Source organism: Diplotaxodon limnothrissa, linkage group LG16, assembly GCF_057381915.1.
Source record: "Diplotaxodon limnothrissa isolate DT_005_m linkage group LG16, D_limnothrissa_male_GT1.1, whole genome shotgun sequence".
Taxonomy (NCBI): domain Eukaryota; kingdom Metazoa; phylum Chordata; class Actinopteri; order Cichliformes; family Cichlidae; genus Diplotaxodon; species Diplotaxodon limnothrissa.
The window spans coordinates 36,159,859-36,304,037 of NC_140611.1; the positions used below are offsets into that span (position 1 = coordinate 36,159,859).

At 39.7% G+C, this 144,179-nt stretch overlaps 1 protein-coding gene and 1 long non-coding RNA gene across 2 annotated transcripts; both read right to left on the reverse strand.

Annotated features, from left to right (window-relative positions):
• Positions 1-21,948: 21,948 nt before the first annotated feature.
• Positions 21,949-24,664, reverse strand: LOC146616600 (uncharacterized). Its single transcript, XR_014906947.1, has 3 exons — positions 24,577-24,664; positions 23,319-23,454; positions 21,949-22,034 (listed from the first exon to the last, which is right to left on the reverse strand). It is a non-coding gene; the product is annotated as an uncharacterized LOC146616600 (long non-coding RNA).
• A 19,366-nt stretch (positions 24,665-44,030) lies between these two features.
• LOC146616601 (E3 SUMO-protein ligase ZBED1-like) lies at positions 44,031-84,587 on the reverse strand. Its single transcript, XM_085374319.1, has 2 exons — positions 83,729-84,587; positions 44,031-44,179 (listed from the first exon to the last, which is right to left on the reverse strand). Exons 1-2 carry the CDS (start codon positions 84,585-84,587, stop codon positions 44,031-44,033), a joined length of 1,008 nt encoding a protein of 335 aa, XP_085230445.1.
• Positions 84,588-144,179: the final 59,592 nt, after the last annotated feature.

Sequence of the window (144,179 nt, forward strand, 5' to 3'; positions counted from 1 at the left end):
AACACACACTGTTAAATAGTGCCAGGGGAATTGCAGAAGCGACAACTGTAGTTCACCCCCATTCAAAGAAAGGTTGAGCACTCACAATATACTGCCACTGATACTTTTAATTGATTAGGAAGACTTTAATAGTTGTTTATAATGGAATGGTGAAGAAGAGAAATTAGCTTTTTGTAATGAAGACCTCTAGTTGTTTGTTAAAGTTTAATCGTTAAGTGCGCTAATTAAAAGAACTAATACCCTGATGCAGTGCAGTGCTATTAGTCCTTGTCTTTCTTTACATTATAAAATAGCATACTTTAACTGATTATGCGATTTGGTATTTGACACATTTGTTTTTATCACATGGCACTTTACCATATGATTAACTACAGTGGATTCATTGTTTTCTGTTTCTGTTTTTGCCTTTAATTAGTCTGTGCGCTCATGCTCTGCATTTAAAAAAAATGTCTTGATATATTTGAGTTTTATCAGGCAGATGACTGATATGATGGAGAAGATGGAGGTATCAGAGCGCTCTGTATTCTTTCCCAGCCAAGAAGTAGTCAATTGTTTTCAGAGATCAATGAAATTCAACAGATGCCTGATTAGTTTGCCAACAAGGTGCTATTAAGTTTGCGAGACAAAATAAGATTAGTTTCCCTGTGTCTCTAACACTTGGCAGCCTTAATCACAGTGATGAATTCAAGAAAGTTGCAGCCACAGGCGGTCCTTGAAACACTTCACTTGTTAGTAGCTGTTAAGGGCTTTGGTTCAGATCCAAAACACGTCCAAAAGAGTCACTGCAGTTTGACAGTAAAGGATTTGTTCCCGTTGTGTCATACCTGTCATACCTGTGTGATCAATCAGTTTGGAAGACTGTCTCTGAATTTCTATCACATGATTGACATTTCAATTTTGGAGAAAACGTACACACTCTTTAGGATAAGATATAGTGAGTAACACTTTATGTCTGTCAGCTTCTCATTTATCCCTGATGTTCCAAGCTGTCCTGCTATTGTTGAGTGGCTTTGCAAGATTGATGCATCCTTCTGATGAAGAGTTCTTTACAACTTTTAAGTGACATCAAACATTTTACTACTTTCTGAAACCAACAGGAGGCATTTGGACACTTGCCGGAACATTTTTAAGTGAAAATAACAACTGTCGAAAAGCACTGGCAGTTTTCAAAGTTTTCCTTCATTTCCCAACGTAAGTGTTAGAATTTCAAAGAGAAAGGCTTTTTTAGCAAAGCATGTATGGCTTGATTTGACTTGACTTCTGCATGCTGCTGTTCTAAACGCAGCAGCATGCAGAAGAAAATGCCATGAGCCATAATTATAATTTGAATGTATTTAAATGTAATTTAGTGTCATTATTAGCTTCATCTTGAAGTTTTCTGATCCTTTGTGTTCATTTCTCTTTATTAAGGCGTAAGCCTGGAGTGCCTAAAGTGTTCCTACATACAATCAGCACTAGTTCACCACTTTTCCTTTAATCTAGACATCAGTTTCTGCTTAATGGCCGGAGTCCACTTTCACTAAGTCCCCCCCGTTAAATAACAAATCAGATTCCGCTAAGCAGACAGTATGGCTTATAATTTCAGTGTTATGTGTGGCATATGCTGGCTGAACTCCGTAAATGAGCGTCACTTTCACCATCAAAGCCCCCACACTACATCGCACCTCTTCTCTGTGCTTCATGGTGGGAACCAACCACACATGTAGGTTTGACCAGTTTAGCTTACCTGCATCTCAGAAAAACACACCATTTGGAACCAAAATTGGACTCATCAGACCAAAGTGTGTGGTTTCATTGCTCCTTGGCCAAAGCTTGTGGCACTGGTGATGTCTTTCTGATTCATGCACTTTTCTTCCAAAACACTACAACAATGCCTTAGTTCAATAAGGAATGATCAATTCAAATGTATTATTAGTTTATGTACTGAGCTTGTGGTGACTGGGCTACATTGAAACATCATAAAGTGGTTTCTGAAACACTGGTTGGAAGTACGTAAGATCCATGGACTTGATGATGGAGGCTAAAGTTCTCTGAATAACGAGGATAGGGTAGAGATTGTGAAGAGGTGGGTGGTGTAAGTCATAATCACAGAATAATGCTGGAACAAACTGATGAAGACAGAATTGACTTTGACAGTGTGAAGACGACACAAATAAAAGGAACAGCAAGAATAGCTGAAATGCCAAGGGACCCAGACATGACAGCGGAGAGCTTAGCAATAGATCTTAACTTTACACAAGACTCAGATGTTCACTGAAAAGTATCCTGAGTGACAACTTCCTGAAGCTAAGATAATACAAACAGTGTGCAAATCTGTCATCAAGTTCAAACAGGGCTACTTTGAGAAATTTAAAGCTCATCCATGCATTCTCTTTAGTTTATTCAGTTCAGGGTCGTAGGGGGCCTGGAGCCTATCGCAGCTACCATAGGGCGAGAGGCAGAGTACACCTGGTCGCCAGTTTATCACAGAGCTAACACATAAAACAGACAACCATCCATACCTATATAACTTATGGTATAAACTTCAGCAAATAAAGTTGTGCTCAAAAAAAATAATGTAAAAACAGAAGACCTTCAAAATAAAAGCTAATTCGTCCATTTCCTATTTACAACTATGAGTAAATCCCTGTAATATGTGACTTTTCAGTGGCCTTCATAAAATTCCTCAGAGGACTGAATGTCAAAGCTGTGTCACTGGCTTCAACATATTCATTTGCATTCTTGGGTCATGGCTTCTGCATCGCTGATTGGAAAGGACCAAAATCCCTCCTTAAATGTCAACATCTGATGACTTGGCTCCCTCATTTCTGAGCCGCTATCACAGCTCTGAAAAAAAACTGTCAAAATGATTCATGGGCTGTTAAACTCACATGAAGATGCTGTGATCAAACTAAATATTCAGCACGCTGGTGCAGAGCAGCTAATTTTTCATTTTATTTAGCAATTCTAAACGGTAATTTAGAGGGTTTAGCAAAAAAGAGACAGGTAACACGAGCTAATCCGCTCATCAGCTGTCACAAAAAGCCTGACAGGTAATGTGCTGTTTTTATTTATGTACTGTATAGGCTTCTTTACACTGTCCTCTTGCACTGACAAAGAGAAAACAGTTTCAGGGTCGCAAAACAGGTCCCTGATGTCTTTATCTTAACACTAATTCACTGTGCCCTTCACATTCTACATCTTTTCTCCCTGCAGGCTGTTTGTTATTCTACTCATGTAAGTCTCTCCTCATCTGTTTCAGTCTCTCTTCTCCGGAAGCATGCTTCGACCCCCCTCCACCTATCCCTACCGCAATCTGTCCTCTTTTCTCTGCCATTGTTGGTCCAAGGTCTCATTTTTATTTCAAGGTGGATGTCCTAATAAAGCCATCACCATTCAGAATAAATTAATTTTTTTTTATTCATAATTTGAAATTTGGTGGGGGGGGGGGGTATTTCCGGGTTATTCTGGTAAAATGTTCTTCTAGTTCAACTGTACTTTATATTTAACACTTGTGATTTTAAACAATTGGTAGTATAGAAACAAATCCAGGCAAAGAAAAGTAATTTCACTTATAAAATAAACCAAATAATGCTCAAGTCACACTACATGTAGGGAAAATATCAAACAAAATCTTGCCACTGTAATGAAGTTGTCATCGTATTGCCTTTAAACGGGTTTCTTCAAAGACAGACACAATGTCTGTGACCGCTTGTGGTCGTTTGGCATCTACAAAACTAAAATTGAGCCAGACTGAAGTTTGTAATTGAATGGTGACAAGCTGGTAGTTCAAAGAAAAATATTTGTACTTTTCTTGATTTTTTTAGTTTGTTTGAGTATTTGTCACACATCAAACAGTTTTAAATAAAGGATATATTACGTAAATAAAAATAAATACAAAATGCTTCTCATTTTATTTCTGGATTTAGTTTTGGATCATAGTCCTGCTGCATAACCTAAGTACACTTGAGCTTCAGGATACAACTTGATGGTTGGATATTCCCTTTTGGGATTTTCTGGTGGAGAGTGGAATTCATGGCTTCATCATTGACAGTAAGTCGTCCATGAAGCATCATAGCAATGCTGTGTTATCTTTATGTCAGATGTAACAGACAACTTTTGTCTCATCAGTCCACAGAATATTTTCCCAAAAGTCTTGGGGATAATCGAATTGTTTTTTGGCAAATGTGATCTTTTTGGAATTCTCCCAGAAATGACATTTTTTCCCAGTGTCTTTCTTATTGTTCAATCATAACCTAAAAAAACGACCAACCTTAGATAAGAACAGGCGTGTTTCTATAGCTTTTTACCTTTAAATTAAATGAAATAATCATTTAAGATCTGTATTCTGGATTTACTTGGGTTATGTTTATCTAATAATAAAATATAAGTGTAGCAAGTCTACATCAGGAAAGGGCAAATCATTTTTCACATCACTGTGCATGCAATCTTTATTTGATAATAATGTTAAATTTGCAAATCAGAGAAAACTACAAATCTACTACTGCCATCTTCACAGAAGTTCACATTAACAACACAAACTAGGAATACAGCCAGGACTTTAAGTGGAAACAGAAATTCCTTAAAAAATAGTGATGTACAATACATTTTCAAAATTTGGTTAAAAAAAAAAAAGAAGAAAAAAAGAAGCAAATAAAGTTTTTTACATTATTTTATTAGAATTACAGAAATTTAAGAGAATTTGACGTTAATTAATTACATTCAGAATCCATTCAAAAATTACCTAAATTACTTCCAACTGATTACCAAATGCAAAAAGAAATCATTACAATCACCAGTTTTCTCCAGTAGCAAAGCAGCCACTCTATTTTTAATCCACACTGACTGAGCTGTAAATCGCTCAAATTCAAATTCAAATTCAAATTTTATTTGTCACGTACACAGTCATACACAGTACGATATGTAGTGAAATGCTTGGACAACTACTCGTGACCTAAAGAAAACAAAAAAAGGAAAAGGCTATGAATAAGATAGGAAATAAATATGAAAAATTAAAAAGGGTAAATTTAACTAGGAAGGAATAAAATATAAATTAAGGTTAAAAATGAAATAACTGTACAACACAAATTAGAATGAAGGGTAAATTTAACTGGGAAGAATAAGATAAAATATATAAATTAAAGTTGAAAATAAAATAACTGTACAACAAAATACACAATACACAATATAGAACTATATAAGAATGTATGAAGAAATCTAAATATAAATAAATATATACACAATAACAGCAGCTGTACAAGTATAAACTGGAAATGAAGAATATAGTGACCAGTGTTGTGCAAAAACAATGTCCAGAAAGTCCAGTGTGTGTGTAAGAACCATATGTGTGGGTCAGTACTGTGTGGTGGTGTGACTGAGAGACCGTATCGCCTGCGGGAAGAAGCTCCTCCTCAGTCTCTCTGTGTTGGTCTTCAGGGAGCGGAATCGCTTTCCTGACCTCAACAGAGAGAACAGTCTGTTGTTGGGATGGCTGAGGTCCTTCACGATCTTCCTGGCCTTGGTCCAGCACCGCCTGCTGTAGATTGAGTGCAGGTCAGGGAGCTCGGAGCGGATGGTGCGCTCAGCTGACCGCACATCCCTCTGTAGAGCTCGTCTGTCCTGCATGGTGCTGTTCCCGAACCAGGTTAAGATGTTTCCCGCCAGGATGCTCTCTATGGTGCACGAGTAAAAGTTCCTGAGCACCTTGGAGGGCAGTTGGAAGTCTCTCAAGCGTCTGAGGTGGTAGAGACGCTGTCGGGCCTTTTTCACCACGGTGTTGATGTGACAGGACCATGACAGGTTCTGCGTGATGTGGTCCTGTCGCTCAGATGATTTAGATTATGTTGTGACCAACAAAACATAATCTGAAAAGAAGAACTCCATAAAATTATTGGTATCCATGTAATTAACAATCACTATGAGATTTTGTAACTGGGCATCAATATTGTCTCATTATTGTACAAATGCCAATGTCATGTAATTTTTCTTGTTGCAGTCACAGTTACAGGCCTTCTTGCCACCTCTACATAATTTTATCTTGAGTAAATAATGTAGAATTCAACTTCAAATAGAAATAGGTGGGTTCAAATTGCGCAGATCCACAACTATAGCAGTAATTTTACTGATACTTTATGACATTCTGCGGTATTTAATTCAGAATGGTTTCATTTTTAAAATGATGTATTGTTTTAAAATATCTTTTTTAACCTTGCTGATTTTTTTTCTTCCTCTGAGGCAGAATGGGAATGCAAATGGCTTGTCATGATTATTCTACAATGATCACTTCACTTACTCCATGCATGTGAGGCATTAGTAAAAAGGTTTTGTGCTAACTCCACATACGCATCAGTGCATCCCCGATTGCACTGCCATTCTTGGTCATTGTAAGTTCATCTCATTACGCTTGTCTTTGGTGCTGTCAGGCAATTGGAATTTAAGATGCGGAGTGAAATTCACTGTACTGTATAATGATATCTAATCAGACCTACTGTTAACATTTATCTTTTTAAAATTCATTTAAACTGAAAGAGAAAATGTATATATAATGACTGCTAATATTACACCGACTTAAAGAGCACAGCAAATATGTTCAGATGGAACACTGTAGTTGAACTGGATTTAAAATAAAACACCCTGGTCATATCATGGTTTCAAAAAAATGGTATTTTCTGTGGTATCATATTTGCCTACCTGAAGTGCAAATGCTCATTTACAGGCATACACAGCTTCACAGTCTGACACACATTAAGAGCTGCCCTGTATAAACTGCAGTCTGATGTGTTGGCAAGTGAGCAACAGCACCGGAGCAGTCGTGGCTTTAATGCCAAGCCTAAGGAGACCACAGCAGTTGTCAATAAGTGATTAAGTAATTTTATTTAACACATAAACATCTGAACTTTCCAAACACACCAGAGGATGAGTGTGTCCAACTTTTTACAGGTCTTATTTAGGTTGTGCTCAGATATCCACCCCAGCTGCAACTGCTGTATCGTGTGTGGTTTAGTTCCAGGCGGCACTGAGTCCAGCTTTGATAAGCAAATAAGCTAAAATTCCACTGACCTACTTGATCTGCATAAACCGCAGATGTAGCAGTACGCCCACTTTAAAACTAACAGGTCTGTTCGGAATTTACCAACTGAATTAAGAAGGGGGGAGGAAAGAACTTCAACTTGTGATACCTCTGATTGTGTTGGCATGCAGATAACAAAAAGTTCTTGTGAATCTGTTGCTTTCATATTGTGTTCTGTATTTTCAGATTAATAGAGGCTAAATAAAAACGTGCTTCTTTCATAAGTGAAAATAACTCCATGCCTCATGATTATAGTAATAAAACCATGAATCCTGTTGATCGTGGTAATGTGTTTCTCTGTAACACCACTCTCAGGTTATATTTCTCAACATTTATTGAACTTTGGTTCAGACATAACACACATTTTCATCCCAGTGACAAGCATGTCCATCTTGTCAGACTTTACTGATAAATATTTTGATGGGAGAATAATTGATAGATTAATGTTGCAAATGGGAATATTTAAGCCTAAAGCATGTTATTGTTTATTTAATTTGTGTTTGGTTTATCAAAACCTAACTGAGTCTGGTGCCAGTGAATAATAAAACAAATTAAAAAACAGAAGGAAAACAAAGCAGAACAAACTATAAAACACAAAGCTCCCAAACGAGTCAAAAATCCTGCAAGTTAAAAAATGACTCTCTATAGGAGAAAGAAATGACAAGTTCAGAGACAAAGAACACCTTGTGTGTGTTTCTCTGTGACGACAACAGCTTCTGACAAAGCTGAAATATTCTGTGCACTGCAGTGAGAAAGGGCTGCAACAAAACTAGTGTTTCTGGAATGATTCCATTGACCATTTTTACTTTCAGTTTAGAATTTGAGAATTGTGCAGTATTCCTGTTATTGACCAAATGCTGTCAGTAGAAACAGCACTTTTACTTGGCTGTGTATGGGTTAAAATGCAGATTAAAAAAGTTGTAATAATATAATATTCAAATAAACTAATAAAGTGAAGCTTGCAGCCATTAAATGGTACATTAAAACCCATGTTGGGTTTTAGCTCAAAGCACGGTACCCAAGCAGAGCTTCTAGCACATTTTCTATTTATAGAGTGATTCAGATCATCTGCAAAATTAACATGTGGCATTGAACATGAGCTAAATAATTCCATTTGTATTCTTCTTCTACTTCAGTTCGGAGTTTCAAGAGCTCAGCTGTCATGTAAAGAGGCAGGGTACACCCTGTACAGGTTTCCACTGTGTCACAGGACCAACACATAGACAACCATTCACACTCATACTGGCCCAGTTAGACTCACCAGTTTACCTTTATACTGAGGGAGAAAGCCAGAGGGAACCCATGAAGGCAAAAGTCCACATAGAAAGGTCATATATTCTCGCTGTGAGCTGACAGTGCTAACCACTGCACCACTGTTCCTCCTACAAACAGTACTGCAAAAGTGAGCATATTGAATATTTTTAGTCAAGAGTATCAGGTGCTAACTGTAAAAGTACAAAAAAGTAGATGCATAAAATGTTTATTCACCATTGTATCTGCAAACAGTGCACATCCTAAACAATGCTAAACATCTTCTGAATGTCTAACCACGTTTATAATAATAATAATAATAATGGATTGGATTTATATAGCGCTATTCAAGGCACCCAAAGCGCTTTACAATGCCACTATTCATTCACTCTCACATTCACACACTGGTGGAGGCAGCTACAGTTGTAGCCACAGCTGCCCTGGGGCAGACTGACAGAAGCGAGGCTGCCATATCGCGCCATCTGCCCCTCTGGCCAACACCAGTAGGCGGTAGGGTAAAGTGTCTTGCCAAGGACACAACAACCAGGAGCACGTAACGTTACGTGATCGAACCGGCAACCTTCTGGTTATAGATGCGCTTCCCAATCTCCTGAGCCACGGTCACCCTATTAAGAGTTTCCAATTATGATGGTTTAAAACAGTCATATCCTGAGAATTCTCACAGGATAAGCGGTGAGTGTGCTGTGAAGTGATGAGTAGATATCAGAAGTAATTATGCTCCTGAGAAAACAGTCTGGCAAAAAGACTCAGTCATGAATCCATCCAAAATGACCTTGTAGCCTTCCGCCAGGAACTGATGTTTTAAACATCTAGATCCTAACTGACATCACCCTGGTTTGTTTGAACTTCTCTCACCTGCTGTTACAACAACCATCTGTGCTGCTCATCGCTGTAGGAAAAGCTGTTAGCTGGCTGACAAAATGGATGCAGTAATTCAAACAAAAAAGTAGAAACTTCTGCACATTTACTTGGATGATTTCAGGTCCACAAAAGTACATTTCTATAAAGCTAGCTCAAATCTGAGTAGTCTAGAGCAACTGATTAATACTATTTTATATTTAATGAAATTGCACGCATTTAGGCTCATCTGCGTTATATCGATGAAATCAGAGTGAGAATGTGATTAGGAGCACATGCACCAGTTTAAATTATGTGTGAGTACTATTCACGCACTGGTGCTATTTGGAGAAAGAGACGAGCAGAAGTGCCCAACTTTTGCAGATAGATGGGGTAAATTTCTGTCATAGTCAGCAACGCTGTTATTTTTGGCATCTTAGAATCAAAGCTATTTAACAAGTCAACAATTTCGTCTTTTTCTTCATGAGAAAATAACATTTGTGTGGAAAACAATCCCCTGCAGAGCAGCACCCTGGGAAACCATACAACTAAACCAGTATGAACATTTCCACAGGCCTGGAGGTGAAATGAGCTCTTATGCAGCAATTACCAGAATTATAGCTATATCAGTGGACTACCAATGCACCGATGTTATACCAGTGGTATAACATGTCATAGTACCTGAACAGAATAGCTGCTTCATAGTAGTATGAACAGTTCAATATATTTTCTATTAATTTAGTGGCTCATAGTAACCAGGAATATTTTCTATATACTGATATTTAAGGAAAAATAAGATGATTCCTCTACCAGCATACACATTCAGACACAAGTGTTGATTAGAAGAGAATAACATTTATTATCTGTTCTTTCACTGAATAACAATTCAATAAGCAGTGGAAGTATCGGTACAGACTGAAAAAACTCAGCAATGCTGAAAAAAGATTTCAGTTTGTAATTTTAAAAAAGGCATGAAATATAGTGACAATAATGGACAATGGAAAACGAGAAGCTAAATTTCCTCAAGACCCGTCTAAGTTTCTGCTCTCAATAAGTGTATTTATGGCTTTCAAAAAATCTGCAAATGTGCCCCCACACTTCTAAGAATTTTCGACAATGTCCAGTAACAACAGAGGTGTTTTGACAGCTTGTCAAATTTCTCCCAGTGGGAATATCTATTAAAAGTCTGCGGTGTGGAATTTTTCTCATGTTTAAAACAAGCAACACTGTTGAAGCTCAGCATTACCTTTACTTCACAGGATGCCTTGAATTGCTCTCCGCATGAATATAAATGTAGAATATGGTGACACATATATTAACCTGTCGAGGTTCTTCCACTTAGGTGTGATGTTGGCATCATAACTTTCTTTTTGTATAGGTACAGTTTTTTTCGCGCATACTTTTGTTTATTTTATTTGTACTTTTTTCTAACTTTATTTAGCTGGATTCAAAATTGTCCTTGTTAAACTAGTGCTGCTCATATTAGCAGGTGTGTTACCTGGACCTTTTTTCTGTTCTTTCTTATTTCTTTCCTCTCATGTATTTCACGCCTGTCACACTCCCTGATGCTTGAATGACATTACTTTAAGTTCACACCAGGTGACTCTGAATTGAATAATCTTTGTGTGCAGTCAAAGTGACATAAAATCAGGTTCTCCATAGTCTCAGTGGTTACTATAGTCAAGTGTAACCACTGATTGCCCCAAGAGGCCATCCTGCTCTATCCACTGCTAACAAAACATGCCTGGAAATAATTTTCAGTGTAATGGAAAATGTGGAACAGAGTGTTTGGACAGAGTTTTGAATGAAAGTTCACAGAACAGGAGTGCTTCATCATGCTAGCATTTGTTAAGCAGCTACATTTTCCCCCACAGCCCATATGAACATGGACAGCTCCTGGTGAGAGAAAAATAACATGCAAACCACACACGGTTAGTGACTGAATAGACTGAATAGTCTTCAGTATCATGACATGAAATACACTAAGTGTCCCACAACACACAGTTGCTATTGTAGCACTTACGTGGAGTTACATAAAGTACCGATGGATAATTACCAAAGTAATAAGCAATTTGGGCTAGTGTCAGAAGACTGAGAACGACTCTTAGAGCTCTGGTACACGAATGGCAGAGAAACCAGACAAACACAGTTATGTGGCTTTAAAAGTACTTTAGTGATGTTAAGCCTTGTAAAAGAAATTTGTAAACAACACAGTATTACAACAGGTTTTAACAGAATGTCAAGTATAAAAATTTCCCCCAAAGTAGCAAAAAAAAATAGAATTAAATAAAATTGTGCACAAGTAAAAGAATTTGTCTTTTTTAAGTCCAAATGGTACCGGTGGGGCCCATAGAATTCATCTGACAAGGAGTGTGTGTGTGATTGTCTGTCCTACCGTACTACTTGTACAGTAGAGGACTGTAGTCCATCAATGTGCAAATGAGTGTGCGTGTATATGTATATCGCCTCCTAGGATCTTGGGTTGGCTCGCCATCCAGTGAACACTGGAACACTCTGGGTTCTGGAATCGCTGACCTGGTCTTTGGATTCGTCCCATATAAAAACCTGACCTATAAACAATGGCCAAATATATGTCACGTGCCCTTTAAGGATAACTCTCACAAATTAAACTAAAGTAGTGTCACAGTGCAGTAACTACTATTCAGATCAGCTATCATCAATTCAATCATCATCAGTTCAGTCATGTTGTACAACATTAAAATATCAAGTTTCAAAGGTCAAAGTATCAATATCCAAAATTTCACAGTATCAAGGTTCAATTATTTGTAACCTGCAGTAACATTAAAGATTATCTACAAGGTTTTAAACATTCAGGAATTATAGTCACCATATAATTCACTTTCATTGTAAACATTAATTACATCGATCAAAATAAACTCACTGTACATATATATCTAATCACAAATAAATAAGTATATTACCCCTTTTAAGAAATGGAATAATATGCAAATGCTTATCAGAAATTGAACAAAGTGCAAATAATCAATTTCAATAACACGTAAACACAAGGACTCAGTCCACAAATAGGAGTATTAAAATAGACGTGCTTAATCCCGCTTGTACCATAGGCCTATCAGTACAAGTGGAAATACACTAAAAATTACCTCCAAGTGTTCAATACTGAGTATTGTAAAACAACTGATTGACATCAAAATTTAAACAGGAAGCAGGATAAAGTCTGATTACAATTATCTCTCATAAAGTTATTTTTAGCTGCTTTAACCATTTACAGCTTTTCACATGTTAATGACTTAGTTAACGATCTAACTAGCATAACAACAGCGTTTCAGAGACATCGAACAACTGTACCCACACTCCGCACATCACGTGTCTGATTAGCCACATTTAGCTTACCGCCGTCGAGTGGATGCTCAGCATTTACATGGAGCCACAGCTCAGTAAACCCTCCGGTTTCGCTCTGCCCTTGACAACAACAAGTGCAAATACATAATTTGTGAAAAATATCAGTTTAGATGGTATTTCTTTTAACTCGTTAGAGGTTAATTTCTCCAGCTTACCGATAACAAAAGTTTTAGTCCGTCTGCTCTGTTCGGCTGTAGAAGCAAGAGACTGAAAACTTGGGAGCTGGTACTAAGGAGGGACAAGAGCTGCCTAGAGCTTCACCGATTGGCTGACATGTGAGGAGTGGAGTAAAACAATAGGCTCTCATCAGAGCTCATCAACCCTCTGAGAAACTTAACCCTTGTTTGACCAGAGCATATCATATATAATCTGCATCCCTTCTATGTTTAAATAATTATTTTGATCTCATTTCACTTTCATTAACCGGGACAGTAAGAACAGAACAATGAACATTAAATGTTTTAATTTTTCTTCTCTTTCTGTTTGAGATGATTTTAGGAACTGGGTTACACCCTCCCCTCTTGAATTCATGCAAGTCCCTTTGCATGTCTACTGTGAACTGCATCATCTAAGAACAATAATTCAGCTTTAGAATTTAAAGAGTCAATGAAAGCTGTGGTTAAACCCTGAAATAATGATTTGACCACAGTGACAAGGGGATTTCCCAATTCAGCATAGTCTAGCCTTTTTGGTGGCTGGCGACTTCTTTCTGATCTTCGAACAGGAATTTCTTTGCTTGTTTGTTCATCTCTCTCTTTGTTTACTGTTTCCCTGTCAAATATCAAGTCCTCTCCTTCCTCATCACTCCCTAACATGTCCGAAAGAAGTAGGATTTGTTCATCCCTCATGTCAGGGCGATCCGTAGAAGGTAAGTCTCTTTCCTTTTCAGGTTCGTCATTTCCGGGTAAGTCTCTTTCCTTTTCAGGTTCGTCATTTCCGGGTAAGTCTCTTTCCTTTTCAGGTTCGTCATTTCCGGCTAAGTCTTCCCCATACAAGGCTTCTCCATAACTCGCAATCTGATTGTCATAAGGTTGGTTATGGTCAGCATGACTGGCTGGAACAACATCGGAGATGGTGTCTGCACAAGCTGGAGCATTACCAGCCAACTTGTCTTGATCTGCAGTCACATCATCTTGACCAAGACTTGATTTATGGGTCAGCAGAAGATCTCGCTTGACAATGTACGCCGAGTCATTTGGCACTGATCTATCTGCAAACCAGTGGACTGAAACAATATCATCCTCGTCCGAGGGGTGATCTGCTCTTTCATTGTCTTTCTGAGTGGTCCGTCGCGTTCTGGGCCTTTTCTTGGGTTCTGGTTGTTCAGGTTTCACTTCCTTGGCTGCAGAGAGGAACCCACAAGGGAGTAAGAGGTCTCTGTGTAGGGTGCGTATGGGGCCATCCCCGCCCTCTGGTTTAACGGTGTAGACAGGGAGGTCTCCAGCTCGTTTCACCACCACATAGACGGTCTGCTCCCATTTATCGGCGAGTTTGTGTTTTCCTCGAATGCGTATGTTCCTGACCAGCACTCGGTCCCCGATTTCCAAGGTAGATGTGGTCACATGTTTGTCAAATCTGGTTTTGTTCCTTTCGGCTACCTTTGCAGCACTCCGTGTAGCTATTCTATAGCTCTCCTCAAGATGGGATTTGAGGTCCTTAACATATTGGGAGTGTGACTTGTTTTGTTGTTCTCTCACAGGTAAACCGAAAGCCAAATCGACAGGCAACCGTGGCTGACGCCCAAACATCAGCTCATACGGTGTGAATCCAGTTACCTCGTTCTTGGTACAGTTGTACGCATGAACTAAAGGCTTTACAAAATCCTTCCAATGTGACTTGTCTTTGTTCTCCAGAGTTCCAAGCATACTTAAGTGTTCGGTTAAAACGCTCCACCGGGTTGCCCCTGGGGTGGTACGGCGTAGTCCGAATCTTCTGTATGCCTGCTACTTCACACAGCCCCTTGATCAACTGAGACTCAAAATCAGGCCCTTGATCGCTGTGTAATTTTTCAGGAATGCCATAGTGTACTATGAAATGGTCCCACAGACACTTTGCGACAGTCCGAGCTTTTTGGTTCGATGTTGGGATAGCAACTGCATATTTAGTAAAATGATCTGTGATGACAAGAACATCTTTCACATTACTGCTGTCTGGTTCAATGGATAGGAAATCCATGCAGACTAGCTCGAGGGGTCTTGTCGTCATGATATTCACCAAAGGTGCAGCCTTCTCAGGTAACGTTTTCCTGCGCACACACCTGTGGCAGGTCTTTATCTTTTTCTCCACATCTGAGGACATTCTTGGCCAATAGAACCTGGCTCTGACCAGATCGAGTGTGCGCTCTATTCCCATATGACCCATATTGTCATGTAGGCTTGTCAACACAGACTCTCGCAGGTCTTCAGGTAAGACCAACTGGTAATGTTTATTACCGCCTTCTCTTCGTGTTCTGTAGAGAATGTCATTGCACAGCTCAAACCTGTTCAACTCTCTCAGCAACAGGACTACGTCTGGAAGTTCTTTCCTCAATGTGGGAGGGGGTTTCTCCCCACTCTCCATCTGGGTAATAACATGTCTGATGCACCGATCAGATCTCTGGCTGTCTCTGAGATCTGCCGGTGACAGGTGGGGAATGATGTGTAAGCCTCCCAATGTTTCTTCCTGCTCAAAGCTGTCAGGTATAGCATCTCCAGAAATGGCAAGACTTTCGACAAGGGTTATACCTGCATCATCACCCAAAGCTTCAGAGGTGGTTGAATGATAAACAAACTGTCTCTCACAGATAGCATGAACAACGTCCTGATCGACTGAGTCAATATTGTCTGGATCTGACAGATGTTGTTTTGCGAACTGGCATATCCGGTCTCTCTCTTTTTGAGATGTAAGGTCATCAGGTAGCCTGCCATGAGGACGACGCGAGAGTCCATCGGCATCTCCATTTTGTTTTCCAGAACGATACTGGAGTCTGAAATTGAAGGTAGAGAGGTAGCCTGCCATGAGGACGACGCGAGAGTCCATCGGCATCTCCATTTTGTTTTCCAGAACGATACTGGAGTCTGAAATTGAAGGTAGAGAGGGACGCCAACCACCTGTAACTGGTTGCATCGAGTTTTGCTGAGGTGAGGATGTAGGTCAGAGGGTTTGAGTCTGTGACAACGGTGAACTGATTGCCATAGAGGTAGTCACTCAGCTTCTCTGTTACAGCCCACTTTAAAGCCAAAAACTCGAGCTTATGTGCTGGATAGCGGGACTCACTACTTGACAAACCTCTACTCGCATAGGCGATAACCCGCAGCTGTCCCTCCTGCTCCTGGTATAAGGCTGCTCCAAGGCCCGTAGTGCTCGCATCCGTATGAAGGATGTAAGGCAGCTTTGGGTCAGCAAAGGCCAGGACTGGAGGCGACGTTAGCTTGTCAATGATAGTCTCAAATGCTTTCTGGCATGCAGGGGTCCACCGTCCATAAAACGGCTCCTTTGGATCATGATACTGATTACTCCTCCCTTTTGATTTGCAATGCTTCCTCAGTGGTGGATAACCGGACGTTAGATCGTTCAGCGGTTTCACAATACTTGAGTAGCCTTTAACAAACCGTCTGTAATATCCACAGAACCCAAGGAAGGATCTCAGCTCCTTAAGGTTCTGAGGGACTGGCCAAGTTTTAAGTGTGGCTGTCTTTTCTGGGTCAGTTTCTACTCCGTGTTGAGAAACAACATGCCCCAAGTACCGAACTGAGGACTGGAAGAACTTGCACTTCTCGGGGGACAGCTTTAAGCCATACTCCTTTAAGCGTTCCAGGACTTTCATGAGTCTGGCTTCATGCTCCTCAAGGGTTTTCGAGAAAACTATGAGATCATCCAGGAAAACAACAACTTCCTTCAGATTTATGTCTCCCATGCATCTCTCCATAAGCCTCTGAAAAGTACTTGGCGCGTTTGTCACTCCCTGTGGCATACGGTTGAACTCCCAGAAACCTAGTGGACAGACAAAGGCAGTCTTGGGCTTGTCACTCTCTGCAACTTCGATCTGATAATAGCCGGATTTAAGATCGAGTGTACTGAACCACTTGGAACCTGAGAGTGCGGTGAAGGTGTCATCCAGTCTTGGGAGGGCGTATGCATCTTTCACTGTTTGTAAGTTTAACTTACGGTAGTCAACACACAGACGTACCTGACCGTTCTTCTTCCTGACCACAACAATTGGCGAAGAGAATGGGGACTCGCTCTCGCGGATTACTCCAGTTGCGAGAAGCTCTTGCAAATGCTTTCGAACAGCCTCTATGTCGTGCGGGTGAATCGGTCGGGCTCTGTGTTTGAATGGTGTCTCATCTGATAGCTTAATGTGGTGTTTGACCTTGTCCGTCCTTCCAAAATCCAGATCAGTCTGGGCGAAGACCTCTGGCATACTGCTCAGCTTTTGAGTAATGCGGTCTTTCCAGTCAGAAGGGATGGGAGAGTCGGCAAAGTCAAATGTCACACTAGAGGTCCTGGATGGTTCACACTCTGATGGCTCACTCACAATTTGTTTGTGAGATAGGACAGTCTGTATTGCACTGAGTTCTGCAATCACACTCTTTGCTGGGATGGTAATGTCATGCTCTGACTCATTGGAAACTACTACAGGTAGCTTGCACAACTGGTTATTTGGCAAGTCAAGGAGACAGGTTTGCACCAAAAGCCCCCCAGGCAGGGAAGATACTGAAGGATATTCCAACAGGGCAGATCTCTCAGTGTAAAATTCCTTGATTGATACTGTCCCCTCAAGAACGACTGTTTTCCCAGCTGGGACGTTCACTTCATCCTTGCCACGCATCCTCACTAATCCAACGTTTTCATCTGAACCTTGCTTTTGCCGCAACTCCAGTACTTTGAGTACGGTTCTGTACCCATGAGGAATGGGATGGTAGCCCTCTGGGTTTGCCTCTCTGTACATTTCATACACTACATCAAGAGTGTTTGTTCCTATCAATACACAAGACTTCGTTAATGTCCCGGTGTCTGGGACTACTAGAGCTAGCGTTTTGACTTCTAGTTCAGCACCAAGAAAGTCTTTAGGAAAGGTGATTCCAATCTCAACATAACCCAGGTAAGGTACAAGCTGCCCATTGGCCCCTTCAACCTCCAGAAGGTCATGTAGTGGCTCTATCTGTTGCTCAGACAAATACTGGTCATAGTAGGACTTGGTGACAGTGGTCACTTGAGAACCTGTGTCAAGGAGACAACTGCACACCTTACCTTTGATCGTGACTTGACCTGTACTCTTTGTGCCTATGAGCCTCTTAGGTAGTCTGAAAGGTTGTTCTCCAACATGGGATTGCCTCAAAGTGGCCTGTGCTCTTGGTTTAGCTTGACTTCCAGATTTAGCGGGACGATGTTGACCTGCTTCAGTCCCAGTTTGCCCCACAACTGAGACTGCGTCTAAAAATCCTGGTCAGCAGATGGAGTGTTTTGCATCTCCCAAATGCGACGCTTCTCTCTCAATTGCTTCCTCTTATCAGCGACAAGAGTGGGGTCTGGGTCATTACTGCAACTTGCTGAGATGTGGCCATCCTGACCACACTTGAAGCAGTACCATGGTTTTGGCTGGGTGCTCTGCCGCAAGTTGGCAGGCTTCGCACTTGTGACCTTGATGCTAGGTGTTGCCATAGCCATCTCACGTAAATCACACTCGGCCTTGTCCTTAGGCTTCGAGCTTTTCTTCTGTTTCTTTGCCATCAAATTAGTAAGCTGACTCTGTAGGGATGCAACTTGCTTCCTCAGATCTGTCAACGGGTCAGAATCAGATTGAGTCACTGCCTGTAGCTCACTACAGGTGCAAGTCTTTTGACAGTGCGCCACAACCCGCTGCCGGGTTGAGCCAAGGTGTTTCTTCATCCGTGTAGCTTTAGCTGCCAGTCTATCTTCTTCTGTCCGGAGCATTAATAGAAGTTCTGAGAATGTTGGGGGTTGGCTTTTCTTGTTTTCAAGATTAAGATCTGAGAGCAAGGTGTGGTCCCAACATCCACGACAAAACTGCTTGAGAATGTGTTTATCGGCATCCCCAGCAGAGACTCCTCCCCTCTTCAGAGTAAGGTTCAATGCGCCCTGAAGACGGCAGAGGTACGCAGAGGCCTTTTCACCAGGATCCTGAAGAGTGTTCATGAATTGGGCGAAAAGCTCCTCTCCATCTTCCACTGTTCCAAAAGCTGCATCCAACAACTGAAGGTAAGTCTCAGGTGTAGCTTCTGGGCTCAGTCTGTTGACAATGTCAGCTGCAGGAGACAACAAGCTCTCAAAGATCTTTCTAGATTTTTGAAGTTCAGACATGGCAGGGTCTTTCCTGAGAAGTTCGACATGTGAACGCCATGTGTCATAATCTGTCTCACCGCTGGGTCTGGGGATCCTGCCAGAGAATGACCGGAGTCTCATTGGAGAATATGAATGTGCAATCAAGTCATCTTTCTTCACGATGTGTTCCACAATGACTTTCTGAATTTCAGGTGGGTTGAAACTGTTTGCCGCACTAAATGGGCTCTTTTTGAAATCAACAGGTAGGTGTGGCTCTGCACCACCTTGAATCAATCCTACCTGGGGTGGATCTTCAGAAAACTGCTGGCGTGCAATCTCAGAAGTTTCAAGAGAGGGGCGAAGCTGGTTCTCCCTGTCTGGATCATCAACTTGCATGGAGGAGAGCATACATTCATCATCGGTCTCTGAACTCCCAATGATTTCACTGATCTCTGTCATCATCGACTTCAGTACCTCTTCAAAACTTTTGCCACTCAGTTTTGCCACCTGCTTTATTTCATCTAAGTAGGACTTAGTAGCACTGCCACCCACCTTGGCAGTGTAAACGCTGGAGAGAGCTCTTACATGGTATTTTACACCGGGCTTCCCTTCAACTTCATATGTGTATGGCAAAAGATCAGTTAAGGCATCAATGGCGTTACCACTTCGGTACTCGACGATCAGGTTTTTGAAAAATTCTGAGTTTGGATCTACAACTGGGACGGCTCTAAAGGTACCATACTGCTTCAAAAAGTCAAGAACCCCTTCATCATCCAATGAATTGAGTGTACCACTAACAATTACTGCATTGGGGACTTTGATACCTGAGCTCAATACAAAATCCATCTTGTGGCAATAGCAAAAGATGTTTCAATGACAATACACACTTTAAGGAGGTTTCACTGCTGATATTCATGCACCAAAGAGCTCCTGGCTGGCTCGCCACTTTTGTAGCACTTACGTGGAGTTACATAAAGTACCGATGGATAATTACCAAAGTAATAAGCAATTTGGGCTAGTGTCAGAAGACTGAGAACGACTCTTAGAGCTCTGGTACACGAATGGCAGAGAAACCAGACAAACACAGTTATGTGGCTTTAAAAGTACTTTAGTGATGTTAAGCCTTGTAAAAGAAATTTGTAAACAACACAGTATTACAACAGGTTTTAACAGAATGTCAAGTATAAAAATTTCCCCCAAAGTAGCAAAAAAAAATAGAATTAAATAAAATTGTGCACAAGTAAAAGAATTTGTCTTTTTTAAGTCCAAATAGTACCGGTGGGGCCCATAGAATTCATCTGACAAGGAGTGTGTGTGTGATTGTCTGTCCTACCGTACTACTTGTACAGTAGAGGACTGTAGTCCATCAATGTGCAAATGAGTGTGCGTGTATATGTATATCGCCTCCTAGGATCTTGGGTTGGCTCGCCATCCAGTGAACACTGGAACACTCTGGGTTCTGGAATCGCTGACCTGGTCTTTGGATTCGTCCCATATAAAAACCTGACCTACACTGTAAAAAAATATTCCGTAGAAAAACAGAAAATGTCCTGGTAATTTTCTGCAAGTACATTTTCTGTTTTTTTACGGAGGTTTGACGGACCTTTCTGTAAATGATAAAACGGAAAATTCTGTAGATTTACAGTATACTCTCTGTACTATTTACGGACATTTTCTTCAGCTATAAAACAGAAAATTCCGTTTATTCACAGTATATTTTCTGTATCATTAACTGATATTTTCCGTTAATAGAAAAATTGAAATTTCTGTTTATATTACTATTTCCAAGCACTTCTTTTCACTGTAACTCATTAAATATAGTTCTTTATATCCTTAAACGTACATTTCTATGCAATTACAACCTAGTACACCATGTACTCAAAAATTCATAAATTAAAACTTAAATTAATTTGTGCTTCGTACACAACAACATTGGTACAATTAATGTTAAATATTCTTTTATTCTCCTTAACTCAAACACTATACTAAAATATAATGACAGCATCCATCTTGTCATAAAACTACTAAACAGCTGATACATGAACAAAATAACTCACAAGCTTTCAAATTTGAGCATTTTTATTACCTTGAAATCAGGTTGCCCTCATGTAAATGTGTTTATTTACATTCATTCAAGTGGCTACCAAGTGTTTTCTTCAAACAGGACACCTGACAAACAAAAAATGTCATATTTAACGACATGTTCACATTTAATAATATCCAGAGTACCTTTGAGTTAGAATCACTGCCTTGTGGTAGTTTTGCCTCAGCCAAATGGTTAAGGTGTGGTTTACATCCATCTCTGTCCACTTATGATACAGTATACACATGTAGTCAGTTATAGCCAAACACCTTTGATTACTGAATTGCATTCACTTCATTAATGAAGTGAATGTAATTCACATTTGTGTGAACATTTGTCTGAGATTAACTCTTTGGGCTCTTTACCTTACAATATAACATACTTGAGTCAAAATTTGTTGACTGTTTAAGTGGTGCCACATGAATACAACTGAACAGATCTAAAGAAGATGTTCCTGAACTTTGGGTTTATTCGAACAGGACTGATGGATAACCACAGGACTTTTCCCCATATGATAACTACAACACATAATAAATTAAGACAGATTACTGTCCCAAACTTAAAGATAAAAGTGTATTTACGGGACTTGTTTTGTCAGTGAGGAGCAAAGTATAATTAGAAGTGCTTGTTCTGATGAAAAGTTAAACTGTAAACAGCAGCATAGTGAATAAGGATCTGTGTCCACGAATCCTCAGCAGTGACAACACTTAAACATCATAGTTCAAAATCCTTAATGCACACCTTTTTCTCCACGGTGTTCAAATTCTCTAAGCTGGTTAAGTAGAGGAAAAAGTCTGACATATTTCATGACCATTAAATGTTAGACAAGGCTCTGAAAACGAGGTTACAGTTACAAACAAAAACCTCTGCTTGTGCGCACAGACCCTAAATCACAACAAATAAGACAATAGTAAGACAAATTACTACAAAGTCTTGTTACCGCTCTTCATATAACAGTGTGACAAAGTCCTGAATGCAGCCTACATGTTAGTACATCAAGGTCCATCTGAGCTTTAAGTAAAATACACACAGCTTTCCCTTGGATTTTAAGAGTTGCTCAGTTCATACAGGAACTGCAGCAGTCGGAGTTAACGTGTCGCTGTGTTGCTCCTCCGTGTCAGCCATTGAGACTAGTCGCAATTTATTCTGAGGAATAAAAGAGAAACAACAAGACATTTTTAAAAAGTTTGTATTTTTATAATTTTTTTTTACCTAGAGCATAAACAACATAAACAAAAAAAGGATTAGGGCTGTGCGATATGACGATATATATCAGATTACGATATAAAAATGTCTATCGTTTCATATTATACACTATTCTTTGTTTTGTGGTGTTGCAAAATAAACTGTTTACGGCAATATTTTTTTCATGGTTTTGATGGTCACTGTAGTTGCTATATTATTTCTTAAAGTTCTCTCCTTCTCTTATACTTAAAATAACCACACTATGGACGGACAAGTGACTGTTTTTACGCGTACTTTCGTTACCAACAATGAGGATAAAACCATCGTGTGGCTCCGCCGTCCGCTTGTTTATTTTCCACGTAAACCTTTCACAATAAAGCTTAAGTTTCTGTTGAGACTTTTCAAACTAAACTGAAATGATATACATTATTCTCAAACATAAAATTTCAGAATATGCATCAAACAAATGACCTCAAATAAAAACATCAAGTAACTATAAATGGCGCTTACAGTCACCACGCAGATGAAGGCACAGAGAATACCAGCATGGCCAGCAAGGATGAGGCAGAACCAGAAGGACCAGTCAAAAGAAATCGAGGACCTTATTGTTAAATGAGGGGCTACCTCTGTAGCATGGACATGGTTTGGTTATGAAAAGTCTGACACGCCCCAGAAAACTGTACTATGCAAATTATGCCACAAACTGGTCCCCACCACCACTCGAACACGACAAACCTCTTTAACCACCTACACAAGAATCACATGAAAGAGTTTCGAGAGAGTTTACGAATGAAAAGCAAAAAAGAGTCGTCAGGTGCTCAAAATAATCCTTAGACTCAAACGTTAGAACAGGCTTTTCCTTGCAGCACGCCGTGTAATAAATACTCAGAAAGAAAATGGCGGCCATTTAAACTCATGTCTAAAAATGTATAGTTTCATGCATCGGTCAAAACACTCGACTCCAGGTACACGACGCCCAACTGAAAACATTTCACATAAGTCGAGTTGCCCGAGAATCACAGAATTTACAGAAAATGCACTATTTTGTGATATATATCGTTATCAGGAGAGATACGTCTTATATTGGGGATATGAGATTTTGGTCATATCACGCAGCCGTACAAAGGATTATAATTCACGTAGAGTTGCATACACATAACACCATTCTGTTGCAACAAAAGCAGTTTATAATTAAAGTAACATACATACCTTGAAAAACTAAATCAACCACAACATTAAACTCACCTTGTGTTTGTAGAGAAGGTGATCAGGGTTTTTCTTCATTTCCTGAGACCAGCTGCTCTGGATCATCACCAGCTTGTATCTTCATCTTTTTTTTCCACTCGGGGAAGTCTTTCCTTTTCTTGGCCATTGCTCTGCACTGGAAAACCAAAGTGTGTGATCAAAGGTGAAATAAGGGATATTTTTCCACTGCAGGACTTAAAGTGCTTCAAGTAGTGATAGCTGTTGATCCATTTCTCAAATAATCTGTAAGGATCTGGATTTTTAAGAAAGATACAAATATCTCTGCTTATATTTGGCTAAAAGCTTGATATAGACAAGGCATATAGAGCCCCTGCACACCAGCACTGCGCTTACATTATAGTTCAATCAAGAAATAGTTATTATTGATTTATTATTGAATTTTTTTAGTAATAATTTTTAGTATTTAATCACATTAGCACAGTGGGGTGACAAAAATATTCCACATACAAGAAATGCTGCTCAGCATTTCATAAATTACATTTTCAACAAATGTTGGAGTAAAAACACAGTTACAGGGAAAATGTGTCTGTCTGTAAATATTAACTAAACATTTCTATGTGCTACAAAATAGACATACTGTAATTGTAAATGTGCTGAGGTGAAACTATACTTTCAATAATTTTACCACTACAGTCTGTTAACCACCGAAATAATCTATGCTGGTCAGCTAGCTAAAAGTCTTTACTTTAGCAGCCCAAATCAGAGGCTAACATTAGCATTTGCTAGCGTCAGCCAGGAAGGTCTGAGGCTTAAACTAGGGTTAGTGTAACTTTGCCTGAAACCCTTTAAAGTGTACAGTAGAGCCAACTGTAAAACACAGGTATTGATACAGTACTTATTAGAGTCCTAGAATAATTTCTAGAACCATGAAGTTCTCACTTTCCCAGTTATCCACATCGCTGACTTTCGCTAATTAGCTAGTTAGCAGTCACAGCTGTGTAATACCCAGAGAGAGACAGACAGCTAACTTTAATATTTATGAAAACTGGTTCAGCCACTGAAGGGCAAAACTGGTGGTATCACAGTAAAAATTATTTTAACATTAACTAAAATAAAGCTTAAGTCATGTTAAACCTAAATAACAATTATTTTAAAAAATGAGTCAGCAAAATATTCCTGACTTGTCTGGAGACAGCCGAAACCAGTTAAATAAATTAACAATTCTTTCTAAATAAAAACACGGAGTCTTTTGAAAAACATTATTTTAATAAAACGAAACATAAGTTTTAATACTTACCACAGAAATTTGAAGGCAGTTTCTCCAACTTCAGAATCCAAAATCCAGATGAAGCCTGAAAGAAGCCTAATGGCTGCTCTTGCGCTTACTTTTCCCTCCTTTTCAGGTTCTTTTTCCCACAATGCATTGCAGTAGTTGAGAAATACAGAAAAATACCTGTAAATGACTAATACGGAAAATTCCTTCACGTTTATACAGTAGATTGTACTGTATTTTTACGGATTTTTTTTACAGTGTATAAACAATGGCCAAATATATGTCACGTGCCCTTTAAGGATAACTCTCACAAATTAAACTAAAGTAGTGTCACAGTGCAGTAACTACTATTCAGATCAGCTATCATCAATTCAATCATCATCAGTTCAGTCATGTTGTACAACATTAAAATATCAAGTTTCAAAGGTCAAAGTATCAATATCCAAAATTTCACAGTATCAAGGTTCAATTATTTGTAACCTGCAGTAACATTAAAGATTATCTACAAGGTTTTAAACATTCAGGAATTATAGTCACCATATAATTCACTTTCATTGTAAACATTAATTACATCGATCAAAATAAACTCACTGTACATATATATCTAATCACAAATAAATAAGTATATTACCCCTTTTAAGAAATGGAATAATATGCAAATGCTTATCAGAAATTGAACAAAGTGCAAATAATCAATTTCAATAACACGTAAACACAAGGACTCAGTCCACAAATAGGAGTATTAAAATAGACGTGCTTAATCCCGCTTGTACCATAGGCCTATCAGTACAAGTGGAAATACACTAAAAATTACCTCCAAGTGTTCAATACTGAGTATTGTAAAACAACTGATTGACATCAAAATTTAAACAGGAAGCAGGATAAAGTCTGATTACAATTATCTCTCATAAAGTTATTTTTAGCTGCTTTAACCATTTACAGCTTTTCACATGTTAATGACTTAGTTAACGATCTAACTAGCATAACAACAGCGTTTCAGAGACATCGAACAACTGTACCCACACTCCGCACATCATGTGTCTGATTAGCCACATTTAGCTTACCGCCGTCGAGTGGATGCTCAGCATTTACATGGAGCCACAGCTCAGTAAACCCTCCGGTTTCGCTCTGCCCTTGACAACAACAAGTGCAAATACATAATTTGTGAAAAATATCAGTTTAGATGGTATTTCTTTTAACTCGTTAGAGGTTAATTTCTCCAGCTTACCGATAACAAAAGTTTTAGTCCGTCTGCTCTGTTCGGCTGTAGAAGCAAGAGACTGAAAACTTGGGAGCTGGTACTAAGGAGGGACAAGAGCTGCCTAGAGCTTCACCGATTGGCTGACATGTGAGGAGTGGAGTAAAACAATAGGCTCTCATCAGAGCTCATCAACCCTCTGAGAAACTTAACCCTTGTTTGACCAGAGCATATCATATATAATCTGCATCCCTTCTATGTTTAAATAATTATCTTGATCTCATTTCACTTTCATTAACCGGGACAGTAAGAACAGAACAATGAACATTAAATGTTTTAATTTTTCTTCTCTTTCTGTTTGAGATGATTTTAGGAACTGGGTTACACTATTATAAGTAAATAGGAGCTGTATGTTTTTAGATCATCAAAGATCATCAAAGAAAGGGAACCAGAGGTTGTAGATAAAAGATGCCACGATGTAACCCACCAGTTAATGAATTCCTTCTGTGAAGCCTCAAGCTGAGCATTTTCACTGTTGCCATCTTGGTATTTTGAAACTAAACATAGCAAGCCAGTGTATATCAGTGGGAAACTGAAGGAAGCTGCATGCTCATATAGTAGTGACTTGTGAATCACAAGCCCACCTTAAAGCAAACCCTGAATTAGTGTTTTTCTTTTACCCTAATTGGAAACATAATTTACAAAATAAACAGCATGATGTGTTCAATAAGCATAACCTAATCAGAAAAATGTTAATTTAAGTCATTTTCTATTATTCTTCTATAATATGATCAGACTTATTCTTACAATCTGGTTGTCATTAGAGAGGATGCAGGTTTAAGGCACTTCTGCATTGGTTGCTATAAGTATACATACATATATATTAAAAAATAATGTCTACGAAGAGAACTTGCTGCTGCATTAGCTCATTAGTGCTTAGCTGTTTTGTGCAGTCATTCACATGGACATTAAAACATACCTGACACGTGTGTGTGTGTGTGTGTGTGTGTGTGTGTGTGTGTGTGTGTGTGTGTGTGTGTGTGTGTCTGTCACATGGCTAACTGTAAGAGCGAGGCCAGCTGCTAGCTTTGCGGTTAACATTAGCCAAGTTAGCCACGTATTACTGCTATTACTGTTATTGTTCATTTACAAATTGAATGTGGGACGAACTAGAAAGCATCCTGACCTCCCATAATAGTTTCATAACATTTCATTGGCTGGTGATTGCATCAGTGTGTTAACATGTTGAGCTTTCACTTTCAAATTCAGTTCAATTCAGTTCCGCCAGCAACGACATCATACATTCAGAAAGAGGCGAGAGCTTTGAAGCCTTCCTTGCTCGTCTTGCTTTGGTCTGCTTCTACAGAAATGTCATTGCTGTTTGCTGCTGCAGTTCTCTCTAACTACTGCCTCTAAGTTTGCATCAATGTTGCTGCATAGGATGTGTGAGCTTCTACAGTCAACAACTATGTCCATAACTGTATAACCATGTACCAAAAATCATAAACAGAAGTAACTGATTAGCAGACATCAGAAATCCAATTATATATTCTTCTGACTCATAACATTATGTGGCCAAAATAATAACCTAACACATGAATTATCTAAAATGGTTAGTGATTCATTCTTAGTAAGGCTCCATCTATAGTCTGCTGAAGAAGGCCCAGAGTAATGAAGAAACAGGGACTGGAGGATCAGATTGATATCTTTATTACCTGTCTTTTACCTAGTAATTTACTGTCGCTGAAAAATCACAGAGGGGCTCAGTGTATTAACAGGTTGACTTACTGGATTTCTGTCCTTCAAAGATGAGTCTGCAATTCTATTTCGGAAAACTCCTCAGGAGACAGACGGAGCATACGTTTCACGTGTTAGAGCAACACAGCAAGGGAGGGATGAGAATGAGGTTTCTTGGACTGTTATTTTACATACAAATGGGAAAAATTACCTAATACTGTGTCCTTACAGAAGCTGTTCAGCCCCAAATTTTCTTCCCTTACTATTCTTTTTTTCACCTTGTTATTTTAAGTCATGGGCCCAATTTGATTTTTATTGAGCTGAAAGAGTAAAACAGCTGTATAATAACCTAGATTTTCTTTTAATGTAAAGGAGTACAGCTACACTGTAACCATTCCCACTTTGAACCGATGATAAAAAGTCTATACTTATCTTTAAAAACTGCAAGGAAGCTGGACTAAGCAGAAAGATCACAATCTTTTTGCTGTGACACAACAGTACTTACCACTGCATCGCTGAGTCACCCTCAACTGATACTGTAGCTAAATAAAAACGAATGTATAGTAAAATTACTCAGAACATTTCCTTTGTCTTAACATCATTTCCACAGTCACCTTTGAATCCAGAGACCAAATCTGACCAAATTTGATCTTCAAATCTTTAAACCTTTCTGTCAGCGTTCTGCATCTATTTGAAAGATTGGTTATGTAAAACATCACAAAGGGCAGGATGACGAAACCTTTAATTTTTACATGACAGAAAGCTGTCTACATCACTTTTATTTAACGTCAAGAAAACTTTATTGCCCCCGCAAATCGTAAGTCTTCCCGTGCCCTTCAATGGCCTTTGCTCTCAATTTTGATTACATAGTTATCAAAAAGTCTAATACCCTTTAGGTCTTTGAAAATGCTGCTGCATCATGTCGAGGTCTTCACCTAAATTCATTTTTCACTCCAGCATCCTGACCAGTAATTAACAGTCTATGGATGGTCCTTAGTGAAGTTGCAGAGAGAAAGAGCACCGAAGGCCTTGGAGGCGTTTCGAAGGTACATCTCTACATGTAAATCACGTGTAAACTTAGTGTACAGAAACCTTGAACATGAAAGCCTGCAAAGCGCTTGTGGTATGAACTCCTGAAAGACTCCAAAACTAAAGACCAGGATTATAAATACTGAACACTGTAGATAGTTTTTAAAGTTTGAAGCAGCCCAGACATGTTCCCTGATAGATGCTGCATCTTATTTAGCATGATTATGCAGAGCTAAATTAGCATTCCCAGTACATTTAGCAGTACTTGTAGCACTACAGTGCCTAAACATTAGCAACTAACAATATATTGTTTAATGGTGGGATGCCACAAGGATGTTCATCAGGTGAGCAAAATGTGGTGACATTAAAAAAGAGCTTTCTAATGTGTGTAATATGTATTCATGTAGTTTTGATGCACAAACCACACCGTGATTTCCTGGGATGATGAACCCATAACTAACAACAGCTTTAACTATAAAAGAGATGCCAAGAGGAAACAGCTTTAAGCAGAAAACCTCAGAATTGCTTATCAGGCAATCCATGACAACTTTTTGTTATGGGTTGTTAAACTTTTGACTGCCTAAAAGGGGTTATTTTACTACCCCAATTCCATAACAGTTGGTACATTGTGTAAAATCTACATAAAAAAGATCTTATTCACAATAGAGCATAGAAAACATGTCAAAGACATTTTACAATTTCATGAAAAAGAATTTGTGCATTTGTATTTGATGGCAGCAACACATTGCAAAAAAAGTTCAGATGGGAAGCCAAAAAAAGCAGGAAAAATAAGTGGTACAAAAAAAAAGAGAAACAGCTGGTGGCGCATTTAGCAACTAATTACGTTAATCTGAACAGGTCAGTAACCTGATTGGGTATAAAAAAAAGGGCATCTCAAAGCGGCACAGTGTCTCAGAAGTAATGATGAGCAGAGGTTTACCAGTCTGCAAAAAACTGTCAACAAATTGTGGAATAATTTCACAATAATGGTCCTCAATGTAAAATTGCACATGTCATTATCAACAGTACATGGTAATATCATCAAAACATTTCTGCACAGCTGGCTTTAAGCATTCAAACAGTGATTCACTTCATGTTCTTAAAATAGAGTTTGTGAGAAATAATATTTGATAGATTTGTTTGAATGGGAAGCTTTTGTATTTTGCTGTATGAGCCTCGGATTGAACATCAAACGCTGTTATTCAGCTGTGATCTGAAACGAATGCAATTAATCCTGGATCGATCAAACCTTCATTTGGTCAGGGCTAGGTAGTTTGTAATATTTGCACTTTGCCATGTTCTCATTTGTGCACTCAGTTCATTTTTGATCAATATGCTATTAAAGACCTTTTCCTGAGGCAGAACCTGTTTTCCTTTGGAGGTGTGGGGCATAATGTTTTGCAAATGCCTGCAGCCGTCAGGTTGAGTGACATAAGGGTTAAAAGAAAATTAGTTTGCATCGAGGTAAGGAAGTGTGGAGAAAAGCACCATGTGTCAAGTAGAAATCATTGATTCCTGTTATGCCTGTCTACTTGGTGGCCTTTTGCTTGTGGCCAGTGAAAAATTAGTCACCCTGAGGTGAAAATGGTTGGTTTCAGGGTGCGGCAATGGACTGAGATCAGTACTAAGTGAAATGCTGTGTATCAGAAACAAATGATGCTTGTTCTTTCTTCCCTCAAGTAGGCATGATTGAAACCTGAACAAAGTTCACGCATGTGGGTGGAATAAGTAGAAGACAATTAAAAATTAAACTTGCTACACTTTCTCATTTCCTATCAGCATGTTTTATGCTAATAATTCCCTTTTCAGCCAAACCGGTCAGAATGGGCTGTGCTTAAAATAGAAACTACTTTCCAAATTATACACATCTATTCAATTTCAACTCTAATATTACAATAATAATAAATTAGTCATTGTACCATTTATCAACCATTTGCATTAGTGCTGATGAATTATTAAGATCTTGAGAATACGTTTCCCAAAGGAACATGTAATACCAGTTTATGATTCATTTTCATTCAAAGGGGTCCTTGATTGTACCAGGGGTCGGTGTGGCGAAGCAGTGGGATCATTATAAAGATAATGCAATATTTAATTTATCCCTTTAGGTTAAGGTGTAATGGAATGAAAGAATGCAGGTTACCTGAAGCTGTAATTTCCAACGAGAGGTATTACAGAGGGGAAGTGAAAGACATACACAGATACAGCTATGATATACACTCAAATATCCAAATTTTAAGTCTGTCTTAAGACCTTAAAATATAAAAGTCATTCTAGAAGTTAGTCTCGCCACTCAGCAACCATTATGGCAATGCAATTGCAATTACTTCTTCCTCATCTACATGTTTTCTGTTCAGTCGTCAGAATCCCCAGTCAATCACAGCACTTACAAAAAAAAACATTGTCAGCTCAGCTTTACCCCAAATAAGGTATGAAAAGCATTTTTGCCCATTATGTGCAAAGTTACAACCATGTCAATAATTTTCTGCCTCAGTCAGTGAACAAACATCAACCAATGTCATGTTCAGGACACTGTTAGCCAAGAAAACATGACCAAGCTACACTACATTTTTAATATGACAACAAGAAACCTCAACTGTTTCCATGCGTCAGTGCAACAACAGATCAGGCAGGTGGAGGCAGGCCAACCACGGTGGTCTCAAGAGATTACTCCTAAAGATTTCTATCCAGGACTGGACTGAGTGGAGTCTTAATATCCCAGAAACTTGGTATACAGTAGATGGATGCCTACTAGTGCAATTACACCACATGACACATAAATACTTTACTGTTATTTAGAAAAGAAAATGTTGTCATTTTTGGCATTTGAGGTGTGGCCCATACAAGGCAAAAACCATAACTGATTTAAATTTGGCCATCCCTTGTTTTAGCCTTTAAAACTGAATGCTTTGATATCTCTGAGAAACCTCTGCCCGCTCCCTTTTTTCCATTCGTGCTGGAAAAGTGTGCATTTTTGTAATTTTTTTTCATTCAAAAATCCCTCACACACTTGGGGACTGCATCTTCTGATAGCATGTTCTCTAAAGCATACTAGTCAGACCATCTTTTTCAAGTCCCCAACATTTGCCCTACTACCAAACACAGCAAAAGAGCCTGTCTCATCACTTTGGAGAAAAACAGGGTTTTGTAGCACTCCTGTGGTTGGCGGGTAAATTTTCCAAGGGGAGACAGTGAATGTGATTGAGGTGTCAGCAGCTGGCATCTTTGGATTACAGCGATTGTAGGAGCAGCAGGTGGTGGCACAGTCGGTAATGGAAGTCTCATTTTCCTTGATGTAGAAAGGCGAGACCACAGCCTGATAGCCCTCGGCTTGAAAAGGCCAGTTCCTCTGGTTGAGGATTCTGTAAGTAATAGAAATACTGTGCCTCCAAAATCAAAACAAGACTAGCATGTCCACGAATTTTAAAATACAGCTAAGACATGCTTTTTTTAAGGTGCTGCTTAAATACACATGAATATGGTCCTGGTCATTGTAGAGCTTGAATTTTATAAACACTATAAAATCCTGTTTTGATCCCTCTCCAAATGTCAAGCCATGTGCAATAGAAAGCAGAAGAAATTAGGTTTTTAAAAGTTGACAAACAGCTAACCTGCTAAGTCTACACCTCACAGCTGAAACTGTATATGCAGTATATTTTCTCAAGATTTAAAAGGAAAGAAAAAAACCCTATTTATTCCCAGCCTCTAAACTAAGCCTGCCATGGCCCAAAATCTTTTTTTTATTTGATTTTTATTTTCATTAAAGCTTGCATTAATTACAGAATCTTTCTAACATCAGTTTTACATAGTGAACTTGAAAAAGCCATACCTTAAAGCTAATGTTTCTTTTGCAGAGGAACTGTATAGACTTTATACTGGTTTCCATCCATCCATCCATCCATCCATTTGCTTCCACTTATCCTTTTCAGGGTCGTGGGGGGCACTGGAGCCTATCCCAGCTGTCATAGGGCGAAAGGCGGGGTACATCCTGGACAGGTCGCCAGTCTGTTGCAGGGCCAACACACAGGGACAGACAACCATTCGCGCTCACATTCACTCGCACATTCACACCTACTGGCAATTTGGATTATCCAATTAACCTATCCCCACAAGCTGCATGTTTATACTGATTTATTATAACAAATATTTTTTGATATTTATAGGAAATTTTATAGTTCATACCTGATACTGTATAAGGTCCATATGCTAAGATTGCGATGTTTGTTGCTGTATTTACTTATGAAGACACTCCTTTGTAGCACCACACAATAATCACATCAGTAAAGGTTTGTTGGTTAGAAACCGATTCATGCATGTTACTGTATCCCCCTGCTTTAGTAAGGAAGCTATGCTAACGGAAACACTGACATATTTTTTAATTTGATTTTATTTATATAGCACAACAACAGTCACCTCAAGGTGCTTTGTATTGCATGGTAAAGACCCTACAATAATACAGAGAAAACCCCAACAATCATAAAACCCCTATTATCAAGTACTTAGTGACAGTAGGAAGGAAAAACTCCCTTCTAACAGGAAGAAACCTCCCACAGGTCAGGCCCGTTTGCTGTGAGCGACTGGGGGTGATGCAAAGAAGATAAAAAAAAAACATGCTGTGGAAAAGAACCAGAGATTAATAATATCTAATGAAAGGTCAGTGCTTTTTGGGGGGAGGCGATCGTGGCTCAAGAGTTGGTAGTTCGTCTTGTAATCAGAAGGTTGGCAGTTTGAGCCCCGGCTCGGACAGTCTCAGTCATTGTGTCCTTGGACAAGACACTTCACCTACCGCCTACTGGTGATGGCCAGAGGGGCCGATGGCGCGATATGGCAGCCTCGCCTCTGTCAGTCTGCCCCAGGGCAGCTGTGGCTACAACTGTAGCTTGCCTTCACCAGTGTATGAATGTGAGAGTGAATGAATAGTGGTATTGTAAAGCGCTTTGAGGGGTCCCGAAAAGCGCTATATAAATGCAATCCATTATTATTCATTATTATTTTACCAAACACAAGGAAATGGACAAATGCCCAAATCTAACATCAGTATCTATTAAATGTCAACTGTTATCAAGGCTGATGATTTTGTAAATGTGATCATTTTATGCTTTCTTCTGAAACTATAAACCACTATAACACTCCATGTTTTATTATTCTAATCTGTAACTCATATTGGATTTGTTGTGTTTTCAACAAACACTCAGCTTTTTAACACTGTTATCTTTCTCCAACATGAAGAGCATGAAGAGCTGCTCTTCATCTGCAGTTTTCTATTCCCTGTAATTACAGATGGGAAAGCTCATAAAATCAACAAGCTGTTATCTGTAGTACACAAATATTTCACCAATGTGAATATGTGTGTAACAATGATGGTGTGAAAAATTAAGAGAAATTGAAAACTGAGACGTGTTTATACTTGTCCGTGTCCTTGCCTCCGAGAACACGTGCTTGTGATCCCTGTATCTGTCTGTTGTAAGACTTGGGGCTCATATTTTATTATACTCATTAAAGTGTCCACCTTTGCATGTTTTTCATTCAATGTATTTCCCCATTCATACTTAACTAATTGTGGACTAACAGATAACCCTGAAGCAATATTAACTGAACAGCAGTCAGCATCCTATTGCTTTCATTTGAGTCTGTGGAGTGGTGCTAAGGTTGTAATGCACTGTTCTGTCAGAATCTTTAGTGTATTATAGATCTGTGTATTGGTTTGTGGTTGTATACTGCAGCATGCACCGGGTTATTACTATAATGACAACAATGTTGACAGTAGTGTGACCAAACTGTGCCACCCTGTATGGTCACAAACGGTTTAAAAGAGGGGCATAGCTACCATGATGTTAATCATTGATTTTTCTGTCTTCAGCTTCATAATCGTGGTATTTAGAAACTGGATGTGAGGCAACAGGGTTAGGTCAGACTGTAAAACAGCTCATGGATTGGCTAAATACTTGTCAATGATAAGTCATTAGCTAATGAGCACACTACAGACAATTGCTACTGTTATTGCTCACCTCAGAGCACTTTCTTGTTGTCTTATAAAAAGCTGTCAGAAAAAAAAAAAATCTGTTTTTGTTCATTCCCATGATGCAGAATTTAGGTTTCAGTCTATTGGATCTATTGCGGCCTTTGGCCTGGGAGCTTGAGGGTCCTGCACTCTGCACTCTTCTGGACAGAGAGCTCGGATGTTGTTCCAGAAATCTGTTGGAGCCACTCACCTAGCTTGGGGGTTTCTGCACCGAGCATGCGGTCAGTCGTGGGCATCTTTCTGATGTACTCGTGGGTTTTTATTGTCTCATCCTGGAGTGTGGCACTGACACTCATTAGTTCCCAGCCTCCTTCCTTCTGCTTAGTTTACAGTATCAGGGTGCTGGACTTGGGATGAAACCCTCCATGAGCTTCCTCGTCTTGATGTTAGTGGCTTGTATCTCCTCCTTTGGCCAGCTTATTATCCCAGAAGGGTACCTGATCATGGGCAGGGCGTAGGTGTTGATAGCCCGGATCTTGTTCTTACCATTCAGCTGACTCCTCAAGACTTGTCTGACCCTTTGCAGGTACTTGGTTGCAGCTTTTCCAGCGACCTCTCCATGGTTCCCATTTGCCTGTGGGATCCCCAGTTACTTGTAACTGTCTTCTATGTCGGAATTGTTGCCTTCTCGTAGTTTGTTCCCCTTAGTTCTGACTACCTTCCCTCTCTCTGTTGTCATCTGATTACACTTCTCCAGTTTGAACGACATTCCGATGTCATTGCTGTATATCCTGGTGTTGTGTTGGAAATCCTTTTTTTTTTTTTTTTGCCATATAGGAACCTTAAATTCTTCAACTATTTGTGTTAAAAAAAAAAAACATGCAGAAATGGTCCTTTTCATGTTCGAGGCTTGTGAGAAAAAATAATCTAAACATTATATTTCTTGCTTGCATTGCGTGTATGCTTATTCTTATCATAAGATATAATGTGTTATCAAAAGTGAACACAACGACAAAAAAGAAATGGAAAAATGCTTTCTTGGTTCTCCATCTGAGGCTTTATTCAAGCGTACTAACGTAGGTACATGAGACACAAAGTCAATAGAAGTAAACAACATATTTGAAGTATTTGAATGTGATAGCTGTATACAAGTATTAACATTGCTCTCAATAATAATATGATACTGTGGGATGAATTTTGGGATTTTTTTTTTTATTGGTTCCAAGGAAGCGTGCGTAGTTCACATTTTACTTGTACCCATAGCAACAAGAGGCATGCTTCATAACCTGTTAACTCTCTTGTCTTAAATTTAAATGGACAATATAAACATTGGTACCGTTTTATATGTTTACATAGTAAAAAAGCGTAACCATTTACTGTGACCAGTGTCCTTATAAAGATGAAGACAACACAGTGATGGAAACATCCCTGATTTTGATGCGGCAATCTCTTACACCACCCCGTCAGTTATTTTCTTTGTTATTTATTATAGCTTGTCAAAGTAAGGTAAAGGGTTTTTCTGTGAGGTGTTTAGATTATTTTTCTACCCCCTGCAAGTCTGTATGTGTGTAGGCATGGGACTGCGTGTTTGTGTGCAGCATGTCTGTGAGAATGAGTACACAGGCTTGGATTTTCACACTGGAGGTGCCAATTAGCTCTTGGAGATGACAAGAGAGCATGAGTTGGCTCAGCAGTAACGAGCTGCTCCAACAAAACCTCTCTGCCTGCTTCTTACTTTGTCTCGCCTCTTATCACCTATCCGCTTAGAATCTACGCCTATTTTGCTGCCATCCAGTCGCTTGCTCCATTTCTACTGCTTATTTCCGCTGTCTTTTTTTTTTGCATTGGCCATCGCTTTCACTCCTTCTCTGCCTGGTTGTTCATTTTCTGTGGGCCCCCAGCTGTCTCATTATAGTACTCGGCTTCGAGCAGACTTTTTATTTCTCTTTCTTCTGCTCTGCTGTACCCAACTGCTCTATCTAAAATCTCTCTCTTCATTCAGCCTCGTTCTTTCATGTTTACTTCTTCCTCATCTACATGTTTTCTGTTCAATAATCATTTTAGCCAGTGATTTAAAAACATCTTTATTCAGAACCACTGTGGTACCCAAGGAGCAATTGTTTTGTGTCAAAGGAGAGATCCAAGGCCTACCTGCCATTAATAAATCTTCTGTGTAAAAGGAACCACTTTACTGTGTGAATTCATGCACATAGATGTGAATAATAAGAGTTTTGTGCCACACCAAGTATTTACTTGGGGGGAAAATGACCTTTGAGCAATGACTTTTGTTCCTGCCACGTCTTATGTCTTTAACTGTGTTCATATTCTTGACATTCTTTGACCTGTCACTGTGCGGTTGGTTGGGTGTGCTGGTAAGATTTCCACCTGGGCAGCTGTCCAGTAAATCAGTCAGACTCCTTTAAGCCGGGCATATTTTGTCCTCTTGAGCTAGTTTCAGAAAATTCTTACAAGCTATTCAACAAAATGGAAAATTTGAGATGGGCGAGTTCGGGTGGAGATTCTGCAAGTGAGGTACTCTTTTTGATCTTTGATCATGACCAGAGTAGGAGTGGAGATTGAAAATGCGAGAGCAAGCCCAAACTATTGAAGATAAAATATATTTTAAAAGCTGAACAACATACAATAAGGTTTCTCTGCCTTATCTGGTTAAAGGTTGTAATGTCAATAAGTCATTATAACAGTGTGTCTGATTCTAATTACTGATGGTAGCGTCTTATCCCTTGATGTCACGTAATATTGTTTTCATTGCCACCAATGTCTCAGTTATGTACAAGGTCTTCTTTCAGCGTCGATGGCGTGATGCACCACTGCACCGCAACATTGGCCACCTATAAAAAAGCCTGGAAGAATAGATTCGACATACATCGCAGCCTGTGGTTTGTGTCAGATTTGGACCATCATGTTTTACATTTGGTTCCACTGTTTTCCACTTACTGTTTAGATTTTATATTTATGTTTAATTTTTCACAGAAAATTACTTTTTACAGTTATGAAAATGTTGTGGGTGAAAATCCAGCCCTTTCAACCAGTAACTCTTTGAAAAGACAGATGAGGAGTTGGGAGTGACAGTCCTAAGAAAACTAATGCTGCAACCAAAGTCAATCTTTGTGTGTAATCAAGACAAACCACCAGCTTTGACAGAATACCTGGAAATGAGAACAGTTGGTGTTGGTAAACCATAATTTAAACTTTGACACCAGAATCTTGGGTGAACATCCTCACATCAGTGTTATTAAAGTGTACTGATCAGCTACGCAGGTTGCAAACCTCTCAACCGTTGTGCTCCCAGATTAAGTCGTGTTCCTGCACGATTTAAGAGGATAAGTGATTTTGAAAATAGATGAATGAATGTGAGATGTTTTTAAGACTGGAACTGCCATTTGGACATATTTGTTTACTTAGTGCTGTCCCATTCTGTTTAACAGTTAAAAATACGAGTGCTTGTGGCAGGGTGTATAAAGTAGAGAATGTTTTGTTCAGAAAACAGCCTGAGCCAGAAAATTAGTTTCAAGGGCGTGCAAGCTCAGAAACTAGCAACGCAATCAATGAGATGCTGATATTGATTACCAACCCACACAGATTTATTCTTGGTCAATTTGAAGTGTGGACCATTAAAACTACTGTACACTCACTGTACTCACTGCATTACTGTAGTAAAGGTCTGGTGAGTCACTACTTACAGATATAGCAACTCAGACGTCAGCAAAAGGTCAGCTGGCTGACAGCCACTGGGAGTCCCACTTTCTTTCCGGGTGCATCTATTTTCCTCTGTAAACACGCCCCTTTCACTCAATTGGAAAGTCTCACCAAGAGATGTTGCTTTTTTTTTTTTGTCATAAAGCGTTGACTTGGATATGTCTGTGAAGGTTCTCAGTCATCAAGGTCATTGAAGTCTAAGGAGTTTGGAAAGAAATGTGTCTGGACTTGATTTCCTGAAGATGTTTTAAATCTCATAGAAGCTTCTTCATTTTTAAGAACAAATGGTGGAGAGTCCCAGATTTTTAAGCCCTAGTGGGAATGTGCCTAAGAGGGTTGTTGGCCCACTATTGATCCTCTGCCATAATCACAGGCAGTGTTGGATATGTTACTTTAAAAAAGTAATTAATTACTAATTACTTAGTCAATATTGTATTTAAAATACTTATCTAATTACTGTGTCAGAAAAGTAACTTAATTACTAAATAAGTAATTTAACTAAATACTTCTTAAGGCAGCACGGTGGCACGGTGGTTAGCACTGTTGCCGCACCACCAAGGCTGGAGACGGAGCAAACTGGAAGAGCATATGGGAGAAGGACGCAACCCATACCGGCAATGCTCAGTGGCTAGTGGATCTGAGGGCAGACCACAGCGACCTCCCCAAACAGGGTCCAGTAACCATCACAGTGGCAGATATCCAAGAAAGGGTCTCCAGTATGAAGAGTTGGACAGCACCAGGCCCTGACATGGTTCACGCCTACTGGCTGAAGAAGCTGACTGCACTCCACGAGCGCCTGGCAGCACAAATGAACCAGCTGCTAGTTGACGAGAGAGACACCCGGAATGGCTAACCAAAGGCCGGACAGTCCTGATCCTCAAGGCCCCCAGAAGGGACCGGTCCCCTCCAACTACCGACCAATAACCTGCCTCAGCACCACGTGGAAGCTCCTGTCAGGCATCATATCGGCTAAGATGAACAGGCACATGGGTCAATACATGAGCGGGGTATAGAAAGGGATGGGCAAGAATACCAGAGGCGCAAAACACCAGCTACTGGCAGACCAAGCAGTCAGCCGAGACTGCAGGACCAGACTGACCAACCTGTGCACTGTCTGGATTGATTACAAGAAGGTCTATGACTCAATGCCCCACTCTTGGATCCTGGAATGCCTAGAACTATATAAGATCAACATGACCCTGAGAGCCTTCATCAGGAACTCAATGGGGATGTGGCGGGCAACACTGGAGGCCAACCTCGAGCCCATAGCACAAGTCACCATCAAGTGCTACTATCAAGATCTACCAAGGAGATGCTCTGTCCCCACTGCTGTTCTGCATAGGCCTTAACCCCCTCAGTGAGATAATTGACAAGACTGGCTACGGATACCGACTACAGAACGGAGCAGTTGTCAGCCACCTCCTGTACATGGATGACATCAAGCTGTATGCCAAGAGTGAACGAGACATCGATTCACTGATCCACACTACCAGGCTATACAGCAATGACATTGGAATGTCGTTCGGACTGGAGAAGTGTAGTCGGATGGTAACAAAGAGAGGGAAGGTAGTCAGAACTGAGGGGATTGAACTACCAGAAGGCAACATTGCAGACATAGAGGACAGTTACAAGTACTTGGGGATCCCACAGGCGAATGGGAACCATGAAGAGGCCGCTAGAAAAGCTGCAACCACCAAGTACCTGCAGAGGGTCAGGCAAGTCCTGAGGAGTCAGCTGAATGGTAAGAACAAGATCCGGGCCATCAACACGTACGCCCTGCCCGTGATCAGGTACCCTGCTGGGGTAATAGGCTGGCCAAAGGAGGAGATAGAAGCCACTGACATAAAGACAAGAAAGCTCCTTACCATGCATGGAGGGTTTCACCCCAAATCCAGCACCCTGAGGCTGTACGCTAAGCGGAAGGAAGGGGGCCGGGGACTGGTGAGTGTCAGCACCACAGTCCAGGATGAGACAACGAACATCCAAGAATACATTAGGAAGATGGCCCCAACTGACCGAGTGCTCAGTGAATACCTCAGGCAGCAGAAACCCAAGAAAGAGGAGGGAGACGAGGAACCATCATGGAAGGACAGGCCCCTGCACGGTATGTACCACCGGCAGATAGAGGAGGTGGCTGATATCCAGAAATCCTACCAGTGGCTGGACAAAGCTGGACTGAAAGACAGCACAGAGGCACTAATCATGGCAGCACAAGAACAAGCTCTGAGCACAAGATCCATAGAGGCTGGGGTCTATCACACCAGGCAAGACCCCAGGTGCAGGCTGTGTAAAGATGCCCCAGAGACAATCCAGCACATAACAGCAGGGTGCAAGATGCTAGCAGGCAAGGCATACATGGAACGCCATAACCAAGTGGCCGGCATAGTGTACAGGAACATCTGTGCCGAGTATAACCTGGAAGTCCCGAGGTCAAAATGGGAGATGCCCCCAAGGGTGGTGGAGAATGACCGAGCTAAGATCCTGTGGGACTTCCAGATACAGACGGACAAAATGGTGGTGGCTAACCAACCGGACATAGTGGTGGTAGACAAACAGAAGAAGATGGCCGTAGTGATCGATGTAGCGGTTCCGAATGACAGCAATATCAGGAAGAAGGAACACGAGAAGCTGGAGAAATACCAAGGGCTCAGAGAAGAGCTCGAGAGGATGTGGAGGGTGAAGGTAACGGTGGTCCCCGTGGTAATCGGAGCACTAGGTGCGGTGACTCCCAAGCTAGGCGAGTGGCTCCAGCAGATCCCAGGAACAACATCGGAGATCTCTGTCCAGAAGAGCGCAGTCCTGGGAACAGCTAAGATACTGCGCAGGACCCTCAAGCTCCCAGGCCTCTGGTAGAGGACCCGAGCTTGAAGGATAAACCGCCCGCAGGGGCGTGCTGGGTGTTTTTTTTTATATATATATATATATATATATATATATATATATATATATATATATATATATATATATAATGGCTGTTGGAGCATAGACGCCATACTTTAAATGTGATGCACTAACAAAGAATTCTGAATCTCACTTATTTCTGAACCCAGAGGTCTGAACCTAGAAGTAAGGTTAATCAGTTAGCAACCTACTTCAAACTTAAAGACAGTGTTTGTTATCATTTAACTGCCTCTCTTTTTTACCTGCTAACCACTACTGCAACTGCTAACCCTGCTCAGGAACTAGGTTACATGGCTTAACAGAGATTTTGATACCCATTAACTCTGACAGGGATTCTAGGTTTGGTCAAACCAGTTACCAAAGAAATGGCTGCGTTGAACCTCCCCTGGTATCCCTGACCAGCAACCTGTATGGCAATATGATGCATCTGAAGAAGACTTCACCACTGTCTTCATCTTTTCTGACTTTCTATAATGTACAATTCACTCTTTATTTCTTTACCATAACATTTGACAGATTTTCATGCATTTTATTTTTTTTTTTGCTTTCCTTTAATTTGGAAAAAGCAACACACGACTAAGTTCAGTCAAAACTTTCTTCTTGAACTCAGTAAGGTCCCCAGTTTAGGTTATAACTGGGATTATTATTCTACGAAAACATATGATTGAGATTTTGTTTCCTGTTTAATTTCTTTATTATTATTTTTGTTATATACTTTACACTGTGATCCAGAGGAATTTGTTTATTCATGTTTTGTTTTTACTTATTTGAATATTTCCATCCCTTTTTGTTGGTTTGCTGTTCATTTTCTTTGGTACAGAAACTTGAAAAGTAATGGAATACATGCAACATGATCTATGATCTCTGCTGCATTTGGGTCCTCACCTCTACATTCCACTCTGTTTGTTATCATCATGACTTCACTAATATGAATAAAAAGACTAAAGAGAATGAAGTAAGTGAATGAAAAATCCTGCCAGGAGATAAAGTCAGCTAGCTTAAAACCATTTAAAGCACTCAGCAATTTAAGTACAATTACAATACAGTAGTTGGCACATATTTTTCCTTGCTCTCTTCTCACTGTTTCTTTAATTCCTGATGTCATAAAACATATGAGATCAGAAGCCATAGCAAAAAACCTCAAGGGGTTCAATAGATCTGATAAAATGAAAGGGGAATCTAATATCGGCTGTCGTGGTTACCCCTGAATTTGATCTACGGTTGGTCAGAGCAGCAGCAACTGAATCGCATACTCTGGGTCTGTGCGTTTCTTAAAAGTTACCTCATGTTCTGTTCAGTCATAATACATTTATAGAATATGTGACATCATTTTGGAGAGCCGGAGTGCTCCGGCTGGGTTTTGGTTTCCTCTAATATGAAATGTTGAAATAAAGGAATAGATGTTACAGCATCCATTAACAGCTCTTATCGCTGCCCTGTAATTTAGTTTTAACTAATATCCATGAAAATGTGATTAAAGTTTTGTCTTTTTTCTCCAAAGAAGTTCAGTTAATTTCACAACTTTTCAGCTTTCCTCTCAAAGTTAAAATGGTTATCATGTTAACCTTAATCAAGTTACATAAGCAAATTATCTAAAATGAAACGCACATGAGGACACGTGTTCATGTTTAGTTAAAAGTTTATTTTTACAGATTTTTTTGCTGCTCTTTTATTTTCATTATCACACACAAAATGTGGACGCTCTGATTAATTACGTTTTTGTTTTTTTGTTTTTACCTTTCAGTGCAGAAAAAAAAGAAAGCCCAAAAAAGAGTTTGTGCTTTGGAGTCTTAAAAGCAACCATAATTTTAAATCTATTTATTCTCAAAACTGTTACTTTAATTTGGAAGCGAAGTGCCAGCCCTCAGCTAAGAAGCAAAAATAAACTCTTCTAATAAGTGATGCTTTCTTATTGCTCTCCAAAATGTAAATTTTCTTCTGCTGGCTAAAACATCAAGGAAAAAGTCAAATGCAGAAAAAGTAAGGGGTTGTTTTTCTTCTCCTTCTTCTCTGTGGTTAAAATTACCTCTTGTCATTTGCTTCTTCACATGCGGTGGCTTTAGACGCTGGCTCCCTCGGTCACAGCTTGATGCCATTACAAGGCAGACAGCTCATCAAGATAAGTGACAAATGCTTGACCAACAGAAGGGAGAAGGGCAAGGTTTAAAATGCCATTTCGGCCTCAAGGCTATAATTGGCATACTGCTTTAAGCAAGCAGCAGTTGTTGTGTTCAAGTGCCACATGGCAGTGGCACGAATCGGCACAATCTTATCTTTTCTATGCTCTGTGACTGATTCCCATGTGGTATACAGATTGTATAATGAAGCTGGACCATGAAAACGCACAGATGTTATTGTGAGCCACACTGCCAGTGGTTGGCAGAACAGCCTGCTGCTTGAATGGTCCTGCAATGTGTTTTTTGTGTGTGGGTGGAGGCATGAGGGAAAGGAAGTGAGATCAGCAGAGGGAGCCTACTGGTTTCAATGTGCCATGGCATGTGTTGGTACAAGGGGAGCTACATTTGTTGATGCAGTGTGTAGACAGGTCTGCTCAGCGGCACTTCAGGATGCAGGCAACCTGTGTGATACCTGATGTTCTTCTGTGTGTATACTACCAATGAATGCGCTACACCTGAAAAATGGGTGCATATCTAAAGGCATAGTTGTTTTTTATATTTTCTGTCATCCCTGTTATGATCATATCATGAACACAGTTCTGACTGCAAGATGCCCTGCACATATTTTGTTTGTGTGAGGCACCCAATCATAAGAAAATTATGGAGGGGAACAGGACTTAAGTCTGTATTGATGGAGCACCAATGTCGAGTATAAGATAAATAAGTTCAATAAGGTGAGATCATTAGAAGGAACATGATTTGTTGATATACAGAATTCAATTAAGGCATTTGGCGATTAGACTCCAATGGCCTATCACTAGAAGGAGGAGATGGAATTCCAGCAGAGATAAGGACTAGGAAAGGACCCCTTGACTCTCGATGCTGGTGGTGGAGATGGAGGCTTGGATGGAGCATGATTAACAAGGAAGAGCCGGGGCTGGGAGAAGGTGGTTCGGACGAAGGTGTCTACAAGGGAGAATAACAGATGAGCAGTGAGATTTAAAGTATGTTGAGTGGAATCTGATTGGCCTGAAAAAGGCGGGCAGAAAGATGATTGGAGTAGACCAGTGGTGTCTCAGTGGGCTTGACACCATGAGAAAGTGGAAGTGATGAGAAGCTTAGATTAGTCACCAAACACCTGGAAAGCAGACAGATGTGTAATTACAGACATAAGCACAAGCTTCGTTAATATTCTGATCTATGAAAAATAGTACACTACAAATAGCTATTGTAGTAGAGTCTAAGAATAAAAATACAGTTAGAAATTGGCATATAAATCGCTTCAGAATAACTGACCGATATGTCCACTGAAAGTCTTGTAGACATTAACATCAATGTGTTTTCATTGTTTACATTAGAGTTTTACCCTATTAATCTATACAATCTGCTGATAGATCAGTAATTCATCAAAATAGAGACATGGAGTCAGTAGAATTCCAGTGAATCACAGCTGGTTGGTTAAACTATGATGGTAATGGCTTATGCGTTGTCAGAGACATTTTTTTAATCCCTCTTCTATGCAAAGTAAACATCCACATAAAGGTGCTCGGTGTGGTCTTGTGGTCTTGTCTGAAAGTAGACAAGAAAAGCCTTGCTGGGTCCTCAAGGATTTCTAATACAGAAACAAAACACACCTCAGGAAAAACCCTGAGATTAAATTAGTGCGCTTGAAAAGCCCCACAAAAGGACCTCTTCACACACCCCTAAAATATTTAGACCACATCAAATAGAGCGACCTTCTTTAAAAACCTGCTTCAAAAATGAATTTTTTTTTTTAAATAACTTTGAAATAACTTTCATAACTACCCTGCAAATAATAATTGTTTGCAGGGTAGCATTGATTGGTCATGAAAAGGTCAAGCACATTTTTTTAACTTTTTTCCTAACTGCTATTCTACTGAAAACTATGAAAATGGAATGCTTTCAACTTACAATTTGTATCCTTTTATACTGAACTACCAATATCATTATTTCAGAATGCATTTTTTTAAGTATTTTTTTTCCTGGTATAAAGAAAAATCTTAAAATTCCTCTTTTTGAGACTAGAGGAAGGTTAGCGGGAAGGCTTGAGGATGAGGTTCTCGAGTGCTGGGTTTCTGGCTGGGCCTAGGGGGCTTGGTCCTTGACTGGTGTATTGCCAGGGCTGTGAGTTGGTGCATGCACTGAGACCATGGGCCTGGGAAGCTTTCTGAGCACTGGTCAAACCAGGGGCCCCCTTTTGCTGGCAAGGAGGTTTTTACCATCTTTTGCAGGTGCTCTCTGCTTTTGAGGAGACCATCCTGCAGCCAGGAATCTACCTTTCCTCCTGATCCCTAAGTACTTGCCTCCTCCTGCTCCATCATTCACATGAATGGATGCAGGTGCATCACTGAGGTGCAGGGGAGGTCCTCCTTTTCTGTGCCCTCATGTGCTGGGTGGAGGCTTACGTAATTTTAATATTTTGTTCCAATGTACAGCACTTTGCATCAGCTGTGGTTGTTTTAAAGTGCTTTATAAATAAAGATGATGATGAGGAAGAGGACGAGCTGGCCGTCTGATGAGGTTCTGGGCAAGTGTTTTTTGTATATGTGCATGAGGAAATGCATGCACCCACTATTAGACACTGACATGGAGAAACCTTATAATCACAAGCGTGCTCACACACACAGGTACTCATAGACACATTATCTTGGGCTGCTGCTGCTTCCACAAATATCGGGTATTATTAGTACCGTGTACTGTTCAGTAACATTGTCACTGTTATTTATGCATGTGTTGGTTGTTGCTGTCCCTTTCTCTCTCTATCCCTCTCCTTCTCCACTTTACTTTTTTCATTTTTCCCATCCCCAGTCTTGTCCCTTATCACTGTCATTATCCAAAATAAAATAATCCTAGAAACTATCTAATAAAACATGACTATCAAGTAGGCCTTTATAACAAATGCTATAATGCTCCATTTGTGAAAGCCAATTGGCATTTCTTGGCCTTTAGTCGACAACTCTGATTTCTACAGTCGAACAGGACAGGGGAAAAAATTCTCTAAAACATTGAAGATAGTAGTGTCCTGTGACTATTACAGACAGTTTCTTTGCAGTGTTTCTTTAAATTGAATATTGTAGTGTTTTATCAAGATCACATGAACTAAGTTGGCTTCAAGCTTTACAGCAGAGTATCTAAAATGCAATCAGTCTACTACATAGTGACAGTGCTCCAGACCTACAAAGAAAGAAAAAACTAAACAAAAGCTCTATTAAAATAATTAAAACAACAATTATTTTTGTTCATTTGTTTGTTTCCTTGTTGACGTCTTAAAAAACAGCTAGAAAAGATGTTTTCAAAAAGAAGACTTCTGTCACTATTCTGGGTCTTATGACCCAGTGTTTTGAGTTTTAGTTCATTTTGATGTTTATAGTATGTTTAAGCTCATTAGGTCTCCTATGTTCATTTGCTTATTAGTTCCCCCTCGTGTTTCCAACCCATGTTAAGTCTCCCCTGCTCTTCATGTGTTTCATGTCTGTGTCTTACATTGTCAAGTTCTGGTTGTCATGTCTGCGTCTCATTATGTTTCCTATTTTATTTTGAAGAGATCTTGTGTTTTTATATTATGGTTTATGTTTTGAGTCCTTTGTTGTACTGTTTCTTGTTTCCCTAGGTCTGTTATGGTTATCTTAGGTTTAGTTCTTTGGCTTTGTCATATAGCTTCCCTGTGTTCCATGTTATGTCCACTGTGACGTTTTTGTACCATGTTTCAGGTTCCTGTGTTCTGTCTCCCCAGTTGCTGTTAAGTTTGCATGTTTAGGATTCAGTCAGTGTGTTTCCTGTTTTACTTTGAAGGTCCATGTCTCATGTGAGTGTTTCTAGTTTTGCTTCCCTTGTCTCGTCCAGCCTGATTACTCCCAGCTGTGCCCTCCTTCTGTGTCTCATTCCCTCGTTATCCCTCTGTGTATTTAAGCCCTGTGTTTCTCTTTGTCAGTGTTGTAGTCTCCCCCATGCTGTGTGTGATTCTCCCCGTGTCTCCTGGTATACTTTATGATTAGCTTTCCCAGTTTAGTTTTGTATTGCCTGTGTTCTATTTTTCCAGCAATTAAAGCTGTGCTTTTGAGTTCAAGTTCTGTCCCCGTGAGTTTGCGTTTGGGTCCTCTCCTGCCTGCCACACAGCCGAAACATGACAAATTCTACATAACAAGAAGGGGAATTAGATAAGGTGCTTTCATGTAATCACAATATACACCTCCTAGTCGGGTTAATGTTACTACAATTTAAATGGCAAAAATCCAGAACACTGCTGTAATGCTGGTCCTCTTTAATGAAAAAGTAAAAGATAAAGCACAGGCAGAAGAAATTCAGCAACACTCCAGTAACATAATAATAGGGCTCCTTTGTATCTCACCCACCTATTATAATTGTGCATCAGCAAATTATAAAAATAATAATAAATAAATAAATAATGTGTGCATGCATTTGTGTGGCTACATGTGAAAGGGAGCAAGCGCGGGATAATTTTGCCCATCTGCACTCACACAGTTGGAAATTCTGAGAATCTTTTAATGAGGTGTTTTCAGTCATTTGCGAGCCGAAACATCGGATGTGCTTGGCCATTTATCCTGAGTTCATCTGCGATTCGTTTTAGGCAGCGCTGACAGCTTGTTATCCAGTCAGTTTCCACCTAATCTCATAGCTCACCTCTTATCCATGTGAAATCTTGCTGCATTTAACTCTCATACCCAATTTTTCAGGAAGAGATTACACATAACTCTGAAACATAATTTGAAGTAAGGTTTTAGCTTTGCTTTACTTCAAAAGAAAGCTCTGATTTGGAGTGACTTTAGCCAAGGCCCCAAATTGCAGTTGCATTGCATTTAATTATTATCTAACCTTATCCCACAAATTAAAGTGCTCTGGGAGAAATATCAGTCTCCTGTTCTGCTTTTTGAATTTGATTCATAGTGTAATTTACTTTTACATCAAACATTTTAGCTCTTTTAAGATGGGACTGACTTCCCTCGTTTCAGCTACTCTTCCTTTCCCCCCTTGGTTAAAAGGCTTTTGTTCTTTTTTCCTTTCATGACCTTTTTAATGTTATTTCAAAACAAAGAAGATTGCAGGTTATCATCCCTCAAAGCTTGAGTAGTTTTAGTATGGACAGAAAAACATATGTGCTGCATTAATTTATCTTCAAAGAAACAGATCAAAGCTAAGATTAAAAGCTGGACAATACTCAAAGTCAATGAGAGCTGTCCACAGAGTACCAATAACTTTGGGCTAATCAAGTGATGCCATTACCTGTAGTCAGACCTGAGCCATTTACTGTGCAGTCTGAAAGTCAAAAGAAGTCTTTGTTATTGGTGGTATTGATGCTTTAGGGATTAGCCTTTCCACTCCATTTCTGAAGGAGAGATGGCATATTATCATGATTGGAAGTAAAGAAATTAGTGTGTCTGGTTGCATTAGGTTGCATCAGGAAGGGAATCCAGCATTCAAATCTGTGCCAAATCAGACGTGCAGATCCAGCCACTGTGGTGACACTTTTGCGAGCAGGGAACAGCTGAAAAAAAAAAAAGGTGACTTGGGAAAAATGTGTGTTCCCCAACTGGTTGCGGAGTGGTTGTTGGAAACTGCTGACAACCAATGACTGTAGAAGACACCAACAGCTGAAATTAGCCTGAAAGTGGGTGCTGAACCAAAAATCTCATTTGAATATTTTTGGTCTCCCACAGAATGCTGGCGTCGCCTGCAGTTGAATTTGTGTTCCCAAGAATATGGGTTAATTTTTGGAGTTATTTAAATTCATTTAGTCTAGGTTATAACTGGCACAGAGAGCACTGTACCAAAACTTTTCAGACTTACTATCATCTTTTATGTATTTCAGTTCTCTCGCCTTGTATCACTTCCAGAAAAGAAAAAATGCAACGAATACTGAGGGTCTGACTTTATTGCCTCTGACGCCAGAAGAGTAAAGCAGCTAACATTCAATATTTCTAGGAAATATCTTTCATACTTTTGATTAAATGATTTAAGGTTAAATATTTGGTTGAATGTTTTGTGTTATCACAACTCGGTATTTGTTAGTAGAGATGTTCTTGGCCTTGGGACGTTTGCTACAAGGAGAAAGATATAAATGAAAACTTGTGTGATATTTTGAACTGTTGAGTTGAAAATGTCCCACGTGCAAAACAGTTTAAGAAGCTACACCATTGTTGAACAGGCTCTATTAATTTCAGATGCATGTCAGCTACAGTGGTGTTTCACCGTATAAAGCAAAACGCTAATATAGACATTTCATGTCATTTTTAATTGAGTAATATTAAAACTTCACCCAGTTTCAAAGGACAAGAATACCACAGGTTATATTAAATTCTATGTATATATGTACATGTGCAACTGATGTTACAGCTACCCCTATCCAAAGCATTTGTATATGCCTGCATGTGTGTATGCATAGTCCAAAACTAAAAGATGTCAGAATCACGCACCACCACATCTGCTGTTTTTCAACCGTTTTGACCTTCTGTTCGAAGATTTAACAAATGGCCCAGTTGAGCTCACAGCCTGACACCGTACTGTCCGATGGACCGTGATGCATATTTAACAGGATCCACCAGCCTGCAACATCTCTGCTATAAAACCAAAGTCTTGCTAAGCTATTCAGTCACTCTTAGATGCAAGTCTGAGTGTACTGACAGCCTCTATTATATGCACCACTGGACAATCCGCAGCACTCAGACACTGCTACTAATGATAATGAAGGACGGCACACTCCTGTCTCTATTTTCTTTTAAGCCGGTTGCTGAACATTTTGGAAGTAACACACATTCCTGTTGTTATCAGACCTTTCTAATAATCACTATTTACTCCAAGGTCTTCACAACCACCTTGCAGTTTGTGTGACTGAGTGATTATAATGGTCTACAGAGTTGAGCTAAAATGAGCTTTCCTTCAAAAAAGAAGCCCTCATCAATCGGACCGTGTGGGGAACTGTTACATACCTGAACAAATAAAAAGCCAACAACAAAAGACTTTATAGGATCCCAGGGAGATGAGAGGATTTCAACATTAGTAAGAAAATTGCATCCAGCACGTTGGTAATATTTCACACTCACTTCTGCTACCTTCAAAATGAAGGTATATGTTTGTTGTTTATTTAAAGCTGTAAGAAAAGAGCTTTTTGCAATCAACTGAAAGCATGTTAGTCCAACATACAGGCTTACCAATACTACAGAACCAATAGGGCAAGAGCAAAAGATAAACTGCTGGTAACTCAATGACGGCTCAATAGGTCGAGTGGCATGTCCACTCACTGAAAAGTCAGTAGGTCAGTAGTAGTCAGTAGTAGTTTTTTGAGGAACATGTAGAATATAAAATTCCTCCAGATATGTCGATAAGCATGCATTTAGACTGTGTATTGCAGTGTACATTTCTGCCAAGTAAATTGCTAGCTTTTTAAATGAGAGAAAACTCCTCGACCAAACACGTACTTTGTTAGTATTTTAGAATTGGGCTCCTTGTTAATGAATTCATGCTGTGAAGTCAAAGGTACAGCATTTTGCATGGTGTATACTGTAACTTTGCAAACATTCACTATGTCAGACTAGTTTGCAGAGTTTGTGTCATGGACTGGGTTTGTGGCTGTGTTTTTTCACACTTCTGCTGAGTTCCACCTCTGGCCAGAACTCTCATCAACGCATCTGTCACACTCACCTGCTTGTGATCTGGGATATTCAGCCAGCAGATTTTAAGACCAGCACCTGCAACTATTCTTCGCCAGTTTGTCTCCTAACCCACGTTAGTAACAGGCGGACTTTGCTTCTTGTGATTTTTTTTGTGTTCTTGTTAACTTACCTCATTGTCCTTGCATTCTAGTAGCCTCTTGGATCCATCATACTCAACCTTTGCAGTACCTTTCATTCACCTGGAATCTCAAACCACTGATTCATGTTCACGGACTCTCGACTCCTCACCTGCCGACCCTCCTGCCACTGCAATCCCGGATTACTGGGCCATTCAGGTTCCGTCTGGACACACTTGGCTAACTCTGCCTCCCCTCTAGGCCTCTCCACCTGCTAGTAAAGTAACCCATGAAGGCCATCTGTTACATCACCTCCCATCTCCATTCCTAAGTATCACTCCTAACCTCTCTCTCCCTCTGTTTCAGAGACCCTCGTTCAAGTTTCATGAGACACGTATTATTATTGCTTTCGGTTGTGTTTACAAATAGTAAACGCAGGAAATAGAAAAGTTTAGCTAACCTCGATTCCTGCTGTGACTGTCTGAATTTGCGTTTGTGTTCACATACTGGCCTCGGCCCACCTTGACAATTGGTTATATTCCAGTTTATTCTGACAAAGCTTACACATAGCTAATTACTACAGAACAACACCAGTTAACATAGCTTTTTCCTTCACTTGTTTATAACTTCTATTCACAGAGTGTGTGTGTGTGTGTGTGTGTGTGTGTGTGTGTGTGTGTGTGTGTGTGTGTGTGTGTGTGTGTGTGTGTGTGTGTGTGTGTGTGTGTGTGTGTGTGTGTGTGTGTGTTTTGAGGGTGGCATTGTAACCAGGAGTTAAACTGTTAAACAGCACATGTGCTGTTGTTTAGAACTGCAGTCCAGCACCATCAGTTAGAGAGAAACTAACTCTGATAGGCAGATTAATTGTGTAATACTGGAAGTGAGTTAATTTTTCATGTGCTGCAGTATGGCGTCGATGCTTATTCAATAGTAACAATAATAATAACAACATCCCACAGCCAACTGACAATCTGAACGCAAATCATCTTTTGTTTTTATGCAGGTGATATGTTGATGGTGCAAATAAAGTTTGGGTCACAGTCTAGCAACACAGACTTTTTGAGCAGTTTTTTTCCTTTTTTTTAAAAAATGGCAGGTATTTTCAAATTCTTCTTTTTCAAACAGCTCGATAAATATGCCAAAATATGTACTTATATTGACATTTAGATAGCAGACACATTTTGTGACAAACCATTTCTCTCCCAGGAAGCGAAAGAAAACTTTAAACTGCCACACTGACAGATGGGGAGTGACGCAACATACTATAGAACGGGAAAGGAAAATAAGAGGTTATTTTCAAAGGTAAGGACTGCTCAGCATGTAAAATTTGATCAACTGGAAATTTAAATCTGACATGTAATATCTTAATTTAATGTAGAGTTTTAAAAGTGGATATTGGATCTATATATGATGTGCTGCTGAATTATACTTTTGTCAAATGTGTTATAAAACAAATTGAAGAATATTAATTGTATGTTTATAATTTTATGAAAATAAGCCACACAGCTCATCAAACAGCTGCTTATATATTTTTTAATTCACTTGGCTGAATTATACTGAAGTACCAACACAAGTCATCTGATCACAGCCTACACATAGAAAAAATTCTAAACAAGTTTTTATTTTACTTATTTTCAGTGACTGAAAATAAGTGGTTTCATGTCATTGAGTTTATGGTTCCCCAATTGCTGAATCCCCCTTTAACCAATGGTCACCACTTCTTTAAATTGGTAACTGTTGTTGTATATTCCAAAAATAAAAATATACTTTTAACTGACTCGAATTTCTGGCACTAACTACCATGAGAATCAAATGTCTAGTTAACTAGTCATGCACACTCCTATTACATACAAAAAAGTGTTTTATGTGGCCACTCGGGCTATAAATCTGCTATAGAAATGCCAGTACTGGTTTTCTTTTGCACCCTGTAAGTTCTCTTGTTGATATTTCACTGCACTTTATAAACTGGCAAAATTATGTTGAAGTAGCTCATAGGTTGCACTGTAGCCATTATTTTCACACAGCTATGGCTGGATTATTTTAATGCCAATTTAAACTTGTGATGGTTCTCAGGCAAGTTCTAAATCCTCTTTTCTATGATATCAAAATAGATGCATGCTGTTTATTTGGGATTAACATCAGACACACAGAAAACTAATGAAAGTTTAACTGCGGAGAATTTTCTCTCTGTTTCAATTTCAAGGAGCTGACAAAGACGTTCTGTAGTAAAGTTTTATCTTATCCAAATGTGGCTGACGCTGACACTCATACATTTTCCATGATGTGATTATGTGACTCTGCTATTATGATTCTGCAATGTGGATATGTGCACAGTCATGAAATGAAATGATGAAATAACTGGTTTAAAAACATTTAATATATGTATGTAAATCTATAGAATGCTCAGTAATTAATCTGTAATTAATATTTTGTGAGGAAAACCATACATGTATTTCAACAAATATGTTTTAATACGAGTTTATAAATGGCTTTTTTCAGCCAAAATTCAAGTGCCTGCAACTCAGGCACTGACTGTATAGTTTTAATGAAATATTAGGCTGATGTTGTTGGAGATGAAATATGGATCCCAGGGCTCTGGTTAAAGATTATTCAACAGATAAATATTTAATGTGGAAGATTACAGTGTGGCTGGGAGCTGAAGGTGACTACGTTTGCCACTGGAGATGCAATATGCACCAACAAACAGCCTTGACATGTTTTATGTAGGTGTCAGACAATGTTAGAATATTTGTATTCTGTCAAACTACCAGACCCGTTGTACTTCTTTTTTTTCAGTAATGCTGTTTACCAAGTGGCTACAGGTCTTTTACGAAAGGAGTATTAAGCGCTTGTTGTAGTGTTTGACCATTTTAAAAGTTGCTGTTGTGAAATTGTGTGTTACATTAGCCAAAACGTACTTGTAAAAAATAATGTCAGTGTGGATAGAGAAGATTAAAAAATGTTATTTAATCCTGTTACAAGCTCTGCTTTTGCTTGAAAAAAAAATACCTTCTCTTCAGATAGTTATTAATCAAAAGATTTGAATAGAAATGATAAGGTGCAGCTGTAGTGTAAAAATAAATGACTTCTATAATAAATTTGCTTTTAAAAATCATTGGCTCTTAACTTATAATGATAGAAGAATTTCTCCAGCCTGACATGTCACTTTTCCCACACTTAATGAAATTACATATACCGTATACCACTACATATCAGCTGGGATGTTTTCCTCCACCGCTTTCCACTGTGTGGTTAAAGCTGTTGTTTTCTGATGGTGATTTGATGATGATTTGTGATGTGGTTGAATAATTACTAAGTTTTCTGTTTCTGTTTTCACAGTCATGTCATATTATTGATATTAGAGTTTGCGTTATTGCACTAAGGTCTCTGGTGGAAGTTGCCACTACATTTATAATCTAGCAGGCAGAGCAAATTTTCAAATATCTCTACAAGTGGCTGGCATTGTGCAAACAATTAGCTATGCATGCTAGCACAATAATTGTCTCATCAACTCACAGTGCACCCAGACACCCTGTATATTCATTTTGGCTACCCAAACAAATCCCATACGCTGATTATGCAATTAAATGAATATTGCATCTTATTCAGTGAAGTGGATAAGATCATTAGGAGGGGACCATGATAAGGAAATCCATTGTAGAAAAGAATATGCAATAAAGACACTAGCACTTCTGACAGATGGTATGACTTATTTAAAAAAACAAACAAAAAAACCCAAGTTGCTCTGAGTAACCGCCCAGTAGCCACCTGGATATAAACGGACCCTGTCTCTGCTGCCTAATGAGGGTCCTCCTTTTGTGGCTTGCCTGTACTAGCACTGACCCTTAGCATCCAAAGCCCAATGGACTGATTCACCTTCAAATGCTAATTACTGCTGATGTACCTGGTTGAGTCATTAAAAAAGCACATCATTTTGATATGGTTAAGTGACTAGGCCAAGCCAATTGGCTTTTGTTTGTATTGCTGGAACACTGTCATTGTCCATCCATGAGTCAGAGGTTTAGAAACAAAAGTATCAAATATTCAATCTGTGTCTCTCTGTGTCCAAGGCTGTGTGTCGTTATGATTTGGACACAGCCTTGGACAGACACAGATTGAAAATGAGCTATTCTCAATTACTTAAACATTAACCACTTACATAAATAAAAGATCTAAAATTCGAACAAGTAGCCTACAATCAAAAGACAGCTGGTCTGTGACAACCAAGCTCTCTCTGATTTTTCTGAACTGGCTTGTTGCTGAGCAAAATGTATATTTATGTTACATGGTCAGTTTTAAGATACTTGCAAAAGCTTTCATACCTTTAACATGCTGACAATTGATGACAGACAACTGATCAGGAAATCTCCTAAGAACAATTTAATACTTCAGGTATCCATTGTATCTTCCATTTGTAGCCACTCCAAAGCCACGGTCTAATGGATGATTTTTTTTTACATCATTTGACTTTATTTATTTATTTTTTTTAAAAACTTCTACTTCTACTTAATGTAGTGTTTATGATCTTTAAAAATGAAACATTATCTTCCTGCATCGTATAGTGCATCGACTGGTGTGTTAAATCACTGATCCCAGCAGTATCTGACAGAACAACAGGATCTGACACATTAAAAGGACAACATGTTGTGAGGACATCAACCAGTGAAAGTCTGCATAAAGAGGTTGGTTGCATATCACAAGACTTTAAGCATGAAACGAGAAGTTTGGATATCATCCGGGGCTGTTTTTAAACTTACTTTTCTAAGAGTTTAATAGGTTTGTTTTTTTAAAAAACCAAAAGGCAACAAACTTATGAATGTATTTTTTTCTTTTATTTTCTACATTTGTGAAGTTTTGCAAAAGTACAGCAGTGATCTTGCTGATCTTTTGAAGTAGTAATTAAAAAAGGTTTACGGTAAAGAAGGGTTAAATAAATTAAAGCATAATTTTTAAGACCAGATGTTATACACTGGGTAACATAATAATAACTCTAATTAAAAAAGTTTAATTACATCAGTCTCAGATATTAAAAAAGCATTTTAACTGAATTTAACTGAATACATAAAGTTGCTTAAAGGATATTAAGCTATTAAAATGTATTTAAAGCCTTTTTGATGTCAGTATGTAATGATGTGAGAGTCCATAAAAATTCACACTTTACTAGTTACTAACCCTCCCAAAAAAGAAAATGAAGTAAATAAATTTTTAAAAAAATCTACTTTGCAACTTCTCCAAGCTCCAGTAGAACTTTTTAATAAGGTGCTAAACAAATCTGTTGAAGTCACTTTGTGACATGTAAACACTGTGGGGAAAAAATAGAGCCTCTTCATACACCTGCTTTTCTCTTCCTCCATGCTCTTTTATCCATCTGATGTTATGGCAAGCCATCTCTGCTGCATGAGCTGCTTCTTTCAACCCGCAGCAGCCTTTCATCTCGCCTGGAAAAGTGAGTGCTCCCATGTTTATCCCTGATTCAAGGAGTATGAAGAGTAAGGGTATAGTAGAGGGTATAAGGGGAGGAGGATGCACGGCAGCAGACAAAGAGTTGGGTAGATCTGAAGGCAGTCTTTAACTGACAAAGGCCCCAGCTTACTGCGTATCTGTGACTTTAAGGATTAGCGACTGCAGACAGTGCTCTGCCTGCACTTGTTAATCTCTCCTCTCCCGACGTCACTCACTCAACCTCATTCGCTCCGTCTCTCTCTCTCTTTCTCGCCAGATGCTTCCTCTGCCCCAACTTTAATTAGTTTTAGCGCGGATTGAAGGAAAAGTTGGTTCCCTCTTCAGGTGATAAAACACTAACTGCCACTGAGCTTAGTCAGGGTTAACAGAGTTGAGGTCAAGTGTGGCCTCTGGGACCGTTTGATCGGGCTGCAGGACTGAGAAGCAAACTGGGGGCCAAAAAAAGTACAAAAAATAAAAACCGATAGAGACAAGAATTGGATGACTTTCATTTATGTCCTCATTATTGTATTTCTATGGGATTGTAAACTGAAGGAACAGAAAGCACCTAGAACATTTTCGTTATATATTATAACAATAAAAAAAAGTATTTTCCTGACTCTCCTAAAGCAGTAAAACTTGTGTTCTTGAAGCTTAAAATCAATGTGACTGTTGTGCTTTTATTGTAGGAAATATGTTTAACTTATTGCTTCACTTTGAAGGTCCAGCTTAACAAGATGACTAATGGCTTAGTGATGAAATAGCCATCTGGACAAAGCTGCCTATTCATTAATTATGAAAAGGAACACTAATCAGAAATAATGGCCTTCTTAATTACTGTCCCAACAACAAAGCAATAGAACAGGTGACCAAAAGCAGCTTGGCACCTGGACATCGCAGCACATACAGTTTGCACAAATAAACTGCAAATTGACATAATGAGGTTGACAAACTGTCAGCCATTAATAAATGGTGCTGAAAATTGAGATAATTGTCTAACAGGTGTCCTCAGGGCGCTGCATTTCATATTATCAAAGTGCCACTTTCTTGGAGAAAACTGGCATTATCAAGTGGATCTCATTTAGGTACCCCATGTGGCGTAGCCACCCCAGGCTCTTTCAGTGCTTTAGTTTCATTTTTATATTTCACACAGGACAAGCAGCAGCAACACCCCACTGCAACAAGTAAATAACACCTGAATCACAGCAGTTAATTAAGTCTCATATTTTAATTTGTGACCGTGAACATCGGCGGAAACATGTTTTTGTGTTGATAGTATTAAAGCAATTACAACACTGGCCATGTTCATCGTTTCCCTCTGGAGGCCTGGGCAGCCAAGTGCTGCTGTCTAATGGAGAGAGCAAATTAATCCTTCAAATGCTGGCTGAAGGAATCCAGGAGGACTTGAATTCACAGTGGACCTTAAAAAAATGTTCACTCAAAGAGTCCATAAATTTTGGGTTGAAATTGATAAGCATAATGCATCACCCTCTTGAGTTTAATCCTCACAGTTTATCTAAGGCCTACAGCCTCAGCTGAATTAAACAGATATGATAAAACTCAAATTGGCTTTACAGTGTTTATCAAGTAGACGTGAAGAAGACTGTGCTGCATACTGAAACACGTAACATTGTGATCCAACTTACATGAAAATGGTTATTTACAAATGTACATTAACCTTTTATTGGTATTATATAATGGGAGTGTGATGATCCCTGATCCCTTTTAATATTTAGTATTTGTCTCAAGTACAATTAAATGCCTAAACTATATAAACTGAAAATAAAATTATAGGTTCAGTACTGACATCTCATAGTAATGTTTCTTGCTCAAAGCTCCTGGGCAACTACGGCCTTTCTCTGTGAAGTTTGCACATTCCCTCCATGCTGGTTCCTCTGTTGGGTTACCTGGGTAATCTAGATCAGCCAATGCATGGATGTGAGGGTGCTTGGTGGTCTGTCTGTGTTAAAGGGAAATTATGGTTCAGTGGTGGCAGTCTGTTGGCAGTCCGTGGGCAGCTGCGTACTGTCCCTCTTACAGAGAACATCTGTTGTCAGATGGGAGCAGTGTATTTGACAGGAGCAGATTTACACTGGTTGCAAAGCACTCTCCATAAGTTCTCTGTAGGTAAATACTATGCAAACAAACATGGTGCCATAAATTATACATTAGCCCCACGGTGGACTCTCGGCTTGTCCATTATGTACCCCACCAGTCTTCTGGCTTCAACACAGGAACTTCATGACCACGTGAATGACATAATAGTGGGTACATGCAGTTTTTTTGGTCCTGTCTATGGAACAGAACACAAAAAGTAGAAAAGACGATAAAAATAAACTAAATAAAAATATAAATTAAGTAGCAATTGCTTTTTTTAGGTAGATATGTTATATATGCAGGATACCAGGTGCAAGGGACGTAAAGCCAGGAACAATGGAGGTGGGTTCAAATGGTTTTGTCATTGTATAGATGGGGAGAGAGATGGAGTAGGAGTAGTGTTGTGGAGGTGAAGAGAGTGCCAGACAGGATCATGAGCTTGAAGCTGGAAATCGATGGGGTGATGTTGAATGTTGTCAGAGCGTATGCCCAACAGGTTGGATGTCAATTAGAAGAGAAAGAAGGATTCTGGATCAAGTGGTAGAGTGTCCCCAGGGGGGAGAGAGGGGTGATTGAAGCAGACTTCAATAGATATGCAACAGAGGTGATGAGGAGGTGGTAGGTAGGTATGGTGTTAAGGAGAGAAATGGAGAAGCGGGGATGGTAGTGGAGTTTGTGAAAAGGGTGGAAATGCCTGTGGTGAACACATATTTCAGAAAGAGGGAGGAGCATTGAGTGACATATAAGAGTGGATGAAGGTGCACATGGGGGGGAACTTTAGATTATGAAGAAGGTGCAATCTGACAGAGATAGGAGACTGCAAGGTGAATGCAGGGGAGTATGTAACCAGGCAGCATCGGATGGTGGTCGTTAGGATGACTTTAGAAATCAAGAAGAATGTGTGAAGGCAAAAGTGAGGATTGAATGGTGGAAACTGAAGAAGGAAGAATGTTGTGCAGGCTTCTGGGAGGAGTTGAAACACGCTCTGGGTTGCAGGGAGGACAGAGAAAAACTGCTTGGTATATCCTCTGGAAAGAGGACAAGGGTATTTGGTGATAGAATGAGGAAGTACAGGAAATAATTCAAAGGAACAGCTTAGGAAAGAAAAAGTGGGACAGGCTGGAAGATGAACAAAGTAGATATACCAGAGAATAGATATAGTATATATAGTATACTGTATATATTCTATTAGTATATACACAATATATACTAGATAGAAATACTGGGAATGGAGAAAATGACTAAGGATAGAAATGGAAATGTTCAAACAAGATGACAATATCCTCTGTCATGAGAGCAGGGAGCAGGTGGAGGTATGCTCTGGAGAGAAGACGAATTAAAGTCATTAGAAGTAAGACAGGATGCACGTGTGAATGAGAAAGAGATGATCCAAAGCAACAGAAACTACACACAGAAAAGAGTGCAGGCAGGGTGGAGTGGTTGGAGATGAGTGTCAGGGGTGATTTGTGACAAAAGGATAGCAGCAAGAATGAAAAGAAGTGTTTACAAGATGGTGGTGATGTATAGTTTGGAGAGATATTAGAACAAATAAGTTGAAGATGATAAGATTTCTGGGGGGTGGAGTCAAGGAGAATCGACAGGATTATAAATGGGTACATCAGAGGGACAGCTAGGTAGAGAGCTGAGATGGTGACAATAGATATATTGTAAGTTCAAATGTATTGAAACCCAGACTTTGTATTTGCTATGTGTAGACTTACATATATATAGATAGATAGATAGATAGATAGATAGATAGTGCTCAGTGAATACCTCAGGCAGCAGAAACCCAAGAAAGAGGAGGGAGACGAGGAACCATCATGGAAGGACAGGCCCCTGCACGGTATGTACCACCGGCAGATAGAGGAGGTGGCTGATATCCAGAAATCCTACCAGTGGCTGGACAAAGCTGGACTGAAAGACAGCACAGAGGCACTAATCACGGCAGCACAAGAACAAGCTCTGAGCACAAGATCCATAGAGGCTGGGGTCTATCACACCAGGCAAGACCCCAGGTGCAGGCTGTGTAAAGATGCCCCAGAGACAATCCAGCACATAACAGCAGGGTGCAAGATGCTAGCAGGCAAGGCATACATGGAACGCCATAACCAAGTGGCCGGCATAGTGTACAGGAACATCTGTGCCGAGTATAACCTGGAAGTCCCGAGGTCAAAATGGGAGATGCCCCCAAGGGTGGTGGAGAATGACCGAGCTAAGATCCTGTGGGACTTCCAGATACAGACGGACAAAATGGTGGTGGCTAACCAACCGGACATAGTGGTGGTAGACAAACAGAAGAAGACGGCCGTAGTGATCGATGTAGCGGTTCCGAATGACAGCAATATCAGGAAGAAGGAACACGAGAAGCTGGAGAAATACCAAGGGCTCAGAGAAGAGCTCGAGAGGATGTGGAGGGTGAAGGTAACGGTGGTCCCCGTGGTAATCGGAGCACTAGGTGCGGTGACTCCCAAGCTAGGCGAGTGGCTCCAGCAGATCCCGGGAACAACATCGGAGATCTCTGTCCAGAAGAGCGCAGTCCTGGGAACAGCTAAGATACTGCGCAGGACCCTCAAGCTCCCAGGCCTCTGGTAGAGGACCCGAGCTTGAAGGATAAACCGCCCGCAGGGGCGTGCTGGGTGTTTATATATATATATATATATATATATATATATATATATATATATATATATATATATATATATATATAGTCAAAGGGGAAAAAACAACAAAAAAACAGAAATAATTTGAAATATAGCTGCAGTGTGTGACATGACACCTGATTGCAGGCCACCTATTGTTCAGTTAGGTTAAAGACAAGATTTTCATAGGTTTATTTGTAGCATAGAGTTTAACAAAGGTTTTCCAAGCTTCAGTATTACCAAATATACTAATCAATTGTCATATAACTAACAACATCTATTTTATCATCTCTAACACCCTGGAGGACAACGGGGAGAGTTTAGACGCTCTCCAAGATTACATCGACCGCTGTTTTCAAGATTTAGTAATGCATAAGGCCCAGAGTGCATCTTCCCCGGCCAAAATCGAGACGCCGTCATCGAAGAGAAGTCGCCAGGCAGACTCCCCCGGTACAACATCGCCTGCCGGCAAAGACATCGCAGAAATCCTGGAGTCCATCGACAAGCGATTGTCCAGTTTCGATGCGAGGCTGTCCCTGGTGGAGATCTTACACCGGGAATTTAAATCTCTGAGAGAATCCCTGGAATTCAGCCAGCGGCAGGTGGAAACGCTTGCCGCTGAAAATGCCACGCTACGGGAGTCGGTTAAATCTCTCACCGATAACGTGACCCAGCTAAACATTGAAAATAAAAAAATAAAAGAGTCCGTTATCGATTTACAAGCCCGTAGCATGAGAGATAATCTTGTGTTTTCTGGTATTCCAGAAACTGCCGGAGAGGACGCAGAGGCAACGGTGAAAAGCTTCATTAAAATCCACCTGAAGCTGCCGGAGGACACCGTAAAGAACATCGACTTCGATAGAGTACATCGCTTGGGGGGCGCGCGGTCGCGGACCGGGAGACCACGGCCTATTGTGGCCAAATTCAGCCAATTCAAACAAAAGGAACAGGTGAAGAGTCGCGGCAGAGAGCTGAAAGGAACGGACTTCAGCGTGAACGACCAGTTCCCCAAAGAGATCCTGGAACGACGCAAGGTCCTGTTCCCAGTTCGACGTAGCTTTATCCAGAAAGGCTCCCGTGCTGTCATCGCTGTGGACCGGCTCTACGTGGACGGACAGCTGTACCGCGACCCCGGCACCACACCGTGGTTATACTGACTGCACTCCAGATAAGAACCCGCTACACTCTTTTCTTATTCATTCACACTTTCTCCTTTAAAATGTGTTTAACCTAGTAATATCAGTAGGATGTCATAGCAGATATAACACCATCACCCTCCGTCATTGCTTTAATTGGAATGTTTCCGTTTCGTCTCTTTTTTTTTGTTGTCGCTCACAGTTCATGTGGTTTCTTTCTTTCTCTTGTCTTTCACTGCTGTGGTCACCTACTTCCCCACTCACCTACAAACAACACCCTCTATTTCTACATATTTTCACAACACGATCACGCAAACACATCAGCTCAACGGCAGCACATTCACAACAGCCTCACAGCACGCACAGACTTGCAGGACACATAAGCAAGCCACGCTTGTTCATATTAGTGAATATTCACACACATAGTCAGACTTATGGAGTCTCTCACCACACTTCTTTTTCTCTTTCTATTTACAAACAAGGGATGTTTCCATATTCTCTCCACCTGTCTAAACGAAACACCCAGCATACATCATTAAACATACACGCACAATTAAGGGCATGCTGAGGTTTGTCACATGGAATGTAAATGGAGCTGGCACCAGAGGAAAGAGGTTAAAAATATTTAACCAGCTTAAAAAACTACAGGCAGATGTTGTTTTATTACAAGAAACTCACAAACCTGTCACAGGTTTAAATGAACTTAAAACACCTGAGTTTCCTAACGTGTTTGCAGCCGGTTATAATTCTAGACAACGGGGAGTAGCAATTTTAATACATAAAAATGTTAATTTTACAGTACTCGATACAGTTATAGATCCAGAGGGTAGATTTCTAATTATTAAACTATCAATATTGAACAAAAAACTATGTATTGTTAGTATATATGGTCCAAATGTTGATGAACCCTCATTCTTCCACGGTTTTTTTAGTGCACTCTCTGAACACCTTGATTGCACACTCATTCTTGGCGGTGACCTCAACCTTGGACTAAATGAAGAAATGGATAGGCTCAACACAACAGGAACTCAGCGTAATTGGCAGTCCACAAATATAATCAAACAGTATATGAACGACTTTGGTCTTTGCGATGCATGGCGCTCTCTTCACCCCACCAGTAAGGAATATACTTTTTTCTCGCATGTTCATCACTCTTACTCTCGTCTGGATTATTTTTTGGTCAGCAGTGTGACATTTCAGACACTGAGATTCATCCTATAGCTGTCAGCGATCATGCTCCTGTATCTTTAACACTAATGCACAAGAATAATACTACGCCAAGTAAAAACTGGAGATTTAATATATCACTACTTAAAGATGAAGACTTTATTAAATACTTTAAAAAGGAATGGACTTCATATTTAGACTTTAATGACACTCCCGGAATATCTGCTTCTGTTCTATGGGAAGCAGGGAAAGCTGTGATGAGAGGTAAAATAATTTCTTTCTCATCACACAAAAAGAAAGAAGAAAACAAAAATATTCAGGAATTAGAAAAAAACATCAAATCACTAGAAGAAGCCTACGCGTCCCACCAAGATCAGGAAACATTGAACAAAATATGCAAAACAAAACTAGAATTAAATGAAACTATTAATAAAAAAACACAATTCCTTATACAAAGACTTCGCTTGCAGAATTTTGAACACAGTAACAAATCAGGTCGATTTCTAGCTAACCAGCTAAAAATAAATAAAGAAAAAACAACTATATGTGCTGCTAAAGATTTATCGGGGAACACAATATATGATCCTGGAAGAATAAACAACATTTTTAGGGATTTCTATGAAACTTTATACTCACCACAAATAAACCCATCTAAAAATGAAATTGATCTGTTTCTTGACAACGTAACTCTTCCAAAATTACTAGACAGTCAAGCAATGGAATTGGATTCGCCACTGACGCCAAGTGAACTCCAGGAAGCCCTGATAAGTATGCCCAATAATAAGGCTCCAGGTCCAGACGGCTTCCCTGCAGAATTCTACAAAGAATTCTGGACAATTTTGGCACCAGTATTCCACAGCATGTTGCAGGAAATCGAGGAAAAGGGCAGACTACCACCAAATATGAATTCTGCCAACATTAGTCTCCTGCTAAAACCAGGCAAAGACCCTTTATTTCCCTCAAGCTATCGTCCAATTTCTCTTTTAAATGTAGACCTTAAAATAATCTGCAAAGCTCTCTCAAAGAGATTAGAGAAAATGACCCCCCTCTTAATTCATCCTGACCAAACTGGTTTCATAAAAGGTCGGCACTCCTCAACAAACACTCGTAGATTACTTAATTTAATAGACTACTCATACGATAAAAACATCGAAGCCATAATATTATCTCTAGATGCAGAAAAAGCATTTGACAGAGTTAATTGGAAATTTTTATTCGCAACTTTACACAAATTTGGTTTTGGAAACTCTTTCATAAACTGGATAAGAATATTATACAATTCCCCAACGGCTCGTATCAGAACAAATGACCAGACATCCTCCAGCTTCTGTCTCCTGAGGGGCACCAGACAGGGATGCCCACTCTCCCCCTCACTTTTTGCAATTTTTATCGAACCTCTAGCAGCAGCATTTAGACAGGCTACAACAATTAAGGGCATAAAATGTAAGAACATAGAACATAAAATCAGTCTCTATGCGGATGATGTGTTGCTTTTTCTGCAAAACACACAAACCAACCTCTCTGAGGTAATTACTTTAATAAACTGGTTTTCAAGAGTTTCAGATTATTCAATTAACTGGCCAAAATCTACAGTTCTCCCCATTAACTGCTCCTTCCATAATTCTTCCTCTGCCCCACTGCAATCCGGAAACATTAAATATTTAGGTATTAATATCTCTCCTAAGCTTTCAGACTTAACTAAACTAAACCACATCCCACTTCTAAAGAAAGTAGAAGGCGATCTGACTAGATGGAAATCTTTACCCATATCACTCATGGGAAGGGTCGCCACTATAAAAATGATGATCTTGCCAAAAATAAATTACTTATTTTTGATGATCCCTAACAAACCATCACAAGATTGGTTCAGATCTCTGGATTCATATATTTCCAAATTCCTTTGGAAAGATAAACCCCCGCGTATTAGCTTAAAAACGTTACAAAGAACCAAGGATAGAGGAGGATTAGATCTGCCTAATTTTCACCAATACTTCTTAGCCAATAGGCTTCAGTTCATCTCAGAATGGTTAAAACATACCTTCTTAGTTGAGCCCTGGCTAGATGTTGAACAGGCACTATGCAAGGATCTAGAGATTTCAGACCTACCATTTATTAGCTCAAACATCAAAAGACATGAATGCTTTAAAAGTATCAACATCAGCTTTTCTCTAACAGCATGGTGGGAGTTTCTAAAAATAACGGAGTCTTCATTAATCCCATGCAAACGTACACCTATCTGGAATAACCCTGACATATTACAAAACAATAATATGATTAATTTCCCAGAATGGAGTTGTAAAGGAATTAAATACTTAGAACATATATTAGAGGGAACAGAATTTATTCCATTTGACAGACTAGTTGAACAATATGGGATCAACAAGACAAGGTTTTTAGAATATCAACAAATTAAATCCATAGTAAAAAAGAAATTTAACCTCAGTCAAGTTGAATTACAAACACCACTAAGTGCGGCACATTTTCTTACTCTTAAATCCCCCAAATTATTATCTAAAATATACAGAACACTTTCTAAATTAGATGAATCAATATCCCTTCCTACTGCAAAGTGGGAAGCAGATTTATCAGTCAACCTAGACCAAAACTTCTGGTCTCAGATTTGCTTAAAAACTTTTAAATTAATTAAAAATCCCAGTCTGCAATTAATACAATACAAAATACTTCATAGAGTGCACTATACAGGTCATCGGATGTTCAAGATGGGCTTTACATCTTCCAACAACTGCTCACACTGTCAAGGCAATACACCAGACAATTACATCCACGCTCTTTGGTTCTGTCCACCAGTGCAAAAGTTTTGGCGCGAGATATGTGAAGACTTATCAAAATGTCTGAAATGTAACATTCCAACCTCCCCCTTAGTGTGTTTGTTGGGCAGCTTAGATAATGTCACTTCAGAAAAGAATATAGCCCATATGATCTTCACTGCCCTATGCATAGCCAAGAAAACAGTCCTCATGAACTGGAAAAATAAAAATAATCTTAATTCTAACCAATATAGAAATTATCTATTAGATTACATTAGTCTTGACACAGCCTCTGCCACCACATCAGATCAATTGCTCTGGGCCCCTTTTATCAGCTCCATCACCTAGTGGGGGTGGGGGGTCATAGTTTGGTCCCGCCTTCACTGTTGTGATTGGTGAGGGGGTAGGGACAGGCTTAGGGCGTCGGGGGGTTCCCCGGAGGCATCTTCCTTGGGGGGCTCAACCCGGGGTAGCGGTCACGTCCGGTTGAGGGCTCTGTTGGCTCTCAGGTGACTGTTTCCTCGCGGCTGCGTGCAGCGGGGCTAGGGGAGGGTCTGTGCTGACGGACGTGGGTTACTGACCTGGCAACCTGGCTGCCCCTGGGTGGGTCCGGGATGGGCGTGAGGTTCTGGGGGTGCTCCGTCTCTGGGCGGGGGCCCGGGCCGGGCCTCGGGGGCTCGGGTCCTGGTTGGTGTGTTGCCGGGGTTGTGGGCGGGTGGGTGCATGGGGGCCCGGCCCTGGAGCAGGGTGCCGCCGGTGCATCGAGCCGCCTGGGGGGCTCTTCAACTGGTGGGGGGGATGGTCACATCTGGCAGGAGCTTTCTTCTCTCAGGAACTCTCTGCAGGAGGGGGAGATACAGGAGAGGTGGAGGAAGATCTCAGCCTGGGCGTTTACCGTCTTATGTAGTCTGGAAGATGTGTGGTTGGTGGGGTGGGTGCAGTTTTCTCTGTGGTGGGGTTGGGTGGACTGTCCAGGGCTCTGTGGAGCCGGGGGGCGCTACTGCACTGGGCCCCGGTCTGATGGGCCTGGGCCCCCCTTCCCTGGCGGGTCGCGGAGGGTGGGAGTGCCTACTGGGGTCAGCGGGGGAGCTGGCCCCAGGGAGGGGTTACCTGCCCCTCCCTTCCTTCCCTCCCCATCTCCAGCTGCCTCCCTCTTCCCGCTCCTCCACAACCACCCACACATGCAGGGCCTTGGAGTGGGGGTATGTCACCAGGGTGCAGAGGAGGCTACCCCCCCCCCCTGTCCCCTTCTGGCTGCCTCTGCCTCAATTTTATCCCACATCTTAGACATTCACATTATTCACACTCTCATTACACATACATATAGGATCTTGGGGGTGGGCACAATCACGGAGTCCAAATCACCATCAGGGTGTATACCTCACCCCTGACGTCGTTGCCCACCTCTCAATTTTAAATACACTTAGTCATTGAGGGTTAGCAGGAGGGACTATGCGCTTACCTGCTGCTCCTTGGCAGGTAGCTCCATGCCCTCCTGGGTTTTAATTGCACCTTAGAACACATATGCATCAACACTACAATGAGCGGGTGGAGGGAGGTTTGGAGTCTTCTCCCACCCCCATTCTCTGCGGCCTGCTGGAGCGGGAGGGCTAGTAGGAGGAGTTGGCCGTCCGACTGCGGTCTGGGGTGTGGGGCCTCCCTGCTGCTGCGGAGTCGGGGTGGTCTGCCTCTCCCCACCGCAGGGAAAAGGGTAACACCACCTGGGTCTGGGTGCAATTCCCCCCTCCAGGGGCAAGGGTACCTAGACCCGGATTGTAGAGTACGCTTGGGGAGTGTGATTGTGTGTACAGCGTCTCTTTATGTCTGTCTCCACGTTGGTTGAGTGTGGAGTGAGTGCATATGAGAGCATGAGGGTGGGAATGGATGTTTGTGTCTGTGTGTGCCTGTATGTCTGTGTCTATATGTCAGGTTGGGTATCAGACGCCACCTCTCTGGGGACACCTCAGGCCCTCCAAGGTTTGGAGGCCTATCTCCACCCACCACCACTTCCCCTGCCGGTGGCGGACTCCCTCAGGTGTCGGTGTGTTGGTGGTTCTTTGTGTCTGGGGGTGGGCGTCCGGGTACACACCGGCTCACTCCTTGGCGGCCGCTTGTCGGGGCCTGGGGCCTGGGGCTCGCTCGGGCCCCCTTTGGAGGTGGGGTGCCCCCGGCCTCTCGGCCTAGGGCTCGGTCACTCAGGCGCAGCTGGGGGCCGGCGGAGCTCACGGGCGCGTCACTGCAACCCCCCCTGGCTTCTGCTCCGCGGCTGCTGAGTGAGCCCTCATCTGGGACTCTCCTCAGCTCTTACTGGAACAGTGGCGCGGCTGCCCCTCTGTTGGTCTTCCATGGTCTTTTGTGTTCTGGGGGCCTCTGGATGTCTGGAGTTTTGATCTCCTCCATACCCGCTTCACACCCTGGAGGACGGGGCTGAGGCCCCCCCCACACTCCCTAGCAGATCATTACATGGAGAAACCTTTGGAATGCAAGCATGCTGATCCACACAGGTATGCACACATGGGTATTCACAGACGCGGACTAAAGCTTTCTTGGCTGCTGCCTCAAAGCACACTGTGCGCTGTCTATCTTGCGTGCTGCACAATATTGTTTATTACTTAGTAAATACTGATATCTATGACTAGCTAGTTTATTGTGATGGTGCTTTGTTTTCTCTATTATTATGTTGCTCTTTGTTGTTTGCTGTCTCCTCTGTTTGTTTGTTTGTTTGTTTGTTTTTTTTTTCTCCATACAGGTGACCCAGGAGTTTTTTTTTTTTTTTGTCTCTCTTCCCCCCCCTTCTCACTGTCTCTTCTCCCCTTTGGTTTTCTTTCTTTCTCTCCCCCTCTCTCTCTCATTCATTCCCCCTGTCCTATTTATTAAAAAAAAAAAAAAAATGACAAAGGATGAACTGAAGCTCTGCCATCACGTAATGAAAAGAAAAAAAAAAAAAAAAAAAAAAAAAAGAACAAATAAGTTGAAGATGATAAGATTTCTGGGGGGTGGAGTCAAGGAGAATCGACAGGATTATAAATGGGTACATCAGAGGGACAGCTAGGTAGAGAGCTGAGATGGTGACAATAGATATATTGTAAGTTCAAATGTATTGAAACCCAGACTTTGTATTTGCTATGTGTAGACTTACATATATATAGATAGATAGATAGATAGATAGATAGATAGATAGATATATAGTGCTCAGTGAATACCTCAGGCAGCAGAAACCCAAGAAAGAGGAGGGAGACGAGGAACCATCATGGAAGGACAGGCCCCTGCACGGTATGTACCACCGGCAGATAGAGGAGGTGGCTGATATCCAGAAATCCTACCAGTGGCTGGACAAAGCTGGACTGAAAGACAGCACAGAGGCACTAATCACGGCAGCACAAGAACAAGCTCTGAGCACAAGATCCATAGAGGCTGGGGTCTATCACACCAGGCAAGACCCCAGGTGCAGGCTGTGTAAAGATGCCCCAGAGACAATCCAGCACATAACAGCAGGGTGCAAGATGCTAGCAGGCAAGGCATACATGGAACGCCATAACCAAGTGGCCGGCATAGTGTACAGGAACATCTGTGCCGAGTATAACCTGGAAGTCCCGAGGTCAAAATGGGAGATGCCCCCAAGGGTGGTGGAGAATGACCGAGCTAAGATCCTGTGGGACTTCCAGATACAGACGGACAAAATGGTGGTGGCTAACCAACCGGACATAGTGGTGGTAGACAAACAGAAGAAGACGGCCGTAGTGATCGATGTAGCGGTTCCGAATGACAGCAATATCAGGAAGAAGGAACACGAGAAGCTGGAGAAATACCAAGGGCTCAGAGAAGAGCTCGAGAGGATGTGGAGGGTGAAGGTAACGGTGGTCCCCGTGGTAATCGGAGCACTAGGTGCGGTGACTCCCAAGCTAGGCGAGTGGCTCCAGCAGATCCCGGGAACAACATCGGAGATCTCTGTCCAGAAGAGCGCAGTCCTGGGAACAGCTAAGATACTGCGCAGGACCCTCAAGCTCCCAGGCCTCTGGTAGAGGACCCGAGCTTGAAGGATAAACCGCCCGCAGGGGCGTGCTGGGTGTTTATATATATATATATATATATATATATATATATATATATATATATATATATATATATATATATATATATATATATATAGTCAAAGGGGAAAAAACAACAAAAAAACAGAAATAATTTGAAATATAGCTGCAGTGTGTGACATGACACCTGATTGCAGGCCACCTATTGTTCAGTTAGGTTAAAGACAAGATTTTCATAGGTTTATTTGTTCAAGTCATAGGTTCCAACTAGAAGTAGCCAGTATCTATCTGAACAAACCCGAAAAAACTAACTAAAAGAGGAAATGACATGTAAGTGACACACGTGGCATGAGACCTGTTTACAGTGCCTGTTTATTATTATGTTAAAGAGAAGATTAACTCATTCACTGCCATTGACGTCTATAGCCGTCAATTGCAGTGAATGAGTCAATGGGTTTAACTCATTCACTGCCAGCCATTGGCAGTGAATGAGTTAAGCATAGGGTAGTGCTTTGCTAAACAGGCACAACTTTGCTTACCGTTTTTAATTGTCAACCCAAGATTAGCTAGTAATTACTAAAATGAGGTTAAGTAAACTCATCGACCGAGGTGATTGATGTGGTAACACACTGCCTCTCAGCTCCTGAATGTGTCCTCCTGGCAGATGTTTTCCCATTTGAGCTGTGCACATTATCTTTATGTTGGTATAAATGGACTTGCACAAGGGCAAAATGTTGGGCCTGTGATCATTTTCATAACTTAAATGGAAACATCTGGAGGTGTTACGGTAACAGACCTATTATAAACAGGTAGTTTAGAGCACCGCTGAGTACTACTAAGCGAGCATTAGTGCTGTGTAACAACATCATTACTTTATCCATTATGCTGCTTTCCTCTTTCAACACTTGACCAGAATGAAATGATGGATGTCCTTGCCTTGGGTGATTTTTTTTTCTTCTTTTGGCTGAGTATGTTCTTAATCTGAATAACAAAAGAAACAAAAAGAACCACACACGTACACACACTTATTTTGTAATGTCACATCTAGCGATTTCACCTTATATGTCTAGCAAAGGTTTGTGGAGAAAAGCATGAGACAATTTCAGCATAGTTATTTCTGCATTCAGCGACTAAGCCATTCAATCAATCTGTGTCCCCCTGCCCAGTGCACACCTAATTGAGTGTCACTTTGAATATCACAGCTTGCTATCTGCTTATAAGAAGACGCCTAGACAATGAGGGAGTGTAGAATTGGGTGTCATCTTACTCCTGAATCTTGCGCACCATCAATCTTGATTTTACACCCTAAAGCATGATGAAGGGAGAGACTGAATGTGCTAATGATGATTTTTAGTGTTTTTTTCACCACTGTGTTGTCAGAGTTGAGCTTTGCTTCATAGTAACTAACCCGGTTGTTTACCTCTTGTTTGTGTGACATGTTCCAAGACACAAGGCATATGGCCACAAATGCATTTAGACAAAATCATGACTCATTCATGCAATGTCTCTTAATGTTAACACTGAACTCTTTGTGACTTTCGTGCTCACTCCAGCTACATTAACATTGCTTTTGTCTCTAGCTAAATGCATTAGCATCCGCATAATGCACTCACAGCATGGGTGATTTCTCAACCAGATTAAGCATCTTTATATCCTGATCACATATCTCTGAAATAATGAATTATGTATTGAAGAATTTTAAATAGTACCAGTGAAAGAAAAATGGATGGAACCAGAATAATTGGAGTTTTTCTGTGCAGAAGCTAAGGTGTATATCATTATGTTTACCTGCGTTGACATTATCTATCAGTTAACTAATGCATACTTACGTATTACATTATTGCTGTATTGTCAAATTTACACAAACAACTGTTTGAATAAAATTAGGTTTTTACAGATGGTGTTTTGTTCAGGCTTAATAAATAATTCTATTTTGCAATTCTTATTCAAAATTAATCATGTGCAAACCATTTAGCCTGTTTCTCGAAATGACATGATTACAAATGCTAATAAATGTGTTCCTTTCAAATTTCTCACAAACTTTTGGTTTCAGTAAAAACCACTGGTTTGAAAGCTAACCAGTAGTAAACTTACCACAAACTGTCTGTTAGTTGATCACATCAAACAGTGTTCATAATATTTTGCCAAATGCAAAGCAGAGACATGCAGGTGAGACAAACACATTAATAAGTTAGGTGAGATGTTGTAGACCCAGGAATTGCTGGATTGGTGGAATAAAATTAATTCCTCACAATAAAATTGAAGAAATATAAATATAACAGTCCTTGATCCACTGGTTAAACAATGAATTACATATTTTCTTCTCAAAGATAAATGTTATATGTGTTAGTGATTAAGAAAAGTTAGACCTTTTCCCTGGGTGCCTTTTTAAGAAGGTGAAGCATGCATATTTTTGGGTAATGTGACTGGAACACTTTCATTTCTCATTAATGCCTTTTTTCCTCGGGGTGGGGGAAGAAGGGGAATTGATATGTGACAGCTTGCCTACATTTGCTGTTACTCACACATATTTATTCTGCATGTTTGTCACAAGAAGACTTTGTGGCTCCAATGATGTTTGCGCCATTACACTCTCTAACACAGGGGTGGGCAATTCCAGGCCCCGAGGGCGGGTGTCCTGCAGGTTTTAGATCTCACCTTGGGTCAACACACCTGAATCACATGATTAGTTCGTTACCAGGCCTCTGGAGAACTTCAGGACATGTTGAGGAGCTAATTTAGCCATTTAAATCAGCTGTGTTGGTTCAAGGACACATCTAAAACCTGCAGGGACACCGGCCCCCGAGGCCTGGAGTTGCCCACCCCTGCTATAACATATGGTGTGACTGACTCCATATTCTCATACTAGTTTCCCAATTAGCTAAAGTTTGTTAGGTTGTCTTGACTTACATCTAGTTCACTGCAATGTTAAAAGTATGTATGCCACACAAACAAAAAAGCAAATTAGTGAAGTGTGTTCATGGTAACATTAAACTTTCATGTTATGGGTTACATTAGATAAGAACTATAATTCTCAGCCAGTAGATTTAAAGACAGCTTACAGAGTGAGTTTAAGTGCTTTGGGTTGTCTTGGAATCTGTAGCAACATAAACATTTGCACAGAGATGCATGACTGGTCAAATGGTTAAAATAAAATGTGAGGCATGTACACTACTTAGCTTAGCTAATGTTCAATGTTCAACTCCAGTCCTCAAGAGCTACTGTCCTGCAGCTTTTAGATCCCCCCCTACAACAAAGGGACTCATCCCATCCAACACAGGTGAATCAAATGATTGGATTACTTCTTCAGCATACCATCAAGTTTGGCAAAGGCCTGATAACAAGCCTTTGATTTGATACAGGTGTGTTGGAACAAGTATGCGTCTAAAAGCTGCAGGGCAGTAGCTCTCAAGGACTGGAGTTGGACAGCCCTGGCTTAGCTGCTCATTTCAAACGAGTTGTTATTTTTCTTTCAAAAAAAGGTTATATTTCGCATCTCGGAGAAGAACTACTCCAGAACTATGACTAAGCCCATCAAGTTTCCAATATATTAGCTCTTCAAGCACTGCCAACCAGCTCTGGTGCAAAGTGCTTCCTGTGACTGAAAATTTAGTAACAATGGTGCATTAATCGGGAGAAATGACAGCATTTAGATAATTTATCAATTCGGTGTAACTAGTGTCTCCCCAGCACCACAGGTATAACATAATGACTCCTTTTCTTGTTGTGCAATTCTGTCTGTCACATAGTACAAATCACATGAGGTAATGAATGCTCAGTTGTGCAACCACAACAAGGAGAGGACATGTTGTGGTTGCATTGTTTTGCTTTAGCTGTCATTGTGGAAGGTGGAAAAACTGGACTAACTGTGGAAACTGTACCTGACATAAGACAGAAAATACAGTCCCATTATCAGAGAAAGCAATGAAGAGGAAGAGTGTGATTTTCCAACTTTTTCCAACAAGGAGTAATTTGCAAATTAAAAGCGACCTGGTTTGCAAAAGTTGGGTAGAGGAAAAGATGGGAGGGAAAGCTGTCTATTTCTAACATACTGTGTTCACAGGCAAAATCTAATGTGACCAGAAGACCATATAATTGAGGTTAAGCTTGTGTTAGGTGGCTAAGAAAGGAAAGCATATAAACCATAGGTCTGTGTGATAAGCATGGATGCCACTGCTGAGAACAGTTTAAGTACTGTTAATGAAATTTGTCAAAGGTCGTGGAAACTGTCAGGTGTGGCCTTCAAACAATGTAAGAATAATTGGTTACTGTGGTAACAAGTTAGCAAATGTCCTCCTGTGTGTATGTTTTGTACTGTGATACTAAAATATGAGATAAAAAAGACAAACTGCTCAATTTTTCTGTTCCATCTTAGTTTCCTTAAGTCAGCCCACTGATATACAGTCCCTAATCTGTAACAGTTACATGTATGTTTTACAAAACTAAACTAAACAGAAAAATATATTTATAGAATTTAATTCCCACAGAAACTTTGCAACCAGCAAAAAAAAAAATATAACTGAAGTCCAGTGAGGTGCAGCACGATTTGTTAGCAGTGATCCATGAAGGATTTCATTCACTATAACATTCCAAATAATGAGTTATAGGTCAATCCATATGGTTTCATGTTCACATCTCATGCCTGGATAGTTGAATTTCATTTACAGGTGATATGCTAGATTCAAGACTTTTGTGTTCTATATGCCAGCTGAAATTTGATTATCAAGTATAAACTGCCATGTTATAGTGAAAGATTTCTGCAATCATTTGATTAACTGATCATCGCCAAGAGTAACCTGCAGTATAACACCAGATGTTCTTTCAGTTTGATGTTCTGGAGCATTCAGGCGTGCTAAAGCAATGCCACAATCTTCCCAGGAGTGGACGTCCCACAAATTCACCCAAGGTCAGACCATCCAATGCTAGGAGAGACTGCAAAAAACCCAAGTGCAACATCTCAGACTTTTCAGGCTTCAGTTAACATGTTAAATGTTGAAGCTTGTGACAGAACAGTTACAAAAAGACTGAACAAGAATGGCTATATGGGAAGGCTTTCCACAAGAAAACGTTAAAGTTAAAGTTGCATCTGAATGGGCCAAAACACTTCTAGAACATTGTTCTGACTTGCAAGACCAAGATGGAAATGTGTGGCCATAATGCACAGGACCCTGCGCCCTGTGAAAACCAAACACAACTTCTCAGTATAAGCATCTCATACCAACTGAGGGGTGATGATTTGGGTTTGTTTTGCAATGGCAGGACTTGGGAACCTTCATGAACTCCTCACAAAAGGTTGTATCTGTTCATCTGGACCTTTTCAGTGGGATAAATTTTTCGTCACTCATCCAAAAGACTTCAGTCTCAGCTAACTGCAGGTTTCCAACCTTATGAACAGTACAAATAAACACTTATAAACAGTGCATATTAATGATCAAGGAACTTACCTCACAGCCCACTGTTCATTCAGTGGGCTAGTTTCAGTCATTGTGCAAATGTACTAGAATGTATACTTTACTTTATTGATCCCCGTGGGGAAATTCCTCTCTGCATTTAACCCATTCACTCAGTGAAGCAGTGGGCAGCCACTGGGTGCCCGGGGAGCAGTGTGTAGGGACGGTACCTTGCTCAGGTAAGGGGAAAAGGGGACATGGGCCCATCCTCCCGCAGGCTAGATATAGTCGGGCTCACCTCTACGCATGGCTTCGACTCTGGAACCAGTCTCCTGGAGAGGGGCTGGACTCTGTCTCAGTCTGGAGTTGCCCCTGGTGAGAGGCGGTGAGCTGGGATGGGTATTCTTATATCCCCTCGGCTTGCTGCTGGTACGTTGGGGTTTTTCCCGGTGGATGAGAGGGTTTGTTCCCTGCGCCTTAGGATCGGGGAACGGGCCCTGACTGTCATCTGCGCTTATGCGCCGAGTGGCAGTTCGGAGTACCCAGCCTTCTTAGAGTCCCTGGGTGGGGTGCTGGAAGGTGCTCCACCTGGAGACTGTTGTCCTACTGGGAGACTTCAATGCTCACGTGGGTAACGACAGCGAGACCTGGACGGGCATGATTGGGAGGAACGGCCTCCCTGATCTCAACCCGAGCGGTGTTTTGTTATTGGACTTCTGTGCAAATCAAAGTTTGGCCATAACGAACACCTTATTCGAACATAAGAGTGTCCGTAATTGCACGTGGCACCAGGACGCTCTAGGCCGCAGGTCGATGATCGATTTTGTAATCGTATCACCAGACCTGCGACCATATGTTCTGGACACTCGGGTAAAGAGAGGGGCTGAGCTGTCAACTGATCACCACCTGGTGGTGAGTTGGATCAGGTGGTGGGGGAGGACGCTGGACAGACCTGGTGCACCTAAACGTGTAGTGAAGGTGTGCTGGTACCGTCTAGCAGAGGCCCCAGTCCGCGAGATCTTGAACGCACACCTCCGGCAGAGCTACAACAGCATTCCGAGGGAGACTGGGGACATTGAGTCCGAATGGACTATGTTCAGCATCTCCATTGCCGAAGCTGCTGCATTGAGCTGCGGCCGCAGGGTGGTTGGTGCCTGCCGTGGTGGTAAGGGAGGTCTGGGCTTCTCTGCTTAGGCTGCTGCCCCCGTGACCCGTCCCCGGATAAAGCAGATGAAGATGGATGGATGGATGGACTTGAATTGCCTGAGGTGACACCTAGCAGACAGCTAGCACCTTTAGCTACTGTTTCCAACACCCATCAGAAAAAAATAACTTTCTTTTTTCTTACTTGCTCTGTAAGTTACTTTAAGCATATTCATTACAGGACAAGATTTGTTCACACAAATATCTCAACCATAAGGAATGACAAGTAAATTAAGAAGCTAGCTGTAAACATACTTTATGTGCATGCACTACATAACATTACTCACATGAGTTTTAACATTTTGCTAATTAAAACCATATCTTTTAAGCCATCGTTCACTTAGTCACTGGAATGAGTGACCTTCATCAGTCTCACCCACACATGGGCATTTGATAAGATCTGATTAACTTAAAAGTGCCTCCCACTTTGCCTATAATTAATTCAGCAGCACTTGGAGGGGAAGTAGTCCTGTTAAGGCCAAATCTTCTGCACCATTTAACCGGGTAATGGCAGAGATTTTTATGTTTTTATTAAAGGGCGACCTTGGCTTTCAAGGTGCTGGCAGCTGATGTGCTGAACTGAGAAAAGGAGTGACCAAATAGTGAGTAGTGTCATCTTAATTTTGATGGAGCTGATGATTCATAAAATTTGTGTCAGCTCACTTCATTAAATCTAAGTTGGACAATATGCACACAACAAACAAAGTACGACTCTCCACTACTCTGCCTTGTACAATACATGATAGTTAGAACCGCTGAAGTGTTTTAATAGGGCCAAGGATGCACTTTTACAAGGTGCTGCCCCCCAATAAATATTTGTGTGAGGGACACATCACTTGGATTCAGATGTTGTTAAATCATCTGCAGCACTTTATTGAATCATACAGAGGCCTTTATGAGGCAGTCTGGCCCCAATTACCAGTCTTTTAAAGCGTCTTGAAAATATTTAATTTGCATTCAACAGAAAGAATGCATCTCTCTGTGGTGAATAACAACTCTGATTGTAATCTGTTACAGATTAACTGTGCTTTACAAAACAGGGTTGACCTTAGAGGAGTGCAGGGAGGATCTTAAGAGAAGCGTTTATGATAATTTTGTTACCGAGGCTTCCTTTTTCTGAAAAAGTGGCGATTCCTTGCTCGGCAAGACAGGCTTCAAAAGCGAATAAAAACGTATACATTCCTATTATAGATTACATAACTTTAAAATATGAAATTCACACTTTTTTCACTACAGAACAGCTGTGCAGGTGTGAATTATTCAGGTGATATCTCAGTGGCTTTGTGTTCATGTTTTATATAGTCTATAGCACTTATGTTCATATTCAACTTGGTTTTTATTAATATGAACATTTTGAAAATAAAGCAAAGAAAAATCTTCTAATAAAGTCCAGCATTTAATAAAATATGTATGTATATACATTATTGTTTAAATTGTTCACATTACTATTTCTAACGTGACCAACTCTGCAACGTTACACCCGTCTTGAAATGTTCAATAGAAACACACAAGTTGTTACTTTATCTTTCTCATCTCTGCTATCTAGTCCTTATTGCATGGTACAATGCACCTAAATGCTGAACAACATGAATAAATCATATTTATGGACAATGAACAAGACAAATGTTTGAGTGACTATGCTGACTCGCACCCACAATAATCCCTCCATCATACAGATCAGTGCTCTCTCATCCATGTATATCATTCAGTGGTTGAGCTGATTAGGGGTCAGATAAATACTACAGCAGCTCGTTGTGCACTCGCTATGATTGTGATGAAATTGTTGGATATAGTTTTTTTATATATATATATTGATGCTTTTATGTGATAGATGATTATGTAATTAACCATATCACCACAGAGGAAGTGCAAATATCCACGGTGTGCTTACTGATGCAGTTACATTTCTGAGGAAATCTTATGTATGCATCTGGGAGGGACTGATACATTTATAACTTGAGGTCTGGATCAGGATTAAATTCTGTCTTTCATTCCTACTCGATTCATTAATCTTTTTTTTACGTTAAGGCATCCTTATGCCATCATGACAATAGAAAGATGACTGTAAATGAGAGAGAAGACAAGGGGAATGACATGCAACAAAGGTCCCCAGACAGACTCAAATATGGGATAATACAATCCGTGATCAGAGTCTTAATTCGTAAGCCACAGGGACACACTAAGCTTTTTTTTTTTTTTTAAATCAAGTAGCTTTGATCTTGCCCAAAGACATAAAACGACTGTGTGTAAATTAGGCCTACGATTTTAATCTCTATGACTTTATCTTACCACTGTTTCACTCTAGTGTCATATCCCTGATACCTGTACAATATGCATTTTTTAAATATATATATACGACAATGCTGTGTGCTTCATGACTGAAACAGTGAAATAAATTTTTTTTACCAAAGGCCACAGAGTTCTCTCCAATCTACCAAATGGTGAAACTGTGAAATCTGAGGTCAAATTTGCCCTTTTAATCATACAAAAGGTTTCCGCTCTCGCATAAGCAGCAATAATCATGATCTTGTATAATATTTCTACAGCTTTGCTTAGCTCTTTTCTAGGCCCCATTATTTACTGTTCCTACAACAGCTTTACAAGACTTTACAGACAGCATCTTTCCACCAAGTTGGCGAGAGGCCACAGGGAAATGGCCAAGTCTTTCATGGTGAGAAAAAGTTAAGATGACTTTAGCGCTGCCAAGCAGACATGTGGCTCTGGCTTCCAAGATCACGCTGACAGTTTCTGGTCCTTTGGGAATTTGGACAAGAGCAAGCAGCATATCTGTGGGCAAGTGGAGGAGGACTAAACCTCTGGAGAAAACAGACGCTTTAGGGTGAGTGGTGGATGAAGCTGTCGTCCTAGCTTGATAATTCCTGTTTGCTTTTTATTTGTGGGAGTTTAAAAGGGGCAAAAAGTCCCTCTTTCTATGGCACAAAACTGTTACGCAAACCCTATTAAGCTTTGATTGCAATGCTAGCATAGGCTAATTGGGATCAGCTACTGTAAATGTATGAGCTGTAGATAGACTATATGATTTTCAGACACATCACATAAACATTGCTGTACAGCTTTGACACTCAAGAGTCTCACAGTCAGACATACAAGCAAACTGCAGTACTCACTTCAAAATAAGAAGTATGACTTTCTTATACTTGCCTGCTTGGCTTGTTAGCAAGCTTTCAATGACCTGGGGCTATTAATAAGAGAGGCTCCCCAGTAGGCCCAGCTCGGGGTCTCCTGTGTCTGTCTACCTGCCATCTTACGCATGAGTCTCTCGACATGATGCCTCGGTAGATGTGCTCCCCTGAGTTGCACTGACAGGTCATCTTTCACTGGCAGCCACTTGAGTGTCAGCTGGAAATCAATTGCCGAAGACGCAGAATGCCTCATGCGTGGTGACACGGGCTCCAGAGCGACTCACTGTGTTCCAAAGCCCTGTTTCATCAAAGTCTGTCCAGCCAGTTGGTGGATGGCTGAATGAGTGAGTTATTGGGAAACATCAGTCCTCTTGTGTGTATGCGCGCACATAAGTATGAGTTGATTTACAGCCATAAGAGTCATTTTAAACCAGAATATATGTGAACGTTTCAGGAGTGCATTAAGAAGAGGGGCATGGGGAGAGAGATACTATAGTGAGAACGCTGTCAGGAAGCAAATTAGGCATAAGCTGACATCTATGCAGTGCAGTAAACACCTGGTCGGGAAGAGTGCCGCATATTCAAAACTGCAATATAGGACAGAGCTTAGGTGTTGCTTTGGCTTAAAAAGAAGCTGTTTTATTCAAGACGTCAGCTCCAGGTGTATTAAACACACACACCCCCCATGTACCAAAATCTGTCAGTCTTGACCCATTACGTCCTCAGAGACTTCAGTGTCTCCAGTCCTCCCTCCCGGGCCCCTCTGCCAGGAAGAACATGAGGGTCAGTGTGCTGCTACATTCACACGGATCAGTATAACTGAGTGAGGTGCCTTGGGTTATTGTCATTGTGAGTAATATCATTCGGAGGTGAATTCACTAGAGATGTTTTATGGATGGGGCTCTTTGCTTCCCCCAGAATTGTTTCTCACATTGAAAGACTCCTTTTTTAAAAACAAAGATTACCTTCTTTACATGAGTAGCAAAATGAATCTCCCATAAATCCATCCATTTTCACCAAGGAACCCAAAATGCATGTAATTGGACAGTAAAAGTAGACCAGTCACAGGAAGAAAGAAAGATCCCTGCAAGCCAATAGATGTCACAGCCAGGTTTTTCTACAATATGAAAGCTTCATGTGAGTTCTTTATTCAGCTCTGAATAAGAAATCTGCTTTTGTTTTAATAATAGGAAGAATATAATAACTTTTACATGTCCCAACATGCTAACACAGTCAAATATATGATCTTATGTTTGTTTTTACATACATGCATACTAATAAATACACATTTGAAACGAAATACAGACAAAAAATTGGGCAAAGGTTAAAAAAACAACTATAAAATGATAAATGTTTGAGTAGGGAGTTGTTTGGAACAGTCTTCCTCACTAGTTCAGGCCAGTTGTCTGTTCCAAAGTTTAGTAGCTACTACTTCAAAAATTATAATCACCTCTGGTTTTGGTACAGTTTATAGAACCCGATCAGATGATGGGAGAGATCAAAGCCTAGAATAAGATCTCAGCAGGAGACTGGCCATGTAGGGATTTATATATTATTAATACAATTTTAACATGAGTTCTAAGCCAGTGACGGGAAGCAAGAAAAGAGGGGATGTTTGAACCTAGCTGCCATGTTCTGGACCAGCTGAACATGGGTTAGGAAAGACTGAGAAATACACATGAAAAGTTTTGATTTTTGTGATGTTTCTTAGATGAAAGAAAAAGGACCAGATGAGCTTGGAGATGTGAGATTCAAATCCTGGTCAAAAATAATACCATGATTTTTTAGCAGATTATTTGATATTCCCAGCAAGGGTGCAGATGTAGTGGCTGACCTCCTTAGAGCAGCCGTCACGCCGAACGCGAAACTTTTGTGTTTTACACAAAGGACCCACTGCACCAAAAACTGGAGTGAAAAATCTTCCACTCATCTTGTAAACTGTGGTCAGCCAGAATAGAAAACTGGCATATGTAGCAACCGGGTGTCAGGAGCCAGTGACCCAGTGTTTTGAGTTTACTTTGTATTAGAGCTGGGTGATATAAGATTTTTTCATATCACGATATGTTTTTTTCATTTCAGGCGATAACAATATATATCACGATATAAGCCAAATAACTAAATTTGTAAGATTTAAATGTGCCGTTGCTCACAAGTAAAATGTGAAATAATCAGCAGCTTGTATTGATTTAAATATTTATTTCCCATAATAAGTTAAACAGGGCAGATGTACTTAAGGAAAATGAGACTTCAGTTTCAAATAAATAAAGGCAAATATTGCAAACTACACAAAAGGCAGCCGCTAAAGCGTTTAAGTTTGAAAATAGAACAAACAGACTACTAAATTGTCACTTCCACTTAGAAACAAAATATTAATTCTAAAAATAAATCTTAGGTTTTTTTTACAGAAGAACAGACAAAATTGACTAACTTTAGTCAATATCAAATAAACTGAGAACTAAAAGGAAATTCTCACTCTCCTTGTTGTATAGCTTAGCTTTTCCAACAGTTTTAAAATAAAGATGCTAACAGAACATTCTTTAAATCCTAGGTACACATCCAAGGTGACATACATACATACATAAAAAACTTTAGTCTGACAAAAGCCTACAGGTTGTGGGACAGGAAGACAAGTCTATCCACTGCTTCAGGCTTTAAAGCGGCCCTGTGGCAAGTCACAATATTACCCCCTGTACTAAATACCCTCTAGGAGGGGCTGCTGGTTTTATCTTATATTTAAAATTTCAATTTCAATTTTATTTCTATAGCACATTTAAAAGTCACAGGTACAACAAAGTGCTTCACAGACGAGCCATACTTGCAGGTTTACAGCAAAAGAAAACAATTAACAACAAAGAAATACAGTTATAGGATGGTAATATTGCAACAAGCACGAACCGGGAAGAAATTAAGCTAAGTAGTTTGAAAGGCGAGCTTAAACAAATGGGTTTTTAACCGTGATTTGAAAGATTGAATAGTTTCCGACGCACGGACATCAACCGGCAGGCTGTTCCAGAGTTTTGGTGCAGCAAAAGCAAAGGCACGATCCCCCTTCGTCTTTAGTCGAGACATTGGTTGCATTAGGAGCCCCTGATTAGAGGATCTGAGTGCCCTTGTAGGGATATATAAATTAAGAAGGTCAATCAAATAACTGGGTGCCAAGTTATTTAAGATTTTAAAAGTGTATAGAAGAATTTTAAAAACAATACGGTATTTGACAGGAAGCCAGTGGAGGTTAGCTAGAATAGGAGTGATATGATCCTGTCTTCTAGTGCCGCTTAAAAGGCGTGCTGCGGCATTCTGGACTAATAAAAAGGTGACAGAGGCTGGTGTTATCAACATCATTGTTATATTTGACGTTTTAATCACTTGTTCTTTTTGTCTTGAATTGCCCCATTTGGTGGAATCATAATTTAATGTTCTTTATAGGAAAAAGAGCTGAGGTTCTGTATTAGCCAATTGGGATCCTGATAGAACCCCAGAATTCTAAATTTTATTTAGCACATTTTCTCAACTTGATTTACACTGAAGAGTGACTGAATATTTGCCTATTATGCATGCCAACAGCAACTATTACCTCAAATAAATAGGCTGACATGAAGAATATTCTTTCTGATGTTTATTTTTTAACAATAACCATTGAAGTGATTTAGATCTCTAGCTTTTAATATATTTACATGGGCTCAAAAACACAATTAAAAGAGGCATTTTTAATTTTATTCTGCTTCCCAACTTACCGATAGCTGAGTGAAGTCGATGTCCGAAGCACTGCAGCCGGGTCCAGTTATTCAGGGATGTGGCCTTTACTATATTTGTCCCACTATCAGTTGTGATGCAGACTTGTTTGTCTTCACTCAGTCCCCAGGATGCAAGCGCTTCTGACAGTCCTAATGCAATTACTTCACCCATGTGGTCGTCGGGAAGGTAGGCAGTTTGAAGACATTTGTTTTTCAGATTCCAGTCTTGGTCGATATAGTGGGCAGTAAGGCTAAGGTAAGGTTCTGGCGTGCGACTTGACCACATGTTGGATGTAGTAGCGAAGAACGATACAGTTTGTAGCTCCTTCTCAACAGCCTCACGGCACTCTCTATATAGCTTTGGAAGCGCTGTCTGAGAGAAATGTTTACGTCCAGGGAGTTGGTAACGAGAATCCAGTACCTTAATTAGCTGCTTGAATCCTTCATTTTCGACAGTGTTTATTGGTAGCATGTCTTTAGCAAGACAGTAGGCTATGGCATTCGTTATGTCGCTATGTCTCTTAGCTTTTTTGTCATATGGTAAGACGCTGGAGAAAGCCGACTCAATTGACTGTTGCTTCTTCGCAGGGATTCCCCTGGTTGTTTTCGATGACAAATTAGCACTTTCAGTCAGAGATTGAGTGTGCTCTAGTGGGTGGCACTGCTTCAGGTGATGAAAAAGGTTTGTTGTATTTCCAGACTTGGTGGGAACATGCTTTCGGCACAACTTACAGTGCGTGCTACTCTGTTTTTTGTCGGACTTCAAATAGCCGAAATATCTCCACACTACGGAACTTTTCTGGCCCTTCTTTTCGACTATCTCTTCGGCATTCGAGCCGTCATCTGTGTTCTCTTCCATTCTCTCGGTTGATTTTTCTCTACTTGGTACACTCATTTTCTCCATTACCCGGTCGACACAGCGGTTAGCTGCTTCGCAAACAAATACACACGTGCGGCTTGGCACTTGTGCTGTACGTAACAAGTCACGTGACGTGGTTCGGCTCTGCGCTACTTAATTTGGATTGGCTGTTCCTTTTTTCTTTTTTTTTTTAAAGAGGAAGAGAGAGAGATGAGGTCTATCGCGATAGTTGTATTTTCCTATCGAGAAGACGTTATATGGCAATACATATCGTTATCGTTTTATCGCCCAGCTCTACTTTGTATTTTTGATTTTCTTATGTTTAGATTGGAATAATGTTCAGTTCTTGTACTATTATTTAGTTAGGGATTAGTTGAGTTTTAGTCTAGGTGTGTCTCCGTGTTGGTGAGTCTTTTCCTGTCTTCTGTGTTGGTCTGTCTTGTCCCCATTGTTTAACGTTTAGTTATGCCTGCGTTTGCGTCTCCCTAATCTATTCTCATGTGTCTCTCCCTGTGTTCCGTGTTTCCCCAGTCTGTCATGTCTTTCTTGTCTCCGTGTTTTATGTTGTCAAACTTGTGTGTTGTTGTCTCCATGTTTCCTGTTTTATTTTGAAAGTCTTGTTTTTCCATATTCAGTGTGTTTAGTTTTGCTTCCCCTGTGGCGTCAGGTTACTTTGTGTCAGCTGTGTTTCTCCAGGTGTTTCTACTTCCCTCATTACCCTTCTATTTAAGTCCTCTGTCTTCCTATGTTTAGTGTTGGGTCGTCTGTTTGTTCTGCTTTATGTTTCTCCAGGTCTCAGGTTTATGCTCATGTTTTTTCACCTCATAGTTTCATATGCACCTGTCTAGATTGTTTCTTGTCACAGTTTTCATATTTAATCTTTTTTTTTTTTTTTTTTTGCCTGTCCTGTTTGGCTCTTTTGCCATCAGAATTGTTGTCTAAAGGCGAGGAAAGATGCCCAACGGATTTACTTTACCAAATTGACCATCCCAGCCTTGCCGTAATGGTCCATTTGATTCACCTTTTATTGTTTATTTTATTTTCATTTGCTGAATACGGGACAGACTTGACTGGGGGAAAGAAGGGGAGAAAGAAAGAGGGAAAGAAAAACAGCTGAGAAGAGGGACGGGGGAGAAGGGCAAAAAACAAAAACCAACAGAATAAGCAGAGAAAAAAATGCATATATCGATCACCTGGATCACCTGTTGAGAAAGAAAAAAGAAAACAAGCAGAAGAAAACGAGAGTAATAGAATAAACAACATCACAATGATATATGGGAATATGACAGTAAATACTAAATATTAAACATTATTGTGCAGCACGTAAGATCAACAGCACACAGTGTGCTTTGAGGTAGGAGCCAAAAAGGGTGTAGTTTGTGGGTGTGATCACCCGTGTGTACACCTATGAGCATGGACGCGCTTGTTTTTTTAAAAGGTTCCTTCATGTAATGATCTGCTAGAGGGTGTGGGGGGGCCACAGCCCCGTCCTCCAGGGCATGAAGCAGGTATGGAGGAGATCAAAACTCCAGACATCCAGAGGCCCCCAGAACACAAGAGACCAAGGAAGACCAACAGAGGGGCAGCTGAGGAGAGCCCCAGATGAGGGGTCACTCAGCAGCCGCGGACAGAAGCCAGGGGGGGTTGCAGTGACGCGCCCGTGAGCTCCGCCGGCAGCCAGCTGTGCCTGAGTGACCGAGCCCCAGGCCGAGGGGCCGGGGGCACCCCACCTCCGGAGTGGCCCGAGCGAGCACCAGGCTCCAGGCCCCGATAAGCGGCCACCAAGGAGTGAGCCGGTGTGTACCTGGACGCCCATCCCCGGACACAAAGAACCACCAATGCACCGATGTCTGAGGGAGTCCGCCACCGGCAGGGGAAGTGGTGGTGGGGGGGAGATAGACCTCCAAACCTTGGAGGGTCTGAGATGTCCCCAGAGAGGTGGCGTCTGATACCCAACCTGACATATAGACACAGACATACAGGCACACACAGATACAAACATCCATTCCCACCCTCATGCTCTCATATGCACTTGCTCCACACTCAACCAACGTGGAGACAGACATAAAGAGACGCTGTACACACGATCACACTCCCCAAGTGTACTCTACAAACCGGGTCTAGGTACCCTTGCCCCTGGAGGGGGAACTGCACCCAGACCCAGGTGGTGTGACCCTTTTCCCTGCGGTGGGGAGAAGCAGACCGCCCCGACTCCGCAGCAGCAGGGAGGCCCCACATTCCAGACCCCAGTCGGACGGCCAACTCCTCCTCCTAGCCCCCCCGCTCCAGCAGGCCGCAGAGAATGGGGGTGAGAGAAGACTCCAAACCTCCCTCCACCCGCTCATTGTAGTGTTGATGCATGTGTGTTCTAAGGTGCATTTAAAACCCAGGAGGGCATGGAGCTACCTTAATTTTTCCCAGTGTAGGTTTTAGTTTCGTTTTTCCCTCCTGCTCGCTTTGCTTTTTTTCTGCCTATGATATCAACCACAATAAAGCCTCGCTTTTCGTTTAAACCTTCATCACTCTCTCCCGTATCTGCGTTTTGTTTCACGCCTCAAACACATCAGCCATCCCGGCCGTCACACCGGTTCAATTAGTTCTACGATTTAAATATATTTAGTGGATTTTATACTGTATAGTTGTGTAAACACGTGTGGGATGATACATCTGTATATGCAGTTTGTCCTCAGGTCTCTTTTCCAAATCTCACTGAGGAATATATCTATGATTTTCTGAATAAATCATGCTAAACAAATACGAACTAGAACAGACATGTGTCACATAATGGGAAGGCAGTTCTCTCTCAGGGTAGAAAATATGTGAAATTTCTTGCTGGGTCGTGAGTTGTCTCCCCACCTCATGTCTGTGGGGATGGAATAATACACAGTGAAATGAGATGCGGAGTACTGTTGTTTTGATCGCATGATACTGCAAATCTACTCATCCTCAAGCAATGTACAAAAACTATACCAAGTGTGCGACTGCAGAGCCATTTGCCCAGTCCTGGTAGGCTGCTGCTGTGAAATGAAATCTATAAAGCACTGCTGTGCCTGAAGCAGTAAGGCATTTTCAAAACACACTACTGGCTTTGTCACAGAGGTCTGGATATGATTTAAGTGACGCACTTTCAAGCTTTTGTGGAGGAGGCAGGTGTGTGTCTGTGTACATAAAGAGAATAAGAATGAGTGGTCACAGGAAATTCTTTTTGCGTGGGGCCATAGCTCCATACAGGTGAATCATCTGGAAATAGGCCTTCACTTGAATAAGCACTGAGCAGTAAAATTCAAAGATGAATGCTCACATAGAACCTTTCCCTCATCGTTTCAGCTCCCCCATAATGTTGTTAAAAGAAATATTAGAAAATGTGTGAGAAAGATTTGTGCTGAATTTTAGTCTTCAGAAAAATCTGAAATCATTGTGACCAAAAGGTCAGTGAAACGTCAAACTGAGATTTTTTTCACAGTGAGAAGACTAAGGCTGAGAAACCAAGAGACACTACACATTCAATTCAATTTTATTTATATAGCACAAAATCAAAACAGCAGTCACCTCAAGGATGTTTATACTGGAGGCTAAAGACTCTACAATATTACAGAGAACATCCCAAAAATCAACCCAACCCCTTTGAGCAAGCACTTGGCAACAGTGGGAATGAAAAACTCCCTTTTAACAGGAGGAAACCTCCAACAGAACCAGGCTCAGAAAGGGGCGGGGCCATCTGCTGTGACTGGTTGGTTCATAGGTTAACAACTTGCCAACCAAGCTTACCTGGTTTAGCTTCCTTTTTTGCTCTCATTGGGGCCATAATTTACTAAATTTTCATCATGTTGTGGTAAATATGAATTGAAAGTAGGAACTGATGCATAACTGGTCCATATCCTCATCAGAAAAATGTCTTTAGGCACCACATGCTGTCTGTTTTAAAGAATGCAGGTTTACTTATCAAAGCACATTATAAAGCCTATAAGTAATGCTATAGACATGTTTGTGGTTTCCAGTGATTTTACATTTTATTCATTGAGCTTAAAGTTTCAACATTTACCTGTTATCAAGATATAATCTGTGAAGACCGTTGCAGTAAAACTACTGTGACTAAATGTTGAGCTTCAGGTTCATTAACACCTGAGTTAAATGACTCATTCTTACAAGGTTTTTATTTACCCTCTACTCACTGTTCTTATTAAGTGAAAATACAAATAATTGCTGTTTTCTGATGAATTTCAGATGTTGCTGTAGAGTTTTCACACTTATCGCCCTGCAGGAGACAGACTTTGACTAACAGCCAACCTCTGTTCAGTTTTCAGAGACTGGTAAATCTTTTGCCTGCAAGGTAGTTACTTCAATAACAAAGACGGTTATTACTGTGAAGCTGTTGTGACCTGGACTTTTTTGTTGCTTTTTTTGAACTTTGCTCTCTTTTTAAAAAATGTTTCTTGTTTTGATTAAATTGATTCATCTGTTTTTGTGATTATAGTTTCCTGCGTTCTCTCTTGAGAATTTTTTAGCAGCTTGCTTACTGTTCTTTAAACCTTCCTATGTAGCCTGCGTTTGGATTTTCCACCACACCGCCCTCCCCTGAGATATGCTCTGTACATGTGAATATGGTGAGTTCTTTATAAATGCCATCCAAGAACAAAACCTCCATATCTTGGAGCTTAAAACTTTTCACAATGAATAGAAATTCTGTCCTGTTATCCTGTGCTCACCTAAGATGCAAGATTTAAAAGCCATGAAAACAAAACTTGCCACTTTTCTAGTAGCAAAAAATGTTAATGTAGACACTGGGCACACTTCCATATAATGCTCAAGTCAGAAGGAGAAAGAGCTGTTTACCTCATACCTGCATTTAATTACATTACAGAGTTTCTCTAATCTACATTTAAACAGGATTAGAGCCATTGAAAATGGAGATTGTGTTTTTCACTGCACAGCGGTCTTTAAAACTTGAGAGGAAACACATTAAATACCCAGAAAGCTTTTTGATTCTTACTTTTTAATAAGCACAGGTTGGACATCCTCCAAGCTGACTGGCACAAGGACATAACTCCATATCAGCTGCTTCACTTATAATCCACAAGCACTGACTGGCTACCAGGTGGCCGCTAACATCAGTAATTACACCTGCGTACACTGTGTTAAAATGCTCATCGGTCTTACTTCTACACTGCTGTCACGACTGTGTCACCACTGGTTGCCACCACTTTCACCAAGACCTGTGTTTCAGTATGGCTGACTTTAATAAAATCATTTTTTGGTTTATGTCTAGGATTAGTTCTCTCAGCATAATCCTTCCAGCTGCTCACATTTTTTTGACAGCTTCCTCAAATACCTGAGGCTTTCCTATCAAACTTAACAGTAAAACTGTTAACACCCAATTATCTGCAGAGGTGTTCTTTTTTTCTTGCTGTCATTTTAATCTCAAACTAGGAGCAAATGTACAACTCATGCAGTACAGTTTATTCCTGAGGAACAAACATGTGATTTAAGCCTATCTGAATGTACAAAAACCTAGTTTCCATCATAATTATAATCAATATTATTGTTGTTGTTTTTCAATAAAACTGAATTTTCTGGCAATTATTGCATGGTTCAGGCTTTAAAAGTTCAAGAGTTGGTCCTCAGATAGAGAGTAAAACATATACTGAGGCTCCAGTCAGCTCTGCTTTGGCCAATTTGTATTCACTGAATGCTGTGGAGGTTGGCAGGTAGCTCACCGTTAGTATCAACATTTACAGTGATTAAAGGGTGTAATTTCTCATTAGTGTTACATAAGTGACAGACAGCCTAATTGGCAGTCTCTCTTAAAACAGGTAAACGGCTGCTCGTATCAATTACATACGAGTGGACACGACTTCAAAGAGCTGCCAAGTGAGCAAGAAAAGCTCAAAGTGTGCATTTTTTCAGGCCAGAACTGTGGTGCAATCGAGCATCTGAGACTGATGCTGAAGAAATGTAATGGTGATTTACATCTTTGCATCATAAATTTGTGCTGAGTACAGGCTGGATACAGCTTATCCTTGACGTGTTAACAGCTGTCATTTTTAAACTCCATATAGGCCATACCCACATGAGATAAGGTTAGTAATCCTACTTTGTGAGGCAGGCCCTGGGTCTATACGGTACATAGAAAAAGCAATTCATTGGATTAATTATTTATCCTTAATTATATTTTAAAATATCTGATATGACAGAAGCTTTAATGGAAATCTGCTCCAATATTTCAATTTGATGAGAATCTGCTTACTAAATGGTTTGAACTTACAACTGAACCATCGTCTGAGGATAATCAGTGGCTTCTCTGTGAACACGTTTGGCATCTCCTTCTGATAATTTTTTGTATGTAATACAAAATTAAAGGGTAAAGTTGAGGATATTCTGACAATTTCTGATTATCAACAAGTCGCATGAATATCCTGTGGTGTCCAAACTTAATATTTAAATTTCTTTATGCGGTTATATAAAAAAAAGTATTAATAGGTGGGTTAACATATTACTGAGTTTGGTCTTCTTTATTGGATTTGTTAAAAATAACAATAAGATATTAGCTTGTATTTTAAAAAACGTAAACCCCAGCTAATACAAACAGATATACTGACTGATGTTAGGTATTTTCACATGTATCATATTAGCATTGACAGTAAAACAAGGTTATAGCTGAACTCTATTGTTATATTATTTTAGTAAGGACTCAAATAACTACACATAACAAATGTCAAAATCTGTTTCTGCTTCATGTGTCTGGGGAAAAAATACCAGCTAATACATTTTAGATTTTTTTAAATTCAGCGAGTAGCGTTATCAGTATTGATTTTAAAATTCCTAAAGAAGTCAGAACGGAGGCCGACAACTAGGAGACACACTAAATTTGTCTTTTCATTGTATGGTTTAGCAGCCTCAAGGAACAGAGACAGAAAACAAGTTCATATGACACATCACACTGTACGTAAGACAACACAGAAACAGCCGAGGGAGTCTCTGTCTTCCAAATTTTCATTCCTTCCTCACTCAGTATTGTCTGAAACTCCCAGGGAAATTACTGCTGACTTCCTCTGTGTGTGTAAGTGCTTATTATGTTTGTCTAACTACTTAATCCACTGTAGTGCATAGTACTTATTTCTTGACAATTCATTCTCCCACAGACTGTTGGCATATGGATGGCAAGTGATATTCCCAGATCCCAAACACCTGCGGGCTGTTGCACCAGCTATGCATCATATGTATACATAAGTTTAATGTGTTTATTTTAGATATTACTTTACATGTGTCACGTTCAGCCCAGCTCTTTACATATTTCAGTCTGCGCATCACTTTAGGTAGATAACACATCTGCAGACTGAACAGGTAAGCGCACAGCAAGTTCAGCTTCAAGTTAACACACTAAAAGTGCACTTAAAAGGAAAGTTCATGCTCAGATACTTGCTAATGGTGAAGGGAGACTGAGCAGTCCTTTACTGAGTACAGGGACAGGCCCATGTATTTATTTGCTGCAAGGCCATCTCTATTTACAGTCATGGCCGTTCTGCATTTGTTGGTTTGGTTACACACCTTTGTTTCTAGTTTCCTGTGTCCTCCTGCCATCAGTGTCCCCCTGTTTAAGTTTTGATGTTTTTCAATGTTAGTTATTTGTCTTTTGGTTCCCTCTGTTTTTGTCATGGTGTAAGGATTTTTTTCTCCTTCTTCTCTCTTTCCTCTGCTCTCAGGTGGAGTTCGGGCCAGCTCTACTTTGGGCTCCACCTGGTGGTGAAATCCACTCTTCAGTTGACACACCTGTTCTGTATTTAAGGACCAGCTCGGGCTTACACTCCTTGCCAGGTTGGAGTCATATTGGTTTGTGGTAATAAGGTTCTCTGGTGCTTGTTTGAATACCTAAAAAAAACCCTCTTTGCCTCTCAGTAATTCTCTCAGTTGGCTGAAGCACCAGAATAAAAACACACCTGTAATCTTGAGGTGGGCTGTCCCTGCAGAAAGAAGAACGGTGTTTTTCCTTACCTGAAATTCACCTGCCTGCGTGTCTTCCACTACTTCCTTTGCTTGCTGGAAAAACACCTGTTCTGGAAAAAAACCTCAAAATCTGAACTCACATCAAAATCACAGCAACATATCCGTCAGTACAGCTCTGGCCAAACTCTTCCTCTTTCCTTGGTAGCAGATTATTCCTGTTCAGTGAACACACACTCACGTGATGTTCTTGCTGCTCCAGATTGAACTGACTACCTGTGAAAGAAACTTTTCAAAAGCGGAGCACTGCGGTCTGGGTCCTGCTTCAGGTTTATTTTTTTAAAGTTTCCATTATTGGTTTACAGTTTTACTTTTTGTTTTTTTACTTCCAGCTTTTACTCCCTTCCTACTTCCATTGTCTGCCCCACTCTAACTGTTTCTACCTAGGCCTTGTTTCCAAATCTTCCCCTCTGTCTTTATGGGTCGGTCTATTCAGTCATGGCCATTGGTTATGTTCATGTTCCTTTGCTTTTGCCCTCCTGTCCAGTTCCAAGTCTGTTCTTGTTAAAATGTATTTTCTTGTAGACTTTCTTTGGGATTTCCTACAACCAGCCTGCAGTACTTTTACTTTTTTATTTTTATGTCTATTTTTTATTTCTCTATAGTTTTACTCCTTGACTTTCTGTCTGTAGTGTGGTCTACATTTTGGTCTGCTTAAGAAATTTTCCAAAATAAATTCAATAAATAAATTAGTTCATGACCAACTATTTAGGCTTTTGGCTAAATGTCTCACACAACTATTGAGATTTCATGTTCTGCGCCGTAACACTTACATAATTATATGCAAGAGCAAAATTAAGGATTCATTAGTTTGCTTTGACAACAGCATGTTTGCTGATGGCTATCAGATAAATGTATCTTTGGGTACTCAATTATTTCCACAGGCGTTACCACAGGAGATAGATCCACACAGTTTGATCTGGCAAAGGGTTTACGCTGGGTGGTTGTATCGATTAGTATCTGTGAATGTTGTTTATTTGTTTTTGTTTTTTAAAACAACACTAGTCAGTAATATTTTGATTTTTTTGCCACAATCTTGATTTGAATTTTGCCTGACAGTATTACTCAAAGCTTTCTAGAAAGAAACAGTCACAGGGATAGCATTTGTGTCACATATAAAACCTTTTCAAACTGCCTTTATTAGAAAATAGTCTTTCTCTACACAAATCACATTTTTTGACATTTTAGGAACAATTTTTAGATTTTTTCATGGATTTTTCAAGCCATGAAATGTTGCTTAATTTGGTCCATCCATTCTCTTCCACTTATCCTTATCAGGATTGTGGGCCATCTGGAGCCTATCGTAGCTACCAGCAGCATGGTGCCGTGGTGTGTAGCACTGTTGTCTCACAACATGAAGGTCCTGAGTTTGATTCCACCACCTGGTTGGGGTCTTTCTGTGTGGCGCATCCATGTTCTCCCTGTGTCTAAATCGAATGCGAATGCTTGTCTGTCTCTCTGTTGTCAGATTCTTGGCTAGTCAAGTCTCACCTGTTTCCATGCATTCTTTACAGTGCTGACCTCTTATGGCCATACTAGGCTATTGTCACTGGAAACTCTGCTTGTCTTGGTTCTCATTGGAAACTGTAGCATGTCTCTATTTCATGTGTGTATTTCTCTTCCATTATCTGTTAGCAATGGATGGAGCTTGTCAAGTTCAGAAGTAAGCAGCTTTTTTCTGGTTGTTTGCGCATGTGAATTGTGGATAAACCTCCAGTCTTTGACAGGAGACTGATGGGAGACCGGCGTGTGAGGCAAGCTGCTGCTGGCTCTGCTTTCACTGCTCTGACATCAGTTACGAGCAGCATTTTGTGAGGAAATAATAAGAGGTTCATGGTGGTTTACGCTGTGCGCACTAGGGAAAGTTCTAACAAAAGTGTTGTAAATAAGTGCCTAAAATACCTTTGTAAGCAGTTCATACCATTTTTCCTTTTCCTCTGTAGCTTGATCACACTGGGTGGAAAACGTATGTGAACTTCAGGTCACTCCACATCCTTTGGGGGCTTGGCCTTTGGGTGAGCCACTCAGGAACAGTCAGCACTGTCTTAAAGCAGCTTCAGCAATGTCTTGGCGGTTTGCTTCAGGTAATTGAGGTGCTGAAAGGTGAACTGTCACTCAGTCTCAAGTTGCTGCACTCTGAAACAAGTTATTTTTTTCAAGGACCTTTCTGCATTTTGCTCCATTCATCCTTGTGACCACTTCCCGCTCCCTGCCACTCAGAGCACACCCACAACATCATGTTGGCACCTTAATGTTTCACAGTAGAGATGGCATTAGCAGGCGATGAGCAGTGCCTGGTGTTCAACAAAGGGCTTAAAGTTTTCCTCAAAGATTTCACTTTTTCTTTCGTTAGATCAGAGAATATTTTCTGCCACATGGTCTTTGAGTTTTTACATTTGGCAAACTCCACACGGGCTGCCAAAAAAAGGCAGATTGATGCTGAGACAGCCATCTAGGAGACTCTTCCATCTCTGCTTCCTCTGTTTTATGCAAACAGATAAGTAAAAAAGAAAAGCATGTTACTGTCTCTGCTGATGCTTTGAACACTTTTGTAAATAACTGATATTAGTTTGTGATTTTTAATACATTTGCAAGCACATATTTAAAATGTGTCACTGTTGTAGAAAACTTTGTACTGGCACACTAGTCAAACACATGAGAATCAAGATGGACATGTCTTCACCAGTTAACCGACTTAAATGATTATTAATAGGTTTCCACTTAGGTATAGCTGAGTGTTTCAGATATTTTGCGCATCAAAATAATGCTCCACCGAAAAACAAAACAACATTGCTCTTCTCAGCTTTCCAGCAATTGTTGAGTTCATTGAGTGTAGATAGCTGGGCAAAAATGGGAGTCAAAATAGTGTCTATGAGAGCTGAATATTTTGTGAAACCACAGTTAGTGTTTGTCGTAAGCAGACAGGAATTTTCCAGCTTTTGCAGACGATCTTTTGCAGCTGCCACACTGTGTGCGCTGTCATCTGCCTGTCATCCTTGAGGGAGCCAGTGGCTGGCACCTCCACCAGTGGGGGCATGATGGGTTACAGTTGCTTTGACACCGAGAAAATATCTGTGTGTGCGCATTTGCAAATGTGTGAGTGCTACTGCATGTGAATATCCTCCTTCACACCGCCTTTGGCAAGTTTCTTTGTAGCTTCAAACATTCAAATCAACTATGTTAATTCTGAATTTCAGCCAAATTGAAATGAATATTAACATCTTACATGCGCACATACAGCACAGCTATAATATATGACAGGACAGAATGCTGCATTAAATCTATTATTTCAGAACCTGTCTCCTGCATGTACACGCTGTCATTTCAAATCTATGACAGGCAGAAATGTAGCACCTGCATGTGACATTTCTGAAGCATATTTCCAGGAGAGTAGGTGTTGGATGCCAGCGGCACTTCTCTCCAATGACATCCTTCCTACTACAAAATCCTAAACCTTCTGGCCACATTTCTATGCAGAGCAGCTGATTGGCAGCAAGCCGAGGCATTTCGAAAATGTGTTAGTCTTAGCAAATTGCCTGGAGTGAGGCTACGTGGCAGTAACTGTTTAATGAAGACCTCTCTTTCCCTCACCATCCCCTCAGCACCATCTCTAATTCCTGTCTGTCCCTGCTCTCTTACAGCAAACCTGTGATTGGCGTGTGGGTGTTTTGGTTTCAGCAAGCTTTGGGTGTGAATTGTAATGGGTAATACTGTGCAATGAAGCTAAAATGAACCTTGTCATGTGTTTGTTGGCCTGAACTATGCCCAGTAAATTATTTTAGTTACTTAGTTTCATATTTACTGTGTGCATGAAGCCATCTCACATTCAGTTTGATAGAAGATAATCCACATATTCCCACCTGTGTCACATTTGTTGCAATAGGCAACGAGTGTCGTATCACTTCAGTTTGCTCTCTACTGGGAACTTTGGGTTGTCATTCATCTGAATCGTCTAGGTTGTTTTTTTTTTCTGTATCTACAGTGCTAATGCCCGTTTTTGCATAATTGTCACAATTAAATGTTTCAGATCATCAAACAAATTTTAAGTAATCATGAGTTAACTGTGATCAACCACAGTTCAGTTTCACTAGCCACACCCAGGCCAGAATCAAGAAATCCTTTGAAGAGAGCATGTCTGACAAAGTTAAGTGAGCTAGAAAAGCAACACATCAGGCCACAATCTAGAAAAAGTCCTAACCTACATATAATGAAATAAAAGTGCAAAATAAAACCAAAGTTCTTGTTTTTTAAAAGTCATTAAATTTGTATGCTGCACAGTCCTTCCACCCTGGAAATAGAGTGTCCATCAAGGGAATTATTAAAAGCCACAAATTACCATGACATTCATGTCCATGATGAGTGTATGACTGTTAATATGTGTAAATTGGAGCCTGCCGGGTGCTACAGTGAAGATGCAAGTGAAGGTGAACGAGTTTAAATGCCTTGGGTCAAGAGAGGGTAGTCAGGGTGGACGAGGTGGAGGCAAGTGTCCAGGGTGATTTGAGACAGAAGGAGAACACAAACATGTTTTTCTGGACGCTTGCAGATTTGCATAGAAGACATAAACTTCTCTGCACACACTCTACGACTGCTAGCTGAGTGCTAGTAAAATTCAAAAAAGTGTGACGCAAACTGGAAGTGGTTTACCATCAAAGTAAAAACTGTGCCTCAGCCATGCAACCATACTTTTTGAAGTTTTGCTACCACTTGCAGAGTGTTTGCAGACAAATCGGCATGCCACATGCAAACTGTGGAAAACCATGGCAATTTTATAATAATCACACTGCAGTTTTCAGCAATTTATTGTAGGATTGTGGATGTTGCTGGGGAAGAATAGAAATTCTTCCAGTAAAAGGCTTTTGTGACTGGGACTTCGCTTTCACATTGACTGCATCAACTTCTGGGCAACCGTGTACAGGTTGGGGAAAACACACTCTCACTCATGACTGGTGGTTGCTAAGTTATTACAGACCGGTCTCTAGGCTTTTGTGAATGGCATCTTATTATCTCGACCCTGCACTGTCACATGTCTGAAATCGTGGACATTATTTACTGCCAAACATAATTTACTGCAGAAAGGAGGCTCCAGGTTTATATCACCCAGTCAGCCTTTCTGTGAGTGAGCTTGTATGTTCACTTTTGTATTGCATGTGCAGGTTCCCTCTGACTCCCACACAGGTTAAATGGTGATTCTGAATTAGCCATGAAAGTCCGGTGTGTAGAGGAAAGAGCTGTATGAAGGGTAAATGCATGGATTTTAAATGTGCCCTCTGATGTAAAGTACTTTGATGGGTTAATAAATGCCTGTCAAATAAAATGGTAAACCGAATATCTCCATCATGCCAAACTTACTTACTGTATTTTTTTCATTTTGGTATTATTGCTAGCGTCTAGATTAATATATGTAAGCTGTTAAATATCTATTATAATATCTAAGGCATACAGGGTTTTTTTTCCTGTCAAACAATTTGATTGGAATAAATTGGAATAATTATAAATCTATTATCATTAAATCATACACAGCAAATCCATCATGTCCAAATTAACACTGTCGGATTTGATTTCAACACTATTAAAGTGTCTATATGGGTCCACACCAGAGAGTGTTAATTTAACTCTTTTTGGAGAGTTGGTACGTTAACTCTGATTTAGTGTTAAACACCAAATCTGTCTGGAGTTGATAATTTAACACTTGGTGTTAAGAGTTTATATATTAACTCTCAAAGAGTATTTTAGTTTAACTACGTAAGAGTTATCTTCTAATTCATTCTAAAAAGCGGGAATTTTACTGTTCTGAACTTCTAGAAATTTCTTTTGGAAATAAACATTTACTAAAAAGATGCAATGGTTTTTGAAAAACATTTATTCTGAACTGTGCACCACAATTTCAAAACATTTTCTGAAAGATGTAACAGTATACATGTTCTCACTTTCATTAGAATTTTGTTTATCAAAAGGTCTGACATGGTAAATGCAAATAACAGCATTCTCATCACTTATTTCTTCAATACAATATGCATGTCCTTCATTCATCCCTTTGTGGAACTTCAACGCACTTCTGCTCTCCCCCATATTCCATCTTCACAAGCATATCCATATCCTGTGCGGAGATCGAATAAAAATTAGTTGACACTAATTAATGGCACAAATAATCCAGTAAACAATTGCAGCACAGTAAAAAAAAAAAAAAAAAAAAAAAAAAAAGGAATCCTCTTTGAGCCATTACTTGTGTAAAGTATTTTCCCAAAAGACAAGGACGCAGGCAACAGGTAATACTGAACTAAATGTAAAACCTCAACCTCAACCTCATTTTTACCTAAACCGTGTGCACAAAACTCTGGAGGGATCTATGCTAACGTAGAATCCAGTCAGGACGTCAGCTACTGCTGTTTGCTCGGTTTTTTTTTATTTTTATGGGCGATCGTTTTCAGGCTTCAAGTAGCACCATTATACCAACATTTCACATTCTAGACATTGTTTTAGGTGTATTTGACCAAAAGTTTGACTGAAAATTCACATGCAAGCTTTTTTTCAAGGCTGTGGTATTTGCCCGCAAACAATACCTTTCAGCTAGCTAAAACAGAATATTATGCTATCAGCGAGCAACGTGGCTAATGCCTTTCACACAGCTTTGTCTCAACTCCAAAGAGCCACAGAAGTAAAAGCTAATAACAATTGAAACAATCTTTGAAAAAGTGACTTACCAAGCATGGCAAACAACTCAAATATGTAGAGCAAAATGTTCTGAAACGGCTTCACTTCAGCTTCGATTGGAGCCGTGCTGGGGGCGGAGTCTGCGAATTTACTCTGTTGGTGTCATAGCCCCTGTAGGAGTTCAGAGTTAAGAGGTCAAGAGTTAATGTTTCCATTTTAACACCTCCAGATTTGACAGAGAAACACTCATTTTTAACACTCGATTTTAACTACTATCATTTTACACCTCAGAGTTACATTAAAAGAATGTGACTCTGCTTAGAGTAAAATTAACTCTACTTTTGCAAGGAGACTATTAACACCAAAAAATTTAACACTTTTGAATTTGCTGTGTACCAATTAATGCATATTGTTTGCTAATGCCTTGATGTGTAAGCTGGTGTGTAAGGAAAACTGATGTACCACACTGAGTAGTTACATTGTGTCATTACCGAGCAGATAAAAATATGAATCAAAATCATATTCTCAATTTATTGAAATACTTTTCAGTAGCTTATCAAAGAAGATTAAAAAAGGCCATGCTAATTATAGTAGCGTGGTCATATGCTGAGGCCGACTGTGACAAATTTTATTCTCATTCGCTTCTTCTTTCACTCCAGATGATAATTGGTTTAAGCTGCTCCTCTTTATCTGTAATATTTCGCCATTTAAAAAAATGCCAAAACATCAAAACAGGCAGAGAAGGCTTATATTTTTATTTGACCCATTTGGACAAATTTTTTTCAAGCTTTGAACTGCCTCGAGGTGGAGATAGGTGCTTTAAGCCTTCATAATGAGAGCCAGGAGGGCTCTGTGCAGCTTCTGTGAGTCGCTTGAAATGTGGTTTTTAGTCAGACTCGACCAGGTGTTACTACCAACTGTCATGGATTAAACACTGTAAAACATGTGTGTCATGCTGGCTTTAATACACAAGGTGACGCATTGAGCAACAGGGGTTTTTTTTTTCTTAATTTGCATGTTATTTATTTTTTATGAACGATCCAAAAATATACTGTTCTTTAAATTATCCAAAATAGAATCACAAATAGAATCTACAGCATTTCAATTGCACTTCTTTGATTTTAATGTCTCTCTACTGAATGTATTTCTAGGGTTCCCCAGTTTAAATTTTAATTTAACAAGCATTAAAGTGACAATAAATGACAATATATGATTTTTAAACACACTATATGTCATGGTCCTGGGTCGTTGACCCAGCGTTTTGTTTTGTGATTATTTCCCTCTGTCTAGTTATTCTGTGTCCTCCCCCCTTGTGTCCGGTTCGGGTTCTAGATTTCCTGTTTTGTTCTGAAAGTCTGTGTCTGTTGTCATTGTGTTCAGCTTGTGTCCTCCAGTCATCATGTGTATTCAGATCAGCTGTTCTTCCCTCCTGTGTGCGATTACCTGATTACCTTGTGTGTGTATATTTAGTGGGTGTCGATCTGTGTTTGTTGTCGGCTCGTCTGCGTTCATCCATGTATCACTGCGTTAATCTACATTCATCTGCGTTCTATGGTGTTCCTGTCTCTGCGTCTCTCTGCCCCGCACCCCTTTGTATGGTCCCAGGTTTGTCACTTAGTTTCTCCCAGTTTAGGTTTCCGTTTGTAATTACTCGTGCTTCATTGCCTGTTTTTGCCACTACCACCCTGTAAATAAAACGTCACTCGTATCATCAGTTTGCTGCATTTTGGGTCCTCCTTTTCCTCCACACCACACGGCTCCCTCCGCCAGCCGTGACACTATAACTGATATCTGTGAGTGTGTGTGTGTGTGTGTGTGAATGGGTGAATGACTGAATGTAGTGTGAAGCGCTTTGGGGTCCTTAGGGACTAGAAAAGCGCTATACAAATGCAGGCCATTTACCATTTATTTACCATATCTTTATTATATAGTGTGATTTAGCATTGAAAGCAAATACAAATAAAAATACTTACACTGAAAAAGTTTTAAAAGTTTTAAAAAGCTTTGTTCTCACCTTTGTATTGCAAACTCGTCACTTCTTGTCTCATTATTCAGTTTAGTGAGTGGCATTTATTTCACTTCTTCTGCATGCTTGTTGTTTGTGCTGTACAAAATAGTACCAAGACCCTCAAGGGTTGGTTAGCTAATTAACTTTTCCAACTTTTGCTTTAATGATAGGTGTTATAAATATGTATGAAGTGTTACTTCACATTCCTAATGTGTTTGCAGCATTACAAAGGGTGGTGCATAATCTGTTTGTGTGGATGTACAAATGGGGTGATATTCAAAACTCAAAGGATAAAACTTATATTCTTTTAATTTGTTACATTTATGTGTGATTTTTCATTCAATCAACGGTGAAGGAGCTTCATTTCAATTCTTTTCAAACAAATCTCTCTACTGCATAAAAAGGTGACACACAACAGTGAACAGTGAATAGAGAGACTGATTATACGAGGTTTTTACAAACTGGATTTACGAGACTAATTGTCTATGTAACAAGTTTTGTTAATAACAAAAGAAATCAAAGAGCTAAAAATAATCAGGTGTTTATAAAGACATACATCACCTCCACAGGGGTATCTACCTAAATAGTCATTGCACACGTGCTATGGTATATGCATAGACACACACACACACACACAGACTTCACACTCTTCCACCTATCTGTTACCCTCAGATTTTGGCAGGAACGTCTGCGCCTCATGAGACATTAGCTTGTGATGCAACTGATACAGAATTACTCGCTACATTTGCTGGGAAGCGGCAGGTGTTGTTGTCCTCTCAGTAAGCAGATGATGTTTGATCGGTCTTAGTTAATGTTGTGTCAACATTTTCTGCAAAGGTCATATCCCTCTTTGAAAATATAATGTAAAGTTGAAACCATTTATGCTTGGAATACGGGGAAGAAAAGTTTCTTTATTTATTTATGTGAAAGAAAATGCACAATGCATCTGTTTCCAAAACTTCTGTCATATATACCTTACAGCTATGTTAGCATACAAAATTAAACATATTTAAATACTTAACATAAAATGATGTCATCACTGGCATTACTATTCATATTGTTTAGATTTTAAATTTCAGGTGGATTCAAACCCAGGACCTTCTTGCTATGGAACAATAGTGCTAATGGCCACAACACTATGCTGCTTGTATTGATGTTGTTGGTTTTAAAAACTGATAGAGTGGAGTTGTAAACATGATGGAAATGTGTTCCTGGCTTTAAATTCAAATGAATAAAATACAGTAGTAGTAAAATAATGCACTGTGTATTATTTTAATAGAGTTTAAATAAATTAATTGAAATTTAATCTAAAAAAAAACATTTAAGAAAATTTTTAAATTATTCCTAAAAATTGGGTTTTATAAAAATTCTTTATGACATTTTTTAGTTTTTCTTATAAACGGCATTGATATCCATCTATATTTGTATTGTTTGTTTTGTTTGTTAACACATTAACACAATACAATGTGAAAGGCATAAACTGAAAACAAACAATAAACGTCATAACTATATGCATCTGAATCAGACATGCAGACTACTCCAACTGACTCCAATGCTGCGGTTTGAGCTCCTTCAGTCTCCAAATGCTGTTTTACTGACTGCACCAAGCTCCACCAATCCATAAAACTAGGTGTCTCCACTCTGTCACCACAGCAGGTGATAGCTGCTTCACATAGCTGTACTCTGCTGTGTGCTTCTGAGTTTTAATTGTCAATTTTTGTTATATGTGCAAGACAGAGAACAGGGAGCATAGCCAGTCTCATATTGTTAAACTACATGACTTATTTACCTTTGTGAGCAAGTAAAATAAATTATTTGTGTTCTGTTTTCCAAACCGGAACACAGATTGTTTTTAAATTAATCTTATATAAAGTTCATTTTTTCCTCATTTTTGATGATAAAATCTTTCAAAGTGGTTTTTACTGTATAATGTGACTAATTTATGAGTTAATAATAATGACAGCTTGTCCTGTCCTGTCTCCCTCCCTTTACCACAGTCACAGCAGATAGCTGCCTTTTCCTGTGCCCGGTTCTGCGGGAGGTTTCTTCCTGATAAAAAGGAGTTTTTCCTTCCCATTGTTGCCAAATAGAGGGTCCAGTCAAATCAAGTCAGCTTTATTTGTAGAGCACATTTAAAACAGTACAAGTGTCTGACAAAGTGCTCAGCAGAAGGATCGTGTAGTTAAAAAAAGAAACACACACACACAGACCCATAGCCAGTTTCAAAGTGACTCAACAGCCTGTGAAAATACGTAGGTCTTCAAATTTGATTTCCAAAGAGGAGGAAGATTAATAAATCTGATTGTTGGGGCTCCTCTGTTTTCACTCTATTATTGCAGGTTCTTTGCCCTATGATGTGAAGTGCCTTGAGGCAACTGTTGTTTTATTTGTCTCTATTTAAATAACACTGAACTGAATTGAATTGATATTAGGCTGCCAGAGTGCTAAAAGTCGTGATACTCACTTTTTAAATTTATAAATTTTTTTGCCACTTTACCCATGAATCAAGTTAACAAGAAAATGAGATTAAAAAATTTAAAAAAAAAAAAATTATTGTCATGCCTGTAGCTGCAGAATGTACATGAGTTTATTTAACAGCCTTTCTGAAGGTAACTGGTCACACCTAATTGGCAATGGGTGTTTCATAATTTGTCAACCATTAGGACAGTTTTTAATGTTTATGTAAGTATGCCAACTGTTAATAAGATTCTAACTTAAAACTCATTTATAAGTTGTATATTTTAATACAACAAAAGAGGATCTTGTCTGATCGAGGTTTACGGTGATGTGGATTACTTGATGTTTCTGTGTTGCAGTTTTCTTCCTTACTCGTCTTGCACCACTGTTAACACACTGAAGAGGAAAAAAAAAACTTGCCAGTGCCAGTCACTGTAGACTCAACAGTTTTGCAACATGCCAACAAGTCTCTCTTATCAGCAGACTGACACGAGCAAAGCCCTGGGTAGTTGGGTTTCTGCCAAACATGCAACATGAGTGTCATTTTTACAATGTGGTTTGACATCACAGTCCCACCGCACCACTGCAATTTGTGTGATAAAGGCAGCCCATGCAGCTTTGAAAGGGAAAAGGGCACACGAACAATAAAGACCCCGCTCTGCTTGTTCGTCTCAGCTTGAAAGTTTGTTAAATTTAGTTTAAACACCCTGGGAAGGTGGCAGGTTGCTTTCAATCCCCTGTAATGAAGTGGATGAACGATTTCAGCCAAAATGGAGTACAATTTTGGTCTGGCTCAAGTCTCCCCGCAGGTTTTTGAAGGATGCATTTTTCTGTCCGCTTCCTGCTGAGTCTCAGGAACAAAGTTTTCTGGGTATGAGGCGGTTTATAAAACTTCAGCTCTTAACGGGTGCACAGAGACAGGAAATGGTAGGGGAGGGAATGATCTAAAAGAGACAAAGTATAGGAATTTTGCTAGAAGATGTCAGGAGAGGGAAGTGGATGTTATTTGATTTTTTTTAAGCTGAATTCTTCGACTAGAGTAACAATTCAGCCAAGACAGGACAAAAACATCAACACGGGAAGTTGCTAAAACATCCCCAATATCAGCAATATCCACCAACAAAATTAGAAATAAGAGATGGTTTAAAAATCAATCAAATTAAATTTGGTGACTTCTTCACATGATACTTACCAACACAACAGCCATGACTTCTGATCTGCTGATTTTTATTTCTGAGCAGTTTACTTTTGGGTCCAATATGTATTGATTTGTGTTCACAAAATAACTATTTTATACATCTAAGACACGGCAAAATCCACATATACAGACTGGAGGAGCTGCAATTGGCGGAACAAATCATTTTGTGGCTCAGACCAGAGACCCAAGTAAACATCCAAAATGTAACAGGTTATGGCCAACTTATTATTTTGAAATACATTATTAATTATCTTCCAAAATGACATGGTAGGGATAGGATATTAAATATATGTATATTATGGTTTTAAATAAATGTTTGCTACTTCTATGTTTCCTTGGTTGCCATATTCACATATCCCTCCTTTGTCTGGAGAAAACACATGCTGCAGACATTAAATATGCTCCCTATTGAAATATAATACTTTCAAAGCTGTGCTTACTGTCACAAGAAAATGTTTGTGCCCATGAACATGGACAAAACGATTGCTGTTTTCTGAATGTTTTATCTTTCCTGATGAGGCTGAGCTGGTAAAGGAATATTTTCTGTAATCTAAGATCAAAAGTGCATGTACAGTAGGTGCTGGAGTGAAGAGGGCTGACAATAGAGCGAGAGGAACCTCAATTAGCAACCAAGACACAGTAATCCCTGACCTTCAAAAATAATAAGCATAAGCTTTATAGCCTATTTTGTTTGACCATACTGGGTCTAATAATACCAAGGCCGTCTGTGTTGAAGTACCAGGCTTTCAAGAGCAGTCACAGAACTGTGGCGTGGTTACAAGCCTTTGATGAAAACATCAAAGGAGTTGTTAAGGTCCAAGAAGGTGTTTTATTGTTCAGAATGACAGTCAAATAATAAACCTGGCTACAGTTAGGGGACAGTTGTTATTTTAAGACGTGTCATTTTGATCTGTCCCTTGACTTTTGCTTTCCATCTTGCAACTTAGAGGACTTCCTGAACTGGCAATAAATTTTGCCACTGGGCATAATTTGTGAGCATCCAATATAGATGTTGTTTTAAGGTATTGGGCTGGAATGTTAGACAGATCTGCATATGAAAGCAAATCTCTGTGCCTCTCTCAGTGTAGACAGTTTAATGCAGGGCAACAGATAAGGATAACTTATTCTATCTACATCCTTTTTATATAAAACATATGTGGAGAGTGGAGCAAAGAATGGACCTTTAAAAAAAAAACTGCAATTCCTAGCATTATATACTGGTGTGCCTTCAAGTCTATTGATCCTAGTGCTTATAGTCTTTTTGGAAGACAGAGTTCAGATCAATTTTAATGATGACTGAGATTGGGTCAGACACCACTGGTCGTAAAAGTACTGATTCACAACACACGAGTGAGACACAATAGTACATCACATTCTGTTTTTAACTACTGCTTTACAACTTAAGTCTCCCAGGAACAGAGACGAGCACTGAGGGAATGTTTTCACATCGTCTCAGGGCCACTTTCAGCCTCCTATATTGGGTTGGCTTGTAAAAATAACAGATGTGCAAACTGAGCAATTGTTGTAGCCAAAGTCCAGAGGTTATGAATAGAGAGCTGTTGTCATGGTTCTCTAAGATACTGGACACATGGAAAGATTTACGTGTTTTCGGAATACATTACTCTGATTGAGTAACGTAACGGAATACGTTACAAAATACACTTTGGGGCATGTATTCTGTAATCTGAAGTGGAATACATTTTAAAAGTAACCTTCCCAACACTGCTAAAAGATCACAACGTTTAATTAGACAAGATACATGTTTTCGGAGCAGTAGGAAAACCTGTGTCCAAACTACAACCTTCAGAGTTAAAAATAAAACAAACTCTACAATGGCTCAGTCGCACTAGAATAAAACATAAAATAAAGCAAATTGGCAACCAATTACAAGTAGTTGCAGGAGCAAACTGGTTGCTCAGAGGCTGAACATATAAAACCCTCAGCCTTTGCAGACTAGTTTCAATTGAAGAACAAATGCACAAGTGACCTGGTGGGATGCAACGTGTCCAAACAATCCAAACAATCAACATTCGATCTGACTTGGACCCTCAGACAGATTGGCAAAGGTTTGCGAATAGTTCCCATCTAATTTAGAAATGCTGATAGATTGCAATGCCAACTACTGCCAACAACTCAACTTATCAGGTTGCTAACTGGTTGTTTTCTGCTTATATTCCTACATAAAAGCAAGGTTGACGAGCGCCCATTCTGCAGCGATATCACTATCCACCAATTATATCACTATTTATGGAGGAAGTTGTAGCTGGTTTTACAATTTCTGTGTATGTAGATGTAACAGATTTGCAACAGATGGAAACAGGTTTTCACCAATTTATCAGTTAACCCGTTAAGACCTACCATAGAACCAAGAGCTTATCTTTATATTTTCACATGCTGTAGTGCCATTTTTGGGAGTATTTCAAGTTGCAATACATCAGTACAACCATTAAATCCTAAATTTTAATTATATGTATGCCTTAAGACCATAGTAACTACATAAATTGCAAAAGAAAAGTGCCATAAACTACAAAAAAATGAAAATCATTGTTGTTGTTTTTTACACATATTTCTAGTTAGAGAAATTTCAAAATGCAAAAAAGTTGCACAAAATAGTTTTCAACCAGAGGAAATATATTTATTAATTCCAACGTAGGAAGTGCTATGAACAGCTGATCAGATCAGCAAAGCCTGTTTCTGGAATATTATGTTTTTGTTGCTGCAAATACTTTTTACGCTATTTTTGCAAAGCCATATGTGGAAGAAAACCGTGACCTAGGACAAGCTGAATGCATAAGATGCAAGTACAATTCCTCCGGTTTCATTTGCAAAAACATATGCAAAAAATATTATTGCGCTAGCTTATGTGGTTGCAATTCTACTGGGCTTTAAAAATAGTTACGCAAAACAGAGCGTGCCCAATCCGACCGGCTATAGAGGGCTAATCACCATATTGCCAATTTGACTCAACTCAATCAGAAAGTGTGTCATTTCCATTGACTAAAGCAGCCACTGCAATGTCACTGATTGCTTAGAGAAGACACGTTTTGAAGCGTTGGTGTTTTAAAACCAGAAGTCACACGCAAGAAACAGAAGAATGAGATGGTAACTTGTGGCTTGCATATTAGGCTCATCCTAAAGCAATCAGCAAAATGTGGAAGCTTGAAAGTGGTAGTCCACAAATCAAGGGACTATGGTGCAGTGGCCACCTTTTATTTACAGTCTATGAAAGCTACTGACAGCCAGGATCATGGCTTTTGTACAATAATTACAAAAGTAAGTCTACAGCTAAAAAAGATACTGTTGTATTAAAAGTAACCTTCATCTCAAATTGTCACCTGTAGTCAATGGCCAAGAATGCTGTGCATCACCACAACTTCAGAACACATAAGGAGCTACTGTTTTACACTGTATCTTGTTGTTAGTATTCTATGTGCGTGGTGTCTGTTGCCTCTCCTGTCAATATGGGGTGTGGGTAACATGCCTGGCTCAAATCCAAGTCTCTATAGCAGCAAAGCTGGCAGAGAAGTATTGACTCTCTATAATTTACATCATGGAGTTTTGTGCGAACCATGATTGCATGCTAAACATCAATAAATAAATAAAGATGTCAGTAAACAATATGTGGGCAGCCAAAATGACAGCACAGACGTGGCGGATCGCCTGTGCGGCTGAAGCACATGCCTGCAAAATGATGCAGACTGTCAGAGAATTCATCTGACCTGATATAATTTTTATTAGATGCATTTTGTGTACTTGGGGAAAAAAAGATGAAAGTCATTTTCCTTGTTTTCTGGGAGCTTTGCAGACATGCTGTCTCATCTCCTGTGGCAAAAACAACAGATCGCATCTGATGGCAGCGGTGTAATTGGAATAAGTGGATTGTACTTGCAGAAGAGGACTTGATTGGCATACTAGGGATTCCAATGTGACAAGCTCTCCAGCACATACTGCCTCTTTCCATTTATAGAGTGGCCTCCCTGTCACTTAAATTTGCCATATGTGGCAGTGTGCATGGTTATAGTTTTAAATATTGCTCAATTTAAAAAGACAGAGCTAGTGCAGTCCTATATATTCCAACTAGTGTTACTTAAAGTGAGAGCAACAGTTGTTCTACTTTAAGCATAGTAACAGTTCCCATTTCCCTTTTATTGTTTGTTGTCATCACACCTCCTGTGTTGTGATGACAGTTTAGTTTTAGCCATCTGGGACCACGGTTTGCAGGCATCTGCAAAAAAACAGTAAAATATTTTTTTATTGCAGGGAGAAAATATACTATTTACAGTATGTACAATAAATATTGTTTATCATGCTAACATACACATTGTAACAAATACTGTATAGCATGTAGCTTCATCTATCCACTTCATTTGCCATCATAGCCTACCAACATTTGCTTATTAGCACTAAAGCTGAGCCGAGGTTGTTGGGGAAGTCATTACTTCTGCAGGAATTTGGCTATAAAACAAAACTTTGGTCTGACAGCAGAAAAGTTGCTGTACTTCAGCCTTTGAGGAACACAGATGTCTTTGAAAGTGAGTCAAATCATTTTATCTCTCTGATAAAAGAAAAAAAAGTCAGAAGATTCACAAATGATTCAGTTTAATGAATCATTTGTGATTCATTAAAATGAATCCCCCCACCAACACCCGAAACACACACACTCTTGTGTGTAATGCAGACACGGAAACTGCTAAGATCCTGCTTTCATTTAAAAACAAGTAGGTACACTGATACCACTTTCCCACTCCATTCATAGTCGGATGCAGCTGAACGACATGACTGAGCTCAGATGAGATTTCCCTGAGCAAAAACAGTTCTCAGCTAGTGAAGTGTGACATGAGGAGTTCATTCTCTAACCTCTCAGGTCTTTCCCTCCAGCATCAAAATCACACAGTTGCAGCTTTTGGATTTTTCATAAAGGACACTGCCATTGTGACTCTTCTATCTTCGACCCATTTGGTGTGTTCATGAGTTATTTACTAACAGTGTCAACCCCTTTGAAGCTTACTCTCCCCGGGCTTGCACACCCAGAAAACTTTGTGCACACCTCCCTTATTATTACAGTTATGAAAATAGAATATGCATTTCTTTATTTTTAATTAAAGTCATTTATTTGCATCAGATAGTTTTGAAATTAAACTGAAATTAAAACGAGAACAGAACACATTAAATTTCACAGCTACTACAGTATTTACTGTAAGTTTCAGAATTTCAGAGCATTACAATCTGATCCTGTCAATAAATGAGCAAACCCGTGCTCATGCAATTTTATAGCAATTTTACACTTCAGAAATTCTGCCCCAATTATAGGTGCTTACAACCACTTTTTGCTCAATCTATACCTAGACTCTTTATCCATTCATGAAAGCACTACAAGTTCACAAAACCGCACCAAATAAAAGGCATGAAAAACACAATACTTATCCATTGTAATTGTATTTCAGGGCAACAAAAACGCACAGTAGTCGTGGCTGAACCATCTTTCACCATTCTTGTTAAAGTGCACGAGAAACATAAGAACAACACATGAAAGATTACCACTCCTATTTATCTAGGGAGAGGCTTGTGCTTATATAGCATATTACAGCCTAGAAGATGCATTAATGTCTGTGCATTTCAATATCTGTCACATTTAGCGTTTATCACTGCTTTGATATAAAGCAAACAACTAATCACTAAATGCATGTGTTTTAAACAATAACAAAGACTACACATAATCTATGGGAGGAGCCATTAAACTAATATATGGTGGAATTTCATTCAACAAAACTGTAACACAAACTTCTTCAAGTTTCCACACAGCAAGCCAAAAGGCACCAAGACCACAAAATTCATGAAAAAAAGTCCAGCTCTTTGTGGAATTTGAGGTGAATCCTAGCAAAAAGCGATGGGCTACAGCTGCCTATAACACCCGTCCACTAACAGAAAGGGTAAATCATTTTATATAAATATAAATTATCAAGTGATATTTGCTTAAGGTCAAAACTGTTTCTTCTTCCAGGTTTTAAAAATTATAACCTATTGGGATTGATCCATTTTGACCCCACAAGTGACCCAAAAATGACTCTAATCAGTGTTTCATTACAGTACACCTCAAGTAGCTTCTCTTTATTCACCCTGTTGAATTCAGAAATGAATTTCAAAATCCTTAAGATTAGGCCCTTGGAGGGCACATATGCTATATTATGCCCATAGAGTTTCTAAAAGTAGAATGGGACGCAGAGCCTTCGCCTATCAGTTCCCTCTCCTGTGGAAGCAGCTCCCAGTTTGGCTTCAGGAGACGTGCATCCTCTCAATTTTTAAGATTAGGCTTCGAACGTTGCTTTTTGATAAAGCTTACAGTTAGTGCTGGATCGGGTGATGCTGAGTCATCTTTTAATTATGCTGCAATGGGCTCAGACTGCTGGTGCACTTCTCCATTTACCGCTCTTGTTTTGCTGCACATCATTAACTTTTGTCTCATCTCGTGCAGTCTGTCCTGTTTCTTTGGTCTTGCTGTGCTCCTTTTTCTCTTCTCATTCACCTCACACCCCAGATTTCAGTTCTTTATCTTCATTAAATGTCAGTTTATTGCTCACTACAGAGATTTATCACAGTGTGAAAAGAGCAGACAAAATTCTGCTGAAGTCTCAAATTGGCTGAACTTCGAGGATGCACTGGCAAGAAAACAAGATCTGTTAATTTTCTCCCCAGTTCTTAAAATGGAGTTGTGCAAGCAAAGACACATTAGACCCAGCCAGTATGTTTACATAGGTTTCAATTTTATCAGGTCTATTTAGTAAGATGACTATCTACTGTATATATTTTAGTTTGGCCAAGATAATGCACTGTGGGATTTGCCAAGCCATTAAAAAACAAGCTTGGTGATAAGAGCAGTTCTCTGCATCACTGTAGCAGTTTCACCTCAGACATTCCTGCTTTAACGTACTGTAGATACTGAGATATCCTTCTGTGCGTAATTTATCTCGCCTCTTTAATCACTGCCTGTTTATAATTTTGCATTTAATGATAACAGGGAGCAAAGAAATTTGGGTAGCGTTAAGGATCAAGTATCATTGCTCTGTATAGTTACCAAGTGTAAACACCCACTGTTCGGTGGATTGACACTCCTCATGCAGCCCTAACAGTGTACATTTATTCAAAGCTCTGTCAGGGTTCCCACTGGCATCCTTAGAGTGTCACTGTCTCTTTGCATCAAGCTCAAAGGGGACTGGAGGCACCCAGGAAAATGCAGCCGAATGTTTATGTCAGTGCCTAAAAGTAATCCATGCAGCTTAGTTGGCTTGCTAGCTGCCTTACTGCACTAGAAATCCTGCAGATCGCATTATTTATCAACATGAATCCGTCAGTGATGTAATCTGACCCATTCCTAACCGAATTTTCATTATGTCATTGTTTGTTTTTATAATTGTCCATTCTAAGTATTTAATCCTCTCACAAAGATTGATTGTGTCAGCTCGTGTATTTAATATTGGTAAACAGCAGCTTCATCTTTAGTTTGACTTTATTTTGTGAGATCCCAGGATTGAGTCAAAAGCAGCCTCAGTATGTTTGAAGCATTAATAAACACTGATCTTCATTACTGGAGCAGATGAAAGATATGAAGTTATTAACACCGAATAATTAATTAACAGGTCCTGCAATGGAAAAGCTGTTGTAATCCTTAATATTTAAAGATTGGCAAAGTTTGTTCATCTCAGGCTTGCAGTTGGGTTGTAAGTTTACTATCCAGTGAAAATAGAGATAATGTGGAAGGAGTGATAATGCATCTACAGTCACTTTAAAATGTATATAGATATATTCAGATTTTGGCCTCCTCTTCTTCACAGCATTGTTTCTAATCATTGAGGTGTACTCGCACTTATTTATGTACCAAAGGTCTCACCACAGCATTTCAATCAGGCAGAGGTCTAGATTTAGACTAGGCACTGCCAAAAACTTGACTCTTTTCTTTTAAAGCCATTCTGTTGAAGATTTTCTGCTGTGCTTGGAATCAAGTTTCCTTCTTTCCAAAGCTTTAACTGCTTTACATCTGACTCTAGAATACTTTGGTACGCAGCTTATGGTCAACCGACTGACCGCACGGTGTCCAGGTCCTGTGGGAGCAAGCCAAAGGTGGCACTGTGCATCACGGCCATACATCTCCATTTTGGTCCTGTGCGTCCGAAGGACATTGTAGAAATGTTGAGGTTTATTCAACTTTGCAAACCTACACTGTGCTGCTATGTTCTTGTTAAAGATGTGAGACTCCCTCCATACTTGTTCATTGTTTGGTACTGTCATGAACTTTAACATTAAACATGCTAACTGATTTCTATAGAGTCTCAGATGTATTCTCAGATTGTTTTTTGATTTTTTGCAGTTTCTCTGAGCAGTGCACGGCTGAGTCATCCACTGCTGGGAAGATTGTGGCATGGTGTTAATATACAAACATACTTGAATACTTTTAAACAACAGATTTCTAATGCTCATTTAAGTCCCCTGATTAGTAGCACCTGACTGCTAATTGCCCTCTTGATCCTGTAACGATGTACTTAGTTTTTCAAAACCTTGTCACATGACTCTATCTGGCTACTAAGAGATTGAACAAATGCCAATGAGGATTATAGATTGTTTGCATTAACATGGATACTTGCAATGTGGCATGAATGGGATCAAAAAACTGCTGGAAATGATGCCACAGTTCCCCGTGATATCGCTGCCGCAGCTCTTAGTTTACTTCAAACTGATTCACATTAAATCACAGCCAATCATTTTGGAAAGTATGCTCTGTTTACAATTGTGTATGCTTATCAAAGCATTGCATTATTTATTTGATAATCAAATTTATTTAGTGATAGTTATCAGACTATTGTTGCATGATAACGCAGTCAGCAATATAGTAGAATTCAGTCATGTATAATATTATAATATGTCTAACAAATAATTTATGCAGACAGATGTTCACTTTAATGATTACACACTGTAACTCAAACAAGCTTCGAGAGTCTGCTAATAGAGTTTCACATTGTTGCAGAAATTAACAGAAACCAATTACATATAATTAATGGATAAGGTACCAAATGTTTTTATTTATTTATTATTCATTTTACTGTATAACATTTTGAAAATGCAGCGTTAACAACAATAAATATGTTTGGGTTATTAAATGATTAATGCACTTGCATTTTTGGCTGCATCTCCTGTTATATACAGATACTGGGTATTGCACGGTCAACATTTCTGCTGCTTAACAGCCACTTTGGAACGGTTGGAATTTGCTTATCTTGTGTGTCAGCAAGTAATAAGGAAATGACAACAACTTGAGATTTTTAAGCTTTTAAAAACAGAAGCAAAACAATTCTGAGCTGGAAAGAATTTCTGACAGTGCTGCTAGAAATGTGGACGCTGCCATTAGTGATATGGTAAATGGCCTGTATTTATATAGCGCCTTACTAGTCCCTAAGGACCCCAAAGCGCTTTACATATCCAGTCATCCACCCATTCACACACTGGTGATGGCAGCTACATTGTAGCCCCAGCCACCCTGGGGCGCACTGACAGAGGCGAGGCTGCCGGACACTGGCGCCACCGGGCCCTCTGACCACCACCAGTAGGCAACGGGTGAAGTGTCTTGCCCAAGGACACAACGACCGAGACTGTCCAAGCCAGGGCTCGAACCGGCAACCTTCCGATTACAAGACGAACTCCCAACTCTTGAGCCACGATCGCCCCCATATCTACCATTATACTAATGATGCCCATATCTGCTCCCAGTACTGAGTGCTCCTTCAGCCTTTTTGAAAGGAACAATGACTGACAAAAGATTGAGTGGACTTGCAATGAACTTTGATCATGATATTGAAATTGATTTTGAGGGTAAGTTTGACAACGGAGAGATGTAGAATAAAATGCAAGTTGGCAGTAATTAGCTCCCCACCCTTCTGGCTTTTATTGTAACGGTCCGATTTTGCAGTGCTGGTAATGCAGACTTTTAACTTCAGTTCATGAATATGCTAGTGTTGCAAAAGCAGAAACATGCATACCTCAAGATAAATCCAAAGCTGCCAGAACTGATTTCTGTACTCACTTGCAGGTAGGACTGCCATCCAAAGCATTACATTCGGGTGTTTGCAGAGCAATGTTAGCAATATCTATAACAGAATATTATCCCTTTAGGTTCTTCCTCCTTTATTAGTTTACCACATAATACCTTGCCTTTATTGCATTGTGACAGGCAGATAAAGGTCAACTCTTGGCCGTAAAACCAAAACAATCACCAAAAATGAAAATAAATCTAAAAAGCTACCACTCTGTATGTTCCAGATTGCATTTGCTAGTCTCCTTTTTAATGCATTTAAATGAACTCTTGTTTTTGTTTCACATTACAAGCACATCTCTGACACTGACACTTGGAGAAAAATAAAAAAAATGCCTCTCTTTCGCCGCTTGACTCGATTCTGGAAGGATTTTACACAATTGTTCATTCAGAACATGAGTCTATTCTGTCTTCCCAGGGGTATCATGAACCCTCACAGCCAATTTAAAAGAGGCACTTCTGCTGCATGAACCGTTGGCAAAAGGTCCACGCTAATTTAAGCTCTGAGTGAGCAAATGCTGATGACACACTGTATTTATTCCAAAACTCTCTGGCCTATTGGCCTCAGCATCAGTATGCAAATGAAGGGTGGAGGATTGTGGATGTTGACTGGGTGCCCGGTAAACATTTAAATTACAGAAGAATGAAGACATAATCAGACCTAAATTACGATGGTGCTGGTATGCAGGGCTGGGGTGGAAATTGCAACAGCAATTCACAAAACAGTCACACATACGCATTCTTTGTGAGCCACAAAATCAATATGTTCTCTGCTGCCCACTCACATTGTCTTGAATTCACAATAAGGGCAGCTTCAACACTGACAAAGTAAGGTAATTAAGTGTTTTCCTCAGCAGCTGATTTTGTACAGATTTCCACTGTGACAGGGAGTAGGAAACAAGTTGAACCAGGCTGACATCTTGCACTCGAAGCATATTTGGATTTCAGTATTGGATTTAGAAGAGGGGATAGGTTAATTGGTTAATCCAAATTGCCCATAGGTGTGAATGAGAGTGCGAATGGTTGTCTGTCTGTGTGTTGGCCCTGTGACAGACTGGCGACCTGTCCAGGGTGTACCCCGCCTCTCACCCTATGACAGCTGGGATAGGCTCCAGCGCCCCCCGCGACCCTGAAAAGGATAAGCGGACGCGAATGGATGGATGGATGGATGCAGGGGCGATTCTAGGATCAGAGCTTTGGGGATGCTGAGCACCCAGAGAGCTACCCAGCCAGCCAAGATACACTTTACTCGTCACAATGAGACTTCTTCCCTGTCTCTTTCGGTCCCTGCATCCTCCCTGTCCTCATCGTCTGTTGTCTTCGTCTCCTTTATCAGTCATCATAATTTTACCATCTCTGTGCAAGTCTGCAAATTTCTTTATTAAGTCATAAGATTCTTAAATTCATCAAGTCTCTCTGTGCCTGGGTCCTCGTCACAAAACATGACATGACTGTTTTGTACATTTTAACAATTTAATCCCACATTTGTGAAAGAAAAACACTTTTTTGAAAAGTCTGTAACCAAACCATCAAATCTGATAAAGGTTATTTAAATGCTGCAAAAGAAGAATGGATTGGAATTTAAAAAAAAATACATCTCCTAACCTTAATTACTGGGGGAGAATAATAAATGATGCTCATAGTGAGTAAAAAGTAAACTGAGTGCATTTTTTGGACAGAGATTCACTTTTAATGTGTATGTATAATATAATACAGATACATAAAAAACACTCCCAAAACAGAATAAATTATTACAAATAAATTATTACAAAATATTAAAAAAAGAATATAAAAATGGAGGCAACTTTGCCTGTGGTAGAATGTATACAATGCATGAAAAACTCTTTACTGCAGATACTAATTTTGTGTTGTAAGATTTATGAGTTTCAAGCTTTCATAGTGGTCCTTGGGAGAGTTTGACATTTTTATCAGGTGGTGCACACTGTAACAAGTTTGAGAAACACTCATAAGTGTATGTGTGGTTTTGGAAAACATTTAAAGCTGCAGTACACAATCTTTGAAACAAGCTAGCTTAAAACATTTTTAGAATATAAACAGAGCACTCTGCTTCTCTTTACAGCTCCTCACTCCACCAGGGCTGTTTGGCAGTTTCTCATAGTGTGCAAATGTGATGTACGTACTGTGGCAGTTTTACTACAGAGCAGGACGGATTGTAGGGTAGCAAACATCGTCGGAAAACATGTTTTCAACACAGCAGGTTACCTGGGTGTAATGTTTTTCAGCTAAAAAGAAACATGGTCTGACTCCTACCTAACTATATAAAGAGTAACTGAAGGTTAAATGCAGCCAACATGTCCTGTTTTAAGCCAGGCACTAACAACTCCGCTCTGCTGCATCTCAGCCACCATCGCTCTGGCAGAAAGGGTGCTAGAGCCAGAGTAGGGGAAAGGCAAGCAGGAACAAACCATTTTGGGAGAGGGGGGGGGGGGGGTATCGATACTTTTGCAGTTAAAATGTTACGTCTCAACCAAGTTCTGTATGCTTTTTATATTTTTAGTAGTGTGTCACACAAACAGCAAATATTGTCAAAAAAAAGTAAGAAATCTTTGGGGGTGCTTTGTTTCATTTTGGGGCACCCCCAAAAATGGGCTAAAATCACCCCTGGATGGATGGATGGATGGATGGATTTAAAAGAGAGAATCCTGACCTGGAAATATGCTACCCTTTATTTCCTTTCCCTCTGTGACTCTCATCCTTGGTATTATATCTGGACAGAGAGAAAAAACATTTAATCTGAGAAAGTTTGCATAACTAACATGAATATTGAACCATGAGCATAGAGCTACATCAACATGGCCCCTAGTAACAGCTTGTAGCTACAAATATGGTATGGGCAACAGGTCCTCAATACAATCCTGGGGCTGAATTAACTCAAATCAGTTCAGGGCAACCACATTATACAATGAGACTTTCTCAGAGCAGGTTTTCTGATTTTAATATTGACCTCTGGGACCTTACACAGGGTACAGGCGTCTCTGTTGGTAACAGCTAAGTTACATAGTGAGAAAACAACATTTATTAATCACATTTGATGAAAGATTAAATAAGGAGTAAATTATCATGACTTAAATTAACATTTTTCACCAGCAGCAGACAACTACAGTATGAGTGCCATTCATGTAAAATAAATAGCTGTCATTCACAGAACAGTGAGAACCACACTTTCCTTCTCTAAGCCACTTTACTAAGCTTCCTGACATTCTGTGTTATTGTGACAAATGGCACCCATTTTGGAGTTAAGGAAGCTTATACAAAGGACGGTAAGTATTTTCACATACTTGGACATCCAAACCTGTCACATACTGTGTCTCAGTTACAAGAAAAAATAAGCTCTGACTTAAAATTTCAAGCTCTTTAAGAAGAAAACAGTAATGCCATGTCTCAGAGGCCTCACTGAGGCTGAAATCAGTTATTTCACTCTTTGTTCCAAAGGTGCTGGAAATATTTCCACACCCCGGACCTGGAGCTTGCAGTGATTTGGCTTTTACTTCACAGAAATTTCAATCCAAGCTGTGGTCAGCTAAGGTCACCCCAAGATGATAAATATCTTGGGGGCTGGTCCCCATAAGTCCTCAGGTGTTTCAACTGTAATAATAATTTTTTTTTTAAATGTAGGTTTCTGGTTACAGTAAAGCTCGGATCTCAGTTAGTTCCAAGGCTTCAGACAGCTCGAAATGCTCTGGCAGAAAGTACCAATAGTAGGAATATTTCCCTGCAACAGTGGATACTCCTAACCCACAGAGGCCCCACCCACTTTCACTTGGTAAAGGGCAGCCAATCAAAAAAAAAGCATGCTTAAAGGGAGATGACCTTAAATGTTTGATTCAGACAGGAGAGTGAACTGGAGAGTATAAGATCATTTTTGTGCGTTTTGTTTTTTTTTTTTGTTGTTTTTTTTTAACTGTGATGTATGCAAAGCAACTCTCTGGAGTCCTTGACTACAAATATGGAGCTGAGAATTTGTATAACAAGTCCCAGTTCAGATTAGGATAAGGCTTAGGTAACTATGTTATAAAAGTAAGTCATTGTAATGTCTGCTGAAGTGATGGAAACCTTTAGGTACATGTGTGAATGCTGCACACGTATATACTGTCCCCTGGCTGCAAGCTGAGGAGCCACATGATTTCAAATGTAGTTGAAACATGATGCAAAATTACTACTAGATTATATGAGTGCTTGTAGATTAAGTAGTGAAACTGTGAGGTGGATGGTAATGGACAAGCAGTGTGCTTCGTGGATCAGGTGGACTGCAATCCTGCTGCAACAAATGCAAGGAGTGACAGAGGAGAGGTCAGCACATAGCAGCTGAAACAACAAATGACTTGACAATTATTGATAACTATGTGAAATAGAAAGAAAGTGTTTTTAATGAAATTTGGTGATTCTGTGTTTATTTTATTTCATTTTTATGATGTCATCACTGAACTTAAAGATACAGTTTTTAATTTTTTTTAGATTATTTAATAGTAAAACGGATATTGTGATCATAAATATACACAGATTAATGTACAATTATGTTTTCCAACAAACTGATGAATTTTCATTAACTCATAATTCATCTCTTCAAAACAGATAGGAGAAGGTATGTGATTTGTAGATGCTGCCCAGTACCCCTACCATATTTGAATATAGTAACCAGGAAGGACGTCTTCCTCCTGACTAACCGTGTATTAAGTATGTGGCTAGAGACCGCTTACTCATGAAGAAGAGAACTCATGCCATGCAGGGACATTTAAATTCATGCCTGCATCTTCAGACTCAAGCTATGAAGCATCATACCTACACACAATACACACAATTTAACCAAGTACAATAAACCCTTTTCGATCATGTCAAACCAACACATTTAGCATTTGGTGGTTTAATGTAATCAAATTACGTTGGATCAACATACTATACTTACATTGATTTGAAGTGATTTATTTAAGTATGTAGAGTGAAATTTGTTTTAATTCATTCTACACAATTTAAAAAGTTTAGGAAAACAGAATTAAATCTTGTTGTTTCAACAACTACTTTGTTAATCAAGGCAATTATTTCACTCATTTCAACCAAATTATTTCAATTACATTTGTTTACATTTGTTACACATTTAAAAACCCACTACTTTACAAAAAAAGTCACAATCAGATTATGATAACATTATCTTTATTAACTGGATTTAATGGACAATATAAAAGCTTACCATTTTTGTACACCTGCAAGCATTATGCCACTTCAAAAGGTAAAACATTAGAATACTTATTTACATGTTGGAACTAAAGCTTCCACAACTAAAAACAGATGAAAAATTTGCTCAATATATCGACTGCATTTTAAAAAATTAAACTAAAAGATAAAAATACATCTCCCACTTGGCAAGTTAAAACATGTGACAAAATAGAATTGTGTGAATTTGGAAAAATAAAATAAAATAATTAGAAATAATTTGGGGGCAATACAACAACAACAAAAATCCATAGGTGATGAAAATCTATATTTGTTTGGTGTATCTCATTGAAATAATTATTAGTTTGACCAATTTTTATATTTCTGTATTTATTTTTTTAATTTTGGTTGCAGTCCTCCACAGCTAACAATATAGTTTTGCTGTGTTTTAAAACATGCTAGCAAGCAAAATGGACACAATAATACAGTGAACTTAACAGGTGGCAGTGGTCTTAAACTTTACAGGCCATTGACACATAAACACAACATAGTACTTCTGTCAGTACTTCTGATCCATTTTGAGCCATCTATATAAGGACAAACAAAAATCATCTGCAGTGCTGTATAAAAGGTGAATTGCCCAACAGAGAGAATCCAAAAACTTAAAAAAATATATTTTTTAAATGAAAGAAAAAAATAAAATATAAACAACTCAAATATTAACATTATATATTGGAAATCACCATTGCACCAATGAACCATTCAAGACCTATCAGTCATTTTCAAGTGCTCTCACCCCATAAGCTTGTTTTTCAGAAACTGTACCTTTGAAGAGAGCTTTTGTCCATCAAGATTTAAAAGTATCTTCTGGAGGACTTCAAAGGTGCATTTAAGTTCTGGTGGGTAGCTCAGGTTCAAACAGTATATGAGTCCAAACAACAGAGCACATGCTCGTGCAATGTTACCCAAATCAGTGTTAGCCTCCACACCCTCAATCAGGACACCAAAGTCCTCTGGGTCATCTTCAGGTTCAGCACCCTCCTTCTGGATGACGTACACCCCCATCACAGTTTGCTCCATGCAGCTTTTTGCCTCGCTGTCCGTATCCTACATGAAAAAATATATGACAACAAAGTAAAAATTAAGAGATTGTTTAAACAACTGTTTCTATGCTGTTCATAAAATCCAAGTAGTCAAAGTAATAAACAGAAAATTACACCACTAAAAAAAGTTGTTAGTAATTACTCCAATACATAAATGATAAAATACACCTCTCATGTCAAAAGAGGTGGCATAATTGACCTCTCACCGGCCCCTCCCCCGAAAGGGCCATTGTCCAATTACACATTATAGCAACGGTTACTGTGTCTGACAAACATTAACCTCAAGCAAGATGGAGAAGCGGTGTGCCCACCGATACTCCGAGATATTGTGTCTGGAGGAGTTGTGTTCTTTCCATTCACAAAGTCAAAAACAACGTGAATGGATTAAACAGTGTGTATGGCTCCACTCCCAGGTAAATATACCAAACATTATGAAGCATGTCTGCTTGCACATTCGGGTACCCGTTGGTGCGCAGAGGGAACCATTTGTTTGTCGGACGTAGCAAGAGTAACTTAGGGGGACAGGACTCGAGAAAAGGCTAATTCAGCTGCTAAAATAAAACAGGTATAGAAGTGTTAGTACTAAACAGCTCAAAGTTCATAGACATTTCTATTTACAAATACTGATGACCATAGCAATGAAAAAACAACAGGACTTGTTTTAAGTACAGATTCAAAAGCAATATTGTCTTGATGCATGTTAAATGCATTGTATGTTTGTGTATCAAGTTTAACTACGGTATGCATAAATTTCTTTCCTTCCAATACCAAATTCCAGAAATTCTTTATTGCAACGCTTAATACTGTTTGGTATTCAAGACATCCTTTCCCCAATACCAGGTGTCTTGTTGCTAATCTCAAAATTTTAATTTTAACGATTTGCATTTGAGGCAACGTCACAATTTGTATGAGATTGTTACAGACAACATGCTGTCACAATGGCTCACCAAGTACTCCTTTATTAACTTCTCATAGTCTTCGTTTAGGTGGATGCACAAAGACTTCAAGATGCATGCTCGTCTGGTATGGATGTTATCATGCTGGAGAGGAGGAGGAGATAATATGAGCCAAAACCATTCTGTTTTTCTTAAAGCTAGGGTAATCAGTTAACTTGCATAATTATTCTTTAGGTTAGAACCTGGCATGTACCACTTGTTAAGCCGAAACAAAATTGACAACTTCATCTCCAAATAAAAGTTATTTTTGCTGCCTATGACAAAGTCTACTCAATCCTAATACAAACCTTGGAGATGGCAAGCATGAGACCTCTTATTTTCTTTTTATGTGTCCCTCCTTTGGTCAGAAAGATTTCCATTAAGCGTGGCGCGTATTGGTCAAGCTCGGCAAAGAAAGTAGATAGCAGAGGCTTTGTGGTGATTTGCAGAAACTCCTTGTCAATCTGCAATAGAGAACAAATACATTGATTAAAAACTCAAATGTATATTTCACTCACTTCACATCTAAGCTGACTAAAGCTGCTTTTAGAAGACCATGCAGACATCAGTGCTGTCTGTGTAGGACATGAATCAGTCTGTGTCAGATCCTGAATTTGAAATTTCCACTAAAGTCACAAGTAAGAGGCAAGTGGAACCAAGATCGAGGCCGTTTGCTTTTTGAAGTTTGCAAAGACTGCTAAATTGCACCAGTGGTAGTTCACTCTTTGCAACATAGTACACTGTTCTAAACAGATTTTTCAGGTTTATTTTTAGTATATTGTTTGCAATTGGTGTTTGTTCTGGGAAAGATATTGCAGACTGAGCAATAATCCATTTCTAATGGGGGCCTTTCTTAAAATGACTGGTCCCAGTAACAAAGGCGCTTGTCGACTTAGAAATCGAGGGAAAACCAACAACACACCCGGCAGAACATTATGTTATTTACACGGGTGCACATAAGTGGTCCGCATGTGCGCATTCGCTGTCAAAATAAAAGACGTGCAACAGATAAGAAGTTGCAACGCGCGTTTGCATCCATATAAAAGGCACTGTTTTTGTCCGCTAGAGTGGGATTTTCACGGCACATTCTGCACCACATCTGTGCGTTCATCATTTGTTTGAAGCCAGCTCACCTCCTGCAACCACTTTTCCGAGAATACACGCTTCTTTTGTGGTTCAGACTCCTTCTGACATTTCTTTGGAGGTGGAGGAACACCAAAGTAATTGCTTAAATGAGCTTCTTCGACATATTTAAGAGTTCTAAACAAATATGTCCTCCTCCAGAAAATCTTATGTACGCAAACACGCGTTGCAACTTCTTATCTTGTGCGCGTTTTTTATTTTGACAGCAAATACGCACCTGCGGACCACTTATGTGCACCCCTGGTTATTATTTAGCTTGTCATATTGCAGCCACAGAAATTGTTTTGTCCATGAAACCATAAAGCTGCACTTTCTTTTTGCCTTATAGTCTGATTTGTCATAACTTTTTCGTTTTGTGGTAAGCTTTTCTTTGGCTGTCACTTCTTCACCCTGACCTGTCTTATTTGGCTCAGCAGAACTAAAATATATATCCTGCTGCTTTTACACCCACTCACATAAGCTCAGCGATTCTCTGCGCGATCAACCTCTCACATGTTTAAGCTGCAGGAGATTTCACTTGTCATGTTTACATAGTAAGCTAACGATTGATAAGACGATGTCAGAGGAATTGGTGCACAAATTATCATCACTCACCAATCAGTACTGTCACTCTCTATACACAGTTCGCGCGATTGCAAAGTGAAAGCAAAGAACAAGTGCGAATTCAAACGCAATTTCAATATGTCACATATTGACAGTGGCTCACCGATGCCAATGACATAATTACCCAGCTACATTTCCGAAAGAATGCAAAAGCATTGACATAATTTTCCTTCCTATGACAGCCCGACGGGCAGGGCAGAGATAGATTTTGGTAGCCCGACTGGAAAAATCGCTAGCCCCGGGACGTCGGGCTAGCGATTTTGCGAGCCCTGTACAGTGTTTCAATAATTTGTACCTACTACTCTCCCTGATGGAACAACGCTTGCACTGCCACATACAAGTCACTGAAAGAAAAAAAGAAAAGCAGTTTTAAGGATGGTTTTATTGGCACCTTTTTTTCACTTTGATTAAATCAATCATAAAAAATATATGATGGTAAAAGGCTTACCATGTATTAAAGAGGCACAAACAATCAGAAAAAGGGGTCAGCTTTCTTTGTGGTGTTACTATGGTAAAGAAAACAGACAAAATTATTTTATAAAAATTCCACAGTGGATTTTTTTTTACTTTGTTGCAAATGTATATAAAAAAATACAAATACATATAAATACCTCTTGCAATATAAAATTCACAGATAAATATCCAATCTGTTGCCAAATGTAATAGCAGTGTTTCACACTATGCAATAAAGATGCTGGTAGTTGCGGTAAAGGTCCGACAGGCAATTTTCATAACTATCCGCCATTGCCTTTTCCTTTGACCTCGTGTTTATGCTCTTTTCCCCATGCACTAGTATTCAAGTCAATTCGAAGGATGCAGCCCCTGAATTTGGACACAGCTAATATTTAGCAACTCGCGCATGCTAGTTTAACTTGCATTACTGCGCGAGGCCGAATGCTTAAAATAAAAGGAGAGAGAAAGAAAGAAAAAATGCAAATGATAATAAAAAAAGTGAACAAAGACCATGTCTTGCAATAACCGTCATTTAAAACCAAAGTGAATGCTAAGAGAGCTAGGTAAAAGTTCAATGAGACAACCATACTAGCTTTAGCTAACTTCATTTACTTTGAAAGTGAATTACAAACGTGTTAAATATTGAATTAAACATATCAATAACCGCTAAAAACACTATAAGACTAACTGCAAAAACGGGTAAAAAAAAAAAAAAAAGAAAAACAATGAAGTGGAAATGCTAATAATAGTATAAATATACCCAGAGCGGATTAGAAATCAGGTATTAGACGGTACCGATTGGCACCGTCTAATACCAGATTTTCACTGTATTTGCTCCACTCCCGCTGCCTAATGACAACTTACACATTTGGAATTAAAAACATTGTTGAACAATTAACGGACAGAACAATTTCGTTTGACCAAGATATTTTGAGTTATTTATTACTTACCTGTATTGTGGAAGATTCCGCAGAGGGAAATGGCAGTTCACTGAACACATAACTTTCTCCGCGTTCCCGCCTCTTCACTTCTGGGAAGTTTGAGCATGCGCACTAGGCATCGGTTTTAGAGTTGTTGATTTAAAATAATTACATTTAATTGAACTGAAGAATGCAAATCTAGTTCACTAAACTTTTTGTTATTTTATGTTAAACCAACAACTGATAATGATTTAAAAACCTAAACTCAATATGTTCATGTTAAATAGACAAATGTCTATTGACTTAATCAAACAACTGCCTTAGTTGACTTTTTTGAGTGCATGCTCACCGCAGGGCACAGTCTAAGTTTAATGTTGGATTACTGAAACATGTTTGTCCACCAGCAGCCACTGTTACTAGGATTATATACTTGAACTTCAAGGAGATATTGAGTTGGAAAGACCTCCTCAGATCCCAGCTTTCAGTTGCAAAACGTCCACTCTTTGAAGCGTTTGCATCACAATCAAATCTATAGTACACTCCCTGGTTCATGTGAACGGCACGAGGCTGTCAGCCAGAATACTGCAGTCCATGTCCTGAGTGGAAGATTTATGTGTGTGTAGTTTGCTTTGCTTTGCTTTCACTCCCAGCCTTGTTAACTTTGGGGACCAATATTTAAGGAAAAGTAGTAATGGTTTGGATTTAAATATACTTTGTTTTATGTTAATCCTCCTTTAAAAATTACACTAAATGGTTCCCAGTCCATAGAGAGAATTTTTTCATATGTCAGTAATATTCTCTTCTAGTCCCTTTATCACATTTTTGTAACTTTACACAGTAGAGTCTACACACTGCACAACGCATAATTAGTCTACACAAAGGTCATTGGCGCATATGAATATGAAGATTCCTGCACTGATATGCCTATTAACTGCCAGTATCTGGAGAAATTAAGTGTTTCTGGTAAGTTACGAAGAGCCTGAGGTGTGAGTCGTCTGTCATTCAGTGGATGAATCCAAATAGAACTAATGGTTATGACACTGAGCGCTTCTGTCCAGACATTGTGTCCAGCCAAGCACTTAATCAGAAAAGTTTCCGAGCCTCCAAAGGTGAAAGAAAGCCAAGTAAAGCAGAGGATTATTGCAATGAGTTGTTACATAAGAAAGTTTGCAAACAATCATCTCACTGCGTGGTGTCAAATACAAGCAGTCATTACTGCCGAAACATTCACCGCCGCACTCGAGCCTCTCTCAGGTCTGTCAAACTCAATCTCGTGTAGCTAAATCAGGCTATACGGGCTCATCCATTCATTCAGAATCAGGTCATCAACCACCCACGATGAGTCCCTCTCTGTCTGTCTTTTTTTTTTTTGTCTCGCGTCTCCCCGTTGTGACAAGACTGTGGACAGGTGGGTGTGCAGGTGTGTCCATTGATCCACAATGACAGGTGGCTTCTGAGCCTGTTGCCTGGAGACAGTGTCTTGGCAGGCTTGACAGGGAGGGCCAGCTGCACCTCAGGCAGACAAGGGACAGGCCAGACCCGGTGCCCAGGTGGCGTGACTGAGGAGAGGTCGGCGATTGCAATGTATCGTGAAATTATTTCTTAACAAGAAAAGGATTCCTGCAGCGCTTCGCATTTATCATGTGTGCATTTATTTGTCAGCAGGCACACAACAGACATTGAGCCAACGGACAAGATTTTTTGCAAGGAGAAAGGACATCAGCGGGCTGATGCAGGATTTCAGTGGAAAAAGGTACTCAGTGAGGCTAAAAACAGCCCTTCAGAGAGCCTGGAATATCTCTGTCCTAATCCACATCCTCAACAGGAATGTAAAACAATAAAGGACCATTTAAATAAGTCTAATTTATGCCACATTTCCATGCACTTTTTGTTTTATATTGCTTTTCTCATTTTTGCCTCGGTACAGATGATTTGACATTGTAATAATGTATTTCCAGCTCGGCTCTTATTAATTCTATTACCATTCCCTCAGAATTAAACCATATCATGCAGGGAGACAGCCATTGTAGAGAGAAACAGAAGCTCCAGTGGACTATGATGCAAACACAGCTTGAACCTCTACAATATTCTACAATAGCATTCACTGATTTGGACTGGAGTGAAATTTAGTTCTTTAATGAATCTTTCATTTTTATCTTTCATGAATCACATCCCAAAGTCTTCACAGAAGATCCTGGTTTGATGGATCAGTGAGTTGATGTCTCGCTCACCCCTGGCGTACAGCTCGTCATCCATGTACAGGAAGTAGCTGATGTTCACTCCACTCCTGAATCTATAACTACATCCTTTCTTTGCAACGAAATGGCTTAAGGGGTTGCAGCCTGTGTAGCAAAGCAGCAGGTACAGTACATTACGTTGCTATACTCTACTGATGCTTCTCACCTTCTATGTTCACCCTACTTTTATCCTCCAGACTGTGCCCAACAATGCCATCATTGCCCACTGGTGCTGAAAGCAAAATCCTGCAAAAAAAAAAAACATGTCAGTGACATGTTTTTAAATTATTATTTTTTTATTATTATAGTTTTTGCCCACATTAGGAAGCATCTGCCTGCAATTTCTCTGTGCCTCTGTTTTGTATTATCTGTGCCTACGTTTTTGCACTCTAGCTTTTAATACATGCATTGCACCCAATGGGCAAGTGTCAATTAAAATAATCATGAACAAAATAAATAAATAAACATTGTTTTGATCTATCCGTTTTCTAAGCCTTGTGTAAAAAAAAAAATTAAAACACAATTGTTCCCAAAAGGCAGGCACATCTACACAGCAGGAAAGTGCCTGGTCTGCCAGATGGTTACCTTCCACAGTTATTCACTCAATGGCTAGATACATCTCAACCTGCTGGTGGTACCAAATCCTACAACACTGAGACCAAAACTCAAAATGGGCTGCAGCATAAATGGAAAATAACTGGAGATAGAGGCAAACACACCAAGGTCGTACACAGAATAAAAGTGCGAAATGCATTGTGGCACAAACTGTACTTTCAGTTCTTAGACCACAGTCTGAGGGAACAGTTACACACTCTTACTCCCAGTGGGAAGAAACTGTGTTTCAATCTGTTGGTTTGGGGCTTATTCTGAATCTCTTCCCAGAGTGGGGGGGGATGGGTGATGTTCTGGATGGGTGTGATCCTTTATTGGCTTTTCTGTGGTTTCCTTTGGAGTCAGCTAGTGCAGATATCACCATGGTAGAGGTAGAGTTGCATTGATGACATGTTCTTCTGAACTCACTACACACTACAGGTCCTTTCTGTTCTCTCCTGTGCAGCTGGTGAACCATCAAATCAGTAGCTTCTCTACTGTTGATCAGTAGAAGCCAGTAAGCAAATGATGAGGAAGGTGAGCGTGTTTTAACTTCCTCAGGAAGTAAAGGCTTTTGTTTTCCCTTCCCCACCTGATCAGAGATGTATGTGGTCCAGATGAGGTCAGCTGAGATGTGAGTACCAAGTAACCCTAACAGCCCTCTATCCTCTCTACCTCCTGTCCATGTACACAAAAGTCAGAGTGGTCACACTGACCACTATAAATTTCTTGGTTTCTGTAGAGTTCAAGTCCAGGTTGTTGTGATAACCCCAGTCTGTGAGATGCCTGACCTCATCTCTGTGGGCTGTTTCATCATTGTCTTATATCACTCCTACTACTGTGGTACAGCCAGCAAATTTGACAGTGTTGTTGGTAGTGTGAATGAAGGAGCAGACATTGAGGGAAAGTGGGAAGTAGAGGAAGGGGCTGCAAACACACCCCAGTGGTATGCCAGAGTTTAGGTTTAGAGTGGATGACTTTCATCCTGACATCCTGTGGTCCAACTGTATAAAAAGCTGAGCTGAAATCCACAAAGAGTATTCGTACATGGGAGGGGGGGGGTTCTGGTCCAGGTGAGTAAGAGATGTGTGGAGAACTGTGTCTTCTGTTGATCCGTTTCTTTGAAACAAACTGTTGCAGGTCAAGGTCAGCAGTGATGACAGTGTTAGTGGAGAGAGAGGATGAGTCTTTTAAAGCAGTGGTGATGATTGGAGCTTGAAGCCAGTGTATCAAGGCATTTTACTGTACTTTTCTTCAGCCATTAAGACGGCAAAGAAATAAACAGCTGCAGAGATACTACAGAGCAGTCAACTTAAGTGTAGTGATTAAGATGGTATATGATTTGAATGTGTCGCTGTAAGTGTGCTCGTCCATCATAGTGTTTATGTATCTGTTTTACACTTTAAATATGTGATAAGTCTTATTGTTCTAAGAGGACTCTCTGTGTTTTGATCATTAAATGCTAATACAGGGAATCAGCAGATGTTTTTGTGTTTGTAATGTATCTGTGTAGAGGATGGTGGTTTATTTTTCTGACACCAGGACAGTTTAATCTGCTGTGAAGGCTAAAAGTGAAGACAGATGCTTCTTTGATCTCATTCTGTCCTTCTATATTATTTGATATGATATGAACTCTAAATGAACTACATGTGCAGCATTGTTTACTTTGTTGTGTATCTAAGATGCCACTAGTGTGTAGTAGTGGTCCTCTGGTGCTAACATAGTATATTAGAGTTTGCTGATATTACTTCTTTCTAAAAATCTAGTTACATTTTGTCACTCTGCACTGCAGTTAGAACAAACTGACTGAGTAATGCGCTCTTGCTTTTGTATTGTATCCTGGAAGTAGATCATTAAAGACTGTAGAGGGCTTGTTTTCTGTATGTAACAGAATGAATATTTAGTTTTTGTTTTGCACTGAGTGTTGTCTTGCTTTTATTGCTTGATCAGCAGCCAATCACCTCCCGTCTTCTTATTATAAACAGTTTCTAGCCGCTGTCTTAGTGTCTCCCTTACTCTCTCGCTCTCCTGTCTTCATTTTAAGTGGTTACCTTGGAACATTTTATTGAATTTAGGCCAGTTTATCTGTTCTTCAGGCCTATTTAGACAAAATGTCAGTGGTATGCATGTGCGCGCGACATCAAAGGTTTTGCCAATTTGATTACAATTTCAAAGCATTAAACAGTTTGCTGCTTAGAGTAAAACGTGTGTTTGTCTAATGAAATATTGCAGACACTTAAAAGTTAGTTAGTCAGGTGATTTTTTAAAAACGTATTCTTGCAAATGTTATTGTAAATGTTTTAACAACACTGGAAGGGGACCCTTTTTACCACTATGGATCATCTCCCGTCTCTCATAGCCCATCTGGCCACAAGTAAACTCAGCACTGAGTCGATATTTACATATGAATAGATAAAAGCCCCCCTTTTACTCATTCTTTTATTATCATCAGTAAACTAACTTGTAAACACCTGTGGCTACTAATTGTAATGCACCTGAATGCCTTTTTGGTTGTTGGCAGTGGTTTGAAGTGAATTTTCCGTGGGTAGTATTCCCAGGTTATTTGTGCTGGAAAAGTCGCCATGAATCTGGGATGCTCTATTTTACAGTCATTGCTATTAATTCAGTGGTTTCCTTTGTGGTGAGGAATCAGATCGGCACAGCAAGACATTCGTGGAATAATGAAGTCAACTGAATATGTGGACAAAACTGCATGGTTGAGATATGCTCTGATGATATTATATATAAGTCTCTTTGAGCTTCTTCATCATTGTGAACATGTTCTTATTAAGTGCAGTGTGACAGAATATTATCAAGTAGCAGAATTATAGTTTTACCATCACAGAGGTGTTGGGAACATGTTGGGAAAATAATTTTAAACAGAAAGAAAAGGACCCAGTTTACTACCCTGTGGAACTCACATGCCACAGCAGGTGGGGTGTTATAAGAAGAGGACCTATTGGAGAAATACCAATATCACAGAAAGTAAGTTGCCATGCTGACCAGTGTGGTAGTTTAAAGCATCAAAGGATTTAAAAAAAAAAACAAAAAAAAAAAACATTAAAATGGCTTCAGAATATCACCTATGAATAACAAAGATGACAGGGAGAGCAGATTATTTAGTTGGTTAGTGAGGCTTTTCTTTCTGAAATGTTGAAATTACTATGAGAAAGGTTATTAGACTGCTGTCTGAAACAACAGTCGGCTCCTCAGATTTAAAAAGTAGGGGTAATGTGAGCAGTTTTACAGCTGGAGGGAAAAAAGAAGCCTGATCCAGAGGATAATTAGATGGGGAAAAGAGGATATTTAGGCATCAGGAGAAGTCTTAAACAAATACACATTTTAATGGTAAATATTTCAGACATGACAATTTGTAAAAAATTTCAGGCAGGTCAATTTGTGTCATCTTAAAGACAACTGCTAGGAAAAAACAGGTAGGGCTTATTTAACAGAGAGCAAATCAATCAATGAAAGTCCTTGTATTACTTTCAGCCTGAGTGACGAGAGCTTATCAAGAAAACTGAAAAAGTAATTTTCATCAGTGATGACAATAAGTGGCTGCCATGACGTTTTAGGTTCAGAGGTTCTTTGAGTATTTGCTTTTGGAAATAGAAAGCTTTAATACTGACCTCCCTGACCTCCACTGCTAGCTGGCTAAACAGTAACTAGGCAGCTATGACAGTTTACATATCTCACAAACCGCAAGGGTCAAATACATAATCCATTAGCATAGCATGCAATCAATGAAATGACCACAGTCTGACCACCAAAGGTGGAAAAAAACTGCTGTAACTCCAAATACCAAAATTCAACCTTACTGTGATTGTATGGCATTTCTGCGCTGACGACAACATGTGTATACAGCCAGATCGGTGTGTGAATGCAGTTGCCTGTACACACTGTTACACTAGAAGACTCACCTTTTCCCATCTGGTCTGTGATGTGAATGGCCAAAGTCCAGACGCAGTTCAGATTTGCCAGCTGTGAGCACCTCGAAGTGGCACAAGAAGCGCCATCTGTACCTGCTAATAGGAATGGGATGGGAGGTAATGTAGTGCTAAATAATGGTGCTGGGATACTTGGAATCCCCCTTCCCCCAAACCTCCCACCGCATTAAAGCACAATCACTTTTTCAAAGCAAGCAATAATGTGGCCTCATCATTTCGCAGGTCTCACTCTGTTTACCATGCTGCAGCTGAGGCTGGTAAAGTCGGGGAATATTGATGTTTTAATCAATCATCCAAGCACTGTGTGAAGGTTCTAATAATGCAGTGTGCATTGTCTTGTATCTCATTAAGGTGGAAAGAGTAAATGTTTTTGTCTGACAACATCTGTGACCCTGATAATACAGTGGCAGCCTGTCTATACTGTCTTACACCCCGGTGCTTGTTGGTAAAGTCCTCTGAGACCTGAAAAGATTGAGAACTGTGTGTCTTCTATCGAGCTCTTCCTATCCTCTTCCTACGTAAATCAAAACCTAACAAATCAAAGGTAATTTATGCTTAAAATTGTGTTTCCAATCATTTCATAATTGAGCTCAGTATCTCCCAGTTCTCGCAGTTCAGGTTGTATTTACGCACCATTGTTTCCTCAAAGGATTTGTCTCAGTGGGGAGGCAATGCCTGTAAATCACAAATAAGAATATTTCATATAAACAAGGATTTTATGTTCTCATGCAACCAAATACTTCTGCTATGAGCCACCATTTATAATTTTCTCTTTTTATTTCTGCGGTAGGACTGCAGAAATAAAATATGCACTCACCAGGCATTTTATTAGCCCACCTGTTTAATACAAATATTCAATCAGCCAGTCAAATGGTAGCAAATCAACAAATCTAGGCACAAACCAAATAGGAAGGGAAGATGGTTTAAGTGATTTGGTACACGGCATGGTTGTTGGTCAAGTCTGAGTATTTCCACACAACTATCTCTGAGGTTTGCAGAGAATGATCTGGAAAAGAAAAAATATTCAGTGAGCAGCAGTTCTGTGGTCAAATATGCCTCATTGATGCCAGAGGTCAGAAAAGAGTAGGCTAACAATCAGGGTCTGCAGAAGAGCATCTCTGATCGTGCAAAGCATCAAACCTTGAACAGGTCAGTGACAGCAGCAGAAAACCACACCGAATGTCACCACAGCCTATCAGAGTTGACCATGTCCATCCACATATTACCACAGTGCATCAGAAGCCTGATGTTACATAATAATGAATAACTCATCCACAAAAAAAAATGTTATTTTTTTAAATAATGAAGAAGCAAAATACAGAATGCTGTTTCAGTGAGTCACTGTAGGTGTTGCCGACGGGCACATCTGTGACACAGTCAGTGTTTTTAAATGATGCTTAATGAAGAAAACAAAACAAAACAAATGGCCTTCAGTGCAGATTTCCTTCACCGAGCATATATGTATTGTGACTCATGGCTGGGGATAGCATATTGACATCAGCCACAGTATGATACTCTGTGCTTGTGGTCAGGATTTCAGTAAGACCACAGTGTCAACAACAACTGCCTGCAGCAAACACTTCTCCAAAGGTCACCACCGTACATGAGAAAGGTCGCCACTGTACAGCAGCAGCCTGCGGTTTGTTGTCATGCCTTTACATAATAGTTTATTATATGAAATATTATAGCATTCAGGGAAAACAAATCCTGGTCTGCTAAATGCAAAGAATACCCTGAAGTTCTACAGAAGAGAGTCCAGTGACAGTCACATGTAAATAACTCATTCACAAACCCTCCTGCATCTAACTTCATCTCAGAGTTTGTCCCACATTCTCAGACATATGTTCTTTTTCATGTCAACAAAAAGAGTTTTATCTTCATATATTCTTTATATAAAAATATAGCTTTTCAAATCTGATTTGCAGATCTCACACAGGTTCACCTTTTTATGCTACATTAGCCTGCCTACAGTTGCATCTGCAAGCAGCTTGGCAACCCACCTCGATCTCAGCTGTTCCTCTTCAGTGTCTCGTCAGTGTCAGTGAATAATTATCTTCATTGTTTATTACATAGGTCATAAGTGTGATGTTTATTAGCCCTGTGACAGGCTCATGACTTGTCCCAGGTATGGCTTACATAACAGTTTGAAGCTAATGAGAAATTACTATGATAATGGTATAAGACAAGAGCATCGAATAACTACGATACTGTATGTTAAAAACTCAAGTGACAGTATCGAGCTTAAACTACTCGTGATAGTCGCCTTGAAGGAGATGCAAAGGTCTGTGACAACCACCAGCTGAGATGTGCAGTCTTTGCGGTTCTGGCCTGGTGCCACTGCCATATGCAACGTTATTTTTAATATATGGCATCATTTATCACAGGTGATTTTTTTAACCTGACCTCCTCCTCTGCTTTGTAAATGGCAATGTTCCCTTCTATAAATCCAGCCTTCATCTTGTTATGCTGCCATAAACCTGATTATGAAATTGTACATGGCAATAACAAAATAGCTGCCAGGGTTGGAACCTTTTCAATAAACATAAATTGTGAAAAAATAAATAAATAAATGCCTCTGGTCTGTGTCCAACCCCTGATCTGTGTACATTAAATAAAGTAAAGCTTTTAAAATCTGATTATTTTACAAACACAGTCTTTAGAAAGCTACTAATTCGAATGGGAGTACATGTAACTTAATGTGTGTTATTCATTCGTCTCTGACCCTGAAGTCAGTTTATTTCAGAGCCCCTCCACACACACACATTCATCTCCATTAGAGTCAGTGAGGGGTCTGCCAAGCCCTTCGCACCTCTGTCAGTCCCCATACTTTGGATGACATTGAGCCCAGCAGTAGTCGAAGAGCTACAGGGGAGGTGAGGGTGACTCAGTGGGAGTCCTTGTGGTGTTGGACTCCTGTAACTGCATCAACTGCTACTACCTTTATGACTACAACTACTGCTTCCTCTGCTACTTCTGCTGTCCTGTGATTTGTCTTCTCTTACTGCTACAACTGCTGTACATCCCTGCTATACTACTACCACTGCATGAATAAATAGCTTTGCACTTTCACTAGCTGTAGAGATGGTTGCAAAGTGTCAAGGGTAGACATTTGTTCAAAGGCTCGCTTGCTTTATTTATAAGGCAAAAATGGGTTACATAGTACTTCCTCTTTTAACTGTCAGGGAAGAGGTTAAACATTAAATCAACTTATCTGATCTTTCACACACTGGGATAAGAATACAGAAGTATATCATGCTTTATCTGACATCACAGACACTAAAGGAAAAGAATGCATCATTATATCATGCTGTCAAACATCTCAGACACTGAGGTAAGGAATGCATCAGTTTTCCTTTAACAATAGACTTGGTTAGGTGATTCTTCAACAATAGGCTTGTTTATGTGAAAATATATGAACACACAAAATATAAGGCATACTTGGTTAAAATATAAGGTTTACTTGGTTAGAATATAAGGCTTACTTGATTATATTGTATTATAGAGATTTGGTTATAATGTATAATGTAGAAAATCTCTAACATTTCCCTCCTGATGTTAATATATTTCACAGGTTTATATCAATGCATAGTCACTTGTTAAATCACATTTTCAACTTGCATGTCATTCAGTGAAGTATCTAAACATCAGCTCCTAATAAGAATAGAAATTCTCCACTCTGTCCTCTATGTTTAGCATATCATACTGGCGAAAGGGATCCTCAACATTTCTCTGGATCAAGACATAATTTCCTAAAGTATGGTTAAACATATTCATCACCATGCGTTTCAGACAAGGGATAATGCAAGCAACAAAAATGCAAAATAGAAACATCATAGTACATAGGGCCAACAGGCCTTTAATCAGCAAAGATTTCCAGGAGCCGTTCAGCAACCAGTCCCACCAGCCTTGCTCATTGGTTACGTAGTCCTGTTGCTGAGCGTCTCTTAGTTGTTTCAGAACATTCAAAGCATTTGTCATGTTTAATGAGTGTATGTTGTCAGGTATGTAAGTACAACATGTCTTGTTAAACAATATGCAGAGACCTCCTTTCTCTGCAAGAATAATGTCCAAAGCTACTCGGTGTTGCATGACAGTGATGCGGATTGCATCAATTTCTTCATTCTGTGATTTGTCAATGCGGGCAGAAGCGTTCAAAAACAGTCCAAAACGATAGTCTAAAGTCTCTATTCGTAGTGCGTGCTTTCCTACTCCTGTCCAAGGAAACAGAGCGTGGATTACCTTCTCGCCGGTGTTCCAGAGTTTGAAGTTCTCTGGCACGTCTGTTGATTTAGGTTGACTGTCCCATACCCTACTCCTCCATAGGTTGCGTTGCAGTTGCTGGTATGGCCCAGGGGGTGGCGTCCTTGCCCTGCCGCTTGGTAGAAGCACAGAGGATGCCACTTCTCTGTATGGGTCATAAAAACAGGGAAAGGGACAGAAGCATTTCTGTTTTTTACTGTCATATCTACCCAGAATTTGTCGTCACAGGTTCCATCCTTCAGGCCTTTTGCACCTGGGAGTGAAGCTTTCATGCCGATTGCAAAGTGTTGTCTTCCAATGCTGGCAAAACTTGCTGCACATTCACTTTGCCAGTGACTGTCCATTATGCGACCATATATGGTGGGGTAGACTGAAGTTGAAGGCATGTGAGAACAGACATAACATTCTTTTTCTTCTATGGTGTTGTATAGGTATTGGTACCAGGCATTGTTCATCCAAGGGTGGATGTGATCTTGGGTCATCTCAGTTAGATGGGAATTGTCATGGGTCCACCTCTTGAGACGGGGAATAGTTGGTGTTATTCTGTGGGCTCTTCCAGGTATCAGCCAGAAGAGCATCACCCCTAAGATGACGCCGGCCACCAGACAGATCAGGCGGCACATGAACCGTTTCCGTTGAAAGTGACAAGCACTTAAGCATAACAGCTTTGGGGCTGGGGCTGGTGGCTCTTCTTCTCCTAGATTCATCATGCTGGCTCTCTGCATTCCAGGCGTCCCCGGTGTTGTCATTGGTTCCTCTCTTTGGTGGGATGGGTCACTCTTTATTATGTGTTTGTTCTTCAGGGCGACCAGGCACACCCGGGCTCCAAGTGAGGAGACCACTGGCGAGAAGGTAAAGGGCGGGGTATACCCAATCGGCCCTTTCCTTCACCAGGGGATCACTTGAGAGTCGGGGGAACCGGCGTCTTATTGTGGTGCAAACACTCTCTTCACGTGACTTTGATGGATCCACGAAGGTCTTTCAGCGATTTTGCAAGCTGTTGGTGTAGTAAGCAGCACCTGATGGGGACCCTCCCACCGTGGAGAACTCCAATTTTTTCGCTGGAGGACTTTAATCAGAATCCAATCACCGGGGTTCAACCTGCAAGAGACTGGAGATAGATCACTCGGCAGTTGATTGCTTAGTATCACTTCTTTATTCTCAAACAGTTTTGTCATCCATTCTGCCATTGTTGTTTCGGCAATAGATTTATTAATTGGCTCACTAGTTATGGGGAGAGGGAAGGGTCTGCCATGTACAACTTCAAATGGCGTTAGACCACCTGCTCCTTGAGTTATTCTCATCCATAACTTAACTAAGCTTAGACATTCAGGCCATGGTTTTTTAGTTTCTTCCATACATTTCCTCAATCTTTGTTTAATTGTGCCGTTAGTTCTCTCGACTAATCCTGCACTTTGTGGATGATAAGAACAATGATGTTTTATGCTAAAGCCTAGAGCTTCAGAAACTTTACTTATCACTTCATTTACAAAATGTGTACCATTATCTGATCTTATCAGAGACGGAATGCCATATGTTGGAATGAAATGGTTGCACAAACATTTTGCTACTGAGATTGCATCTGCTTTTTTCACTGGGTATATTTCTGGCCACTTGGAAAATACATCTATTATCACAAGTGCATACTTGGAGGATTGAGATTCATTTAGTTCTATAAAATCCATGTGGATAGTATGGAATGGGTGTGGCGGTGTAGGGAACCGGCCTCGTTTTGGTCTTAAATTGCCTTGAGCATTGTGTTTTTGGCAAATCATGCATGTTCTAATAAACTCTTTTGCTGAACTTTCAAAATTTTTTGTATAGAATTGTTTATTGAGTATATTAATCATCCCTCCGCTTGACACATGAGTCCTCGAGTGTGTCACCAAAGCAGCAGTTTTATGCAAAGATTTTGGAAGGACTGGTTTGCCATTACACATCATGAGGCTGTCTTTTAATTCTGCTCCATCTCTCAACCAAGATTTTTGTTCACTCAGTGATGCTGTTTTCTGCTTCTGGGGTCCATTGTATTTTGTCTTTTAATGCTAGGTCTTTACCATAAATGAGGTTCTGTAGTGGCTGGGCCAGCAGTGCATACTCTGGAATCCAGCATCTACAGAAATTGCACAGACCTAAATAACTCATCATTTGTTGTTTAGTAATTGGCTTTGGAGTATTTTGTACAGCTACTTTTCTGCTGTCTAACAGCTGCCTGCCTTGTCCTGTCAGTTTGTGGCCAAGGTATGTCACTTCCTGGCTCCACAACTGCAATTTATGCTGTGATACTTTATGGCCTTGCTCTGCGAGATGTTGCAAAACTATCAGTGTGTTTGCTTTGCACTCATCCTGTGTATGGCCTGTAATCAATATATCATCTACATACAGCAGGAATTGCCCTGGAGCAGGGAGGGAGCAAGATGACATTGATTTTCTTTAGAGCTTCTGCATACAGTGTTGGGCTATTTTGGTTTCACAGGCCTTCTGGCCCTGATGCTGACCTAACTATCAGAGTGTCATTAGAGAATCTCATTTTCACTTGAGGCATTTTTAAATACCTTCTAGTTTTTCAAAGAATTCACACGTCTTACATATTTCAAACTTTGAAGTTTTTTGTTTTGTGTATATATATTTTTTTTTTCCTAAACTTTGCATTGTTCATAGCTCACAGTTCTAAAACTGGGCATTTGTAAATCATATGCATTTGTAAATCATATGCCTAATCACTATGTGTCACCATAATCCACAAGTATTGGCACAAATTTGTTTCCAAACCAACAAAATAATCAAAAAACAAAAACAAACAAAAACATACATGAGTCAGGATACAAAAAGACAAAGAAAAATGCTGCCAGAAACGGAGCAGAAGTGTGAGGGGAAACTGAGCTCACAGACAGCTGCATGTGTTCGCTTTTAATAGCATGCAGCCTCTGTTCTAAAAAAACCAATAAATAAAAAATAAAAGAAAATGTGTAACATGCTTATCAACTTAGCAGTGTCCACACATTTAATTCAGCTTCATAATCCTGCAGGTTTAGTTATTATCTTACAGGGTTTGGCTTATTAGTTGTTATTATAGATGTGCTCTGTATCTCAGTAATATTTATCTAGGATAAATGACAGGTTTTCAAGCAGGTTAAGTGCCTCTATGCACCTAATTGGTTTAGATATTGCTTTTATTTTCTTCATCTCATATTTCATTATACTGAGTTTGAGCAAACCTTTAAGCTTGATGCAGACTACTTCATAACAATTGTCCATCTCACATCATACTGGCTAAGATACTTCTTGTCAATATTAATATTATATTTTTTATTAATTATTATCATCTTTTTCTGTCTATATAATAACAATAGTATATCACAATATTTTATTAGTGTATATCACTATACTACTACTGAGCCAATTTAATAGTTAGGATCATCTTACTCGGCAAACAGATAATTTATAGTTCATCCAATCTCTACAAAATTTGCTTTTTCTCTGAACAGGTTTGTGCCTAGTTTTAGACTGGTCTTCTGTTTGCCTCATCTCAGATCCAACCTTCAGATTATTATATTTTATTTTGTATCCATCAGGGACTGTGAGTGAGCTGCAGTCTCACCCACCCTCCAGGATGGAAACATTTATCTTTTCACACACTTTCCTTGGCTGAACAATGACACAGCCTTAATCTACCTTATGCAAGGTCTTCATATGAATGATTTCCTTTTATTTATTTCATACAATCTGGGCATGATGGGTCATAAATGCACTGATTTTTGCAGCCACAGCCACTATCTCTATGTGACATAAAAGGGGATCGGTTAGATGCTGTTTTGTCACATGTCCTGAGGCTGATTTCACAATTATAGTGTTTTTTGAGAATGTTACATTTGGGACTTCTACAGTTAAAACAGATCTACACGCTCCTGTGTCCCAAAACATTTTTTAACGGCACACCTTTCACATATATTACAACTGTTGGCTTGTCTTCTGAACCTAACAGTAGTTGTTCTACATTGTAAACCTCCGCTTCATCTGTTTCACTTCCTTCCTCTCGTGCTAGTCATTCATCACTTTCCTGTTCCTGCAGTCTCGAGCAAAGTGCCCATTTTTTTTCACAATTACAGCATTTAATCTCTCTTTTGTCCCTTCTTTGACCTGCTTTTTACTTTCTTTTGACTTTTTTCCTCATATAGCTCTTTTTGCAAAGCGGTTTTTAAAGCATTTATTGACTCTGGGTTGCATTTGCCTTGCCAGGCTGGACAAGAAATTTTATGTGGATTTCTCCACCTATTTGCACTGACTCTTCCTGCATTTTGACAGTTTTTTTCAAGCTTTTCTTCATCTGCTGTTAATTTTACTTTAGTTTTAGAATTACCCATTTTGAACTAATTACGTCAGAACTGTGACACCTTCTTTGGCATGAAAAAGTGGGAATGGGTTTTCAATAACAGGCTTCTACTCTCCCGCTATCCGAGAGAGCGGTTATTGATTTTACGTGATGAAGCACAACCCTTTTTCCACTTTAACCAATACGTGAGTGTACACAGGAAAACAGTTTGAGAAGTGGTTCGACCGCTTATTGGGTCGTAAAAACAACTCACTCCTCTATTTCAACACAAACAAAGCGCGTTTTTATAATTGTGTGGATGCTTTAAGCATCCACACTATTGAGTTCCTGTTTCTCTTTATTCTTTATACTTTATTCTAGTTGCTTCCGTACACTTTTCGCCGTTAAACTACTTCCACAATTTTCAGCCGATTTTCACCGTTCAAATTTTAAACTATTCTGCTATTTTTGCTAATTCCTGCTACGATTTTTGCTATTTTTAACTATTATACTTTTTTAAATATTAAGCTTTTTTCCTTTAATTTGTCCCATTGAAATGAATGGGAAACTTCTGCAATTCTGCTAAATTTTGCTTGTTTTTGAAACTTAACTACTTCCTCATATTTTCACCTAGAACAACCATTCAAATTTTAAAATGTTCACAAATTATTGGGCTATTCAGGTATGATTCAGCTTTTTCAAATCTTCTACTGTTTTACTTTTATGCCTCTTAAAGTTTTGAGTTGCAAAATTGTGATTTTTCACAAAATACATGTGTTGTTATGGTTGCTATGCTCTTGGCTTCCAGTGTGTCACTGAAGGTTTTGCAGTCTTCTCTTCATGTCGGAACAACTGTTTGCTACTTGCTCAATTTTCACTCAACTTCCACAAATTATACATCAAAACGTAGGTATTTTTGCTGGCTTTCAGGAAATGTCACTATCATTGTTGTGGGATTTATAGAATTTTCGCAAATCTCCTCAGACCAACACAATGTCAGAAAACTCTCCATATAAAGTGAATGGAGAGCTTGTTCAAAATCACCGCTGGATTTCTGTAATGAGAGGCATATTCGAATCGTCATATCTCCTTAACGAAGCAAAGTTAAGACATGAGGCTTGTCCCCGAATATCTTCAGACACCCCTGACGCTCACAATTCAAGAATTTCTTTCTCACCTATTACCGTTCTGAAATGAGTTGGACTTGTTTGAGGGTAGGAAATTCGTCCTTCGCTCAGATTTCTTCAGATTTCAAACTGTGGAAATGAACCACTTTTTTCTCTCGTCATAACTTTTTGTTGGATTTCCACAGAGACCTGAAAATTTCCATGATTGTTCACCAAAGCCTGCTGTCTCTTACGGTGAAAGAATGATATCGATACTCCAAATAGATTTCAAGTCACAAAGCGTTGTTTGAGGGCAAGTCAAGGCAGTTTTTGCTTCGCTCTACTCAGTTATGGTGCATTAGAAGTCAAATATCTTTAATAATTCATATTTTAATGATAAATTGTAAACACTGGAAGATTCCCCCATCTCTTCTGAACAAAACGGTGTAAGAATGACCGCTCTAGCCCCTACGGTTTGGAAATTATGGTCATTTGTTTGAGGGGAGTCCTCACTATGAGAAATAGGCTGCAATAATCCTGTGCCTCTCTGTGCTGCGTGTGTAAAAAGAGGCACATGTTTTGGCGGGAAAAAGTACACAGGCTCTCTGATTGGTGGATTCAAATTCAGCAGCTCCCAGGCTGACCTAGAAACTTACTTCTCTCTCCCTGTGCATTTTTTTGCTGATTTTTTCATTTAACAAGTATATTTGAGGGACCCTCAGCATGTTCAGCATTTTTTCAGCTGTCCATTTTGCTTTTCCAATTTTTCTGTTTAACTTATTACTATTGTGCTAAATCATACTATTTCTGCTATTTTATAAGATTTGTGCCTAATATAGTATTTCTGCTTTTTATAGGATTTTTGCTCAAACATAGTATTTCTACTAAATGTAGTGTTTATGCTTAATCATCCTATTTCTGCTTTTTATAGGATTTGTGCTTAATATAGTATTCTGCTAAATTTAGTATTTCTGCTTTTTATAGTATTTGTGCTAAAACATAGTATTTCTACTAAATGTAGTATTTATGCTTAATGATAGTATTTCTATATATTTCTGCCAGGTCCCCAGGCAGCCAATCCTCTGTGAGGACTTAGACATTCAAATTTTCAAATCAGGGCCTGCACGGTTTCCCAGCCAATCATATATGTGTCCTGAGGCATTCAAATTTACATATTGGGGCCTTCATGGCTTCTAAGCCAGCCAATCATATCTGAGGGCTGAGGAATTCAAATCCACAAATCAGGGCCTGCACGGCTTCCCAGGCAGCCAATCATATATGTGGCCTCAGGCATTCAAATTTGCATATTGGGGAATTCGTGGCTTCTAAGTCAACAAGTCATCCATGTCGTATATCTCTAAAAATTCACATTTTAATGATAAATTGTTAACACTGGAAGATTCCCCCATCTCTCCTGAACAAAACGGTTTAAGAATGACCGTTCTAGCCCCTACGGTTAGGAAATTATGGTCATTTGTTTGTGGGGAGTCCTCACTATGAGAAATAGGCTGCAATAATCCTGTGCCTCTCTGTGCTGCGTGTGTAAAAAGATGCACCTGTTTTGGCGGGAAAACGTAAACAGCCACTCTGATTGGTGGATTTAAATTCGGCAGCTCTCTCCCTCTGTGTGTGTGTGTGTGTGTGTGTGTGTGTTTAGTGGGAGAGAGAGGACCCTGCCCTTATTTGGCAGCATGTCATTGTAGGATTTAAATTGAATATAGTTAGACTGGTTGACTGAATTGGATCTTGTGTGTGTGTCTCTCTGTGCATGTGTGTTTCCTCATGTGTACATATTTGTAATTGTGTGGCTGTCATAAATTTTTTTTCAGATTTTTGTCATTTAACAAGTATATTTGAGGGACCCTCAGCATGTTCAGCATTTTTTCAGCTGTCCATTTTGCTTTTCCAATTTTTCTGTTTAACTTATTACTATTGTGCTAAATCATACTATTTCTGCTATTTTATAAGATTTGTGCTTAATATACTATTTCTGCTAAATGTAGTATTTATGCTTAATCATATTATTTCTGCTTTTCATAGGATTTATGCTTAATATAGTATTTCTGCTAAATTTAGTATTTCTGATTAATTATAGTTTTTCTACTAAATCATAGTTGAGTATTTCTGCTTTTTATGGGATTTGTGCTAAAACAAAGTATTTCTACTAAATGTAGTATTTATGCTTAATCATACCATTTCTGCTTTTTATAGGATTTGTGCTTAATATAGTATTTCTGCTAAATTATAGTATTTCTGCCAAATTATAATATTTGTGCTAAAACATAGTCTTAATTTAAAATTACAATATTCATAGTTCATCACAGTGTCTCTGGTAAATCACAATATTTCTGCTCTGTTGTACTATTTTTCTAAATCATAGTGTTTCTGTAATGTTTAAGTATTTTTGGCTAAATATATTC

What these genes read in the sequence shown, in the direction of transcription:
- LOC146616601 (XM_085374319.1), bottom strand. Translation starts at nt 84,587, where the DNA reads ATGGAAGAGAACACAGATGACGGCTCGAATGCCGAAGAGATAGTCGAA. An exon ending in TCGACTTCACTCAGCTATCG is followed by an intron (nt 44,180 to 83,728) that starts GTAAGTTGGGAA and finishes TCTCCCTTGTAG; the next exon opens with ACACCTTCGTCCGAACCACC.